The sequence below is a fragment of the Carya illinoinensis genome, chromosome 2, assembly GCF_018687715.1.
Source record: "Carya illinoinensis cultivar Pawnee chromosome 2, C.illinoinensisPawnee_v1, whole genome shotgun sequence".
Taxonomy (NCBI): domain Eukaryota; kingdom Viridiplantae; phylum Streptophyta; class Magnoliopsida; order Fagales; family Juglandaceae; genus Carya; species Carya illinoinensis.
The window spans coordinates 19709563-19853741 of NC_056753.1; the positions used below are offsets into that span (position 1 = coordinate 19709563).

At 34.5% G+C, this 144179-nt stretch overlaps 4 protein-coding genes, 2 long non-coding RNA genes and 1 other non-coding gene across 12 annotated transcripts; 3 read left to right on the forward strand and 4 right to left on the reverse strand.

Annotated features, from left to right (window-relative positions):
* The first annotated feature begins 31135 nt into the window (after positions 1-31135).
* On the forward strand, positions 31136-41970 carry LOC122300264 (probable magnesium transporter NIPA2). The gene is made up of 9 exons (XM_043110777.1): positions 31136-31443; positions 31643-31843; positions 32109-32165; positions 32460-32550; positions 32714-32874; positions 33428-33555; positions 33645-33782; positions 35242-35334; positions 41521-41970. The coding sequence occupies exons 2-9, from the start codon at positions 31717-31719 to the stop codon at positions 41689-41691; spliced, it is 966 nt and encodes a 321-aa protein (XP_042966711.1). The 5' UTR covers positions 31136-31443; positions 31643-31716; the 3' UTR covers positions 41692-41970.
* Positions 41971-43279: 1309 nt separating this feature from the next.
* On the reverse strand, positions 43280-58866 carry LOC122300265. 2 transcript variants are annotated; one of them, XM_043110778.1, is made up of 12 exons: positions 58705-58866; positions 58470-58581; positions 58301-58364; positions 57723-57824; positions 57574-57638; positions 49851-49949; positions 49416-49495; positions 49113-49326; positions 45564-45619; positions 44486-44581; positions 44151-44331; positions 43280-43576 (listed from the first exon to the last, which is right to left on the reverse strand). In XM_043110778.1, exons 1-12 carry the CDS (start codon positions 58767-58769, stop codon positions 43451-43453), a joined length of 1260 nt encoding a protein of 419 aa, XP_042966712.1. In that variant the 5' UTR covers positions 58770-58866; the 3' UTR covers positions 43280-43450. The 2 variants fall into 2 exon arrangements, with proteins under 2 accessions (XP_042966712.1, XP_042966713.1); XM_043110779.1 differs by having other exon boundaries at positions 58470-58572; positions 58705-58862.
* A 296-nt stretch (positions 58867-59162) lies between these two features.
* LOC122300266 (protein PELOTA 1) lies at positions 59163-80950 on the forward strand. The gene is made up of 16 exons (XM_043110780.1): positions 59163-59411; positions 59589-59671; positions 60554-60632; positions 61955-62029; positions 62114-62170; positions 64569-64614; positions 70205-70280; positions 74504-74579; positions 74699-74731; positions 74901-74969; positions 75122-75228; positions 77934-78006; positions 78184-78222; positions 79171-79265; positions 80330-80436; positions 80585-80950. Exons 1-16 carry the CDS (start codon positions 59361-59363, stop codon positions 80656-80658), a joined length of 1140 nt encoding a protein of 379 aa, XP_042966714.1. The 5' UTR covers positions 59163-59360; the 3' UTR covers positions 80659-80950.
* Positions 80951-84288: 3338 nt separating this feature from the next.
* LOC122300267 (RPM1-interacting protein 4-like) lies at positions 84289-99103 on the reverse strand. Of its 5 annotated transcripts, XM_043110784.1 has the most exons (6): positions 98964-99102; positions 98763-98828; positions 97808-97961; positions 86434-87096; positions 85704-85898; positions 84289-84670 (listed from the first exon to the last, which is right to left on the reverse strand). In XM_043110784.1, exons 4-6 carry the CDS (start codon positions 86932-86934, stop codon positions 84638-84640), a joined length of 729 nt encoding a protein of 242 aa, XP_042966718.1. In that variant the 5' UTR covers positions 86935-87096; positions 97808-97961; positions 98763-98828; positions 98964-99102; the 3' UTR covers positions 84289-84637. The 5 variants fall into 5 exon arrangements, with proteins under 5 accessions (XP_042966718.1, XP_042966715.1, XP_042966716.1 ...); XM_043110781.1 differs by lacking the exon at positions 97808-97961 and having other exon boundaries at positions 98964-99103; XM_043110782.1 differs by lacking the exon at positions 97808-97961 and having other exon boundaries at positions 98763-98834; positions 98964-99047.
* A 4693-nt stretch (positions 99104-103796) lies between these two features.
* Positions 103797-107393, reverse strand: LOC122300268. The gene is made up of 2 exons (XR_006239967.1): positions 105068-107393; positions 103797-104035 (listed from the first exon to the last, which is right to left on the reverse strand). It is a non-coding gene; the product is annotated as an uncharacterized LOC122300268 (long non-coding RNA).
* Positions 107394-110011: 2618 nt separating this feature from the next.
* LOC122295619 lies at positions 110012-110971 on the reverse strand. The gene is made up of 4 exons (XR_006238187.1): positions 110759-110971; positions 110536-110660; positions 110376-110454; positions 110012-110254 (listed from the first exon to the last, which is right to left on the reverse strand). It is a non-coding gene; the product is annotated as an uncharacterized LOC122295619 (long non-coding RNA).
* A 27643-nt stretch (positions 110972-138614) lies between these two features.
* On the forward strand, positions 138615-138722 carry LOC122302048. The gene has a single exon (XR_006240297.1). It is a non-coding gene; the product is annotated as a small nucleolar RNA R71 (small nucleolar RNA).
* Positions 138723-144179: the final 5457 nt, after the last annotated feature.

Here is a 144179-nt window from a genome sequence, read left to right on the forward strand (position 1 = left end):
AGTGAGAGGAAAAAAATCAGGAGGTAGAACTTAGATATCCATCGTACAGTGAGGAGGAGAAGCTATAAGAGTATGTAAACAAGCATATTATAATGAAAACTCCCCTTCCTCAAAACCCCATAGATGTAGGCCTAGTGTCAAACTACGTAAATTTGTGTATCATCTCTCTTTATTTTATTAGCATTTAAATATTATTCATCACTATAGACGTACGCATTGATGCTGTACAATCGCACTGAACCACTGCTGGGGGCTCCATACCTTATTGAGCGAGGACCAGCATTGAAGATCCGAGTTGCTGGAACTTGGTCTAAAGGTATACAAAATACAATGTTAACACACCTAGTAGGTAACACTTCCATCCAGACTTCCTTAAAGAAATCTCTCTAGCAATTATTAGCTACAACTCTATCCAATATTTCTTTTATAAAAGTTTGGTCGAATTGTATATTGCTTCATGTGAACTTATCTTTCAAGACTTCTCTAAAGTAACACATTTGAGCTTCCCCCCTTTGTCTCCCCCCATACTTCTCATTATGATATAAAACTTCATTCAAATACTCAATTACACACCATGGTACCTGGTCAGATTAGTTCAGCCTAGCCACTTCAACTTAGTATTTTCTTCAATGGCCAATACATTAATGTGCCAATAAGAGTAATTTTTAATTTCCACTACCACATCATCCTTCCACAGTAGAGCTAGTCCTCCACTTCTCCCCATCGGGTTAATCATAAAATAGCTATCATAACCCAATTTTCTCTTCAAAACCTCCACCTTCTTTTTAACTAGCAATGTTTCTATTAGAAATATCATTTTGGGCTTCTTTTTCTTTGCCATGCAACAAAGGTCCTGGATTGTCTAAGGGTTCCCAAACCCTTGACAAAATTTCCAACTTAGGAGCATCATTGGTTTAGGTCGGGCTACATAACAGTCTCCACCTCTGAATTGATAAGCTCAACATCTTCCTCCATATTGTTACTTTTTGCCTTTTTAGAACTCTTATCGCAAGTCAAATTTTCATCCATATTATTTGCATTGCATTTTTTAGAAAGGAGTTTAGAAGCACTCACCTCATCTTTACTCCTATTTCAAGCCCTTCTTTTCCAGCTTCCCCTAGTGCTTTGTCTACTCAAATCAACTTTAGCTCCTTCATGAGTTGAAGATAAATCAATTGTGAGCTCTTCATCAGCTAGGGATTTAGCAACTATCAATCCCTTCCTTTCCTCCCTACCCACCTTATATGGTAGCTCTTCTATTAATAAATCCCCTGCTTCCTTACCTCACTCTCTATCCCCTTCATTCCTTTAAGATCCTTCTAAATAATTCTCTTCATTTTCAGCAACAATCAATCCTTCTTTTTCCATCCTACCCTCCTCATCAACATTAGCCCCCTTATTTCTCTTTGCAGCTCATCTCTTTCATCCCTATGTTTTGGTCTCCTCGGTTCTTCATGCCCCCCACAGGTGTTCCACGTGGTCTTAGACTTGCCTTTAGCCAAGGGCCAAATTGGTTCTCCATCTCACCATTGTGGTTTTGTTTCAATCCAAGAACCTTACATCCCCAGTCACCATGAATTATACACCCACACCTAAAGTACATCTTTGGTAACTTCTTGTAAGTAAATGGCACCCACATCTTCTGCCCTTCCAGTTTTACCGTCCTCCCTCTTGCAATCACTTTCCTGATCTATCTCAACCTTTATGCGTAGAGAATTCCCCCAACTTACATTGGCCATTAGAGCATCAAATTTCATATATAAATTTACCCAAAGAGCTGCCTATATGCACCCCCATTTGGTACGTCATACATGCCAAAGGCAGATTGTGTATTTGAACCCATAATGGTCCATAATCAGAGCTAATTAAAATTGGTTGTGTCAATCTATTAAACAGTTTCAATATAAATATATGTTTGTCAAAGAGCCATGTGCATCCCTCCAACACATGACATTTATCTCCCCGTTTACTAACATAATGACAAAAGTATTTGGACAAATTTCTTTGAAGATTAGGGGTTTTCTCACTTTCTAGATTTTCACCATACTTGTCTGAACTACTTCCTTCCACATAGTCGGAAGCGAGCAAACTTTCCCGACTAAACTACAACTCCTTTGCTACTTATTTTCTCTAAATTACCAAGCTGAAGGTCAATATAAATCTTCCTCATTCAGGTTTAACCTTTCCCAAATCTCTTCAAGATCCTTCTTCCTCTTCCATTGCAACCACTCCAATGATCAATGACTTTGCCGCCCTCCCTCGAATGTGGGACTAGAAACTTCTCCTCTATTTACTCCCTATGAGGCGTTAGAGAGAAGACTAATGTGCACTTGTCTCGTAAGAGTTTCTAACAATTTTTTTAAAAATGTGTTATGGACGATCCTATTTGGCATCATCTTTCTACCTCTTTAAATGAGGCATTAAATTATTGAAAAATTATTTATCATTAGTTACATATCATTCAATTATTGGATGCTACATAAGTAGGTGGCAAGTGGATGACAATTAAGATGATGATAGATAAAACTTTTCTTTTTTTAATATAACATTTGTCTATTTATACCTTAGAAATGAAAAAAATTCACATCCCTCAAGCAATAATCTCTTTAAAAAAAAAAATACAGAGTTTGTAATCTTATATATGGAGATGAAAGGGACTAGACATCTATTAGAAGATAGAAATATTTGTAGTATTGATTGACCCATTTAGTTGCCAACAAAAATGCTAGTTAGAAAAAAGAAATCAGGATATCAAATGTAATTGATAGGGAAAGTCTCTTGTCTCTCTCTCTCTACCTTTTCTCTAGAAAGAGTCTCAAACCCAGTGTGGCCAAACTAGGGGGGAGGAGCCTTCCATTCTTTTTCCCTCTTCCCCTCTATTTCTCTTCATACTTTTCTCTTTGGTTCCGGCGTTTTTCTTCCATTTTGATTCTGGCATTTTTTATGGAGATGTTTCGATCTGTTGGTTTCCAGAATTCGACGGCATCCACGCGCACCACAACGGACCTTCCAATGTGCCGATCTGTAGGAAGGGAGAGGAAGTTCGTCAAACGCAATGGCTAGTGGATAGCACGCGCGGTCCGTAGCGGGGTGAATGGATAGCACGCGCGGTCCAGACCTTCCTGTCACCACGTGCGGCTTATCTTGGACCGAGGCATCCATTTTCTCAGGAGTTGACCATCGTTTCATACTCAGAGGGCGGCACGTGGATCCCACGCTCCTATACAGCCCCTGCCAGTGCTTTTGTTCCGCTATTTTGGTTTTGTTTAGATTAATCTCTATTTGGTTTATGGTTTTAGTATAATAAAATTATAAGTCTCTTAGACATTAGGTCTGAAGAGTTGTTTCCCTAGGACTTTTAGTATGTAGGGTGTTTACTATCTCGTTCGTTGAACGGGTAAGGGGTTGCTTACACTCAGTTTTGGACAGAGTGGTGCTTATCTCTCAAACAATGGTTTGGTGAGCCTGCAACAAGGGCTAGGCCATATCAATCACATGTGTTTACTGGGAATTGTTTAAAGGTTTAAGTTGATTTGTAATGTGAATTATAAGTCCAGATTGTAATGCCTAATTTCAATAAATGCAATATACATTTTTATCAAAAAAAGAAAAAGAAAAAAGAAATCAGAACAACCACAAGCAAAACAAGAACGAGGATGCGCTTCAGTCTAGAACCATTCACGCACTGCAAAGAATAATAGATGTAATTATTGTTCTATCAACGTAGAACATTTCATGTAAGCTTTGAATTATATTAATGCCACTCTTTGCACATTCGTTATTTTGTGGATTTTAATAAATATTTTTATAAAACAAAATTGTTAAAATTTATGATTGTCCAATATATATCCATTACAAAAAAATTGCTTATATCTCGCAAGTTATTTTCGTAAAATGGATTTATATATTCTCATCATAAACAGTTATTTTTTTTAAGAAAAATATCATCATTTATTTATTCATAAAGAGAAACTTACATCCATGGTCATATACATGCAAGAATATCTCATATCAACCATTTGGAGCTCTACCAGTATATTACTGGACTGATCTGGACTTTATTTCTACTAATACTTTTTTTAGAAAAATGTCCAAGAGATAATACACTGCCTGAACAGAGATTTAACTTTATCCTTTATAGAAATGGATGACTCAACAACATCTACGGACACAACCATCCAAGAGACGAACTCATTTTTTATGTTTACTATACAATAAGAAAAACAATAATAAAATAATAATCAGTTACAATTTAGACTAATTTTGATAGATTTTGACAGTATAAAGACAACAATCTTATCTCTTTTCAACCATGAAAATCATATTTGAAAAGATTTAGAAAGGGCGATACCTATCATCTGAAAGTCTTTTTATGCCGCGCGTGCCTTTTAATTGTTGTTTGAAAACTATAGATCTGACAAATGCCTCGTGGCCTTGTTGATCTCCATTCACTAATCTCTGTAATCTAACTATCCTCGTCCCACTCCTGTCGCTGAACAGATCTCATACACTTATATGCTCTATCCTCCTACGTTACCGTTTTTCCTAAAATGAAAGATTTTCATATATGTTTATAATTGAGGATGATAAAATAGAGATCTTTGATCCTAATTTTCTACTAAAGTCTACCTATACAACCAATTACCTAAACAACACGTTCCACAACATTTTAGACTAATACATCAATCGTCTTATCAATAGTCCCTTGTGTTTGAATAGTAAAATGATTTTAGATATTTTGTGAATAGTAATAAAAAATATTAAATAATAGTAAATAATAATATAAAATAATAATAAAATATTCCAACTTCACCATCCAAAATGTGATTTTATAGTTGACAGCTGTTATCAAGGAGGACCAAAAAATAAACACAATTTGACTATTGTTAGATTTTATTATAATTATAAAATTGTATTATATATTTTAAATAATAATGTAATATTTCATTTTTTATATATATTTAAATAAAATCTTGTTTATTGATTAAAAAAATACTAACTCATTAAAATATATAAAAAACTAAATATTAAATGACATTTATTACGTAATTAAAAACCTAACCGATTTCTAACCATTATACTTATTTTTTGCATTCTACTTTTTCCTTTATATTGTATTATGATTATTCTTGACAGCTGTCACCCCTTCTTCTTCTTCTACTAGGGAAGAAAAAATAAAATAAAAAACCAAACATAGCATTTGACTGTTAGATAAAGAAAAAAGTTACCATGCGGCCGGAGACTCATCATTCTAGTTGACCGTTCAGCAATTTTATTTTTATTTAATAATTAAGAAAGTAATTTAAATATATTGATATAATTTTTTATTTTTAAAAAATATTTAAATATATTAAAAAAATATAAATAAATAAATAAATTTAAAAATATACTAACAATAAGTGCACCGCTCTTAGATAAACCTGGTTAATTTAATGGAAGTTGTTATTATAGAAAACTAAAGAATTTTTAATTACCTGAAAGTTATAAGTTCCTGCAGACGCCTACCTCTTGTCTCTCATCTAATCCACGCTATTAAAATTAAAATTAGGCCTGACCTGATTTCACAAAATTTTGAAACTACTTTATCTCATTTCAAAATTTAAATATTATTTAAATATAAATATTATTTAATTTTAGATTTTTAACTTTTTTTCATTTAACTATTACAGTTTCTAAATTTCTGAATAAAATATAAAAAATGATATAACTTTTTCAAATTTCAAAATAAAAATAATATTACAAAATTATATTCTAAACCTTTTTTAAATTTATAATTTTTTTATTCAAGTTTTTTCTCTGATCATTTTCTAAAATTCTATAAAAATATTAAGTCAAACTATTTCATTACTATTCACTAAATATCTTCTTACTATTTATAAATTTTTTATCTCATCTATAGAACCAAAAAATATCTTAATAGAGTTGGTACCACTCACCTCAATTGAAGAGATCACATGTTTATATTATAAAAGAAGAAAAATCAGTACCGAATGCAGACTATTGACACGGGCCCAATCAAATACTATAAGAAAATTACTTATTTGTGATTAGTTATTTTTAGTAAAATATTTATTTCTAGTAAAAAATAAGTCTATTTTCATCACAAATAATCCTTTTCATTGCAAAAAATTAGTCATAAATATCCATTTTTCTTGTAGTGAAATTGACATTTTTTTTAAGCACCATCCAACAAAATTTAGAACTGAGATAATATAGCTATGATGGGTCATTTCTTTTATCAAGCTTATTCTAATGACTAATATTATTCTATTCTATTTTATTTCTTTTTTAATTATTTAGTAAATATTTCACTTTTGTCGTCTTTGAATTATCTCATTTTTTTTAAAATAAAATTTTAATTGAATCATGAAAGTTCAGAAGCAATAGTATTGATAATTGTAAAATAGTTATATATTGAATGAGCTTAATTTGTTAATCAATCGATCTTTGCACTAAGACGATCCACAAATTAAAGAAGACACTGCCATTTGAGCTGCATGAAATGGCTCCATGTGCAAAGGAATTAATATTGAATATATGGCGTCAAGCATGATCCATGCAATAGCATCAAGCATGACCCATGCAATAATTATTTATTGAATAAGAAAATAATGCAATTGGTCTAAAAGTGCCATCATTTATCATGCCAGTTAGGATTGTTCACCCGAATTTGGAAGCATTTGAAATTTGAGTTAGTCCATTTATCATCTGGGCCGAAACCCAAATGAATCCCCATTTTTTAAAGTAGAAAATCCATGTTTCAAACTATAATCCGGATTTTTTTCAAATAACAAAAACGTATATGTTATTAATTTTTTTGAAGAAAAAAATAGTGTTAAAAAGAATATATATAGATATATATATATATTTATATCTCATCTAAAAGCCTATATTTTTTTTACAATTTTTTCAAGAAAGAATGTAGAAAACCAAAATTTATGTAAAAAATAGACAACTAATTAACTTTTTAACTAATAATAAAAAAAAAAAATCAATATTCATCATGTAAATTGCATGCGACACACACCATGCAATCCACTACATATTACATTGTTTGAATTAATTAGTTAAAAATATTACAAAATACATATATTTTTAATCAAACTTCAAAACACAACAAATTGTCTGCAAAACCAGAAAATTTTACATCAATTAGCTCTTCTTCCATCAATCACAGGATAGTGGTTTTGACAAGATCTCTTGGTTGAATCAGGATCTTTAAACGTTACCTAATTACAAACATAATGAAATGAGAAATCAAGAGGAAAAAAAAAAGATTTAAGTAAATAAAACTCGTATTAATATCTCTACGAAGATATAAGCTAAGATAACACTTTGCATGATTGAAAGCTGAAAAAGTAACTCAAAATAAGACAAATTAAATTCTCCACCCATCAAGATGTTTTAGCATGAAAAGCATGGTCGGTATTTATAAAAGGGGTGTGCACTAAAATATAACATTAAATAATATTAATGCAATGTACCCAAAGTGGAGGTCCTTGGAATGGGATGCTTAGCCCACCATATGTACTGAAAACAACGATTAATTATGAGGTTTAGGCCGTGATTAGAAAATCCGTGTGCTTGATCGAAGTGGTTGGGGGCCCTGAGGGAAAAGCTTTGATTTTGGTCAATCTTTGTCCCTACCATTGAAAGACAATCAAATCATGAAAAGTTCTCTCGTGTTTCACGACAACTAGATATTTGGAAATAAAAATAAGATTTTTCCTTACTATAGTCTTAAAATAAAGGTAGACGGTAAGGACAAGGTACTGTATGTAAAAGAGTTTTATTATATATAAATATAATTATGTATTAATTTGTGTATTAATATTGATTTATTTATATTTAAAATTTAAATTAATAATATTTTTAATAAAATTTATTTTTTAACTAATCACATCATATTAATATATAAATTAATATATAATTATACTTGTAACTATATTTTTTCTGTAGAAGAATCAATTTCAAAAGAGAAAAATAGGGTACCTGTAGAGCAAAAGACTTTACAAGATCGTGCAGCACGCGAGTAGACTTTACCAAGGAGAGACAAAAGATTCTAAATTTGTTAGTATGAATGGGAAGTGGGACTTACAGTAGCGTTGGTTGAAGATAAAACTAGATGATCATTTAAAAAAAATATTAAAATTGAGTTAGATTATAAATTGAGTTAGGTAAATATTAAAAAAATATTTCAAGTTTTAAATTTACCTTTAAGATTTATCTACTGTATGTATTCTTCCAACTCTTAAATTTTGATTGGTTTGATCCTTAATCAATTTTGAGTGCAAATGAAGGTTTCGACAGTTTTTTGAGACAATGAACTCCTAACAAGATCTGATATAATCCTCTAGTACTGAATGTGAACTCTGAGGCAATAGTAGAAATAGAGGTGGCTAACACATCATGTGTTACCTCAGCAAGAACAAGATAGTTGGCTATAACGCCCGTCCTTGTGGTGGATCTTTTACAAAATGATTTTAATAAAATCGACGGGAATTACGATTCCTTTTAAAATTTCTTTTCCTTTCATATCAGGATACAAAAGATTCCATATTATAAATAAAATTCAGTTTTCTTAATTAAAAAATTACAGCAGAAAACATTAAATTTTATAATTAAAGTTTCTTGTACAAAATATCTTACCTAAGCTTTCTTGCTCTTTCTCTTAGTCTGTGCCCGTCCTGACCTGTTATACTTATCTTATTCCTGGGAGGGCAAACATAAAAACTAAAATGAGTCGATGACTCGTAAATATTACTTCATACAGTCAAAATATAACAACATAGGTTTTCAGTCATGCAGTTATCATTCCATACATACATATCATACATAGCATGCATGACCATTCTTTTCATTTTAAAAACGTTGCGAGGTGGAGTTTTTCTTTAAAAACATGTTTTATTATTTAAAACAGTTTCCCACGCATCGCTGCCTTCATTTCTTAAAAAGTCTTTTCATGCATACATCTTTTTACATACGTTCATGCATACGTACATTCATGCATTCTTTTTTTTCTTAAATACATTCATGCATACGTCTTTTCATACATATATGTATTCTTTCTTAACATGTATTCTTTCTTTCTTATCACTTTTATAGGCCCTGCAGCACACTATTACGCTCCGTGTGCTACAGTTAGCAATCTTTTGGACCTGATTTCACCCATGATCACAGGTTGGGAATCCATTCAGTCAGAGTGCAACACTGGATACACTACCAGTACTACTTTCTCAGCATTGCAATTTGCCCAATCTAGTCCATTCATTTGATACCATTTCCATTTCATCCATGTGGCCGGTACGTATCTTCCTACATCATCCATTTATTTCAGTCCATTCATTCATTTACAATCATTTCCTTTCTTTTATAGTTCTTACGGTTTTTCAGTTCGTTTCTTTCATAAAAAGTCATTTTAAAATAAAATAGTTTTCTTTTTTTTCGTAAAAGTCGTTTTAAAAGAAGTTTCTCTTTTCATAAAAGTCATTTTAGAAAAATTCATCTTTCATGACATCATTTAAAATATAAGTTTGTGCATCATTTAAAGTATTGTCTTTTATAGGGACATTTTAAAACACTTTCTTCGCAAGGCCTCACTTTCATAGGGATATTTTAAAATACTTTTTTCGCATCGTTTAAAGCATAGAGCCAAGGCCTCACTTTTCATTTTGTAAAAATACATAAAATACATAACACATATAGCATCCATCCACATGCATACACTTATATACTTTAGGTGCGTGAAAAGGAGCTACCAAGGATGGTCATTACATGCTTATACTTGAAAACTTATACTTCATTTTTTTTAAAGTAAAGCATATCTCGTAGAGAAAAGTTTCTCGTTTTCCTTTTTGAGAAAAGATTTCATTTTCTTCTTCGTTTATATAAGAAAAACTCTAGAAGAGTATGAAAGCAATACTTACCTGTACTTCATGCCATCTCAATCCATACAATCCATTCGTGTGCGTGTCAGATGCCAACCTACATGCATATACATAACCTTACGTCATCATCTATCTAATACATAAGTAACTATTCTAAAAATAGAACTATGCCTCACTTGGAATACTTTTCGTCCATCCCTAGGCTCTTACGTGCCATTTACTATGCTAAAATCTTCGGAGTCTTATTCCTTAAAGTGAAATGTGATTCACCTTAGGGTTAAGACACTAAGACCTCCATCTCATTCTTCTATTTCCACATTCCTACGCATGATTCCGACCGACAGACTCTTGCATTCCAACCTTAGATGACTTACCCATTACTACCTTCATGTATCCTAGCCCATACTAAATCTCCATTTCCAACCAGTCAGTTTACATGAATTCAAGCCAACTCTGGGGTTAAAACACCATGTAACCATGCTGAGGACAAATTACCCATTATATATGATAAACTTGTCCAGCACACGTGTCTTGCTAGAGGCATATGTACCTTATCCATTTTGATCACCTAAGAGCAACTTATAATTACAATGGACGCCCGCTTGTATAAACAAGTTTCATATTCCGATACTAACTTGCTTAGACCCGGTCGATTGGACTCTTCCTACCTCCCTGCCCTGTACAAGTTCATCCCAACACTTGATAGGAGAGGACTGCATCTACAAATGCATTTCTGTTACGTCACGTAGCTCAAGACTAATCTCTAGTCACATCACGATACCCATCATGCTTCCACTGCACTCTCTGATACTTTTCCCACCACTTCTATATACTCTTAGTCATAGTCAACCACAAGGTGACACTGGTCACCCTAGACTACAGGCCACATCATCACTGCTTGAGACACTATTACACAGTTCCCGACACTTAACAAGAGGACTGCATCCACAAATGCGCCTCCTGTCATATCACGTAGCTCAAGACAAATTTCTGAGTTACAGCACGACGCCTGTCATGCTTCCACTGCACTCTCTGATACTTTTTCACCACTTTACACATACTTTCAGCCACAAGTCAACCACAAGATGACACATGTCACCTCGGACTACATGCCACATCACCACTACTTCGGGACACTATTACACAATTCCTGACACTACACCATACACTCCACGCTTCTCCGTTAAGCCATCCAAGCCTTCGTGACACGTCCTCTGGTGTATCACGACACAGCACAGAGTACATTCACGTGAACTCTCTTTCATCCACACTACAACACACATCACTATGATGCATGCCTCACAGTGCAGCGCTACACAACATGGAGTTCGCACCATGCGTACTCCCTTCGCTACATCACTTATTATCACGACACACATCACACAGTGTGTCGCTACATGACACAAAGCACACGCCAAATGTACTCTCTTCATTCTAAGCCACACATCACTACAGCGCATGTCACATGGTACGTCGCTGCAGTACATGGAGTACGCTCCACACTTCACACTTCACACCATATCACAACTACGACATCCATCCCACGCCCATACTCATAGCATAGTCGACAATACTACACAGTCAAGCCCAACACTTCACTTCACAACTACGCAGTAAACTACACAATTACTAACTACACAGTCTACGGTCCAACCAACTAACTAATATAAACATAAATAACTAGAGATAGAGGGTTATACCATCGACAAGATAACCTGTGCGTCACTCGCTGCCCGTCATGATCAAGATGTCAGAGGAGTCATAAATGGCAGTAACACCGAGTATGGTGGCTGTCCACCATGTAAAGTGGTGGTTTGGATTTGAGAATAGCTAAGCGCAAGCTTGGAAAGGCTCAAGGTGGCCTCGTGGTGGTCAAAGGTGGCAGAGTACAGTGGCATCACGTCGTGAATAGTACATCCGAAAAGGAGAGAGGTTGCTTGAGGTGGAGGAAGGCTGTGGAACTTCATGGGAAGCTAGGGAGAGGTAGAGGAAGATGTGGTGGAGTTGTGGTGGCGAGGTGGTGGCCGGGCGGTGGCTTACGGCAGCAGATTGGCCAATAATAGTGCAACCCGTGCCTTGGAGAGTGAGGGAGAGTGAGAGATGTACAAAGCTTGGTTGGGCATGAAAATTGTTGGGGAAGGTCGTGGTGATGAGAGGAACAAGATGGTGGTGGTGAAATGCTGTGGGTGACTGTGCATGGCGGTGCAACCGAACCTATGGTTGTGGAGACCCATCGGAGAAAGAGAGAGAGGAAAAAGAGGACATGAGGAGGAAGTCCATGATGTGGTGAAGCCATTGGTGGTGCCCGGTGGCCGTTTTGGTTGTGCATGGCAGCGCTAGGTGGAGGAAATGGGTGTAAAACTCATTTTGAAGATGATGTCGTGGAGGGAGGAGGAGGACACGTAGAGGCTCGCCGGTGGGAGGGAATGATGGCCGAAGGGTGGTGGTCAGTTGGTGACTAGTGGTGGAGCCATAATTGCCGTGTACGGCGGCGTGGAGAAGGATGATGGGTTTTTACCCATTTTGACTAATGAAGTCGTGGGAGGAGAGAGGGGAAACGTGTGAGCTTGTCGACGAGAAGGGGTGGCCGACATGAGAGGAGTGGTCGGTGGCCGGAGATGAGGCCAACGGTGGCCGGTGGTGGCTGGGCTATTGGAGAAAAAGTGCAACACGGTGATGAAGAGAAGAGCATGTCGGGCATGGGAGAGAGAGAGAGAGAGAGGAGAGAGAAGAGAGAGAAAGAAGAAAAAAGTGAGGAGGAAAAGAGAGGAACTTGGGTATTTAATCCAAGTCATTCATTTCGGGATCCTCAAAATGATCTAACGATAAGTTTAAATATTGATTTGAAAATATGTAAGTGTTTTATTTAAACTAAAATTTAAAATAAAACACTGAGATGAATTAAGATAGAATATTATTTTATAAACTAAAGTTTATAAAATAATATTTCTTCATCATTATTTAAAATGATGGAGTATCGTTAATTACTCAAAGAGAATAAAATTATTTAAATTAATTTAGAGTTTTCAACGTAAAGTTAAATCTCTTAATATTTTAAAATAACTAAAATATTTAATTTAATAATTATTCACAATTATAATATTTTTAAAGCTCATTAAAATATTATAATTATGTTACTTTAAAAACAAGCTTATCTAATAATATTGGAAATATTTCCAAAATTTTAAAATATCTATCTTATTTTAAAATCCACTTGATAACTTTTAGAACATACCATCGGGGATCAGCACGTAGATCGAAACTCAGTACATAGAACGAAACTCATAATTAAAGAAGAAGAAAGAAGAAGTGGATATCACATCAACATTAACTTTTCACCAATCTAAAATATAAAACCCAACAAGTCCTTTACACACGCCTCAGACAAATACCTCTCTAGCTCCGATCTAAACTCCATAGTGCCCTGCTCTTCAAGATATTTTGGTGAACATGATTCAAAATTTAGTTGGAGGCAGTGCCGGCTCATTACCAATATTTGTATTAATAGTGCTTGGCCTCCCTTGAGCTACATTAGAACTCCCCCACTAGCCACACGAAATGTGTTATACTTTTCAATCAAGCGGCCTAAAAGGAGTTTAACCTTGTCCTCTATCTTATATGCCAACTCATACCCTTTGCACTTTTGCAACCAAAACTTCATTGTCATCATTTTATATCGTAGAACAAGTACAAAAGTAACATATATCATTAAGTTGAACCTATTTGTGTTACCCCAATACTTGTCATACTTACTTCTCATATTTATGCCCATAGTACTAGTGATAATATCATTACTCAAGCACAAATCATTTACTGCATCTTCAATTGTGCAAAGTTGCTCAAAATATACATTAGCCGTCACATACAAAGAACCAGAAATATTCAATGTAACATCATAAGAAATTTTCAACAACTCTACAAAAATCCATGCATTTTTCTAATCATCACTAGTGGGGTTCATGAATTTTTCATCCATAAACACATTGTTCAAATGCTTATTAATGTTTTTCAGTGATACTTATCATCAAGTATGTAGAGTTTCATCTAGTAGGAACATCTAAGCAAATCATTAGGCCACAAATCTTTTCCTTTGTTACACAAGCCTTGAACTTTGCAAATCTTGATGGCGAAGATTTTACATATATAATGGTATCCCTAATCTTTATTATAAATTCATAAATATCTCTCAAATAGTCCATAACAATCATATTTAATATATGAATATCACATCGCATGTGAAGAAATTCACCACCAAATATAGTACAATCATTGTCTTTTATTTTCCTTCTCAAGTAATCAATAGAAACATCATTTGAAGAGGCATTATCAGTTGTGATGATCAAAATTTTATCAACACCCCATTCATGCAATCTCAAGTCTAACACCCTCCAAATAGTTTCACTCCTATGGTCAGGAATTTGGCAAAATTTAATTATTTTTTTTTATGCAATCTCCAATTGCAATCAATAAAATGTCCAGTAATGTATAAGTAGTTCATATTTTGCACCGATGTCCAAGTATCGATGGTTAGACAGATTCTTTAACCATCCAACAATTTCTTTATATGTATCTTCTCTTCATTATACAGCTTAATACAATCACTTTTTAAAATGATTTAGGATGACAGAGTAAATTGAGACTCTAAATCAGCCACAAACTCAACAAACCCTTTGTGCTCCATTAGTCTAAAAGGCAATTCACACCTAATAAAAAATTTAGCAGTTGACACCTTCTGGTAGTGAATATTTCACTACTATTTATTATTTTATCATTACTTTTCATCTACTTTTTACTATTTTATACTATTATTCACTAATATTCAATACTTTTTCATTACTATTAACAAAGTATCTAAGATCACCTCACTATCCAAATACAATTTAAGTTTTTCTACATCATACTTTACTAGACTATGTGGGCTGCACACTCTTCCCTCTGCATCCCTCTTAATACTAGATTAATGACTTTTTTCTACTCTAACTCAAAGAAGGAAAGTTTCACATCCATTCTGGAAGTGGTGTATCATAGATGGAGTGACATTCGTGTAATGGAAACTGCATAACTTAGTGCAATAATTGCATTAAGTTTTTGAGTTATAATTGTCAATAGGTTGCACTTTAGTAAAATGTTCCCAAACTACCAATTGGTTACTAAGTGTTTTTTTAGATTTCTTAGATAAATGTGGGATGAAACTAGTAGGGTATTGTGTATATGTGGATGTATGCGTTGGAAGACTCCCATGCTCTTCTATATGCATTGGAATAGAATAGGAGTCACTAGCAACTCCTTGGGTTGTACCAACATTACAATTCACAAAATCTTCTTTTATATATATGTTATTGAGTAATAAAATACAGTAGAATAAATAACCAAATACAACAAACAAATAACCAAACACACATATAAACAAAGCTTATCATTCAAGTCAAACGAAATAATTATATAAACTACAAAATCTAGAGCACCAAAAAAGGAAAAAAAAATATATTGTCCAAAATTACACTAATCTGCATATATAGTCCAAAACATGTTCCCTTAAAAAGATGTCCCCATTTTCAAAACGTAACACACACATGGTTATCTGAAAATAAAAGTTTTAAGACATAGTTCTAATTGAACATTAAATGTCCATCAATATTAATTAACACAAATGTTTACACTATCATGACTTGTTCATAAATTAAATACATATATATGTCGGTGGCATCTTCCAGCTTGGAATCAAAACCTCCTAAAAAAATATATTGATTCTAGCTAAAAAGAAAAATACAATCCAAAGCTAATGATCTTTGGCACAATGAATTTTTTGGTGATTTTTAAATGGTTACTGTATATAATACAACCATTAGACAAACAAGATTAAATTGAGATAGATAAGGACTTTGGACTAGATTAAATCGACTTCAACCATGAGACAGAGACTATTCTTGGGAATATTGTAAGCCATTGACACATTGAGACCAATTTTCTAACACTTGTGGAATAAGCAAATTTTAAAAAAGTGTGCATCTCAAAGATCCACGCATATTTATACTCACAAATCACAGTCAAATCCTCAGTAAACACTTGTCTCGTATGTGAGGTAGGTTTTATTCAATCACTGAGTTTAACCCCTAAAAGAAATTTGTCGTCAAAGTGGCCCACAACAATTACTACCCCATCTTCCTTCCCTCCAAAACATACACTTCATCTTAATCAAATCTGCAACAACTTCCCTCTCCCTCCATGCATAAACAGCAAAAACCCAACAAATCCCAACTCTTTCTCATTCCTTCTTCTTTGCCTCTAATGGAATTTCTCCAAAACCTCTCTATCACCCTCTTAGAATTCCCAAGAACCCTTCATTGCCATCTCTTTTAAACAAAAATAAATGGGGAAATAGATACCACATGAAGCACGAGCATAGACATATAAACCCATATACACTTGCATATATCCAGAAAAAAGCAAGCAAAATAGACAAAGGTAATAGATGCTTTGCTCACCCAAACCCACAAGCATAAAATCTCATTGACCCAGGAAACCATGAATCATGCTAATAGCATGAAACAATACATCTACAACCTTCGTACCATAATGGATGGAGAGAGACAGCGAGAGATACAAAGAAAAACTATCCTCAATTGGCACAAGGATGAAGAAGATGGAGTGATGAAGAGTGATGAAGATGACGACATGAGCAACGGAGCTTCAGATGGCATAGGAAGCTAGAGTTTTAGAGAAAGAGAGAGAGAGAAAGAGGGAGCTGAACTGTTGAAGGAGCGAATAGTGGTCATTCGAGAAGGGACCCTTTTGGGTTTTGATATTAAGGGATTTTTTATAATTAAAAAAAAGAACCCCGAGTATCGGGTACAATTGGTTTTAGTCATGCAAGTACCAGCTCGAGTTTGTTCTGGGCCCAAACCCAGTTATCAGGGTTTCATATAGGGCAGGGAAAAAACCGGCCTAGATGAACAATCCTAATGCTAGTTATCATTCTCTTTTCATATATTCTCTCATGTTTGGCTATAAGAAAAATGCTCCTTTAGAGTCAAACATTCAGTCCCCACAAAATAAGGAATTGAGGTTAATGCACATGCATGCAATTGGGATTAACACTTGCACAATAAGCAATTGATTGAGACTAACACTCGTGCCACCATAACATCGCTAGTGGGTTACCTTCAAAAACAAGCCACAAGCTCCATAACCACCACGTTCGGATTGCCTTTAGGAACAACTCGATGGACTCGACAACTGCTTGAGATGGATCCAAGGGGCCAACAGGCTCCCTACCCACTTAGGGCAAGTTACAAAAAACAAACACTAAATTTAAGGCAAAAACAACAATGCTACCTTGAAATCACTTCAATTGGCAAGAAATCGATTAGTGCCAACAAAAATAAAAAATGATCACCAACTATAGAAAAAGCTCCTTCCAAGCTCTTTGCTAATAATTAGTCATACACAATTCTCACTCATACGCCCACACAAACAAACTTCCTAGATGCCCTTGCAATGAATTTTACAAGTTTCGAACCCACTATCGAAGACTTTAGGTACATCAAAAAGCAACAAAAAGTTAGGACACGTTTCCATAACTTATTTTTCTACAAATCTCATAGACTTTCTCTATCATGGTTGATTTTTATATTGAAAATTCTCAAGATCTTCTTATTGGATAATTCAACCTTAAGAATCGTGGGGTTTTGTTAGATATAAAATGAACTAGGGTCCATCTTCTTGGAAGCTCATTTCTATGAATAAAATGAAGAGATAAAGCCAAAAATGGTTGACTGACATACAAAAAGGTGAAAGTCACATAAAGCAAGTCAGGCATTTATTTTTTAACCCAATTAATATAATTTCATATATAATACAAGGTAGGCCTGTGCAGAATAGCTGCTGACCCGAATCATCCATACGACTCAACTTGACCGATAAAATGCGGGTTGAGCTAACGTGCGGGTCAAACCTACTAACTTGTCGGTTTTGATCCGACTAACACTTTTTAATAGTTGCCCAAATCTCAAACCCCTAACATTTGTCCCCAAATCTTTCTGTCATCATCGTAATCACCGCTGACTCCATTCTTCATCATTGTCGACTCCATTCGTTGACTCCAACAAGCAACAAAAGCACAACCTCAAACCCCCTGAAAAGAGAGGTAGGCCTCGAAAGATCGTTAAGACACCTGAAGGGAAATGGTCCATCAACCTCCAATGAGAGGAATAAAGAAGGAAGAGAAGATGAAGGTGCCAAATGAAAGCAAATCCACATTTTTCAAGGTTCAGTTTTGTAAAGACAATGAGTTCCTAGTTAGGACTAGGAGAGGATGTTGTCCTTTGACACTAGCTTCCCAAATCTCAGAAAAAATAAAAAAGAAAAATGTGTAGAAAGAAAATGGATAGGCAAAGGCATAGCAGAGATCCTTCTTCTTCTTCCTATAAATCCAGTTTATATCATATTTTCCCCTGTTTTGTCATCATCTCCATTAGGTTGGAAAATCTCTAGCTCCTGAAATATCTTTCACCCACCATTGTTCTCACCGATTATCAATCCTTCAAAATCCATATGGAATAATGGAAGTGTTGTTAAAATACGGTGTATGAATCACTGTACCTAAACCTCCCACAACCAAACTGTTGCACAAATGAGCTCTCAATCTCTAAATTTCCCAGATTTGACTCACGCTACCATATGCCTGTTGTTGTTTAAAGTTTGGACTGTGAGCCCATGCCTCGACAATCTAGTTCTTCTGTCATGTTCGTGCGGATTTCCGTTATGCCTTTTCTATTGTAAAATGATTATCAAAGCAAATGGATGATGCCCAGGATTCAGGAAGCAGTGAAGGGGTCAGTACCCCTTTCCACATTCATCTTTCTAGGTCTTAGAAGACTTTACTAGGCCTTAGAGCCATAGATGACTTTACTAGGCCTTAGAGGCCTCCATAGGGACCTTTAACCTAGCTATCATTTAAACACAAAAAATAAAAAAACAAAAAAAATACGGGTTGACTTGACTCAGGTTGTGTCGGATCTTTTGTGTTGACCTCAACACCAGGTCGGGCTTAAACCCTAACAGGATTGGTCGACGTGCAGACCTAATACAATGATAACTATATAAATAATTCATAATTACAATTAGATTCATAATAAAATATTTTATTATCAATATCCAAACCATTAATATATAAGAAAATTAATATTTTCATAAAATAAAATTACATATTAACGAAAAAAAGTTTAATAGTTTGAGATATATTGTAGTCGAATACTAATATTAATATCACATACTTCAATCGAAATCTCCTCTCGTCCTTCTCGCAACAAAAGAAGGAAAATGCAGAGTTTCATAGTCTAATCTTACTTTATGAGTAAGAGAGGAAGAGTCCCATAGATTGAGCTTTGCCTTGGTCTGTATGGGTATGAAAGAGATAGAGGAATTATGGTCTCAGTTACAACTCATTGAAGAGGAAAAATCAGCAATAAACATTGATACATAGCGGATGGGTAAGGTGCTAAAGAAGGAAGAAAAAAACTTGGTAGGAAAACTGTGCTCAAATCATGTGGTTGGGAAAGAACAGTGAGATCAATAATAGTGAAAATATAGAGAATAAGAAAAGCTTTTGTGTTCCAAGACATTAGCCCAAATTTATTTGTCATAACATTTGAGAAGCGAATGGACTAAGATAGCGTACTTGATGGAAGGCCATGGTTTTTTTAAAACAATTTTTTTTTTTAAATCCTCAAGCCGTGTGATGGATTGACACTCCCGAAAATGATAAATTTTGATTCTGAAGAATTTTGGATCCAAATGCACAATCTCCCACTAGTGTGAATGACTAGAGAGATAGGATAGCGAATAGGTTGTACTATTGGAATGGTGAAGTAGGTGGATGTTAAAGAAGATGGAATTGGGCGGGGAAGTTATCTTAGATTTTGTATTGAGATTGATATGTGGATAGCAATTTCAAGGGGCAAAACAATTAATTTACTAGTGAAAAAGAGCTGGGTTCTATTGCAATACGAGAAGGTGTCTCGAGTATGTTTCAAGTGTGAAAAATCGGTACATGGGGTTAAAAGTTGCAATGTTGAAGGGCCATAGGAAAAACAAAGTAACACAAAAATTAGTAAATTTGGAGCATGGTTGAGAATGGACTCAAATGTGAGGAGGAAAGTCACTAATCAAATGGGAAGGGAACAGTATAAAAAAAGTGTAGAAGCTGAGATGGAGCCACAACAAAGATCATCCGAGAATGTTGGGATGCTCAGTAAGAAAAATTTTCCAACAATAGATGGTGGTACAGAAAGCAGTGAAAGCTATGGGTGGTGTCAAACAGAATACAAAAATATAGGAAATTCAAATTGTGTTTTGAAAGTTGTGAGATTGGTGGAAAAAATATCAAATTTGAATGAGATAAAGTAGAATTTGGTACTGCCTAAAAACAAAGAGATAATGATAAGAGGTGAGTAGATGAGGGAATTTTCAAAATGTGAGTTGGGTCAACATGCTCAACTAGAAAGACAACAAGAGAAGGAGAAAAACAATGCTAGTAAAATGGGCTTGGAAGATAGAAGGATGATAGGCTTGAGACATTTAAACAAATGGGCTTGAAGTATACAAAAAAGAACTGTGATCAATAGGTCAAGCCTTCTAAAATGGAAAAGAGTTTCAGTGAGGCAAAGTCTTCTGATGAAAATTAGTTGGGGAGAATAGACAATAAGAACCCAGCTCTAAGGAGAATAAGAAGATGGTGAGAAGATGGAAGAGGAGAGTCCGCAATTCTAGGAAGTTTATTGAAATTCCCTTGAGCAATGTCAGTAAACATACAACTATATTTGTTGCAATTGTTGGTGAGGTGGAAAACAGGAAAAAATGTAGTAGTAGATCTTTATCTTTTAATAAAGGAAAAGTGAACCCAAGTAGTTTTTCTTATGGAAACTAAATTACTTGTGAATAAACTTGATGGGATAAAACATAGACTAGGATTTGAAGGTTATTTTATAGTAGATTCTTTGAGTAGAAAAGGAGGTTTGGCACTATTTTGGGATAAGAAAGTTGAACTTGAGATAATAAACTATTCACAGCACCACATCCATACAAAACTGTGTTGCCCAGATAAATATACCAGTTGGTGGCTTACTGGTATGTATGGTCATTCATAGTGAAATAGAAGAAAGGAAATTTAGAATTTGCTATCTTTGTTAAAACCCCTGCAAACCAAGCTTGGTGTGTGTTAGGGTACTTTAATGAGATAATTACTCAAGATGAGAAGCTAGGAGGTAGACAAAGGTCTGAATAGCAAATGGAAGAATTTCGTGTAGCTTTTGAGATTAATAATTTGTTTGATTTGGGATGGAAGGTGGAGAAATATACCATGGAGCAATAAGTACGAGGATGGAACTTTTGCAAAGTAGAGGCTTGATAAGGTAGTGGCTAAAGTCAAATCTGTTAAATAATGTGGAGGTTGAGATACTACATGCAAGATGTTCTAACCATAAGCCACTCCTACTAGGGATCAGAAGTGAGATTGCCCAAATAAGAAGAAAGAAGAAATAAGAGATTATTTAGTATAAAGTAAAATAGTTTTTAGAGTAGGGAGATACTCTTATAAAAGAAGCTTGGAGAAGGAATGTTGTTGAACAGGATAGCTTCAAAGTAGTAGAGAACAAACTTAAATGGTGTAGATGAGCCTATTGAGATGGAGCTCTCAAAACAGACAAGAATCAGAAAAGGAAATAGAGATATTAACCAACAAAATTAAGGAGCATAAACATGAAGGTCTCATAATGCAGGATTCATCAAAACTTTACAAGAAAAATTAGGATTTCTGCTCGAGCAAGAAGATATGAAGTGGAGGCAAAGAGCAAAAATAAATTGGTATCAATTAAGAGACAAAAATACCAAGTTCTTTCATGCACATGACAATCAAAGAAGGAAAAATAACTGGATTAAGATGATTAATGATTCACAGGGCAGGACATTGACATATCAAATAGAAATAGAAGGGACATTCACTCAGTTTTTCAAAGAGATATTCAAGTCTACAAATCCTATTATGGAGAATATAGTTGCTTGCCTAAACTCAATTACTCCAAAAATCACATTATCTATGAATGCAGAACTGGAAATGGAATTAAAAGCCAAAAAAGTTGAGGCAGCAATGAAACAAATCGCACCACTCAAATCCCCAAGGCCTGATGGCTCTGAGACTTGTTTTTATCAAACCCACTGGAACATGGTGGGGAAGGAGGTATAACAAGCTATCTTGAGTTTCTTAAATGGGGGAAGGTTAGATTTGCGTAGTAACTTTACTTATCTAGCTTTAATTCCAGATGTTAATAATCCTTTTGTTGTAAGTGAGTTCAGACCAAGAAGTTTATGTAATGTTCTTTACAAACTTCTAATAAAAGTGTTAGCCAATAGATTAAAAAAGGTCATGCCCTCTATTATTTCAAGTTGCGAAAGTGCATTCATCTAGGGAAGACTCATAACAAATAATATCATAGTGACATACGAGACTTTGCATACTATGAAATGTAGATAGAAATGAAAGCAAGGTACCATGGCCGTCACGCTTAACATGTCAAAAGCTTATAACAAAATTAAATGGTGATATTTGGAGGCTATTATTAGGAAGCTTGGGTTTGGAGACATATAGATTTATTTAATTATGGAATGTGTTACTACTATAACATATTTTGTATTGGTGAATGGACAGCCTAGTGAAATAATAAAACCTTCGAAGGAAGACAAGGAGGCCCTATATCTCTCTGTGTTTGTTTATCTTATGTACTAAAGGGCTTAGTGCATTAATAGAAGCATCTAAAAGAAAAACTAAGGGAGTAGCTATCACAAGGTGGCATGTGACGCCCTCAAATTCCGTTTGGGATCGGACGGACATTTGAAGCGTCGAGACATGCAACACAAGGTTACCTGCCCCCGTTCATGACATATAAGATGCAATGTTCCTAACATGCATCTAACAATATGTAATATTCGCAGCGGATAAATTTTTTCTTTAGCAATACTATGCACCAAATTAAAAATATCACAAATACTTAAAACATACTTCATACATCAAAACCCATTGAACAACTAAGATCACAACACTAGTCCAAAATGGTTATGATCCAAAAAGTACTAGATATGCAACTCAATCGTACAAGTAGTAATTTACGTTAATTACTATATTAACATTGATGTCGCACCGTCGCTTAGTTAACTGTGTCTAGTTGATCAGCTCCTGATTCTCCTTCAGGTCCTGTAACAAGATCTACCATTCGGGGGAAATGGTGGGAATGGTAGTTGGGACTACTAAAGTGAGATTTGATTACAAATCTCAGTAAGTTAACAAAAAAATTTCCACACAAGCTAATGATGCATGGATGACAGTAAAAGCATAAATGCATAATCAAATTCATAAGTAATTAAAGTATAACTTGGCATACAACATAACATAATTGACATAACTTAGATTGAAACATGAACTGAACTTGACTTGACATGAACTTGATCTGAAACTTGACTTATCATGAACTTGTTCTGAAACTTGACTTAACATGAACGTGATATGAAACTTGACTTATCATGAACTTGTTCTGAAACTTGACTTAACATGAAAAATACATACTCCACAGTTGTTGTGGCCCCATGTATTCTACGGAAACTTATTCTTTAACTGCTTAAATACATACTCCACAGTTGTTGTGGCCCCATGTATTCTACGTGTCACAATTGATGTGTCTCACTTAGTGTATGCATCACAATTACTGTGACCCCATACATAAGTAATCAAGATGAAACGTGACTGGAATACGAAAGGACTGAAACCCTGACGTAACATAACGTGACTTGAACATAACTTGAAATACATGACCAACTTGAGATAGAAATATTTCGTAACATGGCATAACAAATAATAGACAACATATTTAACATGACATACTTGAAACAGTGAATATTACATGATTTGACATACATATAATAGATGGCATACTTAGCATGATGTACTTGTAATGTACAGCAATACAAACAGAATATATTATGTAACAGATAAAAACTGATGACAGAATAAATTCTGTATAACAAACAATTACGTGATGACTTGGCATGGCATGACATATATTATAACACACATACATATACTGTAGTTCCTTTACTTAGCACACATACATATACTGTAGTTCCTTTACTTAGCACACATACACAGTAGACTGCTAGTAAGTTAAAAGTTAACTTACCTCGATCTCCGCGTTTCTTATAAAACCTCAAGCGCGATCATAAGGAACTGTAATTAGTGATTCTAAAAGTTAGCACTAAATCACTAATAATTTGAAATATGGAAAATACTAACTTAAAGAGTAAAATGAAAATTTTACTCTCTACATGTTAGAAAATGACTGTTTTACCCATAACTTAAGGATTTTGCATACTAACTCCAAAAGTCACCAAAATTTACATGCCTCATGTAAATTTTATCCTCAACTCAAATATCAATTTAGACAAATTTAAAACTAATCACAACTATTAAAACTCCATAGGGCCGAAATTCCAATATGCTATTTCCATTAATTTTTGTTTCCAACTTGTTTTGATCAACCTTTTGATCTATGACTTATAAATATGTGATCTTCAAACCAAACCATCATATGGTTTAAAAATATGTCCTAAAACATATATAAGCTTCTAATTCAAGATCACATGGTTAAAAATTAACCAAAACATAAATTTAGCCAAAAACATTCACACTTTGGCTTATTTGAATATCTATTTGCATAAAATTTCATATCTTTGAAATTAACATCAAATATATTCAAAATAATAATATAACATGTATATAAGATGCTAAGGATCCTCCAATAAAATTATCAAAATCATTGGAATAAGTTTAGACCACCAAAGAGTTAAACTTTCTCAAAACAGAAACTGTTTTTCCTCTTCCAGTTTCTAAGTTTCTAAATCTAAGAAAATCTTTCATCAAAACCTTTAATCATGCAAAAATCCTCAACCAATAATCATATACACATGTTAACAATACTCTATAAAAATTTCGGACCCATATCTATCCATTAGATTGGTCAAAAACTCTAAACTATAACATATTTTCCAGTTTATCTCCTAGAATGACCTTTCTATAGTTTATATAATATTTGACTGAATAAATTATTTTCAAATGGGACAAATAAGATATCCATGTAACCTAGACTAAAAAAGGAACAACTTATATGAAGGAGACTTTATGATAAAACACTTACAAAAGCTTCGACATGGGCGTGCAAAAGAACTCCTAAAAGCTGTCCGAGAGAGAGTGTTTGATATTCTTTTAATAGAAAGTGTAAATTAAGATAATTTCGTGGGGAGGGGTGGCTGGAGATACTTATGGATGAGATATGGAAGAGATGAGGCTGGAGTGAGAGTTAAGTGTAGGACTCTCTTACCCGAAGTGAGAGTTAAGTGTAGGACTCTCTTACCCGGAGTGAGAGTGGAGTGTAGGACTCTCTTACCTAATAATATCTATAAAAATCAACTCAAGATATTTTTACCCAATAATATCCACGAAATTAGTTTAAAAGATTTTTATCCAATAATATACACAAAATTAGCTTAAGATATTTTTATTTAATAATATCTACAATTTTGAACAGACGTTTCGTCCGAAATTATGAAAAAGTGTTATTGCGCCATAAGACCTTAAATAACCCTCCAAGTTTAATGGCACAAACCATAATACATTTTGACACTTCTAACTATCTCCAATAATCAAAAACACACTTCTGATACCATAGTAAATAATAACACTAACTATGTAGTTAGACAAAAACCTATATGATTAATGGATTCGGAAAACTTATAGAGTCTTCACGAGGTTCCTAAAGTCAATAAAAATTCCACAATTGAATTTCTAGCGGGCTATTACATGGCAGGGTAGAAGAAAAAAACATTTGTTATTTGTTGATGATTGTGTCAATTTTTGGAGAGCTCATATTGCAAAATGAGAAAAAAAAAATCTAAAATATGTTGAACAAAGATGAGGTGGCATTAGGTTAGTTTTTGAATAAGCAAAAAGCTTTTAGTTCCAATACTGAATGTGCTACTAGAACAAAAATCTTGCAAGTGGCTAAAGTCTTTGCATGTGGAAGTTATGAAAAATATTTAGGCTTACCATCCATAGTAGGTAAGTCTAAGTATAATACATTCAAACAATTAAAGGAGAGGATGTGGACAAAGATAAATGGTTGGAAGAATACCTTCCTTTCCAAAGCTGGGAAGGAGATTCTAATCAAAGCAGTAATTCAAGCTTTGTCAACCTTTTCAATGAGTGTATTCAAGATGCCTTAAAAGCTGTGTAAAGAAATAACATCCATGATGGCTAGATTTTGGTGGGCAGTCAAGAACAATGAAACAAAAATTTAGTGGATAAGTTGGAAGAAAATGGGTGATTCAAAAAAACTGGGAGGGCTAGATTTTAGAGATATGGAAAGCTTTAATAAAGTCTTACTTGCAGAACAATGCTGGAGGATGATACAAAATCCTTCTACTTTGGTTGCTGCTATAATGAAGGAAAAGTATTATAAGAATGGAGATTTTACTCGAAGCAAAGCTAGGGTCGAGACCATCCTTGATATGGAGAAGCCCTTTTTCATCTCTTGAATTGATCAGATTAGGCATAGTATGAAGAGTAAGTAATGGCAGAAGTATAAAGATATGGCATGATAAATGGCTCCCAGTACAAACCATAAATAGAGTCCAATCTCAAGTGAAAATTTTGGATAATGAGGCAAGGGTAAGTGAGATCATTGGGGAAGAAATAAGTTAGTGGAAGGAAGATTTAGTACAAGAAATATTTGGGACATATTTAGAAGGGAAGAAACTGAGGTTATAAGGAATATACCAATAAGCATCATGGGTAATGAGGATAAACTTATTTGGGGCCCTAATTCTAAATGCATCTTAAAAGTAAAAAATGCATACCATTTAGAACAAAATAGAGTGAAATCAATGAAAGGGGAGCATTCTAGCCTTTCTGAATCATAAACCGACTAGCAATAGATCTAGAAACTATGTGTATTAGGTTCTATCAAACACTTTATTTAGAAGGCAACTCATAATATTATTCCAACTAGAAGTAACTTGTCCAAGATGAAGATTATTGATTTGACTGTGTGCCCAATTTGTGAAAGAGAAGAAGAGACAAATGTTCATCTAGTTCATAATTGTCCTTTAGCAACAAATGTATGGTCTGAAATGGATAGCCCAGTTAAAAAATGGTCAACTGCAAAGAAAGACTTTCTAAAGCTGTGGAAGAGAATTAATGATAAATTAGAAGTTGAAGAGGTAGAATTAGTGGCTTATGTGATGAAAAGAATATGGTTAAGAAGAAATCTAATGATATATGAATAGAAATTTGAGAACCCGACACAAATTTTTTAAGACTGCCAAACAATGCTACAAGAGTTCAAATCATATACGAGATGAACATCAATCTAGCATTATAGTGAGACAACAAACAAAGCGGGAGAAGCCAAGGGGAACATACGCAAAAGCCAACTGAGATGCAGCTATAGATAACAGGGAAAAGAAAGTGGGGGTGGTTAGGGGTTATAATTAAAAATTCTACAAGTGAAATTTTAGTTTCTTTATGCTCATGTGTTAGTTATATGATGAAGCCTGTTGTAACTGAAGTATTAGCACTCAGAAGAGCTATTATTTTTGTATGGAAATGGGACTCTCAAGTAGTTCTAGAAGGAGATGCCCAAACTGTAATGAAAGTTGTAACAAAAAATGAAGAAATAAGTACAGAGTATGGAGTATTGATTGAAGATGCAAGAAGAATGTTGGTGTATACACCAAATTGGAGTCTAAAATTCATATATAGAGAGGGCAACATGGTTGATCATAAACTAGCTAAGTTAACTATCAATATGTCTGAAGAAATTGTATGGAGAGAAGGTCCTAGGCAAATTGTTAGCTTAGTCATGAGTGAGAAAGTGTCTAATGAATATTCTGTTGAATCTTATGAATAAAACTACAAGCTATGCTTTTATTTCAAAAAGTATTGTTACATATTCCAACAACGAAAAAAGACATATAAGACTAGAAAATTTATAAAATTTAAAAATATAATTTATTCGTGTTATACGGGTTAATTGCGGGTTTCACAAGTTAACTTATATTTGACTTATTTACCAATTATGTTTTATTAGGCTAACCTGTTTTAACTCAAATCTATTTATATCAATTCCCAACGCTTATTTCATGTCATGCTTATAATATCAAGTTTACTAATTGTATCATATATTACCATCCTTACTTCAAAATAGAAAGAAGACATTTATAAAAGAAGGGAACCACTATAAACGAAAAAGAATTTCTCTACACGCTCACATGGGATCAGATTGACACTCTCTTGAGACTTTCTCTCTAGAAACAGTTGTAGGGGTATAAATCTGTCTATTCCATGGAGGAGAGGTGTGATGGACTGTAATCATTTTTCCAGACCGGATGGAAAATGAGATAATCTCATCTCCAAATCTAACCAGGCTTATTCTTTCTTTATCTACCCTTTTTGTTGTGACCACACGTGGATGGCATTGGGCCTTTTGAGTTGTGGGCCTTTTCAATGGACCGTATATTAAAGTCGTTATTGGATTCATAGGATAAATGAGATATGCATATTGTGATTTTGTATATTACCTCTTTCTAATCCAATCATTAATGGATTAGGAGGATAGAGAAGGCACCTGAAAAAATGTTCGCTAAATAAATTCAAACAGCTTCATACATCGGGTATCTTAAAGCACAAAGATGCTCAAAAATGTTTTATCTTTTATTTTTTAAAACTAAATTAGAAAATATTATTCTTTTTTCTCTTTTCAAGTTATTATTTATGTATATTTTATATAGAAATTTAAAAAAATTATAATGATGAGACGAGATAAAAATATTTTTACTATCCAAACGGGACCTAATAGTTAGATTTGGATAGTGAGTTGAGATGAGATAAAATAAGTTGAGATAAAAGTTAAATAAAATATTATTTTTTAATATTATTATTATTTTAAATTTTAAAAAAATAAATTATTTATTATATTTTATATAAAAATTATAATAATAAAATTAAATGAGTAAGAGAAAATTTCGTAATCTAAAGTGAGTCGGCTCTCTCTGTTTCTCTCAATAATTTATTACTTTGTGTCTTTGTCCATTGTCCTTTTTTGCAATAAAATAAACTTTTTAACTTTACGAGATAAATCACTTTATCTGCCGAAGAGAAGTAAACTTTGGAAGTGATGTTACGTCATGCCCTTGAATTCTTTTCCCTCCCATGCTGGCATTACTTTTCCCTTCCCGTCAACTTTTCCATAAAGTCCATGTATATTATTCTTCTAAGTTAAGATTTGCCTTAACTTTTCCATAAAGTCCAAGTGTGTTAATGCAAAATCTTATATATAGGGTTAAGTGTATAGATTATTTAGATCAATCGGTTAATTCAGATAAATCAATCTTACATAGCATAAATATCAGCATGATTAATCATGATTTTAATTTTCAATATGAAATATTTTATGAAAACATTATGTTAAGTTTTTTTAAATTATAATGAGTTTCTTATTGAGTCATTGACTCATTTTAGTTATTTTTTATATTTTTAAATCACCACAGGTAAGCATGATGATCAGTACGGGCAAACGAATCAGGCTTAGATGGAGCAATTGATTAAATTTCGGACTTCTTAGAATAAATTATTTTTATGACATAAATATTGTTCAGTTGTTTCATTTAATTTTATTTGGAGACATGTTTTTATTAAATTATTCATTTATGAAATAAATGTTTATTTTATTAAAAATTAGATCTCTTGTCATGCTATTTTTATAAAAACACGTGACATCTCTGTCATATGAAAAAATGGCATTACAGATAATGTGAGTAATCTTATACAAATAAATGAAATTGATTGCAGAATAATTGTTTGAAGCTAGTGATCCACAACAATACTTAATAGTCTTCTATTTTCTTGAGATCACATTGCTACTTCATTAACACAATGGAAAGGAAATAACTAACTTCTCTTTCAATGCTATAGGTGGTAGAAGAAGAAATAATGAAGAGGAGAGAGAGAAAATGCATTCCCTAATCCTCTAACAGCACAAGCCACATGTTTTAACTCTGTCTTGAATAGAGTTGTGTGGTCTCTTATACTGTGGATTTGTAGAAGTCGGTTTGCAACAAGGATTAGATTATATCAGTTATAGTTGTGTACTGGAGAGTTATTAATGTTATAGATGACTTATAATATATGTTTCAGGTCGAGTTTGTAATATTCGTTATTAATAAATGTAATATGCTTTTATAAAAGAAAAAAAGAAAAGGAATTTAAGAGAAAAAAGGGCCACAGAAAAAGCACAATCAATAAAAGGGATTGAAAAAGAACCGCAAATATTGCAATGAATCAGGCCATGAAAAGTTTGTTTAATATGAATATGACTCGACGAGAAAAGTAATGTGCATTGCTGTGCAAGAGGGCAAACAATAAACAAGTATTAAATTTAGTAGTAATGTGTAGTTCATTTTTATGTAAAAACTAAGATACACGAGGTGAAGTCGAAGGAATTGGAAGAAACATTGTCAACATGATTGTCTATTAATCACAAAATTCGGATAACCTGCTATTCTCGTCCTATCAAAATATGACATGTAAATAAAATTATTTATTTAACTACTAATTTTAATCGACATGACATTTTAAAATAAGATAAAAGTACCATATATCTGTGTTCCAAGAATACCTAATAGTTACTCTTTCCATAAGAAAGGAAAGTGGAACAAGAATGTAGTAGGTTATTTTAGTTGATGATGCATATTTACCTAAGATTTAAATAAATTAGAAAAATTCTATTTATCATTCTTATATCACATATTACATATAATTTTTATTTTTTTTCCTTATCAAATATGTAGTACTGGGATGATAAATACAAAAGTATAATGTTATGTATAGTCGTAGAATATGAACGCTTCTTTAAAAAAGAGTGAGAGTGGGATATATTATTAAAAAATTAATTTTTTTTTCTTCATATAAATTTCAAATTTACTTTTTTTCTTTAAAAAATTATGCGGCACTGGCATATTTCATAACTGCAAATATTATTTATTATCAAACAAATTATATGATTGGCATAATGTGGGAAATAAGTACAAAGATAAAGGGTAAAAATGGAGAGAAAGGCCAGCTGCAATATTATAAGACTTTTAACAGAGCGCGGGATGCGGAAGCCATCTTCGAACTCTGTATTTGTTTTCCTTTCGTTTCTGAGACGGAAAAATTGTAACAGACGTACATTCTTCTATCTGTCACTCTCTTTGAACATAACCTAAAGCCCATCAATATCAAACATCATCGTCCGCAGCACAATTATCCCAGAATCCAACCACAAACCAAAAAAAGACGGTTTTTTTTTTTTTTTTTTTTTTTTCGTTTTTCGTTTTTGTTACACCAATTTATAGTCATTTCTTGGAATGAGGAACATGAGATTTTAACTCCATTCCCATTTATCACTGGGCCAAGAAGGTGTAGTTCTGGATTCAAGGCTTTTATCGCTATTTTTCTCTCGTTTTTCATATTTTTCTTTTCTTTTTTCGGTCTCTATACATTATATGTACTTGGATCTTAGAGATTTAACTAAGAACCTTTGGATGCATATGTGTGTTTATCTGTGTCTTTTGTGAGGCTATTTATGATTGGCTTATGCCACATTTGATGGATGTAGGAATTTGGACTGGATTTCTTGGCCCTGCATGATTGGGAAAAGTATATTCTTTCCACTATAATTTTTCCTGATCAATGGGGATCTCATCTGACAATCTTCATGGACTTGTTCTGGCCGTTTCATCAAGCGTTTTTATTGGGTGTAGCTTTATTATCAAGAAGAAAGGTCTTAGAAAGGCTGGGGATACAGGAACCAGAGCAGGTTCAATATCCTTTTTTTTTATTTAATTTATATTTGACTATTTTATTTACTACTTTTAAGGTTTATCTTTACCATACCTTAAACTTGTGTATATATATATACACACACACACATACATATACATATAAGTTATGCATGTATCTATGAAATTTGCTATGTTATTTAGCTTATATTTTTTATTCGTATTGACCATTGAATAAGTGCTATTTGCCTCAGAATGTAAATTTTCTCTTTATAACTGAAGGCTTTGCTCTAACATGATCAGGGTCGGGAGGGTATGCCTACTTGTATCAACCTTGGTGGTGGGCTGGAATGATAGCTAGTAAGTAATTCACTTACCAAGAAAAAAGAAAAAGAACCTCGTAACTTTCTGTTTGCCATTTTCTTCATTTGTCTTTCTTTCAATATTTTGTTAATGCTTTGAATTCTGGGTGGTAATTACATATTTTTACATATCCCATTTTCGTAGTTTTTAACATGGGGATATGACCCTTAGCTTCACAAGGTGACGGCTAAAGGCCAATCATGATTCTCTTGCATTTAGTTTTTTGGGGCTACTCGAGGAGATTATATCATTAGTATTGCTACGTTTTAATGAGTTCAAAATCCGTTACAGTGATCGTTGGGGAGACGGCAAATTTTGCTGCTTATGCATATGCTCCTGCAATTCTTGTAACTCCCTTGGGAGCTTTAAGTATTATTTTCAGGTACGCCTTAAGTTCGATTGTGTTTTAGTGGATTCAGGAAAAACATCTAATTTTCTTTAAATTTCCTTTTGGCTTCTACTCTGTGTGTTTAATGTGCATGCATTTATCCTGGTATGGTTCTGTGCATGGCTGTAAATAGTACTAAGAAAATGCCACTATTCAGTGCAGTGCTAGCTCATTTTATTTTGGAAGAGAAATTGCATATCTTCGGCGTTCTTGGATGTGTTCTCTGTATGGTAGGCTCTGTAAGTATTGTTATGCATGCTCCTCAGGAGAAAAGTATTCATTCGGTTAAGGAAGTGTGGCATCTTGCTACAGAGCCAGGTATTTGAGACGTTATTCTTTAGTTGTTTAGGTTCAATATTTTCTGATTTTCCGAAATAAATAATAGGACCAAAATGCATGATGTTTTTGAACAAACCGTGCATGGTTAGATATACCAAGTTGTTGGTTTATAACTACCTTGTCTTCACCAGCTTTTTTATAATCTTCTGCATGTTATTTATATTGTCAAAACATATTAAAAATATAATTATCTATCTCTTTTTATAAGTTTAAATTTTTTTATATAAGCGATAATTTAGTATGATATCAAATAAAAATCTTAAGTTTGAACTCTAATTTTATATTATATCCCAATTAAAATACTCCACGTATTAGACTTATTTATTAAGAGAAAGTTTGATCCAAGCTAAGAAAAATGTTAAGATGTATTATAAATTTAATAATCTAATCTTCCCATCTCCTTAAACACCGTTAATCATAGAATGTTAGTCTCTTGAATGCTCGGCTTATCATCTGGAGATTTTTGTATCATCATATGATGTTGTGACTACTTCTGTCCACTAAACTTACAACGATTTGTTGTAACCAACAGGATTTCTTGTCTACTCTTGCATAGTTTTGGTTCTGGTTGCTGTCCTCATTGTCCGGTTCGTACCTCTCTATGGGCAAACCCATTTGGTGGTTTACATTGGAATTTGTTCTCTCATGGGCTCTCTTACGGTCTGTCTATCTTCTTTTGAAGTTCGGTACACATTATAGCTCCGATTCCCCACCCTGTATTTCTGAAGTTCTTCCTTATTTGTCTTTAGGTTATGAGTGTGAAAGCACTGGGGATTGCTCTGAAGCTTACATTTTCTGGAATGAATCAATTTATATACTTCCAGACATGGTTTTTTACGGTGGTTGTGATAGCTTGTTGTCTTCTGCAGATCAACTACTTAAACATGGTAAACTTTCAAATCTTAATTTTTCAGGAGAGTAAGGCTAAATATAGTCATGAGTTGCGCAAGCACTACACACTTCTTTTAAAAAAGCTTAGGATTCACCATTAAAAAATTTTATGTGGATCCTATATTTATTTACTTTTTTCAATAGGAATGTGTGACGCTTGCGCACTCTATAACTACAAGTATCATTTTTCTTTCAAGGCATATGTAATCCAAATATCTTGGATCCTCTATATAATTAATAATTTAATTATTATTTGCAAACTATCTTTTCTTACCAACTTAATAATATTTTGGAGTAGAGAGAAATAACTCAAAAAATATTCAATAGATGGGGACAATAACCCTTGAAATATGTAGATTTACTGTAGCTTTTAAGCAAAAACATGCATATGCCTCTTCCAATGTAGACAATTTAGTGGGGTTGTTAACTAAATCTTGGTTTGCATTTCCATTTGCCTACACCAATGCTAGTGCTCTTACCATTTGCATACTTGGCTAGGATGTCCTGAGATCAGGTTATGATAATCTGTGTCTATGGGATATAACATCTGCCAAGAATATGCTCCAGTCAATCCAGCAACATTTCTTTACCATTTCTAAGCCATTGTCATTAAGATTTAAGATCAAATTAAATGAAGTTACTTTGTCCAGCCTTTCATTAAGTCGCATCCTACATTATGAAGAAAAAAGGGGAAAATTTCAGTTGACCTCTCAGAGTTATCACCACTTTTGCAATGTGGCCTCAAAAAGCCACTAACTTTTGGCATTTAGCACCCCAATTTGAAACTTCAGTAGCAATCTACTCTCCTCGGGGCCAAAAATATTGAAGCTGTTGTCAACTAGAACTGAAATGTCCAGAGTGCAAGGGGACTTTAGATCTTGCAGTTTTAGTAATGGACAGGTTAGATATTTCACGCCCTTTAGAGTAAAAATTCCTTTTGAAATTTGAAACTGTACCAAATGCCAAAATTGATAGTTTGGAGGTTAGATTACGAAATAGGTGGTAGTTTGGGGGAGGCAATGTAATTTTTCCTAGCTTTTCTGAAGAGATGTCAATGCTCTTTGATTAAGGAATATATTCAGTGTATTCATACAACAAAATTCTCAGTATATACTTGTTCAAAAACTTTGTGCCTGGGTTTATATGGTTATATTCTTCCCAAATAAATTATTTAAAGTATATTTAGCCATAAAAACTCAATAACACTCCAAATGTAAATGGCAGTATTCCTCTGGACCAAAATGTTCCAGTGACCATAGCCTATATAGCAAAATCAGAAAGAAGTCATACAGCCGTTTACATTTTTTCCCCTTCTGACATTGTTTTCCACTTTCCATTCTTAATGAAATTTTACACTAATAACTTTGTGTTAGATGTCAAGCTCTAAGTACTTCAACTTTATATTATTATGCAGTTTAAAAGTGCTTAATCTATAATCTGGATTCATCTTTGCAGGCCCTGGATACTTTCAACACAGCTGTCGTATCTCCAGTTTACTATGTCATGTTTACATCACTCACCATTTTTGCCAGCATGATCATGTTTAAGGTGATTTAATACATGCTATTTGTTCATCTTCTGAATGCTTGATGTTTCTTCACTTCAGATGTATATATAAAAGTATACTTGGATGTTTTAGGGCTATTATTATGTCATCTGGTAATTTTAGTATGTCATTGCACATGAAGGTAAAAATATTTCATCCAGAATATGGCTGTCATTATTTATATTCATAATTGTGACTGATATTGAAGTCATTTGAGATTTATTTAAATCATGCTATTTAGATGATTTCTGACTTCCATTAATGAAAATAAATACGATTGGTATTTTTTTAGAGATAAAAAGAACACAGAACCATCATGTTCACATGTATATACAAACACAGGGAACCATTAAAATCTACCAAACCATCGTGACCAACTGTTGTCATTCAAGTTCTTCAGTTTTTGTCTTGATCAGAAACTTACAAGGTAAAAAGTTAATGCTTGGGAACAGCTTCCAAAATATTGCACCTCGAAGTACAAAAGACTTTGGAATTTAGGAATAATTTTATAAGTCACAACTTGACGTTAATAAACTAATTTAGGACTAGGAATAAATTAATTGAAATTTAAATTATTTAACAACTTCAAATATTACAGATGCATGTTAGAATCTATTAAATCCTAGTACTTCTAGGATGTGGAACTCCTAGCCCTTTTCTTTATAGAATTAGAAATTCTTCTAAAATTTTGAACCACTAGATCCTTCTCCGCCTTGTTAACACTCGTTCTTTTTTTGTTTCCCACAAGAAGAATCTATGTTCATAGAGTTTTCTTTTATTAAAATTAAAAAGAAGCAGATAGATGAAGGTTAAATATCAGTGTTTACACACACGCACATTAGTGAAGAATAATGTTGTTCTTGTTGTCCCATGACCATGGGCAATTTTGTTGAACCTCGTTAAATTTTCTGCATCGTGCTTCATGATTTCTTTGTTCTTTGCTATCAACTTTTTTCTGTATGCGCTGTTGATAATGTTATCAGAGTGCACAATTATGCTGTTTCTGTTCGCACAACATTCAATCTAGATCTAGTATTAGCGAAGTTTCCATGGATACTTCGATTTCTAGAACATATGCCTATGTTAAATGGTTCCAATTATGCTCTGAGGAAGTTGAAGATACAGATAGTTTTTGTCAAAGGAATAATTGAAGAAAAGGAGAAAGAGCTTAAAAACACTATTAATGAAGTTTTAGGGTGAAGAAGCAAGTTGACTATGATTCATTTGCTTCTAGCACCTGAAGATTCTGTTGTATTTATCGTGGATGTGTAAAAGTAGCTAAAGGCATCTTGTATCAGTTGCTTGATATTTATGATAGGCGATATCAAACCAGATCCATCTTAGAAGAAACCTGTACAACTTGAGAAGGAAGATTGCTTCGATCCCCCGCTATGATGAATACTGGCCTGGACTTTTCCTTAGGAGCACCTCAATGAGTTTAATGCTCTTCTCAGTAGGTTGCCAGTTATTGGAGTCAAGAAAAGCGCAAACCACTATTTTGCTCTGTTCCATGCCAAATTCATGGATGATGTGATATGTACAGGAATGAAACTACTGATGTGCTGGAGAAGAGTACTCAGATTGTGTGTGTGTGTGTGTGTGTTTGGGGGGGGGGGGGGGGGGGGGGGGGGGGGGAATGATATACTGGAGAATACTGAACGCAGATTGGTAAGTTGGAATAGGCTGTACTTATCGAATGGTGGTCGGACCACCTTAATTAAGAGTACTCCTAATTATTTCCTCTCGCTGTTCCTTCTTCCAGCTGGTGTGCCAAACCGCATTGAAAAGCTTTGATGGAACTTCCTTTGGAGTGGCCTAGGTGAAGAGTTCAAATTCCACTTAGTAAATTGGGGGTAGGTATGCCCTGCAATTTCAAAAGGTGGCTTGGGGGTCCAAAATCTTAGGGCATTTGATCAAACACTCTTGGGGAAATGGCTGCGGTGATACCAACATGAGGGGGAGGCTTTGTGGAAGATGCTGATTGATGCCAAATATGGGGGGACTCTTGAGGGGATGGTGCTTTATGGAGGTGCAAGGAGCTAATAGAGTAGGTTTATGGAAAAACATCAAAAGAGGGTGGGGGGTATTTACTCGGCATACTAGATTTGGGGTTGGGGATGGGTCTAGGATTAGATTTTGGCATGATATTTGGTGTGGAGATAGAACCCTTAATTACTCTTTTCTCTTAGCCTCTCCATAACAATGACAAAAAATATAGACTTCTTTCAGTCACCTATATCACCAAAGGATTGAGCATTCCACAACTTTAAATATTTTTTTTAAGCTTTAAGTTTACTTGCAAAAATGAAGCTAGGGGTGCCATGAATTTGATATGAAGACCACCATTGTCTAACCCTTTCCCCTAAACCTTTAGTTTTTCACCACATATTTTTGAATTTAAAATACCGACACCCTCCTTGAATACCACCACAACCCAGCAAGAGAGGAAAATGATCCGAACAAAGGTGAGAGGTGAGGCAGCCTCTTTTGACAAAGGTCTGGATATATGCTCTTCTCATGAGAGGAATATCCACCAAACCCAAGTTTTAAAATGGCTTTATTTTTTTCAAATTGGATTGCTATGACAGTTTGAATTCAGTTTTGTAGAGAGCTTCGTGGCATATGGCCCGAAGATACACTCCGAGAATTCTATCATTGCTAGCCGCAACCTACTTTCTCCTAAACGTTCACTTGGGAACCATATAACATTAAAGTCGCCACCTATGCACCATGGTAAATCCCACCAGCTATGTACTCTAGCAATTTCTTCCCATAAAAGTCTTTTGTTGCTGTCCAAATTTGGCCTGTAAATAATAGTGAAAGCCCACAAAAAATTGTATTCCACACTCTTAAAGGAACATGCCACTGTATACTACCCAAGGAATTCCTTCATTTTCTCCACCACCCTTCTATCCCACATCACTAAGACACCTCCTGAAGCCTCATTGGAAGCAAGATAAGCCCAATCCACCTGTGTACAGCTACATAAACTTCGAAAGATTCTCCTTGGAATAAATTTCAGTTTAGTTTCTTGTAAGCAAGCAATGCTCGCCCTCTACTCACGAAGCAACTTTTTTATCCTAAGACTCTTATTGGCCTCGTTAAGCTCTCGGACATTCCAAGAAACAATTTTAGGCTTCATAAAGATGGTGCTATCACCCTCCATTAGGATCTTATTCTGCTTGAGCTTCCCTCATAGTTGAGAGACCATATTAACCTCTTTAGCTCCCTTTGTTTTTTAGAACCTAAGTTCTTTAAATGAACATGTCTAACTTCAATAGCTATAAGCAAAGCCATGAATTATTCCTCAAAACCCTCACGTTCAATTCCCACACAATGCTGGATTTCCTTTGCCTTATGTAACACTCGATTAGAGACGCTAGACTGACCTGGCAGACAATTTAGGGGAATGGGCTCCACAACCATGTTGATCTCATCCCTGAGTGTTCACTGTGACTTCATTGGCACCGCCATCTCTTGCTCAACAGAAGTAAGCCTACCATCCCACTCAGAGGAGTCAAATGTAGGGACTAACATCCTTGATGGCCCCAGATCCTCTCCCTTGTCATTTTCGGCCTTTGAAAATAACACACGGGCTACATCCAGATGCTAATAACCCATCACCGAAGAAGATGCCATTTGAAACTCGAGAGAGGGCTCTCCCCTGCTGTCCTCGGCTTTGTCTGTCTTTGTTGGGCCTGAGATCCGACACTCAACGGTGCAATATCAACGAGAAGCATCTATGGTTCTACTGGTCGTCACTATCGCTGTCGTCTCCACCAGTTGGGCCACCTTCAAAGGTTTCTCGGGCGGGATCAAGGCTACCGGGATATTGTCCGGCAAGATTGGATGTCTCCCACTGGTGGAAGGCCTAGCCTTGGTCCCCTCTCTGATTTTCCACATTGATTGAGCTCCTACCTTTGCTTTGCCTTTATGTGCCCAAAGGAGAGGCCCATGTCCTTTCCCCTTATTGTCAACTGCCCACCCACATGAATAAGGCCCTCAGTTTCCTCAATGTGTCCCATGTGTTGGAGCCCAAATGACTAGCCTATGTCCTTTCCACTTGCTTTCGGCCTATTAATCTTATCGGGCTCAATAGTCTTATGGACCAAGTATCCTAGGCCCACATCATCTTCTTCATCAACACACCGTATCAATGTGTCAACTTGCTCCTGCAGTGCTGCCAGTCGTGATTTCATTATTGCAAAGTACTGTGCATGCCACCTCCTACTCAACAAAGCACCTACCATTGCCACCCTTCCATTGTGCACATACTGTACCAGTGGTTTGAGGAGCCATTTGAATCTATTGGCCATTAGTGTCTCAAGGTTGCTCTATGATGAGTTGTCCCAATACCGATAGTTCCACCCCTGAACTACTCTCTAGATTGCACCGATGAAGTCAACTGCACCAGTGCCTCCCTATACGACTGATTTTGCATTCGAATCCCCACAACCGGCAACCTCTGCAATACCCCACTATTGCATTTCATAGCTTCCTTTTCTGATATGGCCTCCCTCAGCACAACCGCCATCCTCCTCCATCCCTTCCCCTCTATTTCTTTCAATATAAAGATAAAGTTTCTTCTTCCACCCACAACATATTCCACTACCGCCATGAATTGACAGTGGGAATTTGAACAGCTCTGCACTATGAAACTTCTAGCACCCTCCTTTGACGTGTAGAAGTCCTTCGTCTTGACCCTCAAACAATCCTCCAACATTTTGATAAACCAATGCACAATACCATCCCAAGTCTCATCTTCTTCACTACCTTTCAGCTCCACCCTGTTACGAGTAAGGGGTCTCCATCCTTCATCAACACAAACACTTTCGATTCTATAACTATTTGTTTTGAGAACCCCATGATCACTCTTACTCAGCTACAACTCTATGCTCAGCCGTAAAACTCACCGTTAAACCCCACAGACCTCATCGGACTTTGGATGTAAGGAGAGAAAGTTTTGAAAGCCGTAAAACATCGAAACACTTCTCTTGTAAATAAGATTAGAGAAAGCTTACAGATTAATGTAGCTTAATGTAATACATTAGATCTATTTTATGATAAATTAAGAACTTCTACAATTTTGTACTACCTTTAGCAATGTTAGTTGTGAAGTAGTTTGTTTTTTCTAGTTTTCTTTGTAGACCTTGCATCTGCAATAAGAAATTAGAAATGATATTTGGAGTCCTAGGCTATTCAAGTCTTGCACACTCCTTTTGAAAAAAATGGTTAAATCTGGGACCTACATGAAAAAATCATTTTTTTTAATGATTACCCCTCTTTTCAAAGGGAGTGCACAGGGTTTGCACATCTTAGGACTGTATCTATCATTATTCAAAAACTTTACAGCGAGATTGCAATTTCCAGCTAGTTTGCAGTTCTTTGTGCACAAAAATAAAAGGTTATTGCAGAATGCATGGATCGGACTTTTGGTGAATTGAGCCAGGAGCATGCTAAGGGCACAAGGTTATAGCATAAATTCTACAATTAGGCTAGTAAGCTGGCTTGCTTCATTTTTTATCACTCATCGAATATTGTAATTAACAATGAAATTAAAGAGGTATGTTACAACAAGCCTCTGAATTATTTTGGTTTTTGGGCATTTGGTTGACACTTAAGTTTGCTTCTTAAAGAGTAGAGAACTAAGGTGGATTCTAGATTCAGAAAGCGTACTTTTATGGCTTAAATGTACAAATATTATTTTCTGAGATACCGTCTTTAATGAAGAGTCACTGCAAAAAGTGAAATTAAAAAAAAGTATGAAATAAAAAAAAAAAAAATCCAAGATATGCCTATAAACGGTTCTAAGCATTAGCTATCTTGCTGAATCATGATAAAGTTTTTGTCTTGCTTCTTGATTATATTCTTCCTTGCAACTACTTTTCTTGTGCATGCTCTACAGAATCTAACAGAAATGGTTTGGCTTTTTCCAAATAATTGTGTTAGGGTATTCTTGAGGCATCATGGGATTTTCTTCTCTTATTTTTTTCTAAGCAGGAATCAGATTTTGTTAGAAGAAGAGATCTTTAGTTGATTTTTAAGACTACAAATATGTGTGTGCATACACACACACGCTATGCTATTCAACGGGGCTTGTATGCTTTAACTGCTCATAATCTGGTTTCTCGTCTTATAAAAAAAAATAATAATCTGGTTTCTCATCTATGTTTCTGCTACAATTGCAGGATTGGGATTCACAAGATGCATCACAGATTGCAACTGAGTTGTGTGGCTTTGTGACAATATTATCAGGGACGTTTCTCCTTCACAAAACCAAGGATATGGGAAATCATACACCAGTGCAGCCCCCAGTTCATGGAAGCCCAAGCCACAACAATTCAAACTCCAATTCTTGACAGAAACATATATAGAAGCTTAAAAAGCACGCTGGTGATATTTTAGCCATATACCCCAGGAGTAGAAATATTTTTGAAATCGAAAGAAGCTTGATGCCATGGCACAGAGAGGAGACTGAGGAATATGTTTTTTTTAGCATATCATACTTGTAAATATCTCTTGAGATTTGTAGGAGTTTTAGCCAGACTAAGTTGCACTTTCTTATTTGCTTTCGGTTCTACAAAGTTATACAGGGAGATCATTGAAGAATTGAATGCAAATTTTCGACCACTTCCACATTTTGTTGTCACCTTCTTCATTCATTTTTACATCTAATCTTACATGGTAACAGTGCAAGGAACAACTTCCGAGTTTTAAACCATTTCTTTTGCTTTGTCCGCCCTCTACCATCTTATGAATTTCCAGAGTTTTTGCAATGTATATCTTGCTAGCCATTTGTGTTCTACTTTGAGCAAGGCTGTGGCAATTCTTTTTGCAACATTGGCTTCAAGTTGTAACAAGATAGGACAGATCCTACATGAGTCAACTCTAATTTTGCCCATTGATATAAACGTGTCAGATTCTTCAACCGTAATTAGTAAATTTCATGTTGAGGTTGTCGATTGGGACAGAAGTTGTTAGTTTTAAATGTCACGTGCCAAGTTTGAATAGTGTCCAGCTTGGATATGTAAAAGTTAACCTTAATTAGACCCATTTAATTAAATGGATTAGAGATTTGTGACCTGATTGGCATTACCCCCGTCTCTAAAATGGAGATATGGAGTTTGAAACCCCACTCCCCAAATGTATCAAAAATAAATAAATAAATGGGTCAAACTCAATATATTTAGTTCTTTTCTATTATATATAAATTCAGATTATATTTCAAAACCATTTGTCAAAATAGATAAAGTGGCTTTTTGGTAGTTATTTTATATAAAGATTTTGACAAACCATCGGAAATGCTCTTCTAGTAGTTTGAACTTGAAAATAACTTCAGTGTCACTATGGTGATATAGAAACCACTCTCTTATAGGGTTTCTTATTTATTTGCTTCAAGTAAACTACTTATAGACCGACCTTATTGATCTTTCCATTTTTCCCATTCGTTTATATACAGAAATGTTCAAGAAATAGGAAAGCTTGCACATATCATTGATTTTTTAACAAGAAATTGTCTCTATTTGTGGCATTAATAATTCACAAATCAAAATTCTAATATGGTGATAGACTCTTCCTTTAAATAAGATCAGGTTCCAACTGATATTTTCCTCGAGGAAAGAAGAAAGAAAAACTGTATGGATGGTTTAATTTAAAAGAAATATAATAAAATTATTTAATATTCTTAAAATAGTTTTTCTTTTTTAATTTTTTTCTTTCTTTCCTTTAAACAGATCAAATATATTGGAAGGACTCGCAGGTGGTTTGATTTAATAGCCACTTAGTTTTGTAGTAAGTTTGTAGAGAATCAGTAATTTGCAGCCGATTTGATTTCACATCCACAAATCACTTCTCAATATCAAGATTGTGCAGAGGACCCCAAATGCTAATGGATTATCTTCCCTATGTTGATTGGACTAATAATAAAATAAGGATTAGAAACAACACTTGCGAAGCTCGTACAATTCGTTAAAAATATTCTTGTCTAACCTTCATAATGATACGTTTTAGGCAAATAACAGAAATAGAGAAATAATAGTGATGTGCACATCATAAAACTTGAGCTGGGTATTGAACATTAGCAAATAGCAATTGATATTATTCAGGAGTCATAGCCAGTCATTTCTTGGAAGCATCATCGGAATGGAGTGCTAATCTCATTTGTTCCACCAGCACTTTTTCAACAGCATCGTAAAAGCTCAATAAATTCTGCCGTATGTGTATATCCAAGGAGTTCACCACTTCCTAAGATGAAATTATGCATTCAATTAAGTGGAAATAATCAGTTTCATGGGTAAAACAGACTGGATGATGCAATCTGGGGAAGGTTTCTTTCACCATTTACAAATGTATCATCTCCACAATTCTTGTCACATCATAATGTGAAATAAACCTTGTGAGAGTAGCCTTAATGAAACATAAAAGAAGAAGAAAACCAGATTCCCCTCCTGGTCAATATAAGAAAAGCCTCAAAAACCCTTCAAAATCATTCAAAATTTTGAATGCAAATAATTTGTAGGAATCCACGTGCATATACACATTTTGTACATCTTCTTTTATGGGTGAACAAAGATTTTATTGATGATATGACTAGGCATAGCGCAGGTAAGGCACTCAATGAATCTTCTAAGAGATTCATGTTGTGCCTTACTTTATTCTGCTGTACAAATGTATAAATTGACAGAAAAGTAGTCGGGAAGATTTCTTTTAAGATGTGCAAATTTGAAATGATGAGACCCTTTACTCCAAAAACTATGAAGTGAACCAAGAAAAAACAATGCGTAAAACAAATACAAGGCAAGGAAGAAATAATACTCACCTCAACTTTGCAAAGAAAAGTTAAAGAAATGTCCTTCGAATTTTCTGAGCCCTTGAGAGATATCAGCTTCAATGGAGAACTCAATGCTGGCCAGCCTTGAGCAATCTTTATCAACGCATCAACTCCCCCAATCATATGAGCTACTATTATCTCATCTCTATCCAAGTAATCAAACGAGTGTCTGCAATAGAAACCATGCTGGTGTAAAAATTATAAATGTCAAGGTCATATGGTATATTGAAAATTGATCAAATAAATTTATTTATTTTTTTCACTAATGACAATATGTCAGAACATCAAAACAACAAGGACTTGTGAAAGTTTAACAAACTTACCTTGATTTGTTTGCAGTCTCTACCACAAGTCGCCTCAGATTGCAGAGGACGATTCTATCGTGTATTTTTGTTATAAACCACTGCAATGAAGACTTACTGCACGGTATATTTCATGAATCAAATAAGGTAATATGCTGATTGGTTTTTCATTACATATATTTCCAATGTACCAAACGTGTTAGCCTAAAGAGGGGGGAGAGAATATTTCCATTATACGTACTATGCAATTCAATATGGCTTTAAATATTCTTAATGACATTTCTGCAGAAGTAAAAAAGAATCCTTAATTATACATTCAAAAAACTCTTGGAAGGAGGTTCTCATCTTCTCAACAAAATATGCATGCATAAAAGAAATGATATTTGGCTAGTTTTGTATTTGTAGAACTTGATTAGATCAGAAATAGTAAGTTGTGCATTCACTCCAGATTTCCAAAAAAACAAAAAGCAAAAACAAAAGGCCATTTATGAATGTAGGCTGTATGCAAGAAGTTATAATGTCTCGCTCCTCAAAACCCTACTCCAATGAACCAAACTCTACATTTCACATATAACTCAATAGGTTTTTCCGAGGAAATTTGGTGACATAGTTTCTGGCGGATGACAAGCTCCAATGCAGATTGTAAAATATTGTGGGGCCTTAGCCAGTCACATAATAGCATCAGGAGTAGGAGGTCTTCACTTGGAGCACTCCATATAAAGTTCCGACCTATACGTGAGGGGTATTTTACCTTTACTGCATTAAGTGTCACCACCCTCAGTTATCAGTGTATCAGTGTAGCAGCTTGATAGAATTCACCAATAATGCATTACATTTAAGTCCAACTTAAGGCCTAGCTATTCAACAAATTGTCCTCGGCATTTACTGTGATGTTTACATTCTGCCCAACAAGGATTATAATTCGATATTATATATAGCTTTCAAGAAAAGAGGTAACTAATGGTACTTCCCGGTGATAAATGCATTCAAGTTATTTCTAGCTCTTCCAAAATTTGGAAAAAAAGGAAAAAAAATATCAGTAAACAGAAATGTTAGCCTGAGACAATAGAAGTTTAAAAGGGAAATGCCCGATACAGACCTGAGACACTTTGCGGCATCAAGAATGTCAGTTATATATACATCGTTTGGAAATATCTGGATAACAATAATAAGAGCATTAATTCACCACCCAAAGAACTTGATGAGGCAATAACTTATTTCCAACAATAATACGTATGACATAAACAAATTTTGAGAACCCACACTTGAAATCATGGCCCAATGAGGGGAACTCTTATAACAAACAAATCAAGTTAATATTGCACAGCAACCATTAAGACAGCAGAATATTTAAAAAACAATGCATACATTAACACTGCTTTCATTCCTAAATCTGATGGCTCATTAGACTTATAACACAATGAGCTTGGTAATCTACTATGGCACTTGATACAGGTGCAAGTTACGTAGCAATTTAGAATTACACACTTCAAACGGTAGTAGACAAATTTAGTGAAGGTAAACCCGATAATTTCGGATTTTAACCTCTGCAACACAAGACAGTCTGTATACTTTGAAGCATATGAGGCACTCAGACTTAAATCAAATTCCAAAATTTTATATTATATCATATTATATAATATATGTAAATAGTGATTAGACAAACACCAAAGTGTAACATATTGGTCTCATATGTAACCAGATAGAGAGGAATATAAAACCACAAGTAACAAATGACCATGTAAATACAGTGTTTAATGGCTATTAGAATCCCAAGAAAACCCTGAATTTTCTGTCAACTCAACACAAATTCTAACGTCTTGGATTACAAAATTTTTACATGCAGAAGCAATTCATACCACATCTGGGTAATTATCATTTAAAGAAGAGAAGAATGCTCAAGTATCCATGAAGTATACTAGTCCAAAGCATTAGCCAATGTCTATGAAAGATATGGATGAACAAATCCAATTGTCCAAGTTTCTCAAATAAAGATTTGAGTGAAATCAATGTAGGTTCAATCCCCTCAAAATTCTGAAAAATCCATAACCATCATTAGTATTACCCATCTAACCCAATAGTTTTACCCTTATAAACTTCAAAGAAGAAAAGGCTAGTGACCTAAGCTTTCTTACCACTAAGCAGGGAACTGAAAGAAGACAACTCATTCTCTACCTTGCACACAATATGTAACTAACCCACATCTATGAGTGGGAAACGAAATCCTCCATCACCAAAGAGGGTGAAGGTCTTGGCCTTTATAATGATTCCAATGAGCTCCAAATGTAGTCTTAACTAGTTTTTTTGGAGTCTAAATCTAAATGTGGCCAGCAATTCTGTTGGGTTGTTATAAATGGCATTAGAATCAATCCCTACAAAAAGTGAGGGTTCCTTGTCGAATGCCTGAAAGAGAAGAGTGCTTGGGTATACATGAATTATACCCATCCAAAAAGTTCGCCAATTCTACAAAAGAAAGGGATGAACAAATCCAATAATCCAATTAGCCATCTGACTTAGCTAAAAACCTTATACTTTGTAGTGAAGTCAGATACCCCAACCATATCATCGGCAGGTATTAACTCATTCCTACCCACTTCACTTTCAATCCAAAACCAACTTTAAAAAATTAAAAGTACAACAGACCTGGTAGCTCAATGTTACTTCGAAATAACATTGCAAAAGATGATGATATCATCAGCAAGTAACAAATAATAAATCTCTATATACTCACCATGATCTCACTCAACACAAAACCTAGTAATGTTGCACCATCAAAGACTCAAGATAACACTAGTATTTATTTTTTCTTGGCAAACTTTCTAGTATTTCAAACACATAATTGAACTTCATGGGACAGAATGAAACAAGATTTCAAGGCAGATAACAAACGAAATTCTTTTACTAAAAGCTCGTAGGCATGTGAACAGACAAGAATTTCTAAAACAACAAAATAGTTATCTACTAGACTACTAGCAAGTTCTCCAATCTGAGATAAGGGATTACTCCATCGGGTCTTTTCGGTACCGAGCCAGCCAGAAACAGGCCTACTTATCTAGTTACCCTGGCCAGCCAGCCCACTCTGAATTGAATCAATTCAATTCATTTTGTAAGTTCGTTATTATGGGAAGTTCCTACAAAGGATTAGACTAATGATGCAAAGAATTGTACCAGAAGAGCAAATTAAAGGGAAAACAAATCTTAACTAATCCTTGGGCTAATCTTCCCATAACAAATTGGTCCTTTTGTCCACCTCTGCTATTATTAGCAGAAAGTTGATGGTGAGTCACTTAGCGTGATGACAAGCATCAATAATGCACAATCAACATTTAAAAACTAAAAATAAAAAATAAACAATCATCCTTAAGACAGAGCGGAGCTTGTGGCATGCGCAAAAGGGTTTGTCCGGCGATCTTGATACTGTTTGGAACATGATCCTTTCTTGTTTAGTGTAGTGCATTTTAAGGGAACAAAATGCTTGAAGTTAAAAGGGTTGCAAGAAAATGAGTTCGGCTTTAAAACAACATTTTCCTAAGTCACCATTGACTTAAAACAATATTTTCTTAAGAGACTATTCTAGTGGTGTTCCATCAATGTCGTCATTGATGTTTATAATTTTGAAGACTTGGGTACTCTGTTAAGATATCTTGATCATGATTGCACGCTATTTCTTGTATAATTCTTGTGAGCTAGGGTTCCACTTCTTGCGCTTAATAAGGCCACGTTTGGTTACACAGATGAGATAAAATGAGATGAGATGTTTTAAATAATAATAAATAAAATATTGTTATAATATAATTTTGTAATATTAATTTTGTATTGGAATTTGAAAAAGTAAAATTGTTTATTATAGTTTGTATGAGAATTTGAAAAGTTGTAATGATGAATTGAGATGAGATGAGATGAGTTTTTTGATTTTGTGTAACCAATATAGGCCTTAATTGCTTTTACCTCTAAAAATGCACAATAACCTCCCAGATGGATCCCGGTCCCCGTCAACCTCCACAAGGAGGGTCATAGACTACCCCACCACCAACCAAAGGGTGGCTGCAGTCCAATTTGCAGCCCACTTCTGGGAGGCAGCACACAGCGACCCATTGTAGGTTGGCCACAAGCAACCTTGCAAAAACCTAGGAGGGGGAATCCTAGGTTTTCTGAGTTTTAATTTTCTAAATTTTGAGTGTTTTATCCTAGTTATAGTTTATTAAATAATTTTTTATTAGTTCTGACTATAGTCTTTCTAATTTAAGTGTATTTTATAATTTAAGTTGATTCTATTTTAAGTTTATTTTCTTTTTATTAATTGTAGTAAGCAATTATTTTATTTTATTTTATTTGTAAGGCTTTATCAAATTTAGTTCATTTTTTAATTTTAGATTACTTTTTTTTTTTTATATGCTTTACTTATTTCAAAAAAATAAAAATGTAATTTTTGATATTTTAGTATGTCTAAACTTTTACCCACTTTAGTTGGGAATGCTGGTTGCTTCACCTAGATCTTAGTAACAAACTCTTGGCTCATCTCATACCATTTGCTAAATCATTGTAATTGATGCAAACTATTAAACACTATAGTATATTATATAATTCTTTATTCTAATGGGCAACTATTCTCATGAAAAAATCATGGAATTAATTCATATCCCAATACCTCAACACTCTTTAGCTCCATAGTCCCCTCCATAACCTCTATTAATAACTCGTGATTCACTTCAGATGGTTCAATGCAGTCTTCTATCTTCTGTTGGTACAAGCCTTCCAATTTTGGGATGTATGTCCGCAATGAAATTCTAATGCAGTTTTCAGTGAATGCAATGACTTTTAGACATGTCATCAAATCCTCAATCTGTTCTGTGGCATCAAACCTAAAACAATTGACAGAACAAACATATACCAGGCATAAGCGCAAGACAAAACACATTGAGTAAAATGTAAATCACAGAGGCTGAATTACCATCTGTACATATGATCAAGATCCTGCAAAGACTTCAAATCTGCTTTCTTCCTCTCAATCTGATCTTCAAGTTCCAAAAGCTACAAGGTAAATGGAAATTTTCTTTATACAATATAAAGGATCACAAGGTCAATAGCTTAAATTTGAATGCATTTGTAATTACAAAGCATTATAATTAGTGAATATAATATAGGACAAGCATATGCTCCATTATTTATAGTGTGAACACAAACACTTTGACTGTATTGCATACACAAAGATTAACAAAAGATACATCAAATTGAAATGGCATTACACATCATACAGAAACCACGAAGTTTGAAATTCTTGTAAATTGGATCGCATTCTCTCAACTGAAAGAGACAAATCTAAATCAATAAAATTCCTAGAAAGCAAGCTGTATAAAAAAAAAAAAAATTATATAATAAGTAAAACCTCCAACTTGTTGTCTACACGCTTATTCATCAAACTTGATCGATCTTCTCCACATGTAGAGCAAGAAACAGGTGCACCTGTTTTAGCATTCTTCAGACCCTACCAAATGGAAATAAAATTTATAAGGTAGTCAATTTATTGAATGCGCCCAAATCGATGCAACCCAATTACACATGAAGCATATTAGAGAAAGCACCCACTTAGAGAGAAGATGAGAAACAAAAAGTCATAAATTCTAAAAGACTAGAATAACAAGTGTAGGATAACAAAAAGTCATAATTTTTTTTTTTTAATATAAGTAAACAATTTTATTAAAAAACGATAGGCATAGCCCAAGTACACAAGAAGATATACAAAGGTACGCTCTATCTATGTGGAATCTATAGAGACAAGGAAATCATGCAAATCGAGGCCATGAAAGTCTATAGCTATGGCCCATGTACATAAAATTCTAATAAAAAAAAGCTCTTAATTCCTCTATCGAGCGCTCCTTGTCTTCAAACATCCGTTCATTGTGCTCCTACCACGGACACATAGAATACAGATAGGGACCATTTTCCACACAGCTTTGATTTTTTGAATGCCTCTTAAATTTGTCCAGCTGGCCAAAAGTGCATCTACCATAACAGGCATGACCCAAGTCTAACCTGCTGAACACTTCATTCCATAATACTCTAGCCGTCTTACAATGTAGTAAGAGATGATCCACTATGTCATAGGATTTCTTATACATGCAGCACCAATCCACTATGATCGCGCTGTGTTTCCTCAAGTTATCTGTCGTCAAGATCCTACCCAAGGAAGTTGTCCACATGAAAAATGTCGCTTTGAGAGGCGCCTTATGTCGCCAAATCCTTCTCCACAAAAATTGATTATTCGGCAAGTATGTAAGAGACTTACAGAAAGAGCAAATTGAGAATGTACCTTTGCCTGCGGGTATCCACCACAACATATCAGCTTGCTGGTTGCTCGGTTTTGTGGAATATAATAGACTAAAAAAGTCCTCAAAGCTGCCCACTTCCCAATCTTGGGCCGCCCTACTGAAATTGATGTTCCATTGAACTTGCTCCCCCGATATCACCATGAGATAAGCAACTGAAGCTTCTTTTTCACAAGCAACCCAGAAAACAGAAGGAAATAGATCCTTTAGAGCACCATTTCCACACGAGTCACTCCAAAATTTAATCCTAGAGCCCTCCCCCAAAATGAATCTTGTGTTTCAAGTAAAAACCCCCCCACCTTGTCTAATATGCTTCCAGTCCAAACTCCCACTCGTAAGCCCCACTCACCTCTCTAGTATACCAACACCCCCCCCCCCCCCAAAAAAAAAAAAAAAAACCTCCATATTTGCACTCAATCACTGCCTTCCATAGGGCATCCGGTTCGAGATTAAATCTCCATAACCATTTTCCAAGTCACACCTGATTAAAAATCCTTAAATTTCTAATACCCAACCCACCAAAGGAGATTGGAGAGTCATAAATTCTAAAAAGCAGAAATCGAGGCCCATAATACTCTAGAGCCATGCTGCAGAAAACAAACATATGATCCCACCCCTTTTTTAAACAAACAACACCAATTCATCATTATTGCAGCTTTCTAAAATCATCCAAAGTTATAATATTCTCTACTGCAGCCACCCATACAAAAACCGGCACCCACAAAGGAGCCTTGTTTAGTCGTATAAAGCTTTTAAGATGCTCATAATTCAGATAGCAAAGCTTAATACAAGTATTATAGGCTGGCTAAAGTTAACATTTTTGGCATGTCCATTGATATTGATTCATCACATTGTCAATGTTATTACTAAAAAGGGGATATTTAGCAATCCCATAAAAAACCCAATGACATTGCTCCGGCAAATATATGCCCATCGACAATATATATATATATATATATCATATTGACTGGATTTAACCAGTTTTTTAACATGCATATATTCCCCAAACATTTATGATAATAATCATATGCAATGACATTGGTAAGTGTTAGTTGATGAAGTTTGGCCAACTATTTGAAATCAGCATCGGTGAGCACTTTCTTTTCTACTTTTTTTTTTATAGTTAATATCAATAAAGACTTTCTTGATAAGATAAAATGCAGTTTATAAAAGGAGCAGAAGCTATGCGTCTGTGATCATAAACAATTTTAAGAATTCCCGACAAATTCAACTTGAATCAGCTTAACAAAACCTTAACCCCAAACAATGTTGGTTGGTTCTGTTGGGGACTGGTCGGAGGCAGAGATGAACCTAAACAAAATGAGAGACGAAATTTAACGTGGTTCGGCAATTGCCTACGTCCACAGCTGCTGTGATTTCACTATAAAATAATCTTTACAAAGAAAAACTCTCTCTGTTTCTCTCTCTGCTCACCCTTTTTCTTCCTCTGTTTTTCTTCCGCACACTCACTATATTCTGCACAATTAAGCTCTCTTATTTATAGGAGAGCAATCCGTAATTGGTGCAGCAATTTGCTGCATCAATTACGGAAGTGGGTTGATAATAAACTAGAGGATAATGGTGGGTGGGTTGCATAACCCACTAACCCACTAATTGTTGTCTCCACTCATTGTTGTCTCCACTCATAACAATCTCCCACTTGGATACAAATTAGTCTATATATCATCATAGCAACCATCACAGCAACTTCAAGTCATGCCTTTAAGCTCTGATACCAAAATCACAGCAGTTGTGGACGTAGGCAATTGCCGAACCACGTTAAATTTCGTCTCTCATTTTGTTTAGGTTCATCTCTGCCTCCGACCAATCCCCAACAACTGGTATCAGAGCTCTGGTTCGAGCTGTCCGAAAATTCAAGTTGGTCCAAATCAATTTTGGACAACTCCAGAGTGTTCCTCGCGTTGAAACGAATCTGTTGCCACAAACGGAATCGAAAACGGAGGTCGGAGAAGCCCACATGCGCCCCAAGAAGATCGGCACGTGCATATACTGCAACTCACGCGTCCCCACGCGCACCCGAGGTTGAAGACGACTGGAGCCGAGCCGAGCCGTGACGGGAGCTAAGCCGAGCCGTGACTGGAGCCGAGCCGTGACTGGAGCTGAGCCTAGCCGAGACTGGAGCCGAGCCATTTGACTGAGCCGAGCCGTGACTAAGTCGAGCCGACGTCATCCTGCCACTTGTCGCACTCTGGTTGGCCGAAACTGTTTTGGCCTGTTTAAACTCAATTTTGATCCAATTTTGACGATTCCGGACTCGTTTTCAACTAATTCGAGTGTTTCGGACGCAACGGTGATTTTTGTTTGTTCAAATTTGAACTCATTTGTAAAGTTATGGCTGGAGAAGAAGTTAAAGGTGCTGGTATCGAGAAATTTGACGGCACAGACTATGCCTACTGGAGAATGCAGATAGAGGATTATCTCTATGGGAAGAAACTACATCTTCCACTCTTAGGAAGAAAGGCAGATGACATGAGCAATGAAGATTGGAGTTTTCTTGATAGACAAGTGTTGGGAGTCATTCGACTAACACTGTCAAGATCAGTTGCACACAATGTAGGGAAGGAAAAGACCACAGCAGATTTGATGAAGGCTCTATCAGACATGTACGAGCAGCCATCAGCCAATAACAAAGTGCATCTGATGTACAAGTTATTCTACTTGAGAATGGCAGAAGGAACTCCAGTTATTCAGCATCTGAATGAGTTCAACACCATCATCAATCAATTAGCTTCATTAGGGATTGAATTTGATGATGAAGTACGTGCACTGATTGCTTTGGCTCAATTGCCAAAAAGCTGGGAGGCCATGAGAACAGCTGTTAGCAATTCTTATGGCAAAATAAAGATGAAGTATCAAGATATCCGGGACCATATTCTTAGCGAGGAAGTTCGCAGAAGAGATACAGGAGAAGCATCAACTTCCAGTTCTGCCTTAAACCTCGAGACGAGAGGTAGAGGAGCTAGTAGAAGTTCAAATCGGGACAGGTCAAAGTCCCGAAGAGGCAGAAGTAAATCTAGGTCCGGAAAACAAGTACAGTGCTGGAATTGTGGCAAGATTGGCCACTTCATAAATAATTGCAATGAAGCAAAGAAGAAGAATGAGCATGACTCTGCTAATGCCACAACAGAATATCTCCAAGATGCCTTACTCCTTTCAGTCGACACCCAAATTGAATCTTGGATGTTAGATTTAGGAGCCTCATTCCACACTACAGCACACCGAGAAATCATGCAGAATTATGTCACTGGTGATTTCGAGAATGTGTATTTAGCAAATGGTGAAGCATTGGAAATCGAAGGCATGGGAGATGTACGAATCAATCTGCCCAATGGAAGTGCATGATTGCTACAGAAAGTGCGACATGTTCCCAAGCTCATGAGGAACCTGATTTCTGTAGGACAACTTGATGCTAATGGGCATTCGGTGCTATTTACCAGTGGCACGTGGAAGATAACAAAAAGAGTTATGGTAGTAGCTTGAGGCACAAAAATAGGTACTCTATACATGACTTCAAGCATTAGAGATACTGTTGCAATTGCTGACGCAAATGCCAACCTATGGCATCAAAGGCTTGGTCACATGAGTGAGAAAGGAATGAAAGTACTATTATCCAATGGGAAGTTACCAAAATTGGAATCAACTGATTTCTACATGTGTAAAGGTTGCATTTTTGGGAAGCAGAAAAAAGTTAGTTTCTTGCAAAATGGCAGAACTCCAAAGTCTACAAAGTTGGAGTTGGTGCACACAGATTTGTGGGGGCCATCCCCAGTCGCTTCTCTTGGAGGATCGCGGTACTATGTTTCCTTTATTGATGACTCAAGCAGGAAAGTATGGGTTTATTTTTTGAAAAATAAATCTAACACATTTGACACTTTTAAGAAGTGGAGAGCCATGGTTGAAAATGAAACAGACTTGAAGTTGAAATGTCTGAGGTCAGACAATGGCGGAGAGTACATAGACGGAGGGTTCAAAGAATTATGTGCTGCAAATGGGATTAGATTTGAGAAGACTATTCTCGGGACACCGCAGCAGAATGGCGTAGCTGAACGCATGAACAGAACTCTCAATAAGCGTGCCAGAAGCATGAGACTGAATTCAGGATTGCCTGAATGTTTTTGGGCTGATGCAGTTAACACTGCAGCCTATTTGATTAACCGAGGACCTTCAGTTCCCTTAAAATTCAATCTACCAAAGGAAGTCTGGAGTGGAAAGAAGGTAAATCTTTCCCATTTGAAAGTTTTTGGCTGTGTATCATATGTTCACATAGATTCTATTGATCGTAACAAGTTAGAAGCCAAATCTAGAAAATGTTTTTTCATCGGTTATGGTGATGAAGAATTTGGCTATCGATTTTGGGATGATAAAAATCGCAAAATTATCAGAAGTAGAAATGTGATTTTCAATGAGGAGATTCTGTACAAAGTTAGGTCACAAGCTGAACCTGAGGAGCAGCCAAGGAAACCTGAGGTTGTTGACTTTGATGTTACTCAAGTCAACACTGATCAAAACAAGGATCAAGAGAATGTTGATACACAGATCGAACAAAGTACACCACTCACTGTTATTCGAAGATCTTCAAGGACGATCAGGCCACCACAGCGGTTCTCACCATCTCTACACTACATCCTGCTAACAAATAGTGGTGAACCAGAAAGTTATGATGAAACTCTACGAATTGAAGATTCGATCAAGTGGGAGAAAGCCATGCAAGATGAGATGGAGTCACTGATGTCAAATCAGACATGGGAGTTAACTAAGCTTCCAAAAGGTAAGAAGGCTTTGCACAACAAATGGGTGTACAAAATTAAGGAAGGGCACAATGGTAGCAAGCGCTACAAAGCTAGAATGGTCGTGAAGGGGTTTCAACAAAAGGAAGGTGTCGACTACACAGACATTTTCTCCACAGTTGTAAAGTTGACCACGATCAGGCTAGTGTTGGCAATTGTGGCTGCAGAGAATCTACATCTTGAGCAGTTAGATGTGAAGACTGCATTCCTTCATGGTGATTTGGAGGAAGACATCTATATGCACTAGCTACAAGGATTCTCAGTGAAGGAAAAAGAGAATCTAGTTTGCAAACTGAAGAAGAGCTTGTATGGCCTAAAACAAGCTCCACGACAATGGTACCGAAAGTTTGACAACTTCATATGTAGTAATAGATTTACAAGATTACAGGCTGACCATTGTTGCTATATGAAGAACTTTGACAACTCTTATATTATCCTACTATTGTATGTGGATGATATGCTCGTTGCAGGGTCAAACATCGAGGAGATCAATAAACTGAAGAAGCAGTTGTCAAAGCAGTTTGAGATGAAGGATTTGAGTGCTGCAAAACAAATCCTTGGTATGAGAATTATTAGAGACAGGGCTAATGATACTCTTAGGCTCTCGCAGAAGGAGTATGTGAAGAAGGTGCTCAGAAGGTTTAACGTGGACAAGGCGAAACCAGTGAGCACACCCTTAGCTAGTCACTTTCGACTAACTAAGGATCACAAAGACGGAAGAAGAGCAAGAATGCATGAACAGAATTCCCTATGCATCTGCTATTGGTAGTCTTATGTACGTCATGGTCTGTACAAGGCCAGATATTGCACAAGTAGTGGGAGCTGTGAGCAGATACATGAGTAATCCAGGAAAGCAACATTGGGAAGCAGTCAAGTGGATTTTGAGATATCTACAAGGCTCTTCAGATACGTCACTATGCTTTACGAAAGCAGGTTTAAAGCTACAGGGATATGTAGATGCTGATTTAGCAGGTGACGTTGACAGCAGAAAAAGTACTACTGGATTTGTGTATACGCTGGGTGGTACAGCTGTATCGTGGGCTTCTAAGTTACAGAAGATCGTTGCTCTCTCAACTACAGAAGCGGAATACATTGCTATAACTGAAGCAGGGAAGTAAATGATTTGGTTGCAGTCATTTTTGGAAGAATTGGGAAAGAAGAATGAAAAAGGTATTCTGCACAGTGATAGTCAGAGTGCTATTTTTCTTGCAAAGAATCCAGCCTTTCATTCCAGAACGAAACACATACAGTTGAGATACTATTTTATCTGATCTCTTCTCGATAGTGGACAACTGATACTTGAGAAGATTCGAGGATCGGAGAACCCAGCAGACATGCTCACAAAAGTAGTTACTGCTGACAAACTGAAACTGTGTGTAGCTTCAGTTGGTCCGTACTTAAAGGCATGACTTGAAGTTGCTGTGATGGTTGCTATGATGATATGTAGACTAATTTGCCTCCAAATGGGAGATTGTTATGAGTGGAGACAACAATGAGTGGAGACAACAATTAGTGGGTTAGTGGGTTATGCAACCCACTCACCATTATCCTCTAGTTTATTATCAACCCACTTCCGTAATTGATGCAGCAAATTGCTGCACCAATTACGGATTGCTCTCCTATAAATAGGAGAGCTTAATTGTGCAGAATATAGTGAGTGTGCGGAAGAAAAACAGAGGAAGAAAAAGGGTGAGCAGAGAGAGAAACAGAGAGAGTTTTTCTTTGTAAAGATTATTTTATAGTGAAATCACAACAGCTGTAGACATAGGCAATTGCCGAACCACGTTAAATTTCGTCTCTCATTTTGTTTAGGTTCATCTCTGCCTCCGACCAGTCCCCAACAGGTTCTTGTTCAAATGTCACTCATCCAGGAACATACCTTACGTTAACATCATGGACCAGGCATGACTGTTTCTTACAACCAAAAATGTCTAAATTAAAATTTCTAAAATATTTCGTATGATAAAGGACTGACCTGTGAGGTGATAAAATCTAAAGCGCATTCCAACCTTTCAAGATCTGTCTCCAATTGGCTAGAATCTGAAACCAGAAGAAAACAACTTTAATCAGGATACAGGGTAGTGTACCCTCACCTGTGTGTAAAAGAGTCAATTCTGCTCTTACCTTCCAAATTGGTTCTAGCAAGACCATCAATCTCATTGGATATTTTGGCACTTTCGGCCTCCACCATGTTAAGCTCCTCCTTTAGATGTTCCAAGTATGCATCTATACACAAAAAAATCAACTTCTTTCACTTTGGCCACCGGGATCCACCACAGGTTGCATTTGAGATGCATATATGTATATATGAAGTGAGATTCTATATCTTTTTTCCTATTTTTATAGAGACATCAACCAAGCCATACACTCTTATCTGATTCAACCGCTCTTTAAGCTTGCAATCTTGGATTAACCTAAATCATTCACTTTTGTGGGCTGAAGTAAAACCTTATAAAACATAGCATCTACATCCTCTTTATTCCGGACATATCAACCTAACGAATTCCACATATTAGTTTTTTTTTTTTAATTAGTGAATGATAAAGATGATTACACGTCAAATACCACTAGGCAATAACTTAAAGAAAAAGGAGAAGATAAAAACATATAAACTACTACAAACCATTCTTTCTTTTAAGTGTTTTTAGTCTTTACATTGCGCAGTAATCTCTTCTACTTAAACATTGTATAGAAGAACTTACCCAGATCTGCAACGTCTAAGGGACCAACGGCTGAGCACTCTGACACAATTTGCTTCACTCTGCTCTGAAGAATATCCGTCATTTTCAAAAAAAAAAAAAATTCAACCACTCAAGCATTTTCTCTTTTGCTAAGGAACGGACGAAACTGTACGGTTACTTTCGGCAGTACCTCGAGATGGAGAGCACAATCTTTAAGTAATTCTTCTGAATCTGAAGAGGTTAGTTCCGTAGTATCTTCGCCGCCACTACTGAGGCGAAGGTCTGCGAGCTCTCTTATTCGACTAAAAAGCAAAGCAAATACACATAAATCTTTGAAAATGCAGAGAAATTAATACGAAATACGAAGAGAGAGAGAGAGAGAGAGAGAGAGAGAGAGAGAGAGAGAGAGAGAGAGAGGGAAGGACCTGCGGATGGTGAGGAGATCGAGGGTTTCTTCTGAAGAGGGAATGTTTTCCATTGGTTCCCCCATTTTGCTCACTCCCGCCCTAATCTGCGTGCATGCATTTCCAGCGTTTTGTTTCGAGAAGACGGATTTGAAGTTGGATTAGCGGGGGGTTGGGGGTGGGGGGCGGGGTCTAGTTTCGTAATATGACATTATATGACCAAAGCCCATGGGCTCTAGCCCGAACTGATGATACTGTATATATTTGCATGGCATGTGCCGTCGACTCCATTCTTCCCTTCCCAAGAGATCAAATTAGGAGATTTGAAATTAAAGATAAAAATTACATAAAATTTTATTAAAATATATTATTTTAATATTATTTTTTAATTAAAATTTAAAAAATTTAAATTTTTTATTTTATTTTATATAAAAATTTTAAAACAATTATAATAATGAAGGAAGACGGTATTAAATGAGACGAAGGCAAATTAAATTTTATGCTTTCCTTCTCCTTTTAGGTTTAAAGCTACTCTCCGTGTAAAATTCTGTATCATCAAAAAATAAATAAAATAAAATGCTACTCTCTGTTTATTTTTCTTGGTCAGATATTATATCCATGATTCTCTGTTCATAATCTTTGAAAGAAATTAGATTAGAGGAGTGAGTTTCAGTAACATGAAGATCGTTCGCAAAGACATTGTTCGCGACGGACCTGGTAGCGTAAAGGTGCCTTACTCCTACTTCTTCTTCTTCTTCTTCTTCTTCTCTGACTAGAATTTCTAGTTTTTTTTTTTTTATTAACTTTCTATAAGACATAATTTTTATGCGGGAGGACTTTTGGGGGAACTGTCTTACTTGGGCTAACGTATATTGGAATGAACTTTTGCGCAATTTTGAATTTAGATGGTACCGGTGGATTCCGATGATCTCTGGTTTGCTTATAATCTAATAGCCACGGGAGATTCTGTTATGGCTGTCACTGTGAGGTACTACTCTATTTTAAAATTCTCTCATGTTGAACTATATTACTGAATCGTTTTAATATATTTTTCTATAATTGCAAAACATCTACTTGTAGCATACACTTTAGGATTTGTTTTTTTCTTTTTAAATTACTTCCGGTGCAACAATTTTCCAGAACTTTGTATGGCTTGGAGAATATATGTTGTCTGAACTTTTGAATTGAATTGAATTGAACTTGATTTATTTGACCGGCGGACTATCTGTATAATAGGCAAAACGTGGGCACACACACACTTGCACCCTCGTATATACATGCATGGCTATTTCTGTGTGCCTTAGTGTATATGTGTTGTGTAAATGCAGCTTTGGTGCAAAACTTTCTACCAGAAAAAATTGAGTTCTCAGTCAAAATATGTACTTGGCGTTTTCTTTTCTTTTCTTTCTTTCTTCTTTTTATTTTTTTATTTTATTTTTTTAATTTTTTACTGCAGTTTGTTGGTTTGTCTTTGTTATCCTTTCTAATCTTCAATTCGTTTGGACTGTGGCTTATGCCTTGTGCTCTTTTGCTCTTTATTAAGGATAAGTATAGAAGAGTGGTGCCTACAAAATGAAAATTTGAGTTCTAGGATGGATACAGAAGCAAGAAGTCATAAAAAGATGAAGAGAAAGTATAGAGACTAGGCACGACCTTCCATTTATGAAGCGATTTAGAAAAACTTTTCTAATAGGAAGTGATTAAAGAGAATGAGTAATGGGATTGTTGATTGCTTGCTTGAATAGGCTTCATGCTTTGAGATGAAGCCATTGTTTGCAGGTTATTTTACATGCTAATTAACTGCAGTTTGATTGATATGATGTGTTTTTTAATAGCATGTTTCATTCTGACAACGTGTGTTCTATAATAGGAAAGTTCTCAGGCAAGCGGCTAGCGGTGGAAGAGATGCAGAACGTGTGAAGTTAAAGTTGGAAATAAAAGTTGAGGAGGTATGAAAAGTTTAAGGGCTTGTTTGGAAATATATCTCATCCCAAAGTTCTATTCTCATCTCTTCTCATCCGTTCTCCTTCCCAAACATAATTCAAATACAAAATTTTCAAACTAACCATTACAACTTTCCCAAACTTTCAAACAAAAAATAAAAGCCAATTCAACATTTTCAAATCCCCAAACAAAAATAATAGTATAAAAGTAAAAACTATATTCTAACAATATTTTAACTTTAGAATATTTTTTATTCAACTTTTTCTCTCTCCTTTCCCAAAATCCAAAAACCGCTCAACTCAAACTATCTCATTACTATTCACAAATTATCTTACTATTATTTACAAAATGCTCATCTCATCTCACTCCCCAAACGAGCCCTAAGATCATCAGGCTTTTCCCTACTAATAATTTGTTACTGTGAGAGGACATGTTTGTAATTAGTATAAGTGTGTGAGGGTATAAGTGTCAATTGTATGTAGTGTATATATATGTTTGTACATCAATGAAATCAGTGTGAAGTATTTTTCCCTCCATAAATGTTTACAGTTACCATGTCAATTTGTGTGAAAGGAGTAAGTTACAAATGTTGGAGCAGCTTAAATGATGTACTTGAGTATGATGAAAAATAATAACTTGAATTATACTTGCACAAACCTTCATAGTTACTCACTCACTCTGCCCATTGCCCCCCCCCCCCCCCCACCCACAAAAAAAAAAAAAAAAGGCTACACTGCTGGACAGATACGTCGAGAGAGAGGGAGATAGAGAGAGGGGGTAGAGAGAGTGCAAGAAGAGCAAGCTAGAATGCTACAAAAGTGAAATCACATCTTTTAGTTAATAATCAAACTGATTATATTCAAATGATTGTAAATGGAGTTCTTAAAGTTCATGGAACCTGTGTTACCTGCTGCTTTGGAATGTAATAGATTAACATTCCTAACCTTATGGGGAAGAGGGTGTTACAGTCTTGGATGAATCAACATTATATGTATACTTAGAGGGTACTGTTATTTTAAGCCCTCTACACCACACACTGCTTACGTGGCATAATTTGATTTGAAAAATAAATTTTAAAGTTTGAATCTTACAAATCAAATCTTACCATTTAAGTGTGGTGGATGGTGTGCTCTATACACCAGCTTGAGAATATAATAACTCATACTTAAATGATATATTTTGATATATTTATTCCCTTCTTTGCATGCTTAGTACTTTTATTTCAACATTGAGATTGTAATGTATAAAATATAGATTGTTTTGTTGATCTATAAATTGTGTGATGATCTTTGTGGATCAAATGCTTGACTTTTCTTATATTTTTCAGGTTGCTGATTATGACACTTCAGGGGCTGTTTTGCGTATACGTGGAAAGAACATCCTAGAGAATGAGCACGTAAAGGTAATCGCATCTTTGAGTTGACTGCTGTATTTGTTAATGTATAATTCTAACTCCCATGTCATGCTTGTCATCATTTCACTGCAGATTGGGGCATTCCATACTTTAGAACTTGAGCTTCATCGACCTTTTGTGTTAAGAAAGGTGTGTTTTCTTATTAGTTCTTTTATGTTTGTAAAATGTTCACTTGCTCCATTTGCTGTTGAGATCATGCGGATATCATATTTGTAGTATCTATAATAATTTTCTCTTCGGTTTTGATAATGAGGACTTGCATTTTATTGCTACAGACGGTGCACAACTTTTCAGTAGTTGCATGAAAGTGATATTGATTTTAGCATCGTTCATTTTACTGTAACTTGGTTCTTATTGAAGGAATCATATGTAAGAGACACCAATGACCTATGTACTGTTGACATGTGGCTTGTCTTAAAACATTATGCATGGTTTGGCTTTCATTAGGAAATCATAATTCATAGTTGAAATTTTACATTTTATGATTGATAGAATATTATGTGGATAAATACGAGTAGTAGAACATATGAATTTCTGACTTAGTTATCTGTTTTCCCTGTATTTTTTAACTTATACGGTATAGAACTGTTGTATAATTGAAACAATGTTATGTTTATATATACAAGTTGTAGAACTTATGAAATTTGTAACTTAGTTATCTGTTTTCTGTTTATCATTTAACTTATACAACATAGCATTGCTAGTTCTTATAGAGTTTTCCATATTTAAAGTGATTACCACAATTGGGACTATATGTATTGGCATTCAATAATTGGCTTAGATTAATATTTATATGAACTTGATTGGTAAATTATTTTCACTTCCCAAGGCCAAAGGGACTTGAACCCATATCCTCAACCAATACGCAATCTATTATCATAGGTAGAGGCTCCATTAAGCCCAAATGTTATCAAATATACTAGTTGTGTCTTTCGGTCGGAGTTGGTGATAAGAAATTATCCTTCTTGCTTGTAAGGGACTTTCCATTTATGTCAGATTACTATTATTTCAGAAAAGTTTTTTTCCCTTATGATGAAGACTCAATAAGTTACTTTCAACCACCTTATGTCATGAGATTCTATTAGGGGTGGGCAATGGGTCACCTGGACCCACTCCGCCTACCCCATCCACTTGTCCCGCTAGGGGACAGGTGGGCAACCTGCCCGCACCTGGGACAGGTGTGGGTGGGATTAATTTGTTTTTACTTGTATGCAAGTGGGGGGCGAGTGGTGTACCCATGGCAGTAGCCATGGGTCTGGATGTGAGGAGACCAAGGGCCCCGTTTCGTATTAAATTTTGGTTTCTTCACTCTAGTTTGGTTGGTTTGGCATGAATTTTGGTCTAATTTTGTATGAATTAGGATTATTTTTTATGATTTTGGATTATTTTGGATGGATTGGTCTAGACGAGTGGGAAAGTAGGCGGTGGCCTTGGGAATCTGCATCTACATGCCCACTAAGCCGGGATGGCTGGAGTGTGGGAAGGCAAGGGTAGGGTGGAACTGAAATTCTGCCACCCTGCCCAAGCAGGTGTGGGGAGGCTAGCTAGCCACCCGCATAGGGCAGGTAGCACCCTTTATTTTCTATGCCTTTCTGGCGAGCTTCATGATGGCCAAAGATTAGTTTGTGCCATTCGATAGTGGTAGCCTATCAACCTCCATTGAGAAGATATTAGAGTGATTGCTATGGTTGATGGATGGTAGCTACTTCCCCTTATATCATGCAGTTTGCTAATAGGCATCCATGATATTATTCTATCAAGATTTTTTCTTATTGCTTTATAAAATAAGGATTTGGATCCTCTAAAGTTCTTAATCGCCTTGAGTGGGAGACAGATAGACACATGAAGTGGATCTCTCAGCATTTATAGTTGCCCTATTGATTTCTCTAGCAGCATTAAATGCTTAATAAATGTTTTAGCTTCAGGTGTCTATCTCTCTCCCACTCTAAGGCCATAGAATTCGGTTGAAAGCTCTAGGAGATCCGAATCCATAAAGTAAATTTTTTGCAGTTGCTATATTTATTTCATCACTTAACCCCTAGGGGTGGGCTCAATTCTTAAAGGCCTTGGACTTGGGGGAATACTCCCCCCAGATCTAAGGTTCAAATCCCCTTAGGTGCAAACAATCTCTAGGGGCCATCGGATTGGGAGATTGTCTCTTTGAATTACCAGAGGTGCACTTGGGGGAAACTCCTTACCGAGGGCCTGTGCACTCCCGGGATTAGTCAAAACGTTGTTCCTGGACACCTGGTGCTAATAAAAAATATATATTATTTATTTCATCACTTGTTATCGGCCCAACGATTATATATACTGCTCCCTTTTGAAAGTTGATGTCTTTTGTGCATTGTTCTCAACTTTCTGTTGGTTTTTTAGTTTCCTTTTGAAACACATTACCTTTTATATACTCTTCCCAGTTGGAGCTTTTTTTTTTCCTTCCCCATATCTGCTTTCTGTTCCTATTTATTTCTTATAATGAATTTCTGGATGCTTCTTATTCTTTCATGTTGTCTATCATGCACTTTAGGATGTTTGGGACTCATTGGCGTTGGATGTACTTCAGCAGGCCTCTGGTATGTTATGTTAATCTCTTAGTTTTAAGATTGAAAATATTTCTGTACTGAGGGCATGCAAAGTTATTATTTGCTCGCCAGAAGTTGAAATATCTTGTTAAGTTCTGTTCTTTTTTTCTAGGATGTGGTATACGCACTGAAAACTGAAATTAGTCAAGTTTAATAGCTGTTCAAGATTGTAAATGGTATATAGACTTTCATCCTGAAACTCTTCAAGAAGTGACTCTGGTTTTTTTTCTTTAGTTAGTGGCCAAATGCAAAGATACTGAATATTGGATCAGATTCCCCCCACCTTTGATCCTAAAACAGAATAGAGGTCTTATTTTATTTAAAACAGTTAGCATTTTATAGGATATAAGCATACATAGATTGTCATAACAATATATGAATTTTCCTTTTATTATTAAGAACTCTCAAAACTTGTAGGTATATTCATGTTTAACTGAAAGCTATCCTTGGTTCTTGGTTTAAAGGAATGCATCTTATCCGTATCTTGCTTTTTTGGCTGCAGAGTAGATTTTTATTTTCAGTCTTGAGAAACATGCTTGGATACCAAAATGGAGATAATCAGAATCTTGTATTGCTTAGAGCCTTAAAGCTTATTTCCTTGGCTGGAGTTACATTATTCTGCAGCATGTTTAGCCTTTTTGTGATGAACCGATGATGAATAGTGTAGCTGAGTGATACAGGACAGACTGAAGGATCTAAGGCTGCCTGCAATTCGCCATATGGTGTGATATGGTTTAGGAAAAGTCATGATTTAGACGTCTTAAATGTGGAAGAAATGGTTATAGAGTTTATAACTGGAGTTTGATTAAAAAGATTAAATTGATGGTTGCTATAATGCTGGGATTTGTGAATAATGTTTTAGGCTCTACAAAAAGCGACTAGTATTTTCAGCTTGGGTGTGAGTACTTAGGGCATGTTTGGGTAATAAAATGAGATAAAAAATTTGTGAATAGCAGTAAAATGGTTTGAGAATGGTAATGAAATGGTTTGAGTTAAAATGTTTTGTTGGGTTTTGGGAAATGAGAGAGAAAAAGTTGAATAAAAATATTATAAAGTAAAAAAATTGTTTGAATTTTTTTTTTTTTTTTTTTTTTTTTTAAGTTTGAAAAAGTTGTATTTTTTTTGTGTTTTGTTTGGAAGTTTGGGAAAGATTGGATGAAAAAGTTGAAGATTTGATATTGGAAAGTGTTTCGTGTTTGAGTGATGTTTGGGAAGAAAATTATAAGAAGTTTTGAGATGGGATGAGATGTTCTCAACTCTTCTCACTTCCCAAACATGGCCTTAGGCTTAATGGTAGTTAGATGGAGGATTGCCTCCTGGTTTTCTTTAATAATTATTGAGAGGGAGAGAGAGAGAGAGAGAGAGAGAGAGAGAGAGAGAGAGAGTAACATGCAGGTGAGTGTGATTCTCTTGGCCTTTTTAGAAAGCATAGTTACAGGTAGAAGTTCTTAAACTTTTCAGTGATAAGCTTTATAGAATTATACAGCAGTGATAGTTTAACTCTTGATTCCAAGGGGATTGGATTCAATATAGAAAATAAAAAGTTTGGCAAGTTGCAATTGTAGAATCAAACTTGGAACTAAAACCAACATATAAGAGGAAAGAGATATTTTAAATACTACTGGTGTGCCACTATAATAGCCCATGTAATATGGACAATAAAAAAGTATCATTGGTTCAATACCAACATATCCGTTGCTCTTGGGACTTTGAACAATAAAGCAATCTGTGTACTAACTTAAGAAAACAAACAAAACTTTAAGTAAGACTTGATGGTTATAAGATTTGAGTGTGGAAGGTCCTAAGTGGCTGACATCAAAGTTGGATTGGAATTCTGGGTTTATCTGGTCTCTAATTTAAATTAAAGTTAGATCAAAACTCTGGATTTTTTTGGTGAATGTCTTCTTCCTCTCTTGTTATGACTTGCATATTTCACAGCATTATATCTTTTATTTAGGCTCATATGTGCTAGTTAAGTTTTCTACAATTTCTTGTATAAAAAGAGGTTTTCAAGACTCAAAGCTATGCATTGGCTGTAGGCTCCTCTCAAGTCATATTTCTTCGGTTCTTTGTTTGGCTGTCAAGTCTTCAGCTTATGTTTGATATTGTTCTAGTTTGATATAAGAATCATAGTCCTAGACCTACTAATTGATCTCAGAAGGTTAGATAAACATTTAAAATGGCAGGTCAGAGTGTCATATGCTGTTGATGATCTTTGAAATTGGGTGATTGCTAGGGGAAACTGTAGGTGTGATTCCCTAGTTTATGTTCCTATTCTTTTCCTTTTCTTGTCTTATGCGGTTCATCATAATTTCTTTTCCAAAATTTCAGTCCTTTTCAAATCCTATGCCTCCATAGAGCTTCCTAGATCAATCCACACTTGAACATATCTTATCCCTTATTGAAGGTTGAAATTTGATAATCCAAATCATGATGGACATGTCAAGTCCTTCATTGGGTGGGTGGATTATTTGATCTATTCAATGTCGTACCTAGCACCCATGGATAGAAAAAGTGCTATGTGAATGCTTGGTCCCACTTTGGAAAATTACTAGGGGGAATTGGGGTTTACCAGCAATTTTTGGGAGCTTCAATTGTAACATTGACTAGTACTTTTGGAGTATTGCATATGTGGCTAGCGATTCTCTTTGTTGTAACAAATGGTGTGAGAGCCTAGTAATGTTGACTAGTTTTTTATGCAATATGAGTTATAAGTTATGATGAGGATATCAGAGGTTTGAACAAGGGAGATTGTGAATTATCATGGATTCTTAAGTCCCACATTGAGTAGACGAATTATAAAGGTTTGCATGGGTGTTAAATCCCGCATTGGATATTCAGCTGGTTGAATTGGGCCTTATAAGCAATGATTGAATTGGGCCTTATAAGCAAATCCATGGAGCTCCAGTTGTAACTTTGGATAGTCGTTTTGGAGCATTGCATGGATGTGACTAGCGTATCTCTTGGTTTTTTTATACATAAAGTATTCTTTAGTATTAAAAGAAAATAGGCATTGTCCAAGTACACATAATGCATACAAAAGAAAACACCTAATTGGGGGTTGTGAAAAATGTAGTTGGTGGATAAGATGGTATATCCTGAGTTTTAAATCTTCATTTATTATATAGCTTCTTTAAATTGGGCTTCCTCATAAACACTTGATGTAAATACTATAACTGTTGCATAAGGGATTCAAAAAACTTTGTTTATGTTATATAGCATAAACATCCATTTGCAATAGCAAACTAAAAGTGGTCTAACTGGGAAAGTTGGTGTTTACTGTTTAGGGTACTTACCTATGGCCCATACAATGCTTTTTCTGGATTGGTGCTTTAAGGATGGACTATTTTCAGTTTTCATTTATGTTGATTAATTTAAGCATACTATTTTATTTATTAGCAATTGAAGGAGTTCCGGCCTATTAGTCTAGTGAATGGGTTGTATAAGATAATCTCGAAAGTACTTGCAAATAGAATGAGTGAGGTTATGGGACAGCTTATTACTAAACCCCAAAATGCCTTCGTGAAGGGCAGACAGATCTTGGATGCGGTACTAATTGCCAATGAATGCCTTGATAGCAAGTTGAAAGACGGAAAGTCAGGGATCATGTGCAAGTTAGACATGGAAAAGGCCTATGATCATGTTAATTGGGATTTTCTTCTACATTTGCTAGGGAGATGTGGTTTTGGGGAACAGTGGAGGGCGTGGATACACTGGTGTATATCTACAGTAAAGTATTCTGTGTTGCTAAATGGAGTTCCAGTAGGCTTCTTCCAGAGTTCTCGTGGATTACGACAAGGGGATCCTTTGTCACCTTTTCTGTTCGTGATAGTTATGGAGGCTCTAAGTAGGATGATCTCGGTTATGGTTGAAAACGGACTCTTAAAAGGGTTTCCGATTGGCAACACGGACAAGGAAACTATTATCATTTCTCACCTCCTGTTTGCAGATGATACACTTATACTATGTGAAGCCGAGCAAAATCAGATGCAAGTGTTAAATATTCGCCACCTAGCGAGAACGATGGGGTGTAAGATATCTTCTATCCCTATGACTTATTTGGGACTTCCTTTAGGGAGTGCCTCGAGGGCGTCTGCGATGTGGGATTCAGTTATCAAAAAAATAGAGCGAAGATTGGCGGGATGGAAGAGGTTGTACTTGTCAAAAGGTGGAAGGACTACATTGATAAAGAGTACACTCTCTAACTTACCTACCTACTTTTTGTCTCTTTTTCCAATACTAGCAAGTGTGGCGGTTCGTATTGAGAAGCTCTAACGAGATTTCTTATGGGGGGCCTTGGGGGAGGAGTTCAAATTCCACTTGGTTAAGTGGGAGCAGGTGTGTCGTCCTATATCAAGGGGAGGCTTAGGGGTTCGAAACCTAAGGATGTTCAACCGAGCGCTATTAGGCAAATGGCTTTGGAGATTTGCCAACGAACATGATTCTCTATGGAAACTGGTGGTTGCGAAGAAGTATGGAGGTCTATGGGGGGAGTGGTGCACTAGAGAAGTAAGGGGAGCTTATGGTGTGGGGTTATGGAAACATATAAGAAGAGGATGGGGGGTCTTTAATCGACATGTAAAGCTTCGTGTGGGCACGGGTTCAAGAATCAAATTCTGGAGAGATGTATGGTGTGCTAGTAGGGCCTTGAAAGACTTGTACCCTCCTCTGTTCCAATTGGCTAGAGATAAGGAGGCTTCAGTGGCAGAAATCATGGAGTTAGAGGGGGGTCAGATTCTTTGGAACATTAATTTTAGTAGGGCTGCACAAGACTGGGAACTAAGTATATTTGAGGACTTCTACAGCCTCATATACTCCATAAGACCCAATAGCCAGCAAGAGGATGTGTTGAGGTGGTCTCTAACAGACAAATGTATTTTTTCTGTTCGCTCTTTCTATAAGACCCTCACCCAGGAGCCCACCTCTCCTTGTCGCTTGAGAAAAATTTGGAGAAATAAGGCTCCTCCTAAAGTATCATTCTTTGTGTGGACTGCATCCTTGGGAAAGATACTACAGAGAATCTGAGGAAAAGAATGATCATTATCGCGGACTGGTGTTGCATGTGCAAAAGAGGGGGAGAGCCAGTCGACTATCTCCTTCTACACTGTGATACGGTAAGGGTCCTTTGGAATGAGGTATTCTCACGACTGGATATGGCTTGGGTTATGCCTAAAACTGTGGAGGCGGCATTGGCTAGCTGGTCAAATATAAGGGGTAGAAAACCAATTAAAGCTATCTGGAAGATGATCCCTCTATACATCATGTGGTGTGTATGGCGGGAGCGAAATGAGAGGACCTTTGAGGACCAAGAAAGATCAGTAGAGGAGCTTAAACTTTTATTTTTCAGAACACTTTATAACTGGGCTATTGCTGTGGATTTTGATGGCATGGCCATGCGTGATTTTCTTGTCTCTAATGTGCCTACCTAGTTAGGGCGTTAGAGTTGTAATACTGGCTTTGCCATTGATCAATAAAATTTTTTTATTTATCAAAAAAAAAACTAGTCCTTGGTCCCCCTTAGATGGATACCATTGGATATAGAATCTTTATTGATATAATGGTTTTTCTCTATGCTTTTCAGATCCTGCTGCAAGTGCTGATTTAGCTGTAGTTTTAATGCAAGAAGGATTAGCGCATGTCTTCCTTGTTGGTAAAAGGTATGCATGAATTCATTGTGGCATTTTTAATCCATTTAAGTTTCTATTTTGTCAAGGAGGCACTTTTTTATTCCAAGTGTAATGCCCCAAGGGAGATTGTGATACCTCATATGATAAGGATAAGAATAGGTGGTGAATGGAATCCCACATTACTTGGCAAGGAGAAGTTCTTGCTCTTTATAAAGCTCCAATAGGACTCCAATTGTATCATTGACTAGTCTTTCTGGAATATAGGTGTAACACCCCATTCCCATAGGATAGAGACGTTACTAACAAACATGATAAAATGCCCGGTAAAGAGACTCATTACTCTAAAAGACCTCATTTATTGAAAGAAACTTAATTGAAAGGATATAAATAGTCTTGAAACTTAAAAATGAATAAAGCAAAACATGAGCTAGTCTTAAACAAGACTAGTTATTGAAATGACATAAAAGAAACTTAATCCTTGTGTAAAAGACACTTATTCATCTCTAAGTCCTTATACTAAATCTACTCCTGGCCATCCAGCTCTGCATCATCATAATCACCATCTGTGGCAATCAACATAGAAGAAAACAAAAAGACAAACAACAAAAATGAGTCGAATACTCAGTAATAATACATCATACCGTAAAATACTATCTAGCTTAGCATAAAATTGATTTTTTTAAAGCCTTATCATAACTTTCATATAACATTCATGGATTACATGAACGGAAACATTCATAATCATGGCAACATGAAGCGTGAATGCATGAGTAACTTGTTTATCTTGAATTGTACTTATTTCATGGTGAACCATGCTTCACTTAACTTGCATAACATGAAGTGAAACATGCTTGAGTCCGTGTTTCACTTATCTTGCTTGACGTGGAGTGAAACACGCTTGAGTCCGTGTTTCACTTATCTTGCTTGACGTGGAGTGAAACACGCTTGGGTCTGTGTTTCACTTATCTTGCTTGACATGAAGTGAAACATGCTTGGGTCCATGTTCACTTAACTTGCATGACATGGATTGAAACACGCTTGAGTCCGTGTTTCACTTAACTTGTGGTAACCACGCTTGAGTCCGTGGTACCGTCTTAGCATGACTATGGTAAACACGCTTGGGTCCGTGCTACCCTAAAATGTTTATCTTTCTTAATGCATGATAATTTTCTTGGACTTCATAAACTTTTCTAGCATGGCATATTCTTGTACATGGCATGGCATAACATGATATATTCTTGTACATGGTATAGCATAGCATGACATGGCCTAACATGATTTAATCATTTTATGACATTTCATGGCATGCATGATCTCAAAACTACATGAATATGGCATACATGATCTGGCTATTTATTACATGGCATGCTTGACTTAGGTTATTGCATGAACAATACATGGCATACATGGTCTAAGCACTACATGAATGAAGCATGCATGATCTGGCTATTTTAATTCATAGAATACCTATCTTAAATTATTATATGATCATATCATGGCTTCCATGTGATTTTAGTAACATTCAATCCATCAATCAACAATCCATAAAAGCATAACACATATATAGGCTTACTTTCATGTAAATCATCATAATTCATAGAAGTTCATGAAAGCGATCTAACCTTGACTTGGCTCTTAGCTCAACGTAGATAACCATCAAAACCATATCATATTACCATACCCAATTATAATATTTACATTACACATACATTTATATGATCATATTATTTACCTCTTAGCGATGCTTCCGAAAACTCACGTCGTAGCTCGTGACCTATACGAGGCACTAGACGTTACTAATCTTTCTAGAAAACGTTTTGTAGCAATCTAATTATTTAAAATCTTACCATAGAGATAATATAATGAATATTCAAATATAAAAAGATTACCTAAAATAATATTATTCCAAAGCTCATATGATAATCTTAATAATTTTATAAAACTTAGTTAAAGGTCAATTGAAATATTAGCTAAGATAACAAACTGAAACAATATAAAAGAATTCTTTAAAGTATGCTTAAAAGCCCTTCAATATATTGTATAAAAGAATGAGTCTAAGACTAATATATTTATTTAAGTGAAACTTTGGTCTGATTTAAGTTTCAGCCCAGCCCCAATTACAGAAAACATTTAAGGTTACTAGAACAGTTTCTGTAAATACAACCAGCCCAATAAAATAATCAAGCCCACAAGAAATCAACTCACTTATCAAATAAAACAAGTTTCTGAAATATACTAGAATCAAGCCCAATTTAAAACAAAAGTCCATATTAATGAAACATGTCTAATAAACCTCAAGCCCAGCCCACAAGGAAAAATAGCCCACGTATATGATCAGGTTTAAAATATAAAGTCTGCCTAGTTACTAGAGGGTAAAGAGGTAACTTCACCAAAAGTTCCTTTATGAGGCAGTTTAAAGAAAGGTTAGGTGCAGTGGGTTGAAGGGCATTTGTGTAATAACCAAAACTTGCATGTGCTTTTCAGTAAAGTAAAAGAAATAAGAGGATATGAACAAAGCAAAAAATCATTTGCTGGAGAAAGCAGGCCAGCGATGGGATCTAAGGCTTGCTAAGGAAAGGTAATGTGTGACAAGAGAGAGAGAAAAAGGTGGCAGACTGCAGTGGCTTACCAGATAGTGGGGTGTTCAACGAAGTGGTTGACTGGCAGTGTCTGTGCAGATCTCAAGGTGCTCTGATGAGGTGGCTGGGTAAAAGAAAAGAAGGGGCTGCACGAGTGCTATCCTTTTCTTTTCCCTCTTTGTCAACTAAAATTTCTGAAACATTATTCTGAGGGTCTGGTGAGATTTTATAAAGGTGAGGGAAAGGGTTACGTCAGTTTTCAGGAGATTAGCTAAGAGTTTTCAGGAGATTAGCTAGAGCTTTCAGGGGATTAGCTAGATCTGATTTGGTTTTGATCTTAGAATCTTTTCAAAAATTTTTAAACCTATCCGATAATAACAGAGAATACAAGATAAAAGGAAACCACCCTAAAAAACTAATTAATCTAGTTCATTATCTTATTTAACAAATAGATAATTATAAGCATCTGAAGATAAATAAATAAGTAATTAATAAAAGCAATAAATATAATCAGAACATAACTAAATAATTCTAACTGCATTAACCTAAATAATTCCAATTGTATCATTGACTAGTCTTTTTGGAATATAGGTCATGTGGTTTGGGCCTTCCATTAGGGCGTTGTATAGGCTCAAGCCACATCTGGGCTTATACTCCAAAAGGACTAGTCAATGATTACCATTGGAAGGAGATATTACCATTAATTTGTTGGAATTGGTGGAAACTAATGGGCCAGAAAGACTATTTTTAGCCATTATAATAAAATGAAATTTCTTAATATGTATAATCTTCTGTTTCAGACATTAGAGTGTCCTTTGGGTATTTAGGGTCATTAGTAATTTAGTTCCAGCAGTAAGCCAATGGTGTCTATCTCGAGCAGTGCCTCCTGCCCCCATAAGAATGGTGCAGATATTGTGGTCATAGGTTCGAAACCTTGGGTATACATAGCACTAGGCAATTTTGTTTCCCAAAAAGAGTAGTAGTAAGTTTCAGATGTAGTTTTATGCTGGCAACCAGGATTCATCTAGAAGAAAATTGTCTTTGATATATGTGGATAATAGTTCAAAATTTTTATTTCTCCTTTTCTGTATTTGTTGTTAAATCTTTTTATAATATTTTTTTTTGGTGGGCAGGGTTCATAAATTTGTTCCCATTGCTGGTTATGAGTCAGTAGGTTTTTGACTCTGATCATCATAAACCGAAAGTGTTTATATATTTATTGCCAATGCAGTTAGGTATTCACCATCTTTAAATTGACCCAGTGAAAGACTGATCTTTGAACATTTAACTTTAGGTTGTGGGTTTAAATCTCTCTCTCTCTCTCTCTCTCGCTCTCTCTCTCTCTCTCTCTCAGGTGGTTATCATTGTTTCTCATCTATTAGTTCCAAGTCTAGGTGGTCTATGGCCACTGAAATTGACTGGTGGTTAACAGCGAAACCAAATAATCCTGTTAAACAATGGATTTAGCTACCTTGGGGTTGATATAAAGGTGGATAAGTAAATCTAGATTGTCATATATATATATATATATATATATATATATATATTTATATATATATATATATATATGCGAATCATGTGTTTTCTGCCTTTCTGTCAGTTAAATATTACAATCTTACATCTCAATGGTATCTTCGAGAGTAGTACTAATTTATATTATGACATATATAACAGTGTCACAGTTACTCGTTCACGGATAGAAACATCAATTCCTCGGAAACATGGACCTGCTATTGCTGGTTACGAATCGGTAGGTTCATTTATTTTTTGGGAACATATCTTCTCTTCAAGGTCGTTGTTTTCAAATGACAAGGTAGTTCTGAGAACGTATGATTTCTTGCTGGCTGAGAAAACTTCTATCTTTGGCAGGCTCTGAATAAGTTCTTTGAGAATGTATTACAGGTTAGTTCAATTTTTGAGCTCTGGCACCCTAGCTTGTAACACTACATCAGAATCAAAAATGTTTTCCCATTTCAATTTTAGGGGAGCCTTTCTTTCTTTTAAGAAGTTTTATGAGTAGGTCGTTGGGTGTTCCACCACTTCTAATGGGTTTTGTTAAACTATGTTTTAGGCTTTCTTGAAACATGTTGATTTCGCTGTTGTCCGGTGTGCGGTGATTGCAAGTCCAGGCTTCACAAAGGTCTGGCATAATTATTATGCTTCTTCCATCTTTAATTTTTAATTACTGTTATCAATATTGTTTTATCAAATCGGTAATTAGTTCCATTGTTATTGTATTCCCCACTTAATCTGCAACTAATATTTTATGTATTATGTTCCTTTATGCTTCAGGACCAGTTTCATCGTCACTTATTGTTGGAGGCAGAAAGAAGACAGCTCAGACCTATTATCGAGAACAAGTCACGGATAGTTCTTGTGCATACAACATCAGGATACAAGTATGGTCATTATTTTCTTTGCTTCTGGTGCTCACAGTTCCTAGAGCAGTAATGAGATGGTCTGCCGTCACAACTTTTCTTTTTCTTTTTTTGATAAATAAACAAATTATATTGATCAATGGCAAGGCCAGTATTACAACTCTAACGTAGCAGAGGTAACTGGAATTTGAAATATAGTAATCTGTAGGGCATGTTGATGTAGCTGTGGATGGAAGTTCCATATTTATTATGTCCCAATATGCATCTTTATACAACTCGAATTTTGTTGTCACAGTTTATGCTAGTATAAGAAATGACCCGGTAGTCTGCAAGACATCTGGTCCTATCACATAATTCACATTGTAAAGTTGTCCTAACTGCACCTACACTATGATCTAGAAGGGTACATAGCATAGCATTCTCTAACACTCCCTTGGATCATATATGTCAAAGTCTCGCTTGGAACATATAGACTCTTAACTTACTTCTTCATGATGACTATGTAAAGATATCAGCTAGTTGGTCTTCATATTTCACAAGTGGTGCAGTCATGTCTCCACTTAGTATCTTGTCTCATACACAGTTACAGTCTACTTTCACTAAACTAGCATGCTTAGACGTTGCTCTTGTATATGTTCCATATACTTGGGCTCTTTCCTATTCTTATGATCAATAAAATCTTGTTTACAGATAAAAAGAAGTTATAGTCTACTTGAATATACTTGTTACATCATAGTAGCATAGGAGAAGGTGCCAGGTAATCTAATTTGAATAAAGTGTCGTAACCTATTCAATTTGCTAGCTGTATGAGCCATTGCTCAGTACTCAACTTCTGCACTCAATCGGGCAAACACACTTGCCCATTACTCTTCCATGATATCAAATTTCCTCCTCAAAAGGTACAATATCCTGTGGCGGATCTTCTATCTAAGGGTGATCCTGCCCTATCTGCATCAGTGAAGCCTTCCACTCTAAGCCATTTTTCCTAGACATGGAGCTCTCTTCTGTTATTAAATGATATGAATAGCAGCATCCCAATGTGAGAGTCTAGGGGCTTCCAAGAATTGACTCAGTACATTTACAGCATGTGAGATTGAGATATCTAACCTTTTGATGGTGAGGGAATTAATTTTTCCCTCCAATCAATCCTCTATAATAGTATCTATAAATAAGGCTTCTTCGTCTCTCATTAATTATTGATTTGTGTGCATATGAATGTCAATCTGGTAATGCCTCTAGATTTCTTAGATTCTTGGCTACCGTAGGGTTCGCCTCCCCTTGAATCATGTCTTCTACGAGGTATATTGCCACCTTGACTACTACTCCCTCATGTTCTGCCATCATCACAAGAGGAAATAAGAGCAGACTCGGAATGGACTTCATTTTCGGGAGAGTATAACACTGAAATCACAAGTAAACCTCATGAAAAGAGGGAAGATTGAAGCTAGACGAGATCTATGCATAAAAGGGCTCATAGTCAGATTTCATGCTTGTGAGAGAATGAACATCATCCAAATCATGGTGTTACAACTTCATACGGGTGATATCAGTGGGGAGGAGGGGCTGATACATATTCCTCTCCTCTAAAACACCCATGACCCTGATAACAGGAAAATTGTTTCTTAGTGTTGGGTTCTATACTGCTAGTCATGAGGGACGTAATCAGATTATCCTCTTGATCCCATAAAGTTGGTATAGTTGAAGTAGTGGAGGTATTAAAGGTAGCCAAACTACTTGTATCACCAGAGGAATCAATGGTAGCCAAGATAGATTTCAGCTTGTCAAACAAGAGCCAATCAAATAATCGTTTCCTGCACAAGAAAATCTCTATTGACCATGCTCAACAAATATAATTTTTTCCATGAACTTAAAATATGTCATTGAGAGTTAGGACTCGAGATGGAAGAGATAAGCTCATATCTAGTACTCATATTATCAAACACAAAATAGAAAACTCAGGAACACACAAGTGGAGAGAGGCAAGGAATTACCTCAAGATGCCTTTAAATGAGCTATATAGCTCCTGACCTGCCCAAGGAGGAGGAAGCGGTTGAAATATGAAGAACCAACCAGCATACAAAATGCTGAAGTTGAACAACCCAGGGTCACAACAACCTAAAAGCATGATGAAGAAAGTAGGGAGAAGAAAGAAGGAAAAAGGGGGAAAGTAAACGAAAGTAAAAACATTTTGAAGAATCAACCATAACCAAAGAAAAATCCAAATCCCATGCTCTGATACCATAGTAGTTATAAAGGGAAATAGAAGTGTACAAGAGAAGGAGCTGATTTGACTGTACAGCCCTCATCAAGACTATCTTCTAGAAGTTACAATAATATCTTCTAGAAGCGTTTAATATAGCATAGCATTCTCTAACATGATGGAATGAAAATTCTTGTGAAATTGGTTAAGGGGACCACTTTCTTAAAAAAATAAAATAATAAATAAAAAAAAGGCAAATAATGCCTCTTTTCTGCATTGATTCTTCAATTTTTGACAACCCTCCTTGTGTCATTTTTTGTGCATGCAATATTGTTACATAGCAAGTACTTCATATGGTTTGTCTTCTCTAGTAATCAGCATATGAAGCTCATTCAATTTTTTGCAAGCATTATGTTTATTATCACTAATTGCGGTCTTTTATTCTCGAGCATTATGTTTATTATCACTTAATGGCTGTCTTTTATTCTAGTGGAAGTATCACCTGACTTGAAATTTTTTCATACAGACATAGTTTGAGAGAGGTTTTGGATGCGACAAATGTTATGAGTATGATAAAAGATACTAAAGCAGCACAAGAGGTATGTAGACTCAGTGTAGTTGAAATGTTTTGTTTGTCAGCTTTACTTTGGTAGGAAGTTGTAGTTTCTTTTACTAGCAATTGTTTTACCTCTAGTTTTGTGTTGGTTTCAACATACTTTATCCAATCTTGGTTCTTTAACCTGGCAATAACAATTTTTATTCACTGTTGTTTTCAGGTTCGAGTGCTCAAGGATTTCTTCAACATGCTTTCAAACGTCAGTTTTTTATCTTCAGTAGTGATGTTTTTAACATTTGATAGTGTATTTCATCTCTGTCATAACTGAGATGCCTAGTCGCAAATTACAGACGATGGTCTCTTTTTTAAAATCATGAAAACTAGCCCCATTGAAAACAATAACAGAGGTCCAAAGAAATAAGGTGTGAAAATAGAAACATCTAAGTTCATACAAAGAGTGTTCCTGGTCTTCAAAACCTCGATCATTACTTTTGAGCCAAATGCACCACATGAGACTTGGAGGATTCATTTTCCACATGGCAACAATTTTGGGGTTGCCCTAACCAAGAAGGCAATCTACCACCCTCCTAGGCATCACCCAATCCTATTAGAAATCTCATCGCATAAAACCCTTGCCACCTCACAATGAAGTAGTAAATGGTTCACAGAGTCACCACATATTTTGCACATATAGCACCAAACCATAACAATGAGCCAATTCAGACAATTTTCCCATGGGAAGCCATCCAACCAAGGAAATAAACTTTGGAAGGCACCTTCTCCAAATGCACTTTCGAGTGCAAATTGGTTGGAAAGACAGTTTGAATAGGATGAGGTTCATCATGTGACAAGAGGGATGACTAAAGACAAAGCTCCTGGACCGGATGGCTTCTCCATGCCTTTCTTTCAGGCTTGTTGGGACTTTGTTAGAGAGGATGTCATGAAGGCTTTTCATTCACTTTATTCTTTCAAGAAGCATGAGAAAAGCCTTAACGCAACCTTTATTGCTCTAATCCCGAAGAGGGTCGGGGCCTCAGATGTGAAGAATTCTCACCCCATCAGGCTAATGAAGGGGGTGTATAAGATCACATCCAAGGTTCTTGCCAATCGCATGAACAAAATTATGGTGAAGTTTATCTCAAAGCATCAAAACGCATCACAGTTTTTTTTTTTTTTTTTTTTAATCAAATCATTTTCTTATGTGCAGGATCCTTCACGCGCATGCTATGGACCAAAGCATGTTGAGGTCGCCCATGAACGATTGGCTATTCAAACACTTCTCCTCACAGACGAGCTTTTCAGGTTAGCATTATGAGGGTGATTCCAATATTTTGGACTTCAGTGCTGGCTCATTCCAAATCCCTAGTATACTACTATTTGATTGATAAAAAAACCTTTTCACTTGGATGTTTCACCCATGTTTGCTGAACTTACCCAGTTATGGTCCACTACGATTCGTATAGTGCATTTGATGGTTTGAAAGTTTATATGCGTGTATTTTTATAAATAAAAGAGCACAGACCACTGTCTTTTTCCTTGCTGAAATGCACAGAAGCTATAAGACTTCCTTTCCTGTAGTTGGTATTTTAGCTGATTGTTTAATCCTCTGATCCGTTATAACTGACCTCATTTATGGAGTTTAGAAGTTGATATTATAATTGACTTATTGTCATTAGGAAATAAAGATGTCTTCTAAAATTTAAAATTGGTGTTCATCATCCTGGTTTTGTCAACATCTTTTGTAAATGGCTGATGTGGACCATGTGGTATATTTTAAGTGGCTTTCCATTTAATTGGTTGACATGGGGGAGTCATTTAAAATAGGTTATCAGCCCCTTTTGTGACTGAAGATGGCAAATCTTAGGATCTAGAGTTGCATTGCTCAAAAAACAATTTCTATAACCTTTGATGCAACAAAGCCCAGTGATTTTTCTTTTTTCTTTCTTTTCTTTTTTTTTTTTTAAAGAATCAGCAGATTCTGAACCTTTTGAAGAGGGCTAGAGAGGATAAATAGGATGTTATTTCATTTTGCAAAATATATAAAGCATGGCAAGTTGCAGCTAGTGATTTTGTAATATAATCATGTGAACTTAAGTTTTTACTCAGTAGACATGCCATGTTGCAGTTACAATTTCTAGATTGATACAGAGTCCCTCCCCCCTTCTCTTCTCTAATATGGTCAAGAGTTATTATCATCTTCACTGGCTGCATAACTCCATTTTGCCATGCCGTTGTCATTATTTTTTTGCCATGGGACTCTGGAATGCCATATTATGCCATTAGAAAAGTTTGCTACTCGGATAAGTACCAATAGTACATGGCCAAAAGAGAACAACAATTTCAGTAACGAAGATCTGTGTGTGCAGGAATACTAATACTGCAGCTAGGCGAAAGTATGTCAATCTGGTCAACTCGGTAAAGGATTCAGGGGGCACTGTTCACATATTTTCATCTTTGCATGTCTCGGGAGAACGTGAGTATTGTTTATATTATGCTATATGAGCTTGCAAAACATACATAATTGAAAAACTATGATAGACTAGAATGTTAAGAGAAAGATGTTGTCTAGGTTTCCTTCTCTCTTTTATTTGACAGTTTCCTTTGATTATCGTTCATTACAGAACTGGCGAATATAACTGGCATTGCTGCAATCCTTCGCTTCCCACTGCCCGACCTTGAAGACCTAGAGATGTGATTGTGAAATGGAGAGTGATGGTGTATTCTCTTCTCAAATGGCACCAACGTATTATTATTGTTATTATTGTCATTGTTATTAACTTATCAAGAAAATTAGTTTCAGCATCATTATTATTATTGTGATTATTATGTAATAAAGGTTGCCACCGGTGACTGGAGCTTCGAGGGTGGTGGTTCTTGTGGGGTGGATAGAGGGGTTCACTAGCAGAATAATGTAGGGACTTGTATCATATAATAGGCAGTGCTCACTTGATTTTGCTTTTCACAAAAATTTTATTTGAACTTTTCAAGTCCACTCTCATAAACACTAATAAAAACGTATCTCAATAATTTTGATTCAAACAATTTCTTGTTTTCCAAACACATTCACAAAATTCAATAAATAAATAAATAAATCAAAATTTGTTTCCCAAAAGTTGGAAAATATTCTAAAAACTCTACTGAACAAATGTGACTTATCTTCCAAAAGAATAATTAAAAAAAAATTAAAAATGTCGGCTGGAGTTATTAGAGTGGCCAAAAGTGATCATCATGGGAGAGAGGATGATATTATAACCTTTAAGTGATAAACCATTGTACAAAATCTGTCTTCATTTGAGTGACATCAAAACTCTACAATCTACCTGTTTGGCTCACGCATCAATATGGTGTCCAACCATTTTGGTTTGGATGCTTAAATTTAAATTATTTTATTTTAATTTATATAATCATTATAATTTTTATAAATTTTTACATAAAATGTAATAAATAATTTAATTTTTTTAAATTTTAAAATAAAATTAATATTAAAAAATTATATTATAATAATATTTTATTTAATTTTTAATTAAATATTTCATCTCATCTAAATTACATAACTAAACGAGGCATTGATTGTCGACCAAGTCCAACCATCTTGTTATCTTTCTACTTTTCTTAAATGTGGATTCAAAATAGGGGACATGAATTTCTCATTTGAAAGTTTATGGTCCATGTTTAAGTCTAGATGAGAGTAAATAACCTCGTTTGAATTACTCATTTTATTACACGAAAAAGTTCTTTTCTAATAAAGAAAGGAGTTCCTACATTTCTAGACGACTAACTAAAGCCAAAACGTCATGCCTTGTTTAAACGCAAGTCTTGGTTTTTCAGGTATTTTTTATAGGCGTGTGGTGTGAAGTGGTAAATAGTAATTGATGAGAAGAATTTTTCTTTTCAGGAAAGCAAAATATAGTCAGTAGCATAGCTTGTAATGCCGAGTTTGAACCCTTCATTTTTTTTATTTAATAATTAAGAAAATAACCATTAATAAAATTGTATTTTATTTTTTTATAATGCTTAAGATGTTAAAAAATATTTTAAAAAAATTTCCAAATACACTCACGTCCCCCTAGCAGAGTGTCCTTTCGATTTAGAACTTAGGGCAACACAATTTGGGCTGTAATCTCTCAGGTCACTTTTTCAACTTTATATTATGCCCATTATGGATGGAGTTTTGTTATATACAAGTAAAGTCGTGTACTAATTTATATAGTAATACTAATTCTTTCATATTCAAAATTTAAATTAGCACTATTTTCAATAAAATCAACTTTTTTACTAATCATATTAGATTGGTGCATAAATTATGACACAATTGTACTTATAAATAGATTTTTTCTTATAGATGTGCTGGCGGTAGGGGTGTGCATCTGATATGGAGACAGATTTGTATTTGAATTTTTTTAAATGGGCCAGATAACCCATCCGGGTTAAATTGGTTACAACTCAGGCGAGTTGGAACCAGATACTCAAATTGTAACCAGTATCCAATTTTAACTCTATTTTTTTTTAACTCTAATTCTTTTTAACTCTAGTTTTTGTACATGCAAAATGACGTCTTTTTTAAACAAAATTTATATTTTTAAAAAAAATACTCGATTATGGATAACTAGTTAAATAACCAGATCCGAGTAGATAGAATAATATTATACTCGCCCAAGTCCAATCCGGTTGGATAATTGCCTAGATTCACCCAGATTTCCAAAAAAAATTCCAATTCGAATGCATACCCCTAGCTAGCGAGGTCAAGTTAAGGGATTTGAGATTTCTGATATTTTCTTCTACATGGAGCTTGTTTTATGTAACTTTGGGACAGTTAAGGATAGTTTGGATAATGGATGAGATGAGAATTTTATAAATAGTGTTGTAAGATAATTTGTGAATAATAGTGAAATTAATTTATGTTAAAATATTTTATTAAATTTTGAAAAAAAAAATGGTTAATTAAAAATATTATAAAGTTAAAAATACTGTTAGAATATAATTTTTTATTTTTTCTTTAAAGTTAAAAAACTTTTATATTTGAGTAATATTTAGAAGAAAAATTTAGAAAAAGTTTGAAATGAGATGAGATAATGTCCCTTTCGAAACATGCCTTAATCTGTGTTCACTTTTATACCACTATGACTTATGGTTCAGGAGTTTTATTTGGCTTTTGTTTTATTTTTCAGGAATTTAAAAGCTTTCATTTGAGGGGAAGTTAAATTTGCTAAAAGCCATAATCTTTGTATTATATGTAGTTTGCCCACTTCTTATGATCAATAACGCTAGATATAGTTATAGAATGTGTAAACGTTATGCAATCTTTTTTAAAAAGAGAGATTTATTATTAAAAAATTAATTTTTTTTGTGAATTCTGTATTTATTAATTTTTTCAAAAAGATTGTGTGATACATGTATAATTATAACTACAAATATCATTTCTCTATTAGAAAGTAGAACAATACTTGGAAGATGGACTTGTTATTTGTTCCCATTTAGGACTAGTTTGGTTACACAAAACCAAACTATCTCATCTCATATAATTATTTACAACTTTTTAAAATTATTACATAAAATATAATAAACAATTTAACATTTTTAAATCTCAAAACAAAATTAATATTAAAAAATTATATTATAACAATATTTTATTTAACTTTCAACAAAATATCTCATCTTAATTAATCTGAACTATATAACCAAACGAGGCCCGGTGCGATTGGGCTTCAATTGTGAAATCATCGTTATTCTGTGCTGCTTATCTACATTTTTTTTTTATTATTATTAGGTTTTTTTGTCTGGTGCTGCTTGTATACATGTTTTTTTGCCTGGAACTGAAACGTAGAGTCATGACGTTTAAAGGATAGGTTGCCTTGATTTTATAATTCTAAGGTTGAATGCGTACTACTAAAATTTTAAAAGATGAAAACCTGTGCCTGTGAGGGAATGACTCTGATTGAGTAACCCACTGCGTACTATACAGGGAACCCAAGAACAACAACACCACCCGGGCCCCCCCCCCCCCCCCCCCCCCCCCCCCAAAACAAAACACCAAACACTTAAAAAAAAAAAAAAAGAAAAGGAAATTACCGGAACCGAAGGATTTAGCTCGTTTGGTGCACTTTGGCAGCCCGATCGGGTCGGGCCAGGCACAGACCCAGTTTGATGTCATCGGGTTGCAGGCCTTACTGCAACCAACTTTTTGGCTGTATACCCCTTAATTTACCATCTAGGTGTTTGTTGTTTCTTGATAGTGGAAATGATTCAGCTTAAACTTTGTAGCTTATTTATCATAATATATGCAAGCTTGATTAGGATAAAAAAAGAAAAAAAGAAAAGAAGTATCTCTGGAAATGGGCAGTTTAAGCACATAGAACGACTAAACATTTATGGTAAAGAGTAACCGTAACATATAGTCACACAGGATAAACTACACAGGATAAACTAGAAAACGGAAAACCTGGTTACTGCTCCCCACTCAAAACATTTTTTTTATTTTTTTTTATTCTGGGCAATGAAATGCCTTTCCTTCAAAATCCCAACTTCTTTCAGGTCACATCCATTAACAAGTGAAAGAATGCACTCCCAAGTGAAACAATACACTCAATAAAGACGTTACTCTGTGCATAAAAAGTCACTCCAGCTATATAAATATACACCGCAGCCGCTTTCTACTTCTCCACATATACCATATATCATTTTCTGGCCCAAGGAAAGCAGCAACAGCCCTATGAAAAAAAGAGAGTTCAGAAACTTTTTGCATTAACTAACAGAACGAGATGAGGTGACAGACAATTGAATTCCCCATGATAGTTGCAGTTGAGAAATAAATCATACATGGTTTGATTTTTAACTGAGACTAGTCGGATTACCTGACTATCTTGCATTAGTTGTCTAAAATTTGTGTCGCGAAAGTTTAAATTGCAAGTCTATTATTATAATCTTTGAGGAATGGCAATTTTGATATCCTTTATTATTATTATTATTATTGGCACCGGGTATCCAAGAACATCGTCCCGACTAATCTTAAGGGTACAAAACCCCTCAGCAAGCAATTTCCTGCAAGTACCTTGGGTAATTCAAGGGAATAATCCCCTAATCCGATAATCTCTAGACATTGTTTGCACCCCAAGGGGATTTAAGCCCTAGACCTGAGGGCGCATACCCCCAACCCCAAGGTTTTTACCACTTGAGCCAACCCCTAACTCTGGGTTGGAATGACAATTTTAATATCTCAAACAAACATCAAAATTAAATAAGATGTGAAGAAGTCAAAAGGGTAAGTAATTAAGATCAAGAGTCAATAGCTACAATAAGATGAACAGTCTTTTTTTCTACATTGGAAAAATAATGATAAAAGAGTTAAGTGGTAGGAAAACCAAAAAGACAAGTAATGGGAAATCAATAACCACTATAAGATGAAAATTTATTTTCCTGTAATGAATTTATAATCATAAATGGTATGAAATCTTTCATCTTCAATCCTTTTTTTACTCTTAATGTCAAAAAATCAAATGGGTATGTCATAGAAGAAACAATGAAAGGTCATTTTAGTATGTAGGGTTGGGATGGATCAATAAAATAAAACGAAATAATGAGGTGGCTCAATAGAATACCAAAAAAAAAAAAAATGCTTCGGAAATTATGTAGGTAACCGATTGCACACGCCCCTTTTGACCATGATATCAGTAACTGACAGCAGGCCTTCAATTGTAACAATCAATAAGGTATTTTATACATTAATATAAGAGCACCACATACCTTGGAATTTTTATTATCAGATTGTATATGAATGCCATTAGAATAAGGAGTTCCACTCGCCACAACTGGTGCATTTCCTGCCTCAACCTGCCTCTCCTGTTGCACTAGGTTGAAAATCGCAGTGTAACCTTCAGCTGATGCAGGGTTGCTCTCATCCCAGTCACCAAATTTTGGAACAGCAGCACTGTGATCAGGCTGCCAAATCGGAACTAAAATCATAATCCTTCAAATGAAGCTATGATAAAATTATATGGTCTGTGGTAATAATTTAACAAAAATAACACTTAAAAAAATTGCACTTGTCCTCGCCCAACCTGCTTAAAACAAAACATTTTTAATAGAACAAACTAGGTAGAATAAGGAAAGAGGAAATGATAAGGCAAAATCAAAAGTCACTTCATAAGATTTGTTTGTGATAAATTTGATGAGCCTTCTTAGAAGAAATTAGTGACTTTTGGTCCAGCCTCCTACGTCTTTTTTCCTTCAATGCAAGACAATATTTTGAACTTAAAAATCTTAAAACCAGTCAGTGTTGAAGAGGACAACTTGAGATTCCAAGTTTTCTCTTTACCTTTCCTGTGACTTCAGCAACCAAACATAGAAATAAAATAGGTTTATGATATTATTTCACCTTTAAGAAATATAAATAAAAAATTAACAAGAAATATAGATAAGTGCGGTTGTGCAGTTTTGAGAAAGTAGAAAAGAAGAAATTGAGAAAAGTAATTACAGTTTCACTGTCTCGAGCAACTGATCTTAGACGAGATCTTCCTGGAGTCAATGGAGCTAAGCTATGGCTACTACCTTGAGACGAACCCTTCCTTTCCCATGAGGGAGAAGACACTCCACTGCCTTTGCCTCCTCCAATCCTTGGCTGGTAATGTTGGTGCAGAGGTGAGTGCTCAATGCTGTGATCAGACCCTGAACTCTGCTGCATAGCCCTTTTAGGGATGTTGCCAGTGGACAGGCCAACACGATGATGAAGAGGTGAATCTGATAATACTCTCTGACCTACAGCTTCACGGGGCATTGCTGAATCACTATATCTCCTTAGGTCACCACCTTCCCGGCTCAAATGTTGCTCATTCTTTGACCTTAATGCTTCTGAGCTTTTAGGCGCTACCTGTTTAGCATTGTTACTACTAGATCGTACACCACCATTGTGATTGGGAAATTCCAAAGCAGCCCTCAGGCCTGCAGTGTCATCTTGCAATGTCGAATCAGCTACCATCCTTAACTCAGTATCTTCTTGGCTTCTATTGCGCTCATGCTCCGGCCTTTCTACCTCAGCCCTCTTGCTTCCACCATTCTTACCCTTCCTTGCATTATCAAAATAGACCGTGTATGGGACTTCGCTTTCCCATTTACCGAACTCTGGCACATTGGAGTTATGCTGCAAAATTACAGAGACAAGAAATATCTTTATAAAGACACCCGGATTCACATCTACGCAGAATAGATATATAAACAAACAAGAGCTTTGTCATTTAAAGGTGGTAAATATTCCAGACTCCTCACTCTAGTGTGGAAGAATTTAAAGCTAAATAATTAAATAGACATAAATGCATGAATAAGAATTTACTGAAGAATGATCTGTTTCTTTGACATGAAGTTATCTCCGTTATTGAAGTTTTCTCTCACAAAAAAAGACTAAATATGCACACATTTCACAAGTAAATCTGGAGTAATATTAGACCGTTCTCAAATGCTACATTTAGTTTCTTGAATATACGATCCTCTGAGACAGAGCCAACATGTGTGAAGATTAGCAATAAAGTAAGAATCACAAGGTAAACTCTAACTCAGCTGTACAAATGCGACTTCATAATATTTGGGATTCAGAACGGTTGTTATTCAGAATAGTTAAGTTTCTAAATAAGTAGAAAACACTCTCAACCTGCATGAACCTATTAAATTGAAGAATAATTCTGTTTGAAGGCTTTTACACCACACACCATCCACGTGGCATAATTTGATTTGGAAGATAAATTTTAAAATTCAAATCTTAGAAATCAAATTATGACATGTGGATCGTGTGTGGCATAAAGGCCTTCAAATAGCACTACAAAAGTAATCCAGAAACCAAGAGATGTGGATTCAAAGAGCCTTTTAGCCATCTAAGTGGCACCAACACTTCTACAATGGAAAAAAATGTTCATTTCTCATACACTGCTTGTTAATATTTCTGATTTGGCTTGGGAAAAAAAAGAAGAGAACATATCTGATTTGATCTTTAGCAAATACACTTTGAGATACAGCTTTCTTTCAATTTAGAAATAATAGCGTATACTAATCATTCCCAAATATATGGTATATCTGTTGTATATGTCAACACTTCTAGAATGGAAAAATGTTCATATATTGGTGTGTGCATATCCACGCCCATACTTAGTATTTTGTGGTGATACTTTATATGATAATATAGCAGGGGAAGAGCCAAAATATATGCAATCTTCTCTCTATTTGTTGGCAAGTTTGTATCCTGCACATTCAATAGCATACACCTTTTCAATATAAGCAGCCAAAAATAGCACAATTGGTAGGCACAGGTTGCCATAGCGTTTGTCATAGATCCCAAAATTTCTTTTCGACTGGATCATTATGATTAGATTACAAAACGAATCATAAATCATCAAAATCTCAAGTGAAACAATGGAGAATACTGTCAGGACAAAGGTTCTCTGAATTATAAATAATCTACCAGCTTCATGATGCTATTCACAAATCATGTAAGGTCTCCAGTGTGACAAACTTACTGAACACTCTCATCCACGCAATCAGCATTACTTTATTGTGCCTAGCCATGCCTTCTGACAGAAGTAACATTTTATTCTCTATACATATGAAGGGCTACAAGAAAAGGTAGACGGTTTCTTTTGCTATTTGGTTGCTTCTTTCAATCATTTTTACTGACTCGGTGTCCAAAGGTCAACTAAGGCCGGTAACTATTGTATATCAGGATTTGTTCCAAAACAGGAACCATTATCATTTAACACCCACAAAAATAAAATCATAGGCCAAGTAAAGCTTGCTTATCAGAGGAATGAGAATATAAATAATAAAAAATTTTGCATAGTCACACCTCACACAGAGAGACCCTAAATATTTGACTACAATATTCATCTTCATGAACAAACATCCACAACATCTAGATGAAGACAAAAAATTGATAACAGAAAAGAGATATTTTGAAAAATGAATCTCCGACCCCAGTACCATCTCTAATAAAACAATTTCCACCCAATTCTTCAAAAACTTTTACACCGTACGGAGCTATGAAGACATCTGAACTGGATTTTTCTTCTCTCCCTCTCTCTCTCTCTTTTTTTTTTTTTTTTGAGATGTACAGACGTACTGTTGCACATGCTCAAGACAGAAAAACAAGGTAAAACTTGTTCCACCTATTCATAACCCAAACCTTGAGCATATGTAAAGAGAAGAGAAGAGCATATGCACATGCTCATAGGGAGATACACAGTAGCATGCTTGTTCAAGAGTGTGTCCGATAACTTTTTATGGGCTTTTGCAGGAGTTTACGGTCCAAACTTGGACAGCAACAAAGTACTTTTGTGGGAAGAACTAGCCGGAGTACCTAGTTGGTGGAATCTCCCTTGGTGTATCGGGGGAGACTTTAACGTTACTAGATTTCTAAGTGAATCTTCTGGTAATAGAAGAGAGAGGCCAGCTATGTTTGAATTCTCTGAGTGCATCTCTAATTTGAATTTGGTAGATTTGCCCTTAGCCGGGGGCTCCGCCACGTGGGCTAACAATCAGACATTGTCTCGTTTGGATCATTTTCTCGTTTCTCCTGAGTGGGAGAGCCATTTCCCCAACATTTGGCAAAAGCGTTTGCCTTGTATTAGTTCAGATCACTAGCCTATTTTGCTTGACTGTGACGGTTTGCGAAGTGGGCGAAGGTATTTTAAATTCGAGAACATGTGGTTAAAGTCGAAGGGCTTTGTGGAAATGGCAAGACAGTGGACGGTCTCATATCAGTTTCTAGGTACCCCTAGTTTCATTCTTGTTGGCAAATTAAAAGCGATAAAAAGAGATTTGAAACTTTGGAATACGCAATCTTTTGGCAATATTGGGGAAAACAAAGAAGGAAAGAGGAGGGAGATTCAGGAAATTGAGTGGAACCAAGAGGTTAAATCTCTTACCCAAGCAGAATTAGAACGGAAGACATTGTTGGGTGAGGAGCTTGAGAGAATTATCCTGCAAGAAGAGATTTCGTGGCGGCAAAAATCCAAAGCTTTGTGGTTCAAGGAAGGAGATCGTATTACCAAGTTCTTCCACCGAGTTGCAAATTCCCACAGGAGAAACAATAACATTGAGATGCTGAAAATTGGTGGTGCTGAGTGTAGGGAGGAGCAGGCTATTCAGGACCATATAGTTGGCTTTTATGAGCAACTCCTTACTAAACTGATGAGTTGGCGGCCATTCCCCGATGGTTTATTGGACCGAGTGATGTATCTCGATTGGAACGGGCTTTTGAGGAAGAGGAGGTGGCAAAGGTTGTGCGGAAATTGACTAAGGATAAGGCGCTAGGGCCGGATGGGTTCTCTATGGGTTCTCTATGGGTTCTTTCAAGAATGCTGGGATGTAGTAAAGGAAGACATTTTGAAGGTGTTCCAAGAACTCCACGGGGCTGGAAATTTTGAAAAAAACTTAAATACTACTTTCATAGCTTTGATCCCGAAGAAGGTGGGGGGCTAATGAGGTAAGTGCATATCGTCCCATTAGCTTAGTGAGTGGTGTATACAAGATCATCTCTAAAGTGCTAGCGAACCGGCTTAGCGAGGTGGTGGGGAAGATTATCACTAAGCCTCAAAATGCCTTTGCCTTTGTTAAAGGTCGGCAAATCCTTGATGTGGTCCTTATTGCGAACTAGTGTGTGGACAGTAGAATGAAGGAAGGCGGTACAGGGATCATTTGCAAGCTAGACATGGAGAAGGCATACGATCATGTTAACTGGGATTTCTTACTCTATCTTCTTTGGAGATGTGGTTTTGGTCTGAGGTGGAGGTCATGGATCCGTTGGTGCATTTCAAAGGCTAAATTCTCCATGTTGGTAAACAGAAGCTCAACTGGCTTCTTTCATAGTTTGCGAGGCCTGAGACAAGGCGATCCGTTGTCGCCTTTATTGTTTGTTGTTGTGATGGAAGTTCTAGGCAAGATGGTTTCGGCTTTGACTCGTAATGGCATGGCAAATGGTTTTTCGGTTGGAAATCTGGAAGGAGGCATTATTAATATCTCTCATATATTGTTTACAGATGATTCTCTTATCCTTTGTGATGCAGATCAAAATTAGTTGCGGCCTTTGAAGGCAATGCTTCTTTGTTTTGAAGCAATGTCTGGTTTAAAAGTGAATTTTAATAAGTCCGAGATGGTACCAATTGGAGTGGTGCCTTAATTACGGCAACTTGCTCATTCGTTAAGTTGTACGGTAACTTCCCTTCCATTGACGTATCTAGGTCTTCCACTGGGGGTCGGGGTAAGATCGTCCCACCTTTGGGAGCCAGTGATTGAGAAAATAGAGAGAATGCTAGCGAGCTGGAAGAAAATGTACTTGTCGAAAGGTGATAGGCTCACTTTGATCAAGAGTACTCTTTCTAACCTTCCTACTTATTTTCTATCTATATTTCCTATTCCTGCAAGTGTAGTAGGCTGTATTGAGAAACACCAACATGACTTCTTGTGGGATGGTTTGGGGGAAGAGTTCAAACACCATCTGGTCAAGTGGGAAACGGTTTGCCGCCCTTTATCCAATGGTGGTCTGGGTATTAGAAATGTGAGGGCTTTCAATCGGGCACTTCTCGGTAAATGGTTGTGGAGATACATTTAAGAGCTGGAAGCCTTGTGGCAAGGGGTGATTGGGTGCAAATATGTTGACATAAGGAGGGCATGGTGTACTAAGAAACTAGAGGAGCCGATAGAGTGGGGTTGTGGAAACATATCAGAAGAAGTTGGAAGGTTTTGTTTCAACACACCTGCTTTCAGTTGGGGGATTGAGCTAGGATTAAATTTTGGCAAGATATTTGGTGCGATGATATGACTTTACAAGAGTTATTTCCCTCCCTTTTTCAAATTGCCAGTGTCAAAGAGGCTTTAGTGGCGGATGTTATGGGAATATCGAGTGGGCAATTTCATTGGAATATCATGTCAATGGACAGCTTTGCTGTCCATATTTGTTTCCATAATTGTTTCATACTTATTTCCGTGATTTACTCTTCCGTGTAATTAGCTTAATATTTGACAGATTGTATAGGAATAACAGTAGCATATACGTAGCTTTTTCCATGTATAGAGTTCCTTGTACAGTTTATATAATAGAGAGAAATCACAAGGCCAACCATTCGGCCATTCATTCATCATTTTTGACTTATCTTGACATGGTATCAAGAGCAAGTTGAAAATTTTTTTTTCTTCTCTCGGTTTGTTGTCGCCCACGTGAATATTTTTGGTCTTTTTTTTTTTCTCGGTTTTGTGTGTCGGCATTGGTGTGTCAGCGTCTTCTGAGTCTCGACAACACATCTCGGCATCTTCTGTTTTTGGTATTTCATGTCCGACGTTCCAGCCTTGTGTTTTTCGGCATTCTGTTTCTAGGCTAGTGTTTCTCGGCAGTTTCTGTTTCAGTTTGAGCATTCTAGGCACCCTCTCAGCCTATCGACACGTTTTTCTCCTGGAGTGGTCTCCTTCGGCATCTTCTGTTTAAAGTCTGGGTATTTCTTTCGTTCTCCTACTTATTTTTTTGGGTGTCGTTTTTTATTTTCCTGGAGTTGGGGGTTTCGGCATTTTTTTTGCTCTGGATATTTTTTTGGGCTTCTATTATTTTGTCGGCAGCAGGTCCTTCTCTCGGTTTCTTTCAATTTTTGGATATTTTTTTTGCTGCCTCGGAATTTTTTTTGCTTGCAATGGACTCTGCACTTGTGTGTGTCAAGTTTACTGGCAACAATTACTCTACTTGGGCTTTTCAGTTTGAACTTTTCCTACAGGGAAAAGATCTTTGGGGTCATATTGATGGTACCGATGTCGCCGAACCATCCACTTCTGACAAGCCCAAGACTACTCCTTCATGGGCTGTTCTTGACGCTCGGATTATGTCTAGGCTTCTTGGTTTAGTGGAGCCACATATTGTTACCAACTTGCGGGCACATCGCTCCGCTCAATCCATGTGGGATTACTTGAAGAAGGTTTATCATCAAGATAATGATGCTCGTCACTTTCAGTTGGAACATGCAATTGCCATGTTTCAACATGGTAGTCTTTCCATACAAGACTACTACTCGGCATTTTTTACTCTTTGGTATGAATATACTGATTTGGTTATAGCGGATGTTCCTGTTGCCGCTCTTTCGACTATTCAGAAGTTTCATGAGACTAGCCGGCATGATCAGTTTCTTATGAAACTACGCCCGGAATATGAATCTGTTCGCTCCTCTTTACTGAACAGATCTCCTATTCCCTCTCTTGATATTTGTTTTGGTGAGTTACTTCGCGAAGAACAACGTCTCAGTACTCAAGTTATTCTGGAGCAATCTCATGGCAGTTCCGGGACGACAACTGTGGCCTATGCTGCCCAAGGACGAGGATCCTCTCTGACTTCTAAAAATCTGCAGTGTTTCTGCTATAAGGAATATGGGCATATTGCTGCCAATTGTCCTAAAAACTATTGTTCTTATTGCAAGAAAAATGGTCATATTATCACAGAATGTCGTATCCGTCCCCAGAATCGTCAGGCCCAAGCTTTTCAGACGACTGTTACTGTTCCTCCCGCAGCAACTTCTGTAGCACATGACTCTTCCTCAGGTGCTTCTTCTGCTCTTGCATCTCCTGCCGCCACTTACTGCACCCCTGAAATGGTGCAACAGATGCTCATTTCAGCATTATCTGCGATGGGCTTTCAAGGTAACAATTCTACTACACTTTGGTATGTAGACTCGGGGGCTTCTAATCACATGACGAATACTCCCACATCTTTGTGTCATGTTCGGCCCTATGCTGGTCACTCTGCTATTCAAACTACCAATGGCAGTTCTCTACCCATAGTTGCTGTCGGAGATGCCTCGTCTACATTTACTAATGTGTTTCTTACTCCTTAGCTTTCCATAAATCTCATTTCTGTTGGTCAATTAGTTGATAACAATTGTGCTATTAATTTTTCTGGTGATGGTTGTGTTGTGCAGGACCAGGTAACGGGGGAGCCAATCGCGAAGGGACCTAAAGTGGGGCGCTTGTTTCCACTATTTGTACCTGTTCCATCTCTTTCTCCAGTTTCTTCTATTAAGTCTTTTGCTTGCAATAATGTTCCTGATCTAAGTATGGTGTGGCATCGTCGTTTAGGCCATCCCAATACTCAAATCCTATCTCATGTATTGCATTCTGGCTTTCTTGGTAATAAAGAACGTTCTTCTTTATCTCTTCAATGTGATTCTTGTAAACTTGGTAAAAGCAAAATTCTTCCATTTCCTTTGCATGCCAGTAGAGCTTCTAACTGCTTTGATCTTATTCATAGTGATGTTTGGGGACCTTCCCCGATTAGTTCACATGACAAATTCAAATATTATGTGACTTTCATTGATGATTATAGCAGATTCACTTGGGTTTATTTTTTTCGTTCTAAATCTGAGGTTTTTCGTACTTTCACTGAATTTTTAGCGTATGTTGACAATCAATTTTCTGCGACTATTAAGACTTTACGCACAGATTCTGGTGGGGAATATTTGTCTACTCAGTTTCAAGCATTTTTGGCTTCTAAAGGTATTATTCACCAACGTTCATGTCCCGCTACTCTCCAACAAAATGGAGTAGCCGAACGCAAAAATCGTCATCTTCTTAATGTGGTACGTACTCTTTTGTTAGAATCTTCTGTTCCATCCATGTTCTGGGTTGAGGCTCTAAAAACTGCTACTCATTTGATTAATCGTTTACCTTCCCAAGTATTACAAATGGAGTCTCCCTATTTCCGCTTATTTGCTCAATAACCTAGTTATGATAATCTTTGTATCTTTGGTTGTGTATGTTTTATTCATTTACCTCCTCATGAGCGACATAAATTATCTGTGCAATCTGTTCGATGTGCATTCTTGGGATATAATGTGTGTCAAAAGGGATTTGTTTGCTATGATCCTACTTTACATCGTACACGCATTTCTAGAAATGTTATTTTCTTTGAAAATCAACATTTCTTTCCTGTGTCATCTGTGCCCTCTTCTTCTACCGTGGTCCTTCCCTCCTTTGAGCAGCAGCTCTCAGATCTTCATCATGTCAGTTCTCGCTTTAAACCAGGTATGGTGTATACGAGACGCTCCAGCTCACAATCTCTTCCGGTGGCTAACCCGATATCTGATCTTAACATACACCGAAATCAGTCAGTTGCTGCACCTCCAGAGCCTTTAGTATGTCGCTCTTCTCGAGTGTCTGTACCCCTGATAGGTATGGGTTTTCTTCTGGAAATTCTGTTTCAGCTCTGACTGCTGCATTGTCCAATTTTGATATTCCTACATGCTACTCACATGCTGTCAAGCATGAATGTTGGCGACAAGCTATGCAGAAAGAAATTGCCGCTCTAGAAGCCAATCACACCTGGGACATTGAGCCTTGTCCTTCCACTATAGTTCCTCTGGGTTGCAAATGGGTTTACTCAGTCAAGGTTTGCTCTGATGGGAGTTTGGATCGTTATAAAGCTCGGCTTGTTGCTCTTGGGAATAATCAGGAATATGGAGTCAATTATGAGGAGACCTTTGCTCCTGTGGCTAAGATGACCACTGTTCGTACGATCCTAGCTCTTGCTGCTTCCAATGATTGGTCACTACATCAGATGGATGTTAAGAATGCTTTTCTTCACGTGGATCTTAAAGAGTGTATTTATATGAAGCCACCCCCAGGATTGTTTCCCTCTCCGCCCTCCCATGTGTGTAAACTTCGTCGCTCTCTTTATGGTCTCAAACAAGCTCCGAGGGCCTGGTTTGATAAATTTCGAACCACTTTACTAGAATTTTCCTTCAAGCAGAGCGAGTATGACACTTCATTATTTCTTCGGAAATCGGACATGGGTATTGTTGTCCTTTTGGTTTATGTTGATGATATTGTGATCACTGGTTCTGATTCTGCTTTACTTGTCCAGCTTAAGACTCATCTCTCAGAATCCTTTCATATGAAAGATCTTGGGTCTCTCACATATTTTCTGGGTCTTGAGGTGCATCGTAGTTCCTCTGGTATTTCACTTAATCAACACAAGTATGCTAGTGATTTGGTGGCTACAGCTGGACTGCAGGAAGCTACCTCTGTCGATACTCTCATGGAGTTAAATATCAAGCTTCGTAAAGAGGAGAGTGACTTACTTGTTGATCCTAGTTTATATCGGAAATTGGTGGGTAGCCTTGTCTATCTCACCATCACTAGACTAGATATTTCTTTTGTTGTATAGCAAGTTAGCCAGTTTCTTCAGACTCCTCGTCATCTCCATTTGGCTGTTGTCCGTAGGATCATACGCTATGTTCAGGGCAGAACTGCCCATGGCTTATTCTTTCCTGCAGGAAATTCTCCCCATCTTGTTGCTTATAGCGATACTGATTGGGCTGGTTGTGCTAATACACGTCGCTCCATCACTAGTTGGTGTGTGTTCTTAGGTGATGCATTGATCTCCTGGAAGAGTAAGAAGCAAGATAGAGTTTCTAAGTCCTCTACAGAATCTGAGTACCGAGCGATGTCTCTTGCTTGTTCCGAGATTATTTGGCTTCGAGGATTGCTTGCTGAGTTAGACTTCTCTGAGACCGATCCTACTCCTTTACATGCCGATAATACAAGTGCTATTCAGATCACGGCCAATCCTGTCTATCATGAGCGCACCAAGCATATTGAAGTTGACTATCACTCTATTCGTGAAGCTTTCGACGCTCGTGTTATCACTTTTCCACACATTTCCACTGAACTACAAATTGCTGATATCTTCACTAAGGCCCTTACTCGTCATCGACACTGCTTCCTAAGTAGCAAATTGATGCTTGTTGACCAACCCGCATCAATTTGAGGGGGGCTGTCAATGGACAGCTTTGCTGTCCATATTTGTTTCCATTATTGTTTCATACCTATTTCCGTGATTTACTCTTCCGTGTAATTAGCTTAATATTTGACAGATTGTATAGGAATAACAGTAGCATATACGTAGCTCTTTCCATGTATAGAGTTCCTTGTACAATTTATATAATAGAGAGAAATCACAAGGCCAACCATTCGGCCATTCATTCATCATTTTTGACTTATCTTGACATATCAACTTTAGCAGGGTTGCGCAAGATTGGGAGGATTTTTACAGTCTCCTGCATTTCGTGAAGCCAAGTAATCTACAATAAGACGGGTTGTGGTGGGTCTCCACGAGGAGAAAGGTGTGTTTTCAGTTTGCTCATTCTATAGTGCTCTTTCTCAAGATCCCAACAATCGAATCCCTTGGAAAAAGATATGGAGACACAGGCACCCCTCAAGGTGGCTTTCTTTGTGTGGACAGCATCTTTGGGTAAAATCCTCATGACTGATAATTTGAGGAAAATGAGGGTTATCATAGCAAATTGATGTTGTCTATGTAGGGGTGGGGGCGAGCCAATAGATTATCTTTTGCTACATTGTGAGATCGCACGGACTTTGTGAGATGAGGTGCTTAGTAGAGTGGAGTTGGGCTGGGTCATGCCGGGGTGGCACTCTTGGCCTGCTGGTCAAACATAGGTCAGTCTCAGATCTCAACAGTTTGGAAAATGATCTCACTGTGCATCATGTGGTGTTTATGGCAGGAGAGGAATGCACGGACATTTGAAGGCAAGGAGAGATCGCTAGAGGAGTTGTTGGCTTTATTTTTTAGTACACTATGTAATTGGACCATAGCTGTTGATTTCAATGGGATGGTCCTTCATGATTTCCTTGTCTCTCTTGCGCCCGCTTAACTAGGGCTGTTTCTTGTATATATTGGGCTAGGCCTATTCTTTGAGTAATAAAGTTTTGTTTACCTATAAAAAAAAAAAATTGACACCCAAAGAAAGCTCCAAAAAATCCAAAAAGTGTAATGATGTGGAACTTCTTAGAAGGTCCCCACGAGACAATGTAGGGCTAACCTAACAAGAATGAGTTTCCCAATAATGCACTTCAGATGTGGTTGTTATTATTGAAGCAAGCTTGTTTGTCACAGTCCCCGTATCACAAACATCTGCCATGTTTGAGGGTTCTCTGCCATATTCAATTCGGCACCCTGAGTGCCTCATGCATCCACTGAGACAGTAGAATCGCTACAGATTCTATCAGCAATAACACATAGCAGGAAAGATAACTTTTTTTTTTTTTTTGATAAATACATAGCAGGAAAGATAACTACAGGAGAAAGATGGAATTTACGGTGGGAAAGATCATAAACATTGATAAGGCCAAATGATTTAGAGAATTTATTATCTAGTTATCGTAACTTCTAATGTTGAAGGCCCTTGTATTTTTGCAACTTAGGCATCGGACAACCACAAATGAGTATATTGTGATTCACATTAACATATACATCCACCCACTAAATGCAGTCTGTTATACACTTCTTAGATAAGTACATTACCCCAAATATCCTTGAGCTTATTTCAAATTTAGACAAATCAAAATGCAAATAAATAAAAAACCCAAAATCATGGCCAATGCAGATTCTATGATTTTTGAAACCTACGCTTCAATTTCTGTGATAAGTTCCGGGGATTGCAAAGATCTGTAACCCATAATGATGAGAAGAATTCGTGCAATTAATCAAAACTTAAATCCAAAACTGAACTTTCCACGAACCCATGTATCAATCTTCTTTTCTTTGTTCTGTTCTGTTCCGAAACAAAAGGAATAAAAAGAGAGAAACAAACTTACCTGAATTCCTAAACCAAACTTTACGATGCCATTTTTCTCTTATTGACAAACACATCAAAGGATAGAGTCCAAATACTTGCCATAGGCAGAAAGGTACAAATGCAACTCGAAACCCACCAAGAAAAGGAAAAGGATCATATATACAATAGAAAGAAGATGAAGAAAAGCAAACAAACTCACAGCCATTAGCCTTCGAAAAAGATCTTTGTAGATAATTCCCGAAAAAGAATAGAGCTTCCCGACAGACTGGTCCTTCGCCGGCCACCGTCACCAATCCGACAACATATAACTAGAAAGTTAATTTCCAGATACCAAAAAACCCACAGCCAAAGAAAGGAAAAAGAACATTTGGAAAGAAAAACATTTGTTGACTTGTGTCACCTGTAATAGTTGACCTCGGAGAGCTCTCTCTCTCTCTTTTACTTTTAACTGTGTTTTTCTTTGCAAATTAAAAGTTTGCCAACAATATTTGCCTAGAAACTAGAACTGTAACAACGCTGGAAAAAAACAAACAAGCACAACTGTAACAGTGTACCTGCAGCTGGTTTCAGTAGCTTTTAATATAAACAAAAAAAAACCAAGACTTTGACAAATTCAGAAATTAGATCATGATAGGATTTTGTCACGATTGCAACATCCTTAAACATGACCAAATCCTACTTCGTCTAATCTCTGAATTTGTCAAAGTCTCGGTTTTTTTTTTCTCTCTCTCTAAGCAAGGGCAGTTGGAGTATGTTTATTTGTGCGGATGAATATTTAAACTTTTGCTCTGCCTTTTGCATAATTATTATTTCATGAAAAAGTTGTACTCTTGAATTGTTATTCTTCATCACTAATATAAGAAAAAGAAGATGATACACAGGCATAAGTTAAAACATAGTTACATCACTCTTATAAAGATGCACTTTTGTCGAGGATGTGATGCGAAAGTAATTTTTAAATGCTACAATTACACACTACCATCTCATCGTTCTACCAATTATATACTAAATTAAATCATACTAAATTAATTCTTTTGAAATGATAATTCTAAAACCTTAAAATATGAACTTCAACTTATAAAAAAAATTCTAATACAAGTTATATTGATAAGGGCTTTAGTTTTCGAGTTGCTACTCCGTCCATCACTCAGAGTAGCGCCAGCTAATATGAGAGGTCATCGAAATTCGATGACTAGTCGTCGGAATCTGATCGCCCGTCAATAGAGTCCGATGGCTGGTAACCACTATTACTTGTCACTTTTTAAATAAAAATTATAAATTTTAATTGTGTGGGTTTTTTAGTTATAATAAAAATTTGATGTGATAGCTTTCTATTGAAGGGTGTAAAAGCCTCTTTTACAACACATATTGATTTTATTTCTTGATTTTATTTTATTTTCTTATTATAATAGTATTTTATGTATACTCACATATATAATATCACTAGTGGAGGCCTTTGCACGTTTGCTTAGTTGTATTTTTTAATTGTCTTATAAAAAAATTTGTTTAGAGCAAATTTGAACAAAAAAATAGAAATACAAACAGATTTTTTTTTTTTTTTATGATCATTATAGTTCTCGGTCATATTGCACAGGGTCAATAGAAAGAACATTGAAATTTTTGTGTTGTTGCTAATTGAATATTTCTGGATCTGCAGCAAGTTGAATCATTCACTATTTTTTTGAAACTTGTACTGCAATAGTCTCTATAAACTTACTCCTATATGTTAAATATTTAATGGGATTAGATAATGAATAAATGTGTAAATAATTAATTTATAAAAAAAGTAAAATAAAAAAATAATTAGTATGCTCCTATATGCTATATATTTAATGGAATTAGAAAATGAATAAATCTGTAAATAATTAATTTACAAAAAAAATTAAAATAAAAAAATAATTAGTATTTTATTATAATTTAAAGTTGAAATGTTTCATGTATAGCATAAAAACTGTAGGAATGAAAAAATTTATTTTATGAATTTTAAGTTGTAAAATTTATTTTGATGTGTTTTCTTAGTATTAATTATTGTTTTATATTTAAATTAATCTTTACTTAAATTAGTTTAATGTTGGATTTTAATTATTTTATTTTATTAATATTGAGTTGTAGTATTTTTATTTGGCTCTTATTTAATTTTTTTATTGTGCATTTTTCTTTTGTTGAACTTTTCCATTTTTGGACTGGGCCTGTTTGAGTGTATTTTATTTTTCTTTTGGGCCCAGCCCAACCCCGTGAGCCTTCAACCTAGCCCAACCCGTGAGCCTTCAACCCAACCCACTAAATTCCTCCCAAACGGCGTCGTTTGATCCAGCCATTAGGGCTTCTTCTTTTCTTCTCATTCTTTCTCCTTCGCGCCATTGTTCTTCTCCACCTCATTCCTGTTGTTTTCATCCCCTTCATCAATCCGTGCACCGCTACTTCTCTTCTTCTCCTTCTTTATTTTATTTTGTTTCTTTCCTCTATTTTTTCACGTCGACGGCTCCGCTCTTCAATCCTAGGCGTTGAACCGAGTCTTTGTTCAGCAACCCGGATATGAGGTTCCTCGCGTGGAGCTCGAGTGTGCTGGAGGGCGTGGAGGTCGGGAAGCTGAGGGGCTTTTTTATGATGCTACGCAGGGTGGCCTCGTTCGATGGAGCCGTGAAGGGCGTGCACAGATTTCCCACCAATCAACGGCATTCCCGTGCGATCCACCGGATGCGATCTCCGGTGCCACTTATTCGTGGGTTCCGATAAAGGAGCACGACCGGGCGTCTACCGGCTCAGCCACAAAAAGCCGTTGTGTCTACCAATTCCGACAAAGGGTTTGCACCTTGTGTGACCGAAACAGTGTTGGGGAAGCACCATCGTCGTTATGTTTTGTACGTGACGGTGTTGTGTTGGGGAAGCACCCTCGTCGTTGCGTGACGGCGTTCGTGGGGTCGATAGAGCCGGGGACCACCCCGTCGCTGTGTTTTGTACGGAATGTAAATGGAGTGTAAATCTTTTACACGGAAAAAAAAACGGAATTAGAAATTCACTGTTTATTCCTATAGCAATATGATAGACATTTATTATTATAGATAGATAAATTCATTTCTCTCCTTATTTTTTGTATTCAACCAAATAAAGTTAAAAATCTCATCTTTATCTTTTAGTTTTCAATTATTCATATGAATACAAGAATGAAAAAATTAATATATGTTCAGCTATCTCATATTTTTGTACATGAGAAAAAAGAAAAAAAAAAAGAAAAAAAGGCTTATCAATAGAGTACAAGCCAAAAAAATAAGCACAACTTTTAATCAGTTTGAGTTGCTTGAATGAGTCTGAAAATTGATTGAAATCAACTGAATGATACAAAAATAGTTCATTCTCATCTTATTTTATCATTACAATTTTTTTAAATTCTCATATAAAATATAATAAATAATTTAACCTTTTCAAATTTTAAAACAATAATAATATTAAAAAAATAATATTTTATAATATTTTATTCAACTTTCAACTTTTATCTAAAACTATCTCATATCATCTCACTATGCAAACTACACATGAATGAGTTCCACAGTTATAAGATTAAAAAAAAAACAATCACTGAAATCGGTTTATGAATTTCTAATTGATCCAAGTTAATTAATGTTGAGTTGCTAAATTATATGAATTGAATCGTTTTTCCAAATCATAGTTTTTACAATAAAACCTACGAACAAATTAATCATCCCTTTGAAATATCATTTGTATTTCACCCATTATGTTAAACTCTGCCCGATATGATCAACTATTTAGTGTTGATTTTAATGTTCGGGTTTTAACAAGAATGTGTATTGTAACTTATATTTTAAGTTAAGTAATTGTATAATAGCTCAAATTGAATAATGGAAGATGCTGAATACCATCTCATATTATTTGAGAATGAGAAAGTTACATCCTTGTGATGATTTTAAGAATCTCCAGTTATAATATTGACTATTCCTTTTAAAGTAAGGTACTGCTAAGCCTTGGACTCAAGTGGTAAAGGCATTGGTTTTGGGAGTATACTCCCCGAAGACTAAGGTTCAAATCTCTTCAAGTGCAAATAATCTCTAACAACCATCGGACTGAGGGATTTTTTCTTTGAATTACTCGATATGCGCTTGCAAGAAACTCCTTACCGAAGGCTTGTGCACCCTTAGGATTAGTAGGGATGTTATTCCAAGATATCTAATGCTAAAAAAATAAAAAATAAATAAAAAAGTAAGGTCTACTAAAGCCACCGAGAGTGGCTCATGAGGACTCTTACCGAGAAGTGCAATGTTCTTTTTTATTTTGTATTTTTTTCAAGAAGTTTTTAAATCCCTTTAAACATTTAAAAAAAAATCATAAACTCATTTAAAAACACTTCCTTTACAATGAAATAAAAAATATATATATAAATAAAAAATAAAATGGGAATCAGTGACTTTTCTTGATGATATTCCTACTGTTTCCCTTTGAAGTATATATAGGCTCAAATGTAGTACTTAAACCTATGTGCAACACTTATGATCATCCATTATGATAAGAGAGATCGAAGCGGAAATAATCAAACGGAGTAGAAAGATAATCCGGAATTTCATATTAAATCAAATCAAATGCATTGATGGTAAAATTTTGACAAAATAAAAATTCTATGTATGGTCACTTTTGCATATACTTTTGCATACACTTTTGCACACTTAAATAATGTGATTAGTTGTGTATTAAAAAAATTGATGTAATCATTCACATCAGTGAAATATACAGAAATAATATAAAAGTGACTGTATATGAAGCATTACTCAATGAGGTAGATCCAGATGTTTGTAATAAAATCATGCAAAGGTCATGATCATCTTGTTGTTTATCCAATCTAGTTGTCCTCCGTGAAAATATAAATATATATATATATATAGTACTTGATCCCATATATATTAAGTACGAAAAAATATATATGTGATCAAAAGAAGTTTAACGGAAAAAAAATCATGCACAGAAGAGACAAAATATATACATTAATTAAAGAAAAATCAGCTTGAAGATAACTCGTATATCTTCAATATATATAAAATGTGTATAAAACGGAATTTGTTGTTTTAGACGGAAAATCTTGTTTTCCCGTTAGTTTTGTTACTCCCGTTAAATAGCAGTTAAGCCACCATTTTTATGGCCATTTATGTTGTCCGTTTCAAATCCATTATATAGTAATTTAGAATCTTGAAGGAAAACAGTGCCAAATTATAATTATTTCCGTTAGTGACCAAATGTGTTGTCTGTTTAAATTCCATTAATATAATAACTGAATTTTTTGAAGAAAAATAGTGCCAAATTAATTAGGCAGGGATACTATTGTCTTTTCCTATAAATTATAATGACAAAACATTATAATAAGTTACAATTTTGAAAAACTAGAGTCTCATTTCTTCTTATTTTTCCCCTTCTGCACACGAGTTTTCCCCTTCTGTACGTGTGCCAGCTATTGCTTTGGAATGGAAGCTGCAACCAGAGAGAAAATATAAGTTAAAAATCTGTGGAGGCACATTTTAATCAAATGTAATAGAAATTTATAATTAAGTTTTTATAATATACAGTATAACTTATAATTTGTAATAAGTTATATTTTATGTCCATGTGTGTAGGCAGGGAGAAATTAGTAAATTTCAATCACTTAATGAGGCAGCTGAATGGGCAAATAGTGCAGCAGTCATATTCAAAGTTTGAATACCAATAGACATTTCGTAGGAACCCAACAGCCATTGAAAGGGGTTTAAAAAACCCTTCTATTACTTTCAGTGCAATGGTGCTAACATTTGAAAAGTGACTGATCCCTTCTATTGCTTTCAGTGCATTGGTGCTACGGTTTCCTTGGTTTGAAGGGAGATTGAAAAGTGAGTAACTTTCTTTTGTGTGTTTATAATAGAAGTTTATCCATGCATTACATATGTTTTTTCATATTTCTAAGAAATGAACTAACCGATACCATGAAATCATGGAATTCATAAAACTTATTAAAAATCCTATCACAAAACTGAGTTCAGAAAACTTATCCACGCTCACTCTCTCTATCAAGTCAGGTGCGGTGAAATAGTGCAGTTGTGCAAAGGTTTGAAAGTACATTGAGAAGGTCAGTTTTACTGCCTTTTCTGTGTTTATATTATATATAATCTATCTATGCATTACATCAATCTGTAAGTTTTATGCTACTAGATTACTGCCTTTTAATAATCTCTAAGTTTTATGATGTAATGAAACTGACCACTAAAACATCAATTCCAATGGGCAGACCAGTAAAACATCAATTGCTTGGCAACAGGAAGGTAACAAAACTGTACATTACTACACAAGCTTGATTGAATGGAATAGATGCATCTGGCACAATTTGAATCCAATATTGTACAGAACCAGATGTAGAAAAAAAAGCATGCGTCTTTATAAAACTACATCAACAACTCAAATAATGGCAAATTTAATATATTTTTTTCCCTGCAAGTAGAAAGTGTAGATTTTTATGGGTTTATAGATCCAAACCTTGTAAAAGGCACCAAAGCCCTCCTCCTCAAGCATGGTCCTCGCCCTTGGGCTGCTGATCCCTAAGCCAATTGAATCCTCACCTACACAAATCCAAACACAAACAAACAAACAAAATCACAAATCTATTAACACATTTAAACGTACTACACCACTGAAGAGAGGAAAAATTTCAGGGAAAAAGACCATTGAATCATAGATCTGAAACCCCGTAAGAGAATCCAATTTACAAACAAAAAGATCATAACTTTCTGATGGATGTTAGTAAAAATAGAGAATAAAAACATGGAAACTGATCTATACAGAAAAAAAAAACATGGATTTAAAAAAAAAAATCAGTTAAAGTTAACGAAGGGCTTCACGGAAAAAAAAAACCATCAAACGACCAAAAAAATTCATCTATTTTAAAAAAAAAATGAAATGAGAACCAAAAAACATCCAGTCGATCGAACAAAAAATGTGAAAAAAAAAAACCCGAAGACAAAACTTAAAACATGCAAACCCATGTTTAACATAAGAAGCTCTAGGATCTAAAAAATAAAATGAAAACTAAAAGATCTAAATGAACACATATAGATCTGATGTTGTTTGCAAAAAAAAAAAAAAAAACAGACAGCTTCTAAGCGGGAGAGAAAGAAAGAGGTGTAAAATAAGTTAAGGTTTATGACTTGCTTCTTAGCTCCTTCTCAAAATGAAAAAAAGAGGGCTGAAAATGGGTTTAGAGAAGAGAATCCAATTTACAAATAAAAAGATCATAACTTTCTGATGGATGTTAGTAAAAATAGAGAATAAAAACATGGAAACTGATCTATACAGAAAAAAAAACATGGATTTAAAAAAAAAAATCAGTTAAAGTTAACGAAGGGCTTCACGGAAAAAAAAAAAAAAAAAAAAACCATCAAACGACCAAAAAAAATCATCTATTTTAAAAAAAATGAAATGAGAACCAAAAAACATCCAGTCGATCGAACAAAAAATGTGAAAAAAAAAAACCCGAAGACAAAACTCAAAACATGCAAACCCATGTTTAACATAAGAAGCTCTAGGATCTAAAAAATAAAATGAAAACTAAAAGATCTAAATGAACACATATAGATCTGATGTTGTTTGCAAAAAAAAAAAAAAGAACAGGGAGCTTCTAAGCGGGAGAGAAAGAAAGAGGTGTAAAATAAGTTAAGGTTTATGACTTGCTTCTTAGCTCCTTCTCAAAATGAAAAAAAGAGGGCTGAAAATGGGTTTAGAGAAAGAAATAGAGTCTGCCATCGAGATCATTGAAATATAGAGAGAAAGAAAGAGATCTAGACGGAAGACGAAGCTGTTTGAGAGAGAGAGATCGAAAGAGAGGTGGGGAGAGAGAGGAAGGGAAAGGAGAGAATTAGACAAGGAGTTGTTTGTTAGCTTTTTGTTTTCTTTTGAGGTGGTTAAAGTATAGCTAGCTAGCTAACTTTGCAGGGTGCGGAGAACTGTGTAAGATGATGAAAGCAAGCAATAAAAGCAATAATAGAAGAGATAGGAGAGATAAATAGATCAAGATGATGGGATCGAGGATGGAATCCATACGTGTACATTTACTTGGTTGCTTTTTTGGTTGGCAACTCCTTTTCTTTCTTTCGTTCTTTCTTTCTTTAATTTATCTAGGAGCTATAGCTAGCTAGCTCTGATCTCTTTCTTTTCATCATATATCGTGGTGTGCGTGCTTGTTGGGGGAATACTTTTAAAGATATTGATGTTAGATAGACTCGGACACGGCGTGATCGATGAATTGTTCCATCACTTCCCACTCCCTTTTTAATTGGTCAATATCCTATCATTAATATGGTTGCAAGATTTGGCTCTTTATTTGGTGAGGGGTGGGGAACCAAGTGCTGTTGCTCAAAATCATGGGCATCAATTTTCTGACTTTCTGATGGATGTTAGTAAAAATAGAGAATAAAAACATGGAAACTGATCTATACAGAAAAAAAAAAATATGGATTTAAAAAAAAAATTCAGTTAAAGTTAACGAAGGGCTTCACGGAAAAAAAAAAAAAAAACTATCAAAAGACCAAAAAAAATCATCTATTTTAAAAAAAATGAAATGAGAATCAAAAAACATCCAGTCCATCGAACAAAAAATGTGAAAAAAAAACCCCAAAGACAAACCTCAAAACATGCAAACCCATGTTTAACATAAGAAGCTCTAGGATCTAAAAAATAAAATGAAAACTAAAAGATCTAAATGAACACATATAGATCTGATGTTGTTTGAAAAAAAAAAAAAAAACAGAGAGCTTCTAAGCGGGAGAGAAAGAAATAGGTGTAAAATAAGTTAAGGTTTATGACTTGCTTCTTAGCTCCTTCTCAAAATGAAAAAAAGAGGGTTGAAATGGGTTTAGAAAAAGAAATAGAGTCTGTCATCGAGATCATTGAAATGTAGAGAGAAAGAAAGAGATCTAAACGGAAGATAAAGCTGTTTGAGAGAGAGAGAGAGATCGAAAGAGAGGTGGGGAGAGAGAGGAAGGGAAATTAGAATTATACAAGGAGAAAATTAGACAAGGAGTTGTTTGTTAGCTTTTTGTTTTCTTTTGAGGTGGTTAAAGCATAGCTAGCTAGCTAACTTTGAAGGGTGTGGAGAACTGTGTAAGATGATGAAAGCAAGCAATAAATGCAATAATAGAAGAGATAGGAGAGAAAAATAGATCAAGATGATGGGATCGAGGATGGAATCCATACGTGTACATTTACTTGCTTGCTTTTTTGGTTGGCAACTCCTTTTCTTTCTTTCGTTCTTTCTTTCTTTAATTTATCTAGGAGCTACAGCTAGCTAGCTCTGATCTCTTTCTTTTCATTATATATCGTGGTGTGCGTGCTTGTTGGGGGGAATACTTTTAAAGATAGCGCTTATGTTATCTTTTCACACTACAAGTACCACACAACTTAACGATTGACAAAAAAAATAAAACATAAAAATAAAAATAAAAATATATGAGTGAGTATACTAGGTGGGTATTTTTTTTATGTGCCTTTGTTAGGATTAACTTTTAATATTAGGGGGGCCTCTTGTAAGAAGAAAAAGTTATATTATTTTTTTAATTTTATTCTTTCTAAATTAATTAATATATTCTACTTTTTACCCATATATTATATATTTGATAAGAAAAAAAAATAATAAAAATGATGTATGGTGAATAGTATAAAAATGATAGGTATAAGCTTTTATTATATAATTTTTAATTGGTTCTTACTAGAAATTTTTTGACAAAATCTATACCGAATTGACCCAAACTACCCCAAAGATGCATGATCCCAATTGGGAAATACAAGAATAAATAAAAATAAACTTCAAACAACGAATAAATTAATTTGAACTAATAATAATATTAAATTAATGTTAGATATAGTTAAATATTGTGAAAATATTGTGTGATTATTATTAAACATTTTTTGTATGTGATATTAGAATATGCTTTTGTTAGATTCCAATTTCATTGTATTTTATCATTTGATTATTTATTTAATTGAGTGTAGGAAATAATTGTTATTTATTTCGTTCATGCTGCTTATGTAGAACTGTATATAACAGTTGAAACAATCATTTCCTTCATTAATATCTACTGAATGATTGATGCACATCTAGCTTTATTATTATTGTTATTATTATTATTATTATTATTATTATTTAGCTAAGTTCATATATATCCATTGATGACACACTAATATATAAATCCAAACACTTAATTTATATAAATTGAAAGATACAAAATTTGAAAAGATAGTAATTAAAAATTTAAAAATTGTGTAAATTTAAATGATCTAGGTATAATAAAAAAATAATTGATTCAAATCATATGCCCCATTAATTGATTTATTTTCTCAAGACTCAAATCATCCCTTTTTCTCTAAAAATTAACGATAAAAAACTAAAAATTCATAACATCAAAAAAAAAAAACCAGTAGAGAAATATTTTAGAATAACCAGTAGAGAAATAGTTGATAATTACTTTGTTTTTATGTAAAAGGCATAGGTGAAATCAAAATAAAAACTAATTTATTTTAGTTGACATTTTTCGGACTAGGTGAAATCAACGTGCAATGCACGTTTGCTTAGTTTTTATGTAATTTTTTTGGTTAAGAAATAAATCTTTATTACTAAAGATGTAATATTTTTGGTTAATTAAATAACTAATGATGTGATGTTTATATAATTAATAGATAATGAAACATTGTGATATATTAAAAAAGAAGAGCATTAATAGAATCTATAACATGAAACTATAAATAAACATTAGTCATAGTTCTATGAAAGCTATTTGAGATCATTTTGATTCTAACATGATGATCTAGCATTTTCTTCATCTTGCACCGCTTCAATAGAGAGGACATTAAATTGCCTATATTTTTTCTCCTTCAGTTTCTCTGGATCTGCATAGACTTGAATCTTCCAAATTTTTTTTGATAATTTGTCCGCAATGCGTTTAACATACGGTGGATTTTCCTACAAAATAAATTTTGAATAGCTTTACATAATTAATAAAAAAAAAAACCCAATTTTTTGTAATTAATTCATTATAACAAAACTAAAATTTTGAAGAAAAATTAAAGAGATACCTCTCCAGCACGTTCCATCAATTCAACTGCTGAACAACCAAGTGCCTGTTCAGCTACTTCACCGAACATAGTAGCAGCTAGCTTTCCAGTGTTATCGTCCAGTTCAACATATGCCCTAGCACTTTAAATGCGTTTAATATATTAATTTAAATTTGAATAGTTTTAAATTATGAATTAAATCAGACATCAATTTTAAAATAAAATTGTAAGATTCGTACCGTGGTTTGCAGACCCCTTGATTTTTGCAATACATACAAACGAAGCTTTCATTGTATTTATATCCAGTTCCTTTATTACAGCCAATGCATGACATGTAATAAAAAACTTGGGTGATGTCAATAACATTTACCTTCGCCTTTATCCAGAATTTTGCTTTCTGCATTAAATTATAATCAATTTTTAGAATGAATGTTTGTGTAAATATTTTAATTTATTACTAATAAAATAATATTTACCGCCATGGGTTGTAAACCCTTAATCAACCCTGCAATATCACAATTCTTCACAATTTCCTGAATACCAACAGATGACAGTGGTGCAGATGGGTAGGTCAAGGATCTTGCAATAATACTTCTAATTATCAAATCGTTATTCTCCGCCCTTAAAATTCAGAAAAGAATAATAATGTAAGGAAATGAAATATACATGTAAATTACATAAATCACATAAATAACTCTAATAAAAATGCATTAATATGTAATTGTTAATTTTCAAGAATTACCATCGCTTCATTGCAGCTGCCTCAGGAAGAAGAGGATTGATTATAAAGGTACTTGATGGACGTGATGATAGAGACAATCCTTTGATGAAATTGACATCAATATTAGTGCTGGTATATACGATACAGAAAAATATCTAAGCTGTTATATTATTATAAATACCGTTATATGATCCAACAGATATTTTTGTTCCAAGTATTATCGGCTTATCTTCAATAATATCTGATATTTTCTGACATTCGTCTTGGACAAATCGACCCCACATAGTCAAACATATGGGGTTCAAGCTACAAAATTGAAATAATTAAAAGAGTTAATAAAATATTCCTAAATTAATATTGGAATTGAATTTTAAAAGAGATGAGAAGTTATAAGAATTTTTTACCTTTCATCAATAACATAAATCTCCTGGATCGTTGTTGGTCCAGATGCTGTCGTTATCTCTTTAGTTGGCTTAATTTTGATTGCGACAGCTAAAATATCTAAATATTTGAATATGAAATGTTAATTTATTGATAATTAATTTATAATAAAATTTAAATTAAATTACCTATTTCTCCAATCGACCCTCTATAAGCCTCCAAGTCCTTGAATGGGATGATCTCATATTTTGGTGCATCTATTTGCTCTTCGTTCTGTGGAACTTCTTCTATTATTGTTTTTGAGTTAAGTGTCCATTGATATTGATATTCTCCAATTTTGTATTTTGGATCTACTGGTTTGACATATGCATCGATGATATAATAGGACTGTAATATTTTTGTTATAATGAATTAATTAAAAAAAATTGATTTTTTTAATTAATTATGTAAAGCTATTCAAAATTTATTTTGTAGGAAAATCGACCGTATGTTAAATGCATTGCGGAGAAATTATCAAAAAAGATTTGGAAGATTCAAGTCTATGCAGATCTAGAGAAATTGAAGGAGAAAAAATATAGGCAATTTAATGTCATTTCTATTGAAGCGGTGGAAGATGAAGAAACTGCTGAATCGTCATGTTAGAATCAAAATAATCTCAAATATCTTTTATAAAACTATGAGTGATGTTTATTTATAGGATCATGTTATAGATTCTATTAATGCTCTTCTTTTTTAATATATCACAATGTTTCATTATTTATCAATTATATAAACATTACATCATTACTTATTTAATTAACCAAAAATATTACATCTTTAGTAATAAAAAAATAATTCTTAACCAAAAAAATTATATATAAACTAAGCAAACGTGCATTGCACGTTACTTTCACCTAGTATATATATATATACATATACCTTTAGAAATATTTACTAAGTTGAAAAAGACCGTTCAGTTTACGTACATAAAATGATGTATGGAAAAACATAATCATAGTCACTTACCTCAAACCTTATTCGAGCATGCATCACCTTTATGCAGAAAACATGACCTTCATGCACTTGGGTCATTCACGTACGTCAGTTGGCACGACTTACATTTAACATGTCGTTAAGTCGATTTCCCGTCAAATAGACTTAGAACTTCCCCTAACAGGGCTATCCGTGACCTTAAACCCATAATTAATGACCTCAAATACTTTTCACTCACCTCATAATATTAAAATATTCAATATCCCATCAATGACTCCTCATTAAACCCTTAACATCCTTCAACTCATAGTTCAGAAAATCATTAAACCTTAACTCATAACATAAAATAATCACGATCACCTTTATCAAAAATAATAATAATAATAATAGTCACGATCACCTTTCTTTCAACTTTGGGCCCATAACATCGACTTCTGAAACACATTAACGTCAAATCTGTTAAATCAAACTTAAGATATTTATTAAAAATAGTAATATTTTACACGACCCGTTAACTTAATATGAATACGATACGATAATAATAGGTTGGGATTTAGTCTTAACAGATTTGTATTAAAACGGATTGACATGTTAAGACACGATTGCTTAACAGGTTGATAACAGGTCAACTCGTTATGACACGTTAAGAAAGTTAAAATTACAATTATACCATTATACCTAAAAGTAAAATTGTTAGAATTTCAATATAGATATTTTTATTGTTTGTATTGCAATTTTAAACTTGTATTTAGCTTTATAATTTTTATAAATATTATGATTTTTAAATTTATATAAAATTATGTTAAATTTAATCAGGTCAAACTAGTTAATTTCGAGCTTATTTAATCTATTTACATAAACAGTTTGAAACAGGTCGTATTGTATTGTGTTAACATATTTCGTAATATTCACTAGTGGGTCAAAACGGGTTGACACGACACGACCTGTTATGTTAATGGATCATGTTAGGATTTGAGATTTTGACACGATAGGTTTAACGGGTCGGGTTAGGGTTAAGCTATATAATATAATATACATACTTTGACACGACCCGTTAACATGATTTGACACCCTTAATATTAACCATACACCTCAAAAAGATCATTTAACCTAAAGGACATTGCTGCTATGCACCTAGACTAGTGTACTGCTAAGCATGCCCCATAGTGCATTTATATTTTTTATTATTTTTTAATTTTTTCTTTTAAAAAATTTTAAACATTGTTTAACGTTTGTAAAAAAAATCTACAAATTTACTAAGAGTCACTTTCTTAATTAGCATCTTTGGAAAATGCATGTTCCTCAAAGAGTTAAGGTGTTTACATGGAGAGTTTGTAAAAATATTCTCGTTACCTTTAAAAACCTAAAGGCCAAATGAGTAATAGATGAAGCTAGTTGTCAATAGTGTCAAATAGAAGATGAGGATTTAAATCATGCACTGGTCTATTGTCCTCATGACATCGACTGTTGCGTGAAGTTGTTTCCTACTATCAAAGAAGCAGCAAACAAATTAGAATTCACACAAATGGCTTTATCTATCATTAGAAGAAAAACAGTATTAGAATTTGAGAAATTGTTTCTTATAGCATGGAGCCTTTGGTATAGATGAAATCAAAGAATGTATGAGGGAAATATACTATCAACTGATCAAGTCATTGAACATGCTTTCACTTTATACCAGGAACATAATGCAGCAACAGAGGCTATGAAAATTCAACAAAGATACAAGTGTAATTGGCAGGCTTCTTTTGCAGGTGTGCTAAAACTCAATGTAGATGGAACTTTCTTTAGTAATCAGTGTAAGTCTGGTGTTAGAGCAATGTTATGAGATCATGAAGTTGAATGTGTTGTTTGTTGTAGTAAACTAGAAGCTGCTATTATTGATCCAATGGAGATTGAGTTAATTGCTATCTTAAGGGGTTAGCAGCTGTGCATACCATTATGAATTGTAAAATTGAAGGTGGAGTCTAATGCTTTGCTAGCAGTCCAAGAATTGGAAAAGAAGGCTATTCTACAACTTTGTGGGGGTGGTTTGGTCCAAGAAATCAAGAACCTACTCCAAAGGTTTTCTATATGGTCTCTTCATCACAGAGGACGGGAAGCTAATGGGGTAGCACATGCTTTGGCTAGGCTTGCATGGAATCTTGATGATATTATTCTTTGGTGGGACTCAATTCTGAAATATATTTCCCAAGCTACTTGGGTTGATTCTAATTTGTAATGTTGTGGCTTTGATGAATAAAAGTTCCACCTTGTAATCGAAAAAAAAAAATTAACAATTAAGTAAAAAAATTAAAATAGGTGAGGGGTCAAACTAAGGGGGCAAACCTAAGCCACATAATATCATTTTCCTAACCTAAATGAATAAAGCCTCATAATTTAAACGTCCAAGGCATTCATTCAATATTAAACCCAAAAATCACATTAATTTCATAATAATTTACGTCAATTCAGGTAGTTTTACATACAATTTGCTTGAGCCGTACATAAATCGTGTATGAACCTAATTATTCCATGCGAATCATAGCCAACACCCATCATCGCGCCCACACAACTTGTAACCATCCTGTACAAGTGCAAACTTAATGGTATCACATATATATTTTATATATTAATACACGTGTCATGTAAATTAGTGTTTATTTGTAAATAGTATAAATACTTTATTTTTACCTTTTACTTGTAATCAAACAGACTATTACTGATTCAAGGATTTTGTACACTTCAGGACTTTTCCCCTTTAGACCTTCTAGACTCTTCTTTTTTACAAGACTTCGACCTTCCTCTCCCTCTAGGGTTTCATCATTACATGATATCAAAATTTTTTCTCTTGTGGCACCGAGTCATAAATCGGTCTCTAAGGATTCTACCAGTCCCTTTTTCCTCCATTGATACTAGTGATAGTTTCGGTATTTTTCTTGTTACTCAGCCACTCATCGGCGACAACTACCATACTTGGTGTCGTTCCATGGGCATGGCTCTATTAACAAAAAATAAACTCAGTTTTGTCGATGGTTCCATCCTCAAACTCTACTAGTATTTTGTACATCACTACTACGCATGAGATGTGGTTGAATCGTAAGAAACAATTTTGTCAAAAAAAGAGTCCTCGTATTTTCTAGTTATAGAAACCAATCTCTACCCTATCTCAATGGCAGCTTTCTGTAAGCATTTATTTTACTCGCCTAAAAACTCTTTGGGATGAGTTAGCAAATTCTAAACATGTTTCTACTTGTTCTTGTGGAGCAGTACATACGTTGACCTATTATGTTCAATAGGAGCATGTTTTACAGTTTTTAATGAGTTTGAAGAATCTTTTGCACCGGCTTGTGCTCAAATCTTGCTTATGGAGCCTTTGTCTCCTCGTAATAAAGTGTTTTTACTTGTTTTACAAGAAGAACAACAACGAGAAATTTCTGTTGTTCCTCTTCAAAATGTTGATTCACATGTTTTTGTGTCTAAGACTGATGTTGCTAGATCTGTTAAATCCTTCTCCAAGAAGGAAAGGCCAATGTGTAAACACTGTAGAATCACCAGCCATATGGTTGAAAAATGTTATAAGCTGCATGGATTTCCACTAGATACAAAACCAAAGCCTAAGCAACAGTTTGTGGTCAATCAAGTTGCTCTTAAAGACAACCATTCCTCTTTTGTTTCTCATTTCTCTTTGACTAAGGCTCAGTATCAATAGTTGTTTTCCATGCTTCATCCTCCAAACAATTCTTATGAGTCTTCTAATGTTGTTAATGCAGTAACTTCGAATTTCTTTTCTGGTATACTTTCTCACAATGTTAATCATTATGTTTTTTCTTCCACAACATCTAATTCCTTTGATTCAAACTATTATATCCTTGACACGGGAGCCACAAATCATATGGTTCCTTCCATTGATTGTTTTACTTCTATCACATATTCTATAAATTCCTTTGTTAAGCTTCCCAATGGCCAATTTGTGTCTATCAAACATATTGGTTCTATTTGAGTCTCTGAACATCTTATTTTAAATAATGTTCTTTGTGTTCCTCCCTTCACATTCAAAATAATTTCTATTAGTAAACTTACTCAATCACTCATATATCATTTTTTGTTTTATTCTGACTCTTGTTTCATTCAGGACTTGACTCATTAGAAGCTGATTGGAGTGGGTAGGCAGCAAGGAGGCCTTTATATATTGTAGCAACCAGGCTTTTTTTTTTTTTCCTTTTCTAAACCTACATTTTTACATGCCTCATATAATGTCTGCTTTCTTAATAACATACATTTACATATTTGTTTTGTATTATCCAAGTACTCATTATTTGAACTTTGTCATAATAGACTTGGTCATCCTTCTAATATAGGAATGTTGTTTGTGAATAAATTTGTTCCCAATCTACGTGATCCCAATTATCCCTGTATGGTTTGTCCATTAGGCTATTAGCTAAACAAAAAAAATTGTCCTTCTCTCATATTAATAATCTATCTAATAAAAACTCAATTTTATCTTAAAATAAAGACATTTCACACTGATCATGGTACAAAATGTTATCTTTCTCCATTTTTTAATTCTAAAGGCATTTTACAACAACGTAACTGTGTTGAAACTCTACAACAAAATTTTGTTGTGGAGAGAAAACATTAGCACATACTTAATATAGTCGAAACCTTAATGTTTCAATCTCACTTACCTATTCAATTTTGAGGTGATGCTATTTTAATAGCCACCTACACTATTAATAAGTTACCTACTCCAATCTTAAACAATAAATCTCATTTTGAAATTTTGTTTAAATCTTCCCCTTCTTATGATCATTTAAGGAAATTTGGTTGCTTATGTTTTGCCTCAACTTTGCAAAGATCTAAAACCAAATTTGATCCTAAAACCCATGCTTGTGTCTTTCTTGGTTATCCCTTTGGGATCAAAGGATATAAACTTCTTGATCTCAACACAAGTAAATGTTTTGTTTCTAGACATGTTGTTTTTCATGAACATGTTTTTCCTTTCATTTTCAAAATTTTTTCTTCTTTCCCTTCTACAAAAATATTTCCCCGTACATCTTCAACATTAGATTCTTTTCTAGTGTCTTCAACAATACCTCCTTCTAATAACTCTTCTAATGATTCACCATCATTAGAACATTCCATTTCTCTTCCTTCTTCTCACACTGACCCTCTACCTACCACCTCTCCTATGATTCCTCACATTTCTTGAAGATTCACTAGAATCATAAGAGTCCCTGGTTACTTACAAAATTTTCACTGTAATTCGTCTATTTCTACTCACTCTTCATCAGATCCTTTACTAGATTCTTCTTCCTCTTCTTTGCCACATGCCAAATATGATATTTCACACTTTATTTCTTATACTTGTCTTTCTTCTTCTCATAAATTCTTTACCTTGTCCATTCCTAATGATACTGAATTTGAGTTCTATCATCAAACAGTTAAGCATTCTCATTGGAGAGATGATATGACTACTAAGATTACAGTCCTGGAGAATAATAATACATAGACTGTTACTTCTCTACCTTCTGATAAAAAAACCCATAGGCTGCAAATGGGTCTACAAAATTAAGTATTGTGTTGATGGTTCCATAGAACGTTACAAAGCAAGATTAGTTGCTAAGAGTTATACCCAAAAAGAAGGTCTGGACTATTTTGAGACTTTTTCTCTAGTAACTAAAATGCCTAGTATTAGAACATTACTAGCTATTGTTGCTATCAAGAGTTTGCATCTTACCCTACTTGATTTTAATAATGCTTTCTTGTATGTGGATTTATTTGAAGAAGTGTATATGTAACTGCCTCCTGGTTTTAATGTTAAAGGGGGGTCTAAGGTTTGTAAACTCAAAAAATCTCTTTATGACCTGAAACAAGTTCCAGACAGTGGTTCTCTAAGTTCTCTACTTCGCTTCTTGACTTGGGTTTTGTGCAATCCAAAGCTGATTATTCTCTTTTCACCAAGACTATGGGTTCCTCTTTCATTGCACTCCTTGTTCATGTTGATGATATTCTCATAGCTAGTAATGATGTGAATTCTGTGGAGCACTTGAAGTTCTTGCTTGATGACAAGTTCAAGCTTAAGGACCTTGGTCAACTCAAATATTTTCTTGGTTTGGAAGTAGTTATATCTTCTGCAGGCATCTCTTTATGTCAGTGTAACTATTCTTTGAAAATTCTTCAAGATGTTGGTTTCCTTGCTTCTAAACTAGCTTATTTTCCAATGGAGCAAAATATCAAATTAGGTAAAGAAGGAGTTTTACTCCATGATCCTACTGTCTATCATAGACTAGACTGACTAGTTGGCAAACTTATTTACCTTACATTCACAAAACCAGATCTGTCCTATTTTGTGCATCGCCTCAATCATTATATGGCTTAGCCTAGGCAACCTCATCTCACAGTAGCCTATATAATTTTACAATATATTAAGAGTACTCCTGGTCATGGTCTCTTCTTTCCAGCTGCTAACTCCTTGTCCATTAAAGCTTTTGGTGATTCAAATTCGACTTCTTGCCTTGACAGCCATCATTCTACAAGTGGTTATTGTGCTTTTCTTGGAAATTCTTTGGTTTCCTATAAGACCAAGAAACTCATTGTTTCTTGTTCTTTAGCAGAAGCTGAATATTGTTTGATGACATCCACTACTTGTGAAATTATCTAGTTTCTTACATTACTTTTTGATTGACATTTCACATCCTAACAGTGCTCAATTATTCTGTAATAGTCATGTTGCTTTGCACATTGCTGCCAATTCAGTCTTTCATGAAAGGACATAGCACATTGAACTGGACTACCACTTCATCTGTGACAAAATTCAAGCTAGTATTATCAAGACTTTTCATTTGGCTTCTCATCATCAACTTGCAAATGTGCTGACCAAACCTCTTCGTTTTCAACAGTTTCAAAATTTAATTACCAAGATGCGAGTACATTCCATAGATGCGAGTACATTCCATCTACTCTCCACCTTGAAGGGGGTATCACATATATATATTTTATATGTTAATACTTTTGTCATGTAAACTAGTGTTTATTTATAAATAATATAAATACTTTACTTTTCCCTTTTACTTGTAATCAAATAGACTATTATTGATTAAGAGATTTTGTACACTTTGGAACTTTTTCCCTTTATACCTTCCAGACTCTTCTCTCTGTTAGGGTTTTGACCCTTTCTCTCTAGGGTTTCATCGTTACAAATACGTTAATACTCTAAGCCCTTGCATTTAGGTTAAAATACCATTAGACATGGTCACATATAGACCAATAACTTATCTTGTAAACCCACCCTTATAACTTAATCCTAAACACATTACTTTTAAATAGCATTATAAACAACACTCATACCTAGTCCGTAGCATGCATGAAATGCAAGAGAGAAAAGATGAGAGATATTGCATGGACAGAAAGATAAAGAGTTTAAGTAGAGAGAGAGAGAGAGAGAGAGAGGTTGAGGGCTGGGCTTCCACAACTGAGAGTGGTTGAGGGAAGCGCTTACTACGGTTTACATGGTGGTTTGAAGGAGTGGTTTGGGCGTTTGACAACAGTGTGGTCCCAAGAAAAATCAATATCTTGTTTTAAGGTGGTGTTATGGACTAACTGTCCATTGCAGAGAAATGAGGAAGTGATTGAAAGGCTATGATAGTTGGAAAATTTATGACATTGTTTGGTTTCGATTTGGGGCGTGGTTGTCTCTTCATGGCTTACAGTAGTGGCATCGTGTAGGACAATAGTTCATAGTGGTGTTTCCAAGGTCATCCAACATTCAGTGGTGGTCAAGAGGATGAGTTGGGCAATATAAGTGATTATTTGGGTGGTTTGCTTCTTTCTTTATTTCAACTTGCATAAACAGGGGATGGTTGGATCATATCTCATACAGTTGTAGTCTGGATGGTATAGATGTCTAAGAATCAAACGGTGCAGAACCGATGAGGGGCAGCAGCTTGAGGCTAGACGAAAGGCAGCTTTGTGACTTATGGTTAGTTGAGAATTGGCAATGTACATTCTTGGGACAGGGCTAAGGAGTCTCACGGTAGTAGTGGTTTATGGTGGTGGATTTGTGTCTAAAGAGCTTGCCATTATAGGTATAACAAAAAATTGAGAAACTGATCTAACCAACCAAACTGAATCAGACAAGACAAAATCGATCCGATTTACGATCGTTTGGTCGGTTTTGATTTCGATTCACGATCAATTCGGTCAGTTTTGGTTTCAATGGTTACAAGCAATTGAAATCGATTAAAAAACAATTCATTTTTTATTTTCAGGTTTGAAAATCAAATTAGACTTAACCGAACCAAAAAATATATATTATATTACATATAAGCTATATATATTATACATATTACAAAATTAATATATAATATAAAATTTTAATCTTATTATTTATGCTCATTGATATAAACTTTACTTAACATTAAGTTATTAATATATTATTATCCTTATATATTAAGTTACATACTTACATATATAATATGATATAAGTATAAGAGTACACTTTATATAAATATATATGTATATGCATGGTATTTTTGAAAATAAGTTTTTAGGCTCTATCATATTTGGGTTAAAGAAAAAATCATTTTGGATTAGAAAAATGAACTAGCCCCACAAAAAAGTCCAATATCGAATCATACTTATAAAACCAAATCGAACTAAATTGAAATCGACAAAAAATTGAAAATTCTAGTTTCCTGGATGAATCGATATGTATCGGTTCTCAGAATTCCAAACTAACTTATATCTATTCGATTCTAAAATACATCCAAAACCAGACCGAACAAAACTGATTACACCTCTACTTTCCATAATTGCTTATTGTATGAGGAGTAGGGCTGTAAACAAATAGAGTCGCCCGTGAATAATTTGAGCTTGACTCATATATATTTAGTTCAAACTTGGTTTATTTGATAAATAAGTTGTTAGCGACCACTAATATTAATTCAAATATTAAACGAGTCAAACTCATATAATCTTGATTCGGTTTAGGCTCGTGAACAAAATCTGTATGAACTCAACTTAGCTCCATTTGGGCTCGTTATAATACTCATAATATGTCTATATATATATATATTCTTACTTATATTCTTTTATTGTATATATTTTTATGTGTTATATGTATATATTATTTCATATACTTCGTTACTTTATGTATAACTAGATTTCGAAAAAGTAATGTTGAGTACAATAATGTGTTAAGTTCACAAAAGAATTCTTGAGTCAATGTTTATAAAGAATAAACAACTATGATATAATTAGAGCACTTTCTTATCTAATTCTATTTTAATTATTTGGCCATATTTAGCATCATATCGTGAGAATTGGATACTTCAATATTTAATTAAAAATTTTATTATGTAATTTTTAAAATTATGATCAATAATTATACTAGGCATTCTTGATGTAAGTTTATTGTCAGTGCTCTGCCTAAGACTTCACTTCCCAATACGTATGACATCCCTTTAAAGTTATTTTCATAAGTTTGCACCATCACTTGAGTACTATTTACATCAGTTCCCACTTAGACTTTTAACTTTTTCCAAGACTTCAGTTCCGAATATATAGGATATTACTTAAATACTTACATCAGTTTCCAACTTTGCCAGTGTAAGATATTTGACTTTATCCAACTTTAACATTAATCACAATTTCTTTCTCTTCCTTCCCAAACATAGGATGATGCCCTTCACTCTCAGTTTTTATTTCAATCTTCTTCATTTTGTTCGAGCTCCAAATTTTTATTGAAAAGTTACAAACACTGTTGCATTTGCATGTTGAGCTGAGCTTAGTTAAGTTGAGTTAAGATGAAAGTTGAATAAAATATTATTTTTAATATTATTATTGTTTTAGAATTTAAAAAAGTTGAATTTTTTATTATATTTTGTGTCAAAATTTAAAAAAATTGTAATGATTAGATGGGATAAATTGAGATGGATTTGGAATTCAAACAAACTATAAAAACCCTCACTCTGTAAGTCTTTTACTATTTGCTCCTCTGGTGTTTATATTCTTCTAAATAACCCAAAACCTTATTTTTTTTTTTTCATTCTCTTGTCCAAATTATAAGTTCTTTATTGGAAGCAAATTTTGTTACATCACCCCTTGTTTGGGTAAGAATCTTATAACTTAATCGATAAAAAAAAAATGTTTTGTGTTACTGATTTATATTCTCTTTAAGTTTAATTACAAGAATGATCTTTTTGTACAAATTTTAGGTTATAATGTTCATATGATTTATATTTGTTACATGTTCCTATCATTTACATGATTATAGTTGTGAGCAAGATGCCATTGTTGCCCAAATGACTAACACAAGAGGGGGGGTGAATTGAGTTGTATTAAAAAAAAATAACAATTATAAATCAAATATATAATATAAAATATAAACAAAATATGAAATAACAATAAATATAAAGAGTAAGGGTAAGAGAGAAGCAAACTCTGTATGTTAACGAGGTTCAGCCCCACTGCCTACGTCCTCGCCTCAAGCTACCCCTTGAGGATTCTCAAATTCACTATTTAACCTCCTTCAGGTGGAGATAGAAACCTATTACACCTTTGAACAACACCGCTACAAAGGATCCGTGTAGAACACCCTCTACACTTGCAATCACCTTACACGTGGTGATTCAACTATTCCCCGTGTAGAATACTTTCTACACACACAAGGGTTATACACACCCTTTTTCTAATACAAAAACTGATAGTGGGTAGGTTATCAGAAAACACTCATCAATGAGTGAAATAAGAACAATACAACGCAAACTATGTCTCTCAAAATGAACAAGGATTAAGACTCAATGCTTAGAGAAGAGAGAATGAAAGATTTGAATGAATGTTGTATGCTCTTGGTGTTGTGAATGTGAAGCTCTCAAATGATCTATTTATAGGCATATGAGACTTCATATTCAAATTTAAAAAGATTCACATGTCAAAGACAACATCATTCACTTTTTCAAAAAATTCAAATAAAAGGTTCTTCTTTTTCAATTGTCAAAGACAACATCATTCACTTTTTCAAAGAATTCAAATAAAAGGTTCTTTTTTTTCAATTGTCAAAGACAACATCATTCACTTTTTCAAAAAAATCAAACTTAATCTTTTACTTTTGGCATATGACAAAATGAGCACACTTTCATTTTCAAAAAATTCAAACCTAATCTTTTACTTTTTGTATAAGTCTAAAAAAGCATCAATCACTTTTGAAAATATTCAAATAAAACATGCACATGTGAAAGATGACAATCAATCATCTTTAATATTTTCAAAGTTCAACCCTTTAATCAACGCATGCACATGCAAAAGATGACAATCAATCATCTTTCAAAATTTTCAAATTTAATTTTCAAAAATATTCATGCACATGTGGAAAATGTATTTTAATACTTTATGATAAAATATTAATTTTGAGCATTAATCCTAATTTCAAATTTTGAAGAGATTTACAACATTACTCTATAATTTTAATGTGAACTTGTTCCCTTCTTGCTCATGCTTGTTTCCTTGATGTGCTTGACTCCATTGTGTAGACAACTTGAGCTTGAGACTTCTTTATTCTTTGAATTCATTTGTTATCATCAAAATCCATGTGTAAATATATAATTACACAAAACTTGAAATCTTGGGTTCAACAATCTCCCCCTTTTTTATGATGACAAATACTTGATAGAACCTGAAACCTGTATTAATACTTAAGCTCCTCCTGAGAATGTGCGTTAGTTTTTCAAGCAAAAGTATAAATATAATTCCAAGCATATATAACAAGTTTAGCAATTTAAACAGTGTTAATGTTCTAGTCTAACACTTCTCCCCCTTTTGGCATCATTAAAAAGGATCCGCAATAAGTAAATGGACCTAAAGAAAACGGTGCGTTAGTAGACACTGTAGATAGTTAAAAAAAAAATAATAATAATAAATGAATTTCATCCGTCCGTGACCCGACAAGTGCGGCTGGAGATTTGAAAAAAATTGCCTGACGTTGTTGACAAACGAGATTGAAGGCTCCGAGTTTCTAAAAATGTCATTTTCACCGATCAGAAAAAAAAATACATTGCTCTTTGACTTGGATGATAGCTTGTCTTATTCTTTATGCTATCTCTATAAAATCAGTCCTGAAGTTCATCCAATCCGCATCAAGTTTTCTTCTCATTTCTATAACTCATCTGCATTCCTTCAACATTCTCGTTTTAAGCCTTCTATTCTTTTGTCAATGGCTCATTCTTCTAACATTTCTCTAGATCCATCCATGAGGCATTCTGCATCTCAACCTCCTATTCTTTCTGCAGCTACCATTGGTGCCATGTTGCAGCAAGAAAATAATAATCTGACTAATAAGTCAGATTCTGATGCTATTTATGACTTGGTGAGTCTTGGGACTCGCTACTCTTCCTCTATTGTAGCTTTTTCTCAGCGGCTACAAGCTAAAAATCACGAAGTTGAAAAGCTCAAAGAACAAATTGTTGTACTTCAACAAATTGTTCAAGAGTCTCACACAAGGGAAGGAATCATTCGGCAGAAGAATAAACAGTTGAAATCTTTATTAGATTCTTCATTCCGCTTGCCGGTTCCCATGAATAAGAATGACATGATATTGTATGAAGAGAATGAGCGTCTCAAACATGAGGCTAAGAATCTCAAATTTATGTAAAAGTATTAAAAAAATCTATCTATATTTTTATTGACTCTGGTCTATCTTTTAAGAGATATTCATAGCATGCATCATACCTATTTCTCTTCTGATCATACATAATCTATCTTCTGGTAAAGGTTTTGTGAAAATATCTGCTAACTGATCGTGTGTGTTTGTGAACTCTAACATTATATCACTTTTTTGCACATGATCTCGAAGAAAATGATACCTTATTTCAATATGCTTAGTTCTAGAATGTTGTATTGGGTTCTTTGAAAGATTTATAGCACTTGTATTATCACATTTGATTGGAATGTGATTATACATGAGTTTAAAATCTTCAAGTTGTTGCTTCATGTAGAGAACTTGAGCACAACAACTACCCGCAGCAACATATTCTGCCTCAGTAGTAGATAGTGCAACAGAATTTTGTTTTTTACTAAACCAGGAAACTAATGCATGACCTAAGAAATGGCATGCTCTACTAGTGCTTTTTCGATCTATTTTACAGCCAGCATAATCTTCATCTGTGTAGCTGATTAGATCGAAAGATGTGTGCTTAGGGTACCATAACCCTAGATTAATTGTACCACTAAGATATCTAAGAATGCGCTTAATTGCAATTAAATGTGATTCTTTTGGAGATGATTGAAAGCGTGCACATAAGCACACACTAAACATAATATCTGGTCTATTGGCTGTTAAATATAATAAGCTACTAATCATACCTCGATATATCTTCGAGTCAACTGGCTTACTGGATTCATCTTTATCAAGTTTAGTTGATGGGCTCATTGGTGTTCCAATTTCCTTAGCATTTTCCATCCCAAACTTTTTCAGTAATTCCTTAATATATTTTGATTGATTGATGAATGTCCCACTTTTTGCTTGCTTAATTTGCAAGGAGAAAGAATGTAAATTCTCCCATCATGCTCATCTCAAATTCTTCCTGCATAGTCTTAGCAAAAACTTGACACATATTTTCATTAGTAGCACCGAATATTATATCATCAACATAAATCTGAATCAAAAGAATATCATCATTTTCATATTTAATGAAAAGAGTTGTGTCGATTTTTCCTCTTGAAAAATATTTTTCAATCAAGAAACCACTGAGTCTCTCGTACCAAGCTCTAGGAGCTTGTTTAAGTCCATATAGTGCTTTTGTGAGTTTGAAAACATGATTTGGGGAAATATGATTTTCAAAACCTGGAGGTTGCTCAACATATACCTCTTCATTTATAAAACCATTTAAGAAAACACTTTTAACATCCATTTGAAAAAGTTTGAAATCTTTATAACAAGCATATGCAAGTAGCATTCGAATAGCTTCTAATCTTGCGACAGGTGCATATGTCTCATCATAATCGATTCCTTCTTCTTGATTAAAACCTTGGACTACAAGTCGAGCCTTATTTCTAGTAATGATTCCGGACTCATCTTTCTTGTTTCTAAAAACCCATTTTGTTCCAATAATAGTATGATTTTTGGGTTTAGGAACAAGTGTCCAAACATCATTTCTTTCAAATTGATTCAACTCTTCTTGCATAGCTAGAATCCAAGATTCATCAAGAAGTGCGTCATCAATATTTTTGGGTTCAATTTGAGATAGAAAAGCAATATGATTGCAAATATTTCTAAGAGATGATCGAGTACTTATACCTTGTGAAGGTTCTCCCAAAATTTGTTCCACTGGATGATCTTTCACAAATTTCCACTGTTTGGTTGCATCTTGTATTAAATTTTGATGATCTTTCCTGATGGCTCCATGTTGAACTTCCTCTATTGTTTTCTCTTTGTTGAGATTGAGACTTTCTGTGTTATTTATACCTTCTGTTTCTTCATCAATAGATTTCTTGGAGAGTGGAGAATTAGATTCATCAAATACTACATGCATAGATTCTTGTACAGTCAAAGTCTTTTTGTTGAATACTCTATAAGCTTTACTATTAGTAGAATACCCGAGAAAGATACCTTCATCAGATTTTGCATCAAACTTGCCTAAATTATCCCTGTCATTCAAAATAAAACATTTGCATCCAAATACATGAAAGTAACTAATGTTGGGCTTTTTCTCATTCCAAAGCTCATAGGGGGTTTTATCTAACTTAGACCTTAGCATAACTCTATTTATAATATAACATGCAGTACTTACAGCTTCGGCCCAAAAATAACTAGGCAAGTTATTCTCATTGAGCATTGTTCTTGCCATTTCTTGAAGAGATCTATTTTTCCTCTCTACTACCCCATTTTGTTGAGGAGTTCGAGGAGCAGAAAAATTATGTACAAAACCGTTTTCATCACAAAATGTTTCAATATTTTTATTAACAAACTCTTTTCCCCTATCACTTCGGATACTTGAAATAGTATAGCCCTTTTCATTTTGAATTCTCTTGCATAACTTGGTAAAGGTATTATGTGCCTCATCTTTATGAGCAAGAAAGATGACCCAAGTATATCTAGAGAAATCATCAACAATAACAAATGCATAATATTTTCCTCCTAGACTTGCAACTCTATTTGGTCCAAAAAGATCCATGTGTATCAGTTGCAATGGTCTAGTAGTGGAAATATGTTTCTTAGTTTTAAAAGAAGTTTTTGTTTGTTTACCAAATTGACATGCATCACAAATTTTGTCTTTAAGAAAATATGTTTTTGGTAAACCTCTCACAAGATCATTTTTTGAAAGTTTGGAAATAAGTTCCATGTTGGCATGACCTAATCTTCTATGCCATAACCAACTAGTTTCATTTTGATCTGACAAGGAAATAGCATCTTGTGAGGTAATTTTTTCAAAATCAATTGTATAAACATTATTGTTTCTAAAAGCAATAAAACAAATATTACAATCATGATCATTCAAAATAATGCATTTATCCATTTTAAAAGTAACTGTAAATCATTTATCACATAATTGACTTATGCTCAAAAGATTATGTTTTAAACTTTCAACAAGTAGAACATCTTCAATTATGAGAGAAGATTCATTACCAATTTTACCTATTCCCACGATCTTCTCTTTCGAGTTGTCTCCAAATATCACGTGTCCTTCTTCTTTAGATCTAAGATCAAAGAACTTAGTCTTGTCTCTCGTCATGTGTCTTGAACATCCACTATCTAAAAACCACTTATTTTTGCTTGTGGATGACTTCATGCATACTTATAAAAACAATTAAAATGATTTTTCTTGGTACCCAAGTTCTTTGGGTCCTTTATTTATTAGTATTAGAATAAACAAGATTTTTAGGTACCCATATGGCCCTAATAGTCATTGTATGATTTCTTCTAATAGGACAAGTATGATAATTATGACCATTTCTATTACAAAAATTACAAATAGCATGTGACATATATGAAAAACTTGAATGATTATAATAATATCATTTTTTGACAAAATTATTTTTATGAAAAGAATTTTAAATATTAGTCTTTGAGGTAGAATGATTATCAAAGAAATTTTTATAAGGTTTGTATTTTTGTTTTGGCATATATCCCAAACCTGCCTTGTCAAAAACACATCTTTGACTACCAAGAAGTTTTTCAAAATTTCTTTTTCCATTCGTAAAGTTTTCAACAATATTTTCTAAATCGGTTTTCTTCTTATTCAATTCAAGATTTTCATCTTTCAAAATGATACTTTCTTTTCTTAAAATTTCAATTTCGTTTGTTAAAGAAGAATTTTTCTTTTTCAAAGCAGTATACTTGATACCCAATTTTTCAAATTCCTCATAAATCTCTTCTAAAACATTTTGCAATTCTTCATATGAAGGATTTTCAATATTATCAAGATTTGTTACCTCAATGTCATCTTTAGCCATAAGACAAAGATTTGCTGATTCTTCATTACTTGCTTCACTATCTGAACTACTTGAATCATCATCCCATGTAGCTTTCATTGCTTTCTTGCCCTTGTTTCGATCTTTCTTTAGTAGAGGACAATCTGGCTTGATATGACCAGGTTTATTGCATTTATAACAAATTAAAGTGTCGTTTTTACCTGAATCTTTCTTGGAAAACTTTTTGAAAGATTTCCTCGGAGTAGTTCTATTTTTCTTCAAGAACCTCTGAATTCTTCTTATTATCATCGCAACTTCTTCATCTTTATCGTCATTTTCCTCATCTTCATCACTTTCACTTTCATGAGGAACAACTTTAAGTGCTAAGCTCTTCTTTGGCTTTCCTTCTTCTTCTCCTCTTTTCAATGTGTACTCATGGGTGATAAGTGACCCGATGAGTTCATTAACTTCGAGCTTCTTGAGGTCTCTAGCTTCAAGAATCGCTGTAGCTTTTGATTCCCAACGTTTTGGTAAAGAGTTGAGAATTTTTCTTACTATCTCCACCTTTGAATAAATTTTGCCAAGAGCTGTCAAGCTGTTTATGATGTTAGTAAAACGAGTGTGCATACTAGAAATAGATTCATCATCATTCATCTTAAACATTTCATATTCATGAGTAAGAATATAAATTTTTGATTCCTTTACTTGCGAAGTTCCTTCATAAGTTACTTCCAAGTTATCCCAAATTTCCTTTGCCGTAGCGCAATTCATTATTCTATTAAACTCATTTCCATTAAGAGCATTATATAATAAATTCATAGCAGTTAAATTTAAAGTATAAAGTCTATCGTCTTCACGATCAAACTCTTCTTCTTCCTTTTTGACCTTTACTCCACCAACCACTTTTGTTGGAATATAAGGTCCATTTACAATACATTTCCATATTTCTCTACCTTGAGCTTGAAGAAATATTCTCATTCTAACTTTCCAGAATGAGTAATTATCTCCACAAAAGAGTGGAGGCCGACTACTAGATTGACCTTCACCAAATGAAGCTGCAATGTTAGCCATAAGATCTTAACTCAAAAGATAGTTAATCTTATAATAGAGCTCTTAACTCTGATACCAATTGTTGCCCAGATGACTAGCACAAGAGGAGGGGTGAATTGAGTTGTATTAAAAAAAATAACAATTATAAATCAAATATATAATATAAAATATAAACAAAATATGAAATAACAATAAATATAAAGAGTAAGGGTAAGAGAGAAGCAAACTCTGTATGTTAACGAGGTTCGGCCCCACTGCCTACGTCCTCGCCTCAAGCTACCCCTTGAGGATTCCCAAATTCACTATTTAACCTCCTTCAGGTGGAGATAGAAACCTATTACACCTTTGAACAACACCGCTACAAAGGATCCGTGTAGAACACCCTCTACACTTGCAATCACCTTACACGTGGTGATTCAACTATTCCCCGTGTAGAATACTTTCTACACACACAAGGGTTATACACACCCTTTTTCTAATACAAAAACTGATAGTGGGTAGGTTATCAGAAAACACTCCTCAATGAGTGAAATAAGAACAATACAGCGCAAACTATATCTCTCAAAATGAACAAGGATTAAGGCTCAATGCTTAGAGAAGAGAGAATGAAAGCTTTGAATGAATGTTGTATGCTCTTGGTGTTGTGAATGTGAAGCTCTCAAATGATCTATTTAAAGGCATATGAGACTTCATATTCAAATTTAAAAAGATTCACATGTCAAAGACAACATCATTCACTTTTTCAAAAAATTCAAATAAAAGGTTCTTTTTTTTCAATTGTCAAAAACAACATCATTCACTTTTTCAAAAAAAATCAAACCTAATATTTTACTTTTGGCATATGACAAAATGAGCACACTTTCATTTTCAAAAAATTCAAACCTAATCTTTTACTTTTTGTATAAGTCTAAAAAAGCATCAATCACTTTTGAAAATATTCAAATAAAGCATGCACATGTGAAAGATGACAATCAATCATCTTTAATATTTTCAAAGTTCAACCCTTTAATCAAGGCATGCACATGCAAAAGATGACAATCAATCATCTTTCAAAATTTTCAAATTTAATTTTCAAAAATATTCATGCACATGTGGAAAATGTATTTTAATGCTTTATGATAAAATATTAATTTTGAACATTAATCCTAATTTCGAATTTTGGAGAGATTTACAACATTACTCTATAATTTTAATGTGAACTTGTTCCCTTCTTACTCATGCTTGTTTCCTTGATGTGCTTGACTCCATTGTGTAGACAACTTGAGCTTGAGACTTCTTTATTCTTTGAATTCATTTGTTATCATCAAAATCCATGTGTAAATATATAATTACACAAAACTTGAAATCTTGGGTTCAACAGCCTTTATAATGTTCACTAGGAGGTTGTGTGTGTGTTAGGGGGCTTGTTGGAATATCTAGCAAATTTTAATAAATTGTTAGTTATGCTTTATTTTAAGCATGATTCCTTTCGACTTATTGTTCATTGTTGTTATTCATGCTTTCTATTAAACGTAATTTCTTTTGAAGTGTTACTAATTGTTGTTATTAATGCTTTCTTTTAAAATGTTACTTGATTTATTTTAAACATGCTTTTTGCTACTAGGTGATTGCATAATTTTTTTTTAGTTGCCTTTTAATACAAAATGAAGTCTAATATTATTAAATTGATAAATAAAATAGGGTATGAAGATGCTTGTCTAAAAATCTTCTTTTCAAACATGTTTGAAAATGTTACAATTGTAGAATGTTCATCTAGATGAAACCGCGACATCCTTTATAGAGTGTGATATTGAAGGTGGGGACTGTGAAAATTATGGTATTGGTGGAGAAGAAAACTCAAGTTCCACTTAAGATCTCCAAAAATATGCATACCAAATGAGATTAGGAATAAAAGTTTTACTACGTGGAAAGATCTTAAAGTAGCGGTTAAAGGTAGTGTAAAGAAAGTTGAATTTAACTATTGCAGAGACATATTATCTATTTCTTCATCTGGTTCTATAATTAATTCCATATGCACTTGATAAGTTGTCTTCCATACATAGCAGAATTTGCAAAGTAAAAGGTTTTGACTATTGACATAAATGGTCCTAAATGTGTGAATATCGTGAAAACCTTCCCTTATAATTCAAAAAAGGTAAGAGAACTTATGAGAGCTAATTCTTATTAATTGGAAAAGGATAAATTATAATACAGTAAGAAATAATTATGAATTCACTTATGAAATTAAGAAAAAGAAGTTGAAAACAATATTGAGAAGTGTGAATAAAGTTAACATAACAGTAGACATGTGGACTTCAGGTCAAAAGATTTCATATATGGTTGTTACCCATCATTTTATTGATTCTGATTGCATTTACAAAAATGATTCTTAAATTCTTGTAATGTGCCACTCTCACATAGTGGAGTTACTATTACTGATACTCTTCAAAAGTGTTTCACAAATTTGAGAATTGAGAACAAAGTGTTTATAATAAAAGTGAACAATACTAGATATAATGATGTAGTTTAAAGGTTCTCAAAGACGTTTTTACTTTAAAAAAGTTATCTATTGGGGGTAGGGGTGCAAGGAGTTCAATCCGGACTGGCAAAACCAACCGAGCCAAACTGAATTCTAGACCAATTGGTCTCAGTCCCACAAATTGTAGACCGAAAAAAATTCAGTCTAGTCCCAAGGTCTATAAGTTTTGGACTAGACCAAACTTCTATATATATTTTTAAAATATTTTTAATAATTTAATATATTATTTTTATATAGTAATTATATAAGTTAATGATATAATTTTCATCTAATTGTTATCATTGACCATATAAAATATAAAATAATATATGCTATCAATTAATAATAAATCATAAATCATGTGATAATTTATGTCATTATATTTAAATAATTAATATATCATATATTCATACATACTCTATTATTTAAATTTAATTAAAATAATTAGGTAATTATTTTTTAAATACCTAAGTTGCAAGCAAGCATAAATAATCTATATATAAGGAAATTATTTGATATTCATTAAACATATATAAAATGTATGACATTATTAATAATTATGCATACTAAAGAGTAAAGTCTAAACTAATAAGTAGTAACTATCAATATTAATTATAGTAAAATATTATAGTAAAATATTTTTTTAATAAGTTAGTTACATAATCCACATTAATAATTCACTTAATTTTAATTTAGTAATTTAAATAAATTTTTTTATTAATTTATTTAAAAAAAGAAAGAAGAAAAATAAAAAATAATTGGGTTGGACTGAATGGACCGATCGGATCCTATGGATATTCAGTCTGGTCCAGTCCGAAGAACATGATGGACCCATCACCCCCTTGGACCGGACCGATTTACACCCCTAATTGGAGGGTAGCTTTTTTATATACGTTGTTGCACACATACAACAAATTTATTGATCAAAGATAGATTTAGGGAAGAGGTGAAATACTTGGTTGCATCAAAAGCTGATATCAAATAATTTAGTGATATTGCAAAACATTTACAATTACCAACAAAGAAACTAATTTTATATGTTCCTACCTGATCAAATAGCACTTACCTAATTCTAGCAACAACCTTGGAGTTTAAAAAAGTTTTTTCAAGATATGAAGACAAGGTTTTCATTATGTTCTAGGCGTTGAATATTGGGGCAAATGATTATAACATGTGTTGAACAAGAAGTCTTTTGACCAAAATGATTATATGCAAGCAATGGTTGTGAAGATTAATACGAAATTTGAGAAGTATTAGGGGGAAATGTGACCTGTTTATGGCAGTAGTTGCAATTTTGGATCCAAGGTTCAAAATGATGCTTGTTCAGTTTTGTTTTCTAGTAATTTATTCAAAACTTGAAACCTCTAGAAATATAGAAATCATCTTGAGAATCTTATATGAGTTGTATAATGAATATGTTAAAGATTATAATTTAGCTCAAGTGGAGTCAAGTGGACATTAAAATGCTTGAGAAATGGGTTCTTCTTGTGGTTGTTCCATCAATACAATGGAGAAGAATGTGATAAGTGGTAGGTCTATATTTGAATCATTTGCTAGAAGTGTTGATACCATTTGATCAGTACAATCTGATTTGGATGTTTACTTAGAGGAAGGTGTACATATTTGTAGTGAGGATACAGATTCACATTTCAATGCCTTGGAGTGGTGGAAGATCAATGATCTAAGGTACTGCATTTTATATAAGATGGTGATTACGCCCAAAGAATAACGCGGTAGTTGTAACACAGTTTTAGGGTGTCGATTCCACAGGGAGACAAATTAAAAGAATAGAAATGGGAACAAAGAAACTAAAGAAAAATATTGAATAAGAAATGAAGAACAAAGATTAATTTTAAATGTAAATTAAAGTGAAGTAAAATGATTAATGGAAAAAGTACTCAAATTTGGCAAATAGTAGAGCGTCGAGAATCCCTTACACAAATCCGGTATTTTAATTATTCTTAATTCATTGGATAACTCAATTAGGAACTCAATTCCTGAGATTCCCAATCGGAAGGTATAGATTTATAAACCAAAATTAAATCAAATTTAACCATTTCAAAAATCATTCACCACTTTTAAAATACGTAAATTACTACTCCTATTGAGAAAATTCAATGATGACAATATACTCAGAAAGCGATATTGCAGCAAAAAATAAATCAATATAGATAAATAATTGATCCAAACATAATCAAAGAACTAATCCATTCAATAGAAAAAGCATGACTGAATCCATAAACAGAATAAATTCTATGATTATTCGGAGAAGAAAACATCAACGATGAATTGAGAATGATAAAACAAAAGAGTTTTGCAATTGAAAATCAAATACATAAATTAAGAATAAATTAGAAATACCATCTAATGTGCAAGTTCATCCCTAACCCTATTTGAGAATTTAGTTACCCATAATTATACTGGACAACAAAAATCTCCAAAGAAAACTGAAGCGAGCGGTGGTCATGGAGGTGATTTTCTTCTCTCCTCAGATATGCCTTTTGTGCCTCCTCCTACCCATTTCGTGCTAATGATATACTTATATAGGGTAGAAGAAACCCTAATGTCCTCTTAATTTTCGCATAAAAAAATCGCCTAAATTTTAGGACTTATCTTGTCAGCCATGTACAACCTTCAGGAGTTCGAATTTGGAAATCCTTATTAGAGACAAAGTTATAGCCCTTTAAGATAGCTTTCCAATGCATTAAGAATCGCATCAATCCGATATGTGAGTAAAAAGACAGTCAAAAGACTAAAGTATGTCCAGACCGTCTCCTAGCGAATTTCAGACTTGGACTTCTTGTGGTTTCATTTTGTGATTTTTTTTCTTTTTCTTTTCTTCCAAATTGCTCTCAAATCCCATGAATGTCCTCTTTTGAATTTGACTGGACTTGACTTGCTTTTTTATAAATTCTGAAATTAAATATAAAAAAAAAAAAAACTGTTTAGGAATATCTCAACGTAAATAGAAATTCAATTAAAGAATACACATTAATTCATATGATTTCTATTCACATTTTAGTATTTTAGTCCAATAATAGGGTATTTAGAGTGCACTTTCGCACACTCATCACATCCCCTAACTTACTCATTGCTAATCCTTAGCAATTTTCATGTCAAAACGACGAAAGAGATCAAAGAAAATCACACATAAAGGCTATCAAGTCACACTTTCCAAATTCACATATCAAAACAATCTAAGGAATCCAATAACTCATCAAGATTAATCCACCTATAGCAATCCACAGAGTGTGTATGTTCTCCAAACCATAATCATCTTACTACTAACCTTGACACATGTAACACCAACAACGTCTCAAGCAAAAGGTTCAACTTCATAATTTACGGGTATAATAGTGTTTCATGTAAGGGCTCTCTCTATGGAGTTAACAATGGGTGTATACACACTCTCATGGAAAATTAGGCAATTATGTACAAGCAACAAGTAAACATTGATCTTATGATAGGAACACTAACAAATGAGACTTCCACCAGTCTTTCCAACAGCTTACTTAGGATCAGAACGGTCAACACAAAAGGTTGTAATGTAGCTTAATTTCGGGGCTATATGAAAAAAAATGATGAAAGAGATTCAAAAACTTCCAAGTACATACAAAGGGAATTTTATTAAATATCTCAATAGACCACATTTCTCACTTGATGTACTCTCCAACTTTTCATAACATCAAATAATAATGATTTTCCTTCTTCTTCCTCTTTTTTTTGAACAATTTGATGGATAAACATATGCCACTTTTGCATTCTTTCCATCTCTACCAACATTTTTTTTGAGCTCACTCAATTGAACACTTTGCAACTTGTACTCTTCTCTTTTTTCTGTAGTCTTTTTTTTTTTTTTTTTAATTTGAAAATGATAAAATTAAAGAAAGAAAATACAAATTCCACACCTAGTATACACTTGGAAGTAAAAAGGGTAAGAAAATTTTTGTATAGGTTATACTCCAATGTGGAGAGGCATGGATGATATGGGCATATGAAAAGAAAAAGTTACATGTATTTATTAGTTCAAAGTTGGTTATTAGGGGTCTATGATGGAAATGGATAGCTTGAAAGGCTCAAACGTTAATCCTAAGTTGACCTTCGTCATATCCCAAGTATATCTAACATCGTACCACAAACCATGTAATGATATTCTCAAAAGAAGTGCCCAATTCAACAGATCAATGAACGCTTATCACAATTTACTGCATTTGTATCCTCTCAATTCTCTCCAAACCCACATGAATACTTAAGCAAAAAAGTTCTCTAACTACATGTGTCAAACCACCATCTTACCACAAAACTTGGATAAGTGCATTAAGGGTTCTGTGAATGCTTCAGCAAAAATGATTATGGTGGGTTTTGTGAATTCACGAAGATGGCTATGAATGAGAATGAGTACACTTGTGAAAATGATGCATGTGTGATGCAAATTAAAAAAAAATTGACACATGAAAATATGCCACAGAGTTCCAACAAGCATTTTAAATACTGAATTTACACCACCACCCCCCAACTTAAATGAAACATTGTCCTCCATATTTAAAAATCAAAATTGAATGTGGAATAACTGAAAATGGTAGAATACACCTGATGAGTGACGAAAGTAGCTCGCTAAGCACCAAAGATGGTAACTTGAAATGACGAAATGAAATTATCCTGCAATAAAAAACAAAGAAAAAAAATAGTAAACAAAAATGAAAAGAAAGAAAATAAGAGAAAACAAAAATAAAACAAAGCAAAACAAAATAAATAAAGAAAAACATACCTGGGTGTTGTGGTCAAGGTTGATAGACTGGATCCACAAGTGGAATGTCTTCCACTTCCGGAACTTGCCTATCAATTAATACTTTAAGGCGTTGACCATTTACTTTAAAGATCTAACCATCCTTAGGATCTTCTATTTCTACCGCCCCATTTATAAAAACATTCCTTACTAAAAAAGGGTCAGTCCACCTAGACCGAAGTTTTCCTGAGTGCTTATGGAGTCTAGAATCATATAAGTATATTCGGTCATTAAGTTTAAACCTCTTCCTAAGAATATTTTTATTATGAAACGTTTTCATTTTAACCTTATAAACTTTAGACTTAAGCAAACATTTCAATTTAACTCTTGGTGCTTTCATACTTACAGGAATCTGTTTTCCACCTTTCTTAGGCAACTCCTCAAATTTTTGTTGCCAAGCCTGTGTGCCATAATCCTGAGTTTCATAAAAAATAGAACAAATATCAATAACATCAGATGAATTACTAATAGTATCAAACTCAGAATTCACAAGGGAATATTCAAGGGGATCAAAATCATGAGTTGTGTGAACTCCCTTGTCTATAAGTGCGTCAATCATGTACGTTTGGTGGCACTCGTCATCTGTTGGTTGTTTCTCAATATAAAAAATGCTGACCTCTATGGTCATGTTTCCAAAAGATAGCTTCATCAACCCATTCCTACAATTTATAAATGCATTAGCCGTAGCAAGGAAATGTCTACTTAATATGAGAGGAACCTTAGAATTTGACTCAACAACTGATTGAATGTCCAAAATTAAGAAATCAACATGATAATAAAACTTATCAATTTGGATCAAAACATCCTCAACTATCCCTCTCGGTTTCTTAACTGAACGATCAGCCAACTGAAGCATAACAGAAGTAGGCTTAATTTCACCCAAACAAAACTGCAAATAAATGGAATAAGGCATCAAATTAACACTAGCTTCTAGATCTAGCAAGGCTTGCCCAAACTCATGATTCCCAATATTACATGCAACGGTTGGACAACCAAGATCCTTGTACTTAGGAGGAATTCGCTGTTCAATTAGAGCACTAACTTGCTCTGTCAAAAATGCTATCTTCTTAACATGGTGCTTCCTCTTAACTGTACACAAATCTTTAAGAACTTTTGCATAAGTGGGAACTTGTTTAATAACATGCAAAAGAGGAAGGTTAATCTTTACCTGCCTAAGGTTCTCTAAGATTTCATTATTAGGATCCAAAGTTCGCATACCAGATTTTAAAACTTGAGGAAATGGTACCTTAACTGGACTTTTGATTACCTTGGTATCCTTGGGGAACTCGATACTATCATTGCTTTTTTCCTCTTCAACATCCTTTGGTTTATCAGTTGTTTGGATGTGTAAGGACTTACCACTTCTTGTCATAATGGCATTGACCTCTTTCAAATTTTTTTGTGCCATATAATGAACTTGGGGTGCGGATTGAGCTTGAAAAGGAAACTTGCCACGCTCATTCACACTCAAGGAGCTCATTATCTTGGATATATGACTCTTTATCTCTTTGTTTTCTTCAACAACCTGCATAATCAAAGATTCAAACTTTTGATTAGTTTTACTCTATGCCTCAATAAAAGCATGTAAAGTATCTTCTAAGGGGCTCCTAGAAGATGAATGTGTGGGATATGATCTAGAGGGTTGTGCAGGCTGCTGGTTTTCAGATTTCCAACTAAAATTGGGGTGATTACGTCACCCAGGATTGTAGGTATCAGATAAAGGTGCAACAGGCTTCATGTACATACCTAAGGCATTACATTGTTCCTCATACATCCCTCTTATCTCAGCAAATGTGGGACACTCTTGGGCAAGGTGATCTACCCCGCCATACACAAAACATGGTCCAAAAGACTCTACATGATTAGCCACATGTGTTGACTTTAAGTCCTTAATCTTCAACGCCTCTAGCTTTCTAATGAGCATCTCAACCTTAGCCTTTAGGTTATCTTCTTCCCTGAGATGTAAATTTCACCACCATTTAGGTTTCCTGCAGATCGTGACCTATTTGTGCTCTCAGTAGCACTAGGTCCAGTCCAAGTGTGAGCTTTTTCAACAAGTTCATTGAGGTATTCTATGGCCTTATCAGGATCTTTCTGTAAGAACTCACCATTACACATCATCTCCACAAATTGACACTCTCTAGGTGTAAGTCCCTCATAAAAATAGCTCACTAAGCGCCAATTCTCATACCCATGGTGAGGACACATACTCAATAGCTCCTTAAATCTCTCCCAAGACTGATACAACGTCTCTCTGTCCTTTTGTACAAAGGTGGAGATTTACCTTTCTAAAGCATTGGTTTTATGTTGGGGAAAATATTTATTAAAAAAGACCTGAGTCATCTCATTCCATGACCCAATAGATCGTGGTTTCAAAGAGTATAGCCAACTCTTAGCTCTATTCTTCAAAGAGAAATGAAAGAACTTAAATCTCACAATGTCATTAGTTGCACTTTGACTATGAAAAGTCGCAACTACTTCCTCAAACTCCCTAATGTACACATATGGATTTTCATTTTCTAAGCCATAAAAAGTAAGGAGTAACTGTATCATCCCTGTTTTAAAATCCAATTGGCGAATATTAGCTGGAAACATGATGCATGATGGTGTGACTGTGCGTGTAGGGTGGAGGTAATCCTGAAGTGTCCTAGTGGGTTGATCTTCGTGTTCACTCATCTTCTCAGAATTAGAAGAATTATCAAACAAATGATCAGAAAAATTAAATTCTGACTCTAGCACAGGTCTATAAGCAAACCGACCCAAGGCGTCTCTATACCTGTGCATGCAAAGTAGAGAAAAACGCAACACTAAAAAAAATACAAAAAGAAAAAGAAAAAAAAAATGTAGCAAGCTAAAATAGGGAACGAAGTTATCGCCTTTACAAACTGTTGAAAAGAAAAACTATCTCACAATTCTTCTACCGTCTCCCCAGCAATGGAGCCAAAATTTGATTACGCCCAAAGAATAACACGGCAGTTGTAGCACAGCTTTAGGGTGTCGATTCCACAAGGAGACAAATTAAAAGAATAGCAAGGGGAACAAAGAAATTAAAGAAAAATATTAAATAAGAAATGGAGAACAAAGATTAATTTTAAATGTAAATTAAAGTGAAGTAAAATGATTAATAGAAAAAGTACTCAAATTTGACAAACAGTAGAGTGTCGGGAATCCCTTGTACAAATCCGGTATTTTAATTATTCTTAATTCATTGGATAACTCAATTAGGAGCTCAATTCCCGAGATTCCCAATCGGAAGGTATAGATTTATAAACCAAAATTAAATCAAATTTAACAATTTGAAAAATCATTCATCACTTTTAAAATATGTAAATTACTACCACTATTGAGAAAATCCAATGACGACAATATATTCAAGGAGCGATATTGCAGCAAAAAACTAAATCAATATAGATAAATAATTGATCTAAACATAATCAAAGAACTAATCCATTCAATAGAAAAAACATGACTGAATTCATAAACAGAATAAATTCTATGATTATTCGGAGAAAAAAAATCAACGATGAATTGAGAATGATAAAACAAAAGAGTTTTAACAATTGAAAATCAAATACATGAATTAAGAATAAATTAGAAATACCATCTAATGTGCAAGTTCATCCTTAACCCTACTTGAGAATTTAGTTACCCATAATTATACTGGACAACAAGAATCTCCAGAGAAAACTAAAGCGAACGGTGGCCATAGAAGTGATTTTCTCCTCTCCTCAGATTTACCTCTTGTGCCTCCTCCTCCCCATTTCGTGCTAATGATATACTTATATAGGGTAGGAAAAAAACCCTAATGTCCTTTTAATTTCCGCATAAAACAATCGCCTAAATTTTAGGACTTATCTTGTCAGGCACGTATGGCCTTCAGGAGTTCTAATTTGGAAATCCTTATTAGAGACAAAGTTATAGCCCTTTAAGATAGCTTTCCAATGCATTAAGAATTGCATCAATCCGATATGTGAGAAAAAAGATACAGTCAAAAGATTAAAGTATAACTGTCTCCTAGCGAATTTCAAACTTGGACTTCTTGTGGTTTCATTTTGTGATTTTTTTCTTTTTCTTTTCTTCCAAATTACTCTCAAACCCCATGAATGTCCTCCTTTAAATTTTACTGGCCTTGACTTGCTCTTTTATAAACTCTAAAATTAAACATAAAAAAAAAAAAAAAAACTACTTAGGAGTATCCCAACGTAAATAGAAATTCAATTAAAGAATACACATTAATTCATATGATTTCTATTCACATTTTAGCACTTTATTCTAATAATAGGGTATTTAGAGTGCACTTTCACACACTCATCACATGGCATGTAATATTTTGTCAATTTCAATTACTACAATGGTTTCAGAATCTACATTTAGTGTTGGTGGTAGAGTGATTGATTTTTATCATGCATTAATATTTGGTGAACCATTAGAATTTATTATGTGGAGCTAATTGGGTTCAAGTAATTCATGGTTTGAAAAAACCATCAATTCTAAGTGTAATTTTATTTAGTAATTTTTCATTGCCATCTAGAACTTGTCTTAACTTGTTAAGAATTTGTTCTAACTAATTTTCCTCTTTCATTTTGTGGAGAGATGAACCAACTTATAAGAAGATTTTGCTGCCCTGACGTGAATTGTTAACAAGATGTTAGTTTTTAGTATAATCGCAAATATTTATTATTAAATTATTATCTTGTTATATCTTTGTATAATTTGGTTCAAGTGTTATTGTTAATGATGTGATGTGTTTTGCATCATAGGTTGAAGGGGATTGGCTACTGACTAGTTTTTATTTTTATTTTTTGTCAATTGATCTACTATTAGCAACGAAGGGAATCGTGCTTTCATTCTATTGATAGGTTGTTTAAGTAAAGGTGTAATTATTTTTTGTGAACAAAACTTGCTGACTCATTAGAGTTGTCCAATTGAGTAAGGTTGCTAAAAATTTGAATCTTAGTTGATAAGCTGCTTCTTCTTCTTTTTTTTTTTTTAAATCTTGGACATATAGGATGGTTTCATTACTTTAATAGCTAACTTGCTTAAGTTACAAAAGTATAGAGAATATTGGAAACTACTATTTTTAGTCTAGTTATAAATGACGGAAAAATATGGTGAAGATGAAGTAATTTTTATTAGTATTTTATTTTTGTACTTGTTGCTTAAAGAAATATCTTGACATGTTGATATTGCTTTCATATTTTTTTATTCTTGGCTCTTATAATTAGGGTTTTTATTATTTTTATTTATTATTTTATAGGTTATTATTCAATCTACTATGCTTCATCCATTTTTACTATGTGTTTGTTATTAGTATTTGTTTTTTTCTCAATAAATTGCTTAGTCTAAGCTAAGATTAGTGGATTTAAATAATTGAGCCTATCCAAAATATTTTTGGTGCATTGTGAGAAAATGAGAATGCGAGTAATTCTTAATATCCTAGGAATTTCATTTAAATATCTTTCTATGTACAAACGTTATATGATCTTAGAGTAACTTTTTTTTAAACTTCCATTCTTATGCACAAAAGTTAATTTTGGTAAGCTGAAAATTCTTGGCTAGTGAAGTGTTTATCTGATTTTATTTTCTTTAAATTAAAACTAAACTTACCCACACTTATGTAACTCTGTCAAATGCAGAATTGGCTCCTATACTCAAAGGTGAAAATCGGTCTATTTATATTAATTTATTTGGGCTTCGTGCGTAAGGGTCCTTGCAATGAAAATGTTGTTTAAGCAATGTTATTTCATATGTGCATTAGAAATGGGGCTAGAGTGACTAAGAATTAGAGGACTTTTCTTCTACCATTTTTTTAGTTTATTTTCCAAGTTGATGCTATAATTAGTGTTTTACTATTTGAAATTTTAATTTATTGTGATACCTTAGAAGTTGGGATTATATATCTATTTGTAACTATATTGTGGCAAGGTGGTGAATAATTGATTTGTCTAGTGAGGGGTTATATATTGAATAAAAGAGTTCAATGTAATGTTTATTGTCAAAATTCTAGTTAAAATTAATTAAAAATAATAGTATTATTCCACAAGAGTTCAACGTATCTATTTGTAATTTATTTCAAAATTACAAATAGATTTATTGTTAAATAATAGTATTATTTCAAAATTCTAGTTGAAATTTTAATTTATTGTGATACCTTAGAAGTTGGGATTATATATCTATTTGTAACTATATTGTGGCAAGGTGGCGAATCATTGATTTGTCTAGTGAGCAGTTATATATTGAATAAAAGAGTTCAATGTAATGTTTATTGTCAAAATTTTATTTAATTTCGAATCGAGTTTAACCTTAATATATGTTAGGCGCGCCAAGTCTAATAAGAAGTTTTCAATTTTTCTCTAGCTCGAATCGAGTTCGAAGTCATATATATACTAATCAAGCTCAGAACCCTTGTTTGATTGTGACTCGACTCGATTTATTTCTAGCCCTAATGAGGAGTGGCTCTATTGACACACAAGGTGCTCTTGTTTTAGTTGATGGAAAGGCTATATAATTGCTATGATGAATAGTTGGCAACAACTTTGATTGTGGGCTGTTTCAATGTGGTGCGAGTTGTTGTCCTCAATGATGCTTTACGAAGCTGCTTCTCAATTTTAGTTGCTGGTGGTTGTAACTGTAGACGAGAGAGAGAGAGAGAGAGAGAGAGAGAGAGAGAGAGAGAGAGAGAGAGAGAGAGAGAGAGAGAGAGTGGTAATAGCCCTAGGTCTAGCTTGAAGATCAACATATACATAATATGGAGTTTATATATAGGTCCAAGGCAATGCAACTTGGTTTGGGCTTAACTTATGGGCTTGGGCTTTGAGTTGGTCCATCACACACATACTTGAGATAGGTCCAATAAATTAATAGCTTGTATGCTCATCCAACATGGCTCATTAAACCTAATTTAAATACAATAAAGTTATCTATATGTCATACCTAATAAATTGGATTGGGGTGTTACAAGTCACTTGCATCTCAATCTTACCTCATTTAAGAAAGGCAGTCTCACTATTGCCAAAGGAATTTCTTATGAGAGAAGAGGGGGCTATATGTTTTTCTTTAACACTTGGATGGATGAAAATTTCCTTCAATTTATTGTGTAGTTGGATTTTTAAAAGTTGCTTTATTAGTCACTACGTAACTTTTACCAAGTTTGCCCTCTAACTTACTAGATGATTGTGATTCTTTGTTTGGCTTTTGGTATTTTTGCACTTGATGTTGCTATCCCATCTCAACTGAAGTCAAAAGAAAAACTTGTACTATTTTTAGTGGCTTCTTGAGCCTTCTCTCCGTTCTGCCCAGTGGCCCTTGTGCTCTCCTAAGATTTCTTTGGTTCTTTTACATAAATCAAGCCTGAAACCTATTCTCAATTCCTCATAGTTTTGCTCCTTTTCCTCACCGAGTTTTCCATATAATTTGGATAGCAAGATAAAGAGGAAACACATAAGAGGATAGCTAAAAGAATGTGAGATATAAGGGCAGAAGGAATACCCAACGAAGCAAGCAACCTAGGCACACAACCAACGTTTATACCATACCCCCTGTAGCGGGACTTTTCCTAGGTTCAAAGAAATGGCAAGTCAATTTGTGCATAACTTTTCACCAATAACCTAGAAGGAGAACCACCATATTGCAAAGCAAAAGGCCTAGGTTGGTGAAATCCCTAACCTAATTTATTTTGGGGTTTTAATTTAAAAATCCCAAAATAGTTTGCGGTTTCAAGATTGAAACCCAAGTAATTATGGGGTTTTAAAAT

What these genes read in the sequence shown, in the direction of transcription:
- LOC122300264 (XM_043110777.1), top strand. Translation starts at nt 31,717, where the DNA reads ATGGGGATCTCATCTGACAATCTTCATGGACTTGTTCTGGCCGTTTCA. An exon ending in GCTTTAAGTATTATTTTCAG is followed by an intron (nt 32,551 to 32,713) that starts GTACGCCTTAAG and finishes GCCACTATTCAG; the next exon opens with TGCAGTGCTAGCTCATTTTA. An exon ending in AGATCAACTACTTAAACATG is followed by an intron (nt 33,783 to 35,241) that starts GTAAACTTTCAA and finishes TCATCTTTGCAG; the next exon opens with GCCCTGGATACTTTCAACAC.
- LOC122300265 (XM_043110778.1), bottom strand. Translation starts at nt 58,769, where the DNA reads ATGGGGGAACCAATGGAAAACATTCCCTCTTCAGAAGAAACCCTCGAT. An exon ending in GAGACTGCAAACAAATCAAG is followed by an intron (nt 44,332 to 44,485) that starts GTAAGTTTGTTA and finishes TTTCTATTGCAG; the next exon opens with ACACTCGTTTGATTACTTGG. An exon ending in CTTTTCTTTGCAAAGTTGAG is followed by an intron (nt 43,577 to 44,150) that starts GTGAGTATTATT and finishes ATTTCATCTTAG; the next exon opens with GAAGTGGTGAACTCCTTGGA.
- LOC122300266 (XM_043110780.1), top strand. Translation starts at nt 59,361, where the DNA reads ATGAAGATCGTTCGCAAAGACATTGTTCGCGACGGACCTGGTAGCGTA. An exon ending in CTATTGCTGGTTACGAATCG is followed by an intron (nt 74,580 to 74,698) that starts GTAGGTTCATTT and finishes TATCTTTGGCAG; the next exon opens with GCTCTGAATAAGTTCTTTGA. An exon ending in CTCACAGACGAGCTTTTCAG is followed by an intron (nt 79,266 to 80,329) that starts GTTAGCATTATG and finishes CTGTGTGTGCAG; the next exon opens with GAATACTAATACTGCAGCTA.
- LOC122300267 (XM_043110781.1), bottom strand. An exon ending in TTGCTCGAGACAGTGAAACT is followed by an intron (nt 85,899 to 86,433) that starts GTAATTACTTTT and finishes CCGATTTGGCAG; the next exon opens with CCTGATCACAGTGCTGCTGT. An exon ending in CTGATAATAAAAATTCCAAG is followed by an intron (nt 84,671 to 85,703) that starts GTATGTGGTGCT and finishes TTTTTTTCATAG; the next exon opens with GGCTGTTGCTGCTTTCCTTG.